This window comes from Macaca fascicularis, chromosome 10, assembly GCF_037993035.2.
Source record: "Macaca fascicularis isolate 582-1 chromosome 10, T2T-MFA8v1.1".
Classification (NCBI taxonomy): domain Eukaryota; kingdom Metazoa; phylum Chordata; class Mammalia; order Primates; family Cercopithecidae; genus Macaca; species Macaca fascicularis.
The window spans coordinates 52,762,088-52,906,266 of record NC_088384.1 but is presented as its reverse complement, the minus strand read 5'-3'; the positions used below and the strand labels follow the sequence as shown (position 1 = coordinate 52,906,266).

The window sequence follows — 144,179 nt, the reverse complement described above, 5'->3', positions numbered from 1 at the left end:
AGATGTCCCGGTGACTGCAGCCAAGCCAGATGGTCTGCCCCATAGTGGCTGCACAGGAGCGGGAACCTGCCGCTCAATGCTATCCCCGGTGGCTGCAGAGGGCCCCTGGCCAGCGGTCCCGAGCTCTGGCAGAGGGGGGGCAGGGCCTGGCGGGCTCTCAGGCTCGGTGCACTGGTGATCCAGAGGCCTCTCAGGCCATGCTCCCCCGCCTGGACGCCCAAGCTGCTGCCGCCCTCCGGCAGCAGCAGCTGTCTGGGAACTCCTGCGGGCAGCAGCTGTCTGGGAACTCCTAAGCTCGCTCGCACTCCCTGGATCGCAGAACCCGGGCCAAATGTCACCGTGGCTGTGGGCAAGCCAGGTGGTCTGCCTGGCGGCGGCTGCAGAGGGGCAAGAACTGACAACTTGCCGCTCAGCCCCATCTCTGTTGGCCGCGGAGTGGGGGCTGGGCTCCCTTGGACAGCCTGGCCAGCGGTCCCGAGCTCCGGCAGAGAAGCCGAAGGGGAGGCCCGGCGAAGGGGATGGACTCTCAGGCCGCGCGCGCGCTCGCAATCCCACGGCCTCCTAGGCCATGCCCTGCCAGCCCTCCTGGTTGCCCAAGCTGCAGCCGCTTTTATTGTTTGTGTGTGTGCAGGCAGCAGCCGCCAGGCAACCTCCAAGCTCGCCAGCGACCCCAACCTCGCAGAACCTGGGCCAGATGCCGCCGTGACTGCGGCCAAGCCAGGCGGTCTGCCTGGCGGCGGCCGCACTACAAGCAAAAACTGACTCAGCCCCATCCCCGGTGGCTGCGGAGGGCCCCGGCCAGCTACCCTCCCTCTCTCTCCAGAGGAGCAGGGCGGCCAGCGCTGCCAGGCGGGCTGTGCGCCTGCGATCCTGGGGCATCCTGGGCGGGCCCAGAGAACCCGCGAGCCAGCGGCGCCTGAGCCCGAGCTGTAGCCGCCCCCTGCTGGCGCGCGCTGCCTGGGAGCGGCTTCCGGAGTCCCGGCGGGCTCTGAGCTGCAGGCGGGTGCCTAAAGGCTCTGCTTTAGAAAGAACTTCCTTAATTTTTTGAAGAGACTATTCTGTATCCATTTTATAATTTTGTGGCCACCCAGAAAGATATGTCCAATCATAGACACAGTGAATACAGAAAGTGGTAGTTTAAAGTGTTGACTTTTGGTCGGGTGCAGTGGCTCACACATGTAATCCCAGCAGTTTGGGAGCCCAAGGCGGGTGGATCACCTGAGGTCCGGAGTGCGACACCAGCCTGACCAATACGGTGAAACCCCCTCTGTACTAAAAATACAAAAATCATACAGGCGTGGAGGTGCATGTCTGTAATCCCAGCTACTTGGGAGGCTGAGGAGGAGAATCGCTTGAACCCTTGCAGTGAGCCAAGATTGTGCCACTGCACTCCAGCCTGGGTGACACAGCGAAACTCCCTCTCAAAAATAAATAATAAAAAGAAATGTTGAATTTTTACGAGTCATTGTTTCCATTCTAATTTTTGAATGCAACCACAGCCTCTTACAAAACAGCCTTGTTAAACTAATTCCCTGATAATAAATTCTTGACTAAAAGGGGAATTGATCGAGCAGTTTCTGCCATAATTTGAATATTAATTAAAATCTTCTCTAGAACGTAGGAAGAGAAGATAGAAACACCATTTCCCTTTTGTCCAATATTTTTAGAACGGACAACAAATTATCTTGAAATTCTTAAGAACTAGCATACCTCTCAGCTAAGAAAAAAATAGAAAGAAAGAACTAGATGGAGCAAAGGAGCACTTTGCTCCATTTGAAAAAAGAATTTTGAGCGAAAACTGCTTATTTCAGGGAGTTGGCGATCTCCATGATTTTGTTTCCCAGCAACCTGGAGATCTGTCAATTGGATGGAGGCTGCAAATAAACCATTCCATCAGCCTTCAACCATCCACCACCAACACCTGCCCCCTCCAAATGACTCAGCCTTCCCTTAACTCCTGCCCACAGTGCAACATGTTTCTTCACTAATTCAAGGAGGCGAGTTGTGGGGGAAATATTAGGTCGGTGCAAAAGTTACTGCAGTCTTTGCCATTGAAAGTAATCGCAAAAGCCACAATTACTTTTGCACCAACCTAATACTTCCAGCCCACAATACATGGGAGTCCTTGAATACCATATTTACTTTTGAGTAAAGAACCAACCCAATTGAAAAATTGAACTAGGAAAAAAATCATAACAGGTTCCAACTATTATTTGTTTGTTCATTCATTTTTCCATGCAGGATTTTAGCTAGTGGCATTAAATTAACTGTTTCCTAGAAAATAAAACCACTACAAAGAAACACCATTGAGAGCATACTTTAGGTTTAAAATTTTCATTAATACCTGAGGACTATTTGAAATGTGAAGTCATGAACCAAAGAGAAGTGAAAGGACTTTTTAAAAAAAGCTGATCAGAGACACTGTTTGAATCTTTGCCTGGTGATTGGGATAGGAGGTTAAAGATTTTAAAGGTTCTCAAACCCCTCCTCTTCCTCAGCCTAGTTCTAAGGGGAAAACGGAATTCCTAGGCAGCTTGGCATGAAACAATCACATTTCTTTTTTCCCCTGCTATGAAGATTATAAAGCCCTAAGAGATTAACAAAACTCTCTACTCAGATTAAAGATCAAAACTTGATACCCTGAACACCAGGGTGCGTGGAGTGGGACGCGAGGAGCAGTGTATTTCCTAATTTGGTAACATATAAACTGAGAAGGTTAGGATGGAACACAAGGGTCTTAAAATTCAATTCTAGTGGGTCCCATTCAGAGACAATATTTAGTATATGGTATTGCACAGGCAGCAGCCCATCAGAAATAGCACTGGCCAGGGCACTAGGTCAGGACCTAGAGGCTCCCTGCTAAGCCATGCATTGACCTTTGGTTTCCAGATTATAAGCAGGGTAGTAGAACACTGAAAAAGCTCCAGTCATCAGATATTTACCACCAAGCAGTATTTTAACAATTTATACAGCTCTCCTGGAGCATACCAGCTGCATGTCAGCCCCAGTCTGACCTTTCCAGGCACTAATGATTAGCCAGGCCCATGACCATTATGCCCCCAGCCTTGCTTTCCGACATCATCCAATTTCAGACAGTCACTTAGCTCTTGCCACTTTATACCAAGGGCCATCCAATTCTAGAGAAAGCATTCAGGAAGACAGAAATCCTCTTCCTAGACTATTCACCATAGTCACACTAGACACATCAGATGGGGAACAGGAGTTTTGATTTAGCATTTGGCATTCCCACATTCACTCAGGAGTAAACAGAAATATGAAGCAATAGGATTTGAAAGGAAACTCACAAAATTTAAATGTTTAATACCACTTTCATCATGTCCTTCTCTGACTACACCTTGGTCTCCCCTGGACAGGTAAATTAGATTGGAATATGTTCTATATCTTCAAGCTGCACATTTAAATCAGTGTCATTTTAATTCTTGTGAATATGTGTGAATAAGACTATAAAATTATTAAGAGGGAAAAATACTTAACCAAAAAGAAAAGTTCACTGGTGACATCAACCATAATGACCAGGATATAGGGGCTTAATTATTACTAGAAAAAGCAGATTATCTTTAATAGTGTTTCATATTTCATGTTTTGCAATATACAGTAAGTCCTTCTCCTTCTTTTTTCCTTATGAGCTTTGAGTTTTAATACAAGTCTTATTTGAAGATCTTGGAAAAGCAGAGCAGCTGAAGAAATGTGTTTTACTTCCTGTTCTATTATTAATATTATTAATGGGTCCATTCCTTATGTTACCCCCTTTGCTTTGTCTTAAATATCCTTTTTTTTCTGAATGAGTTTCTGTTCACTCATCTTTCTAAATTAAGGTAAAATTCACACTCATATAAAAACTCACACACTTATGTGAAATTCACTAAAGTGTTTAGTGAATTTAGAAAATGTTTTTAAAAGTCACATACACAGAGATAGAGAATAAAACTCTAGTTAAGGGGGTAGGAGGAGGAGATGTGAAGATGCAGGTCAGAGCACACAAAGTCACAAATATGTAAGATGAACAAGTCTAGAGACCTAACGTACAACATGAGGACTATAGTTAATAAAACATACTGTATTCTGGAAGTTTGCTAAATGAGTAAATTTTAATTATTCCTGCAACACAAAAAACAAAACGGGTAACTATGTGACACGGTAGATACTTTAATTTGCTTCACTATAGTAAGCATTTTACTATCTACATGTATCCCTTACCATCGTGTTGTATACCTGAAATATACATAAAATTTATTTTTAAAATGTACAATTCAGTGACATTTAGCACATTTACTATGTGATGCAAACATCACCACTATCTAATTCCAAAACGTTTTTGTAACCACACAAAAAAATTCTGTGCCCATTAAGCAACCATTCCCTGTTTCCTCTCTCCCTCTCAGGCCCTAAAAACAACTAATCTCCTTTTTGCCTCTATAGATTTGCCTATTCTGGGTATTTCATGGAAATGAGCTTGATCAAGATGTGGCTTTATGTGTCTAGCTTATTTCACTTAGCATGTTTCCAAGGTCCATCTGTATAGAAGTACCTTTTATGACTGATTTATATTCCATTGTATGGGCATACCATTGTTTTTTATCTATCAGTTGCTGGACATTTGGGTTGCTTTTGAATAATATTAATAATGCTATTATGAACACTCATATAGATGTTTCTGTTTGGACACCTGTTTTCAGTTCTCTTGTACATATCTAGAAGTGGAATTGCTAGATCATATGACAATTCTATTTTAATTTTTGAGGAATGGCCAATTTTGTGCAGTTGCTGCATCATTTCACATTCACACCAGCAACATACAAGGGTTTCAAATTCTCAATATCCTCACCAACATTAGTTTTCCATTTTCTGTATTACAGCCATCATTGTAGGTATGAAGGGGAATTCATTGTAGTTTGATTTGCATTTCTCTAATGACTAATGATGCTGATCGACTTTTCATGTACTTATTAGTATACCTTCTTTGGAGAAATGTTTATTCAAATCTACTGTCCATCTTTCTCATTTGGTCCTTTGCCTTTCTATTGTTGAGTTGTACATTTCAACTTTATTTTAAGTTCAAATGTTTGGCATTGGCTTTTCGAACAAATGACAAAGTTGCAAAATGGACAAAGTGATAAAAATAAAGCAAACCTAGATCACTTGCCACACCTACTAAACAAACACATACAGTAACTTTAGTTTTAGATTTTTGAGTTTCAATATTCCCAGCAAGACAACAGGTAGGTATTACTAGATTAAATGATTTTTTTTTCAAATTGACAGAGGGGAAAATAATTTATTCATGTACATGCCTACTCAACAAATATTTATTGATCACTCTGTTAGGCATTAGGATGATTGAAAACATTGGTGAAACAGTGTTGGTGTTTATATTGTCCATCCATCCAGGAAGATGCATTATAAATGAAGTTTGTTTATAGAAAACATGTGAGGACAAGTAATTGTGGAAAATCTGAGTTTTAATTTACTCAGAGTTTAGAAAAATAATGAACTTTCCAAACAGCCTAGAGATAGATAATCCATTTTATCTTCCCTCAGAAAAGATACTATGTTAAAGAGGAACCACGGTCTCTCACACCATACACAGGGATGTATCACCCAAACTCATCAATACAATGCCTTTGAATAGGTAATTATTAATGAGGAGGTAGCAAATGTGTATTGTTCCTTTGGATTGTTAAGGATAGCTCAATGAGGAGCTTGTGGAAACCTTGAATATCAAGGAAATTTTGAACTCAGATGAAAAAAAGATGATTCCAAGTTGGCATTTTTGGATGAAAAATTAAACAAAAAATCTATCAAGCAAAGCATGAATTTTAAATAGGTGAAAACTGTATATTTTGATTCTCAATGCCTGCATCTGTGGAAAACTGAGACATTGAATTACTGAAGTATACCAATGTCTGGAACTTCATAAACAAGATGTAGAATATAAACATAAAAATAGTATGGGCTGGGCACTATGGCTCACATCTGTGATTCCAGTGCACTGGTAGGCAGTGGCAGGAGGATTGCTTGAGACCAGGAGTTTAAGACCAGTGAGATCCTGTTTCTACAAAAACAAAAACAATTTGAATTACTCTGGTGTGGTGGCATTCACCTGTAGTACCAGCTACTAGGGAGGATGAGGTGGGCAGATCACTTGAATCCAGGAGTTCAAGATTGCTGGTGAGCTATAATTGCACCACTGCACTCCAGCCTTGGCAACAGAGCAAGACCTGGTCTCTAAAAGACAATAATAAAACTAAATTTTAATTTTAAAGTAAAATTTATTAGCATGGAATATACAGGCTTTGAAATCAGACAAACCTAAATTTTAGAATCAACTTTGCATTTTAAAGTATGTCACTCAGTGAAAATTATTTATAGTTCCTAACTCTTGATTTCCTGAATTGTAAAATAAGGACTAAAATATCTCATTCGTTAATGCTTAGCACAATAACTGTAATACATTGATAATTTTTATAATTGTGTTGGAATATGATATAAATGGTGAATGGAGACAGAAGAATGCATAAATAGAGAGGAAAGGAAATCTGAACAAATTATTTTTAAATGGATTTGTTACAGATACAAACTCCATTTTCCAGGAGAAAAGATAATTTTTATAATTGCTACTCTCCATCATTTTTATAACCATTTATTCAGAATAATAGGTGTACAATCTCAACATTGACTCAAATGCAAACTCATTTACCTTGTTCAAGAATTATTAACTCAGCCAACTTTGGCCCATGACATATCTAATTATGCATGTTTAGTTAAAATATTTGAAAAATATAAATCAGTTTTTATTTTATATTAATTCTGTGAGATATGATTTGTATCAAGGTACTAGTGGGAAACTGCAACTGGAGGTCCACAGGTTAAAGAATCAGCTCTATAGAACATTGTAATGGGCTGAATGGTGGATTTTAGGAGCTGCTGATAATCCTGAAGGACACAATTCCCAAACACCATAATCTCAAATGTCAAAAATCTGAAAGATCACAAGTCCAAAAATATAATTCTGGGAAAAATAATTTTAAAATTATTTAAAAGATATTTGCATTTTGGCCGGGCGCGGTGGCTCACGCCTGTAATCCCAGCACTTTGGGAGGCCGAGGCGGGCGGATCACAAGGTCAGGAGATCGAGACCACGGTGAAACCCCGTCTCTACTAAAAATACAAAAAATTAGCCAGGCGCGGTTGTGGGCGCCTGTAGTCCCAGCTACTCGGGAGGCTGAGGCAGGAGAATGGCGTGAACCCGGGAGGCGGAGCTTGCAGTGAGCCGAGATCGCGCCACTGCACTCCAGCCTGGGCGACAGAGCGAGACTCCGTCTCAAAAAAAAAAAAAAAAAAAGATATTTGCATTTTAAAGGGGATTTGAGAAACATATAAAAACATGACAAAACACTTCATAGATCACTTTACACAATAAAGTAGTCAAAATAACATACATATTTTTGCAAGCATAAGCACTCAGGTATACCAATGTCACATGGGTATGAGTGTTATGAGCAGGTGAACTGTACTCACAAAGAAATGAGTCAAAAATTGAAATGTATAAACACGTATCACTATAGTTGGTAGTGTGTATACCCAGCTTTAGAGTTACAGTCATCTGAAATACCATGACTAAAAACCCAAGTCTTCTGATCAGATGGAGTAAAAGTTGTGATGAATCACCGCCACATATGCAGTTGTCTGAAGAGCCAAGATTTTGAGAAATTGTATCTTACACAAATGCAGATGTATGGACATATCTTTATTTATTGAGAAAGTTCCAACATTTTTACATACATACACAAAGCTTGCAAACAAAGTTACATTGTGATAAAGCACTTTCATGAAGTCAAATTTGCAAAAAAAAAAAAAAAAAATGCATAAAACAAATTAGAACTCTCTAAAAGTCCTTACATAATTTATATTTCCAGTATTGAAAATAATGCAAGATAAAATATGTAGCATAGCAAATTGTAAGATATATTTTGAAAATTTAAAATAGTGAGAAAAAGGAAAAACTAAAAAGGAAATCTGACATATGAAATAGTGTATTACAGGGAAAAATTATGGGCAATTGCAGGGAGATAGTTCACTAAGGGATGGCTGGATTTCATGATCATTAAATATACATTGAAGTCTTGTATCACAATGAACAACTGCTTTTTTTCTTTTAGGACTTGGCCTTCCTCAGAGAATATTCATTTTCTACATGGTGCTGCTCTTTTCAAAATTCTTCTATGATTCCATATACACCAAAACAGGCATTCCCTATTAAATCTTCCTACCTTCAGTGTCATGCTTCTATGTTGTTTTGGGTATGTAGAAATCAATTCTACATGCATTTATACATAGACCAATTTGGCAGAAATAATACTAGTGATCAAATAGTAACACCACTGTATAAGTGTCTTCTTATCCTACCATGCATATAATTATTTTTGAACCAGCCAGTAGCTTTGCTGGCTTCCTCAACAAATGTGGCTTTAATTTATTAAAAGTTCCTGAAATGTCATGTGCTGAAAGGAATGTCAATGCGGGCAAATGATGCATTTTTTTAAACTGAAGTTTTTGTCATTGCTGTACATCATGGTCAATCAACTCGTCTGAATTTTCTGCCAAATGCTTTGGGCTCAATGGAAAAAACACACCTTACTGGTAATACTTTCACATTCTCTTTTAGCAGCCTTGGTCATTCCTAGTTCCAAATCTGTCATTATGGCTTGGGGATTCAATTGAAATCTATTTTCTTCTGTGTAAGGACAGTAACAAGGTAATAGCTCCGCCTAACATGATGCAACTGTCTTGTGACTGTGATTATCAGGATTTTAGACACCAGGAATTTTAAACTTTAGAGATTTTGATCTTTGGGATTTCAACATTTGGGAATATAGCCTGTAGGACTGTGTCTTTCAATATTATGATCAATCTCAGGCTCTGTGAACCACCTTTCTGCTTTGCCCTCTGCTCCCCGTTAAATTCTGCCAGAGGAAAAGAAAGATGTTCACTGAGGTCTGTTTCCTTTCAGTTTTCCGTTACTATAAGCATCATCTTAACAATGACTTCAGAAGCAGTTGTTGTTCCAGTAGCAGAATTTGAATTCAGTTAAATCTAGCTTGCAGTTAACTGCTTCAGTTCAATCAGAAGCAGTTGTTGTTCCAATAGCAGAATTTGAATTCAGTTAAATCTAGCTTGCATTCACTAAGGGGCATCAGCGCCAATTGTCTGTTTCCATCCCCTCAAGTTCATGGGTCCCAACCCCAGAGATACCCTCCTCCAAACTTCTAAATTGTGATAATTCCATTATTTGCCTTTGTTTCTCAACCCAGGAGCTGGTAGTTAATTCCTGCTGTTGTACCCTTCTATAATACTTTAATTCTCTCTGTTTATCTTTCAATTATTCGATACCCTTTGGCAACTGTTTATATTAAATTCTTTCTGTTAAAATGATTGCAGTGGTTTCTGTTTCCTGCCTGGACCCTGACTGATACAGGTCCCAGGCTAGTTGGTTTCTGGTACTATTTCTCATCAATAAGACTGGGAGCTCCCAGAGCAGCTGCAAAGAAGCTCATTTCCATCACCAGGAAGCCAACAGCAATTACTGTGTCAGTACTACCAACAAATCTGGTCTCATGCATTCTTCCAACCAATGTGAATCCAAGTGAATAAAGCCTCCAGAAAAATTAACCTCTGAAAAAGGTAAATCTAAAAAGACATAAAATAGATTAGTGTTATCCTGGGGCTGGATGTGAGAACAGGTACTGACTGCAAATAGGTACAAGGAAGATTTTGGGAGTGGTAGAAATGTTCTAACACTGATTTCAATGATAGTTTTATAAATATGCTAAAAATAATTGAATCATTTTTTAAAGTGGGTGACTTTTGTGAAATAAATGATGCCTCGATAGAGGTATTTTTTAAAAAATCCACCTTTGAAATGTAACAAAGGACCCTGTGATCAGGGCCTATCATGGAAAGTGCAAGAGTGTCAGTTAAGTCAGGATTCTCATGCAAATCTGGACTTCTAATGTTTTCTCCAAATGTGATGTTACATACATACACCAACAGGACTGAAAGAACATGTTCATCACCACTAATTGTTAAAACACAAACACAGATTTTGTAACCTGAGGCCTCTTCACCTCTGAGATATTTATCTTCACTATCCAGTACATACATATTAATAACATAGGACTTCTCTCTTTAGCATCTCAGCTAATCTCCAAGGCCAAAGACAGAGGAGGAAGAGGAGAGTTAACACTTAACTAAGCAACTACTATGGAAGAGGCATCATACTCTTGGCTTTATACCATCATTCAATCTCACTTTTATAATAGCCCTTTGTGATGGGCATTTCAACCCAAAATTCTACAGAGAAAAAAGGTGAAGCATTTAAAAGTAAAGTAACTTGCCCAATATCTTGTACTTAGTAAGTAGGATAGTTAGATTTAAAATTCAATTTTCTTACGGGAAATGGCATTTCCATTAAAACCTTGAAGTCTCTTCAGGGCAGCATTTCTAAGGGCCAAAAGAGAATTCAACAGGGCATCTTTGAATGAAAAAGGATAGCAGTCAAATCAATTTACGTAGCACATCAGTGTTTAATATCATATAAATTATGAAGGTGGAATCTTTAAGAACTCTCAAAGGGTAGGCATTCTCCACATTGTATTTTACATAAGCAGATATTTTCCCCCTGATTACTTTAGGTTATTTTTTTATTGAAATACTTGGCAACATTTTGCTTTATGTTGTTTTAAAGCATTCTGTGCTGACAAGTGGTGAGCTCAGAAAATTCTGTCCATTTTTCCCAAACCTATGGAAGTAATATTGTACATGATTACTTTGGTAGTCCCTATGATTATGACCACACATTTAAAGTTGATGTTCCACTACGATTACCCAAACCAAGACTATTAACTTAAAACACACATCTGAAGATCGAAATTATCTTCTCAATTGAGAAAAACAACAAAAAGAAATAGTATGTAAATTTGTTAAATCAATTTTTAAGTTATTAAGGGAAATCATCGGAATTGTATTGTCTTTTGCATGGAAATAAACTTTGTCATTGTTTAGAATAGAAGGACAAAAGTAGCTAAAATAATTTGTTTCAAGTCTAACCATGCTAACATTTCAAACAGAAATTTGAATATCTAGGTCCCCAATTCCAATATCTTACTCATAATGGGAATTGTTTAAACATTTGAACGAAATAAGTGTCATCTGCCTTGTTGAGATAGATATTTCTAATATGATCGAAAACTGATGTTAAAATTACATCCCTATCCTGAGGCAATAGCGTAGAGACCAAGTCTACTTGGTGCTTTGGTTCATATAAAGGTCATTGTGATAAAAATCTCAATGACATGCAATTAAAAAATTCACATTGTCTATGTTGGGTGAGGAAAGTAAAGGCACAACTGTAGTTGTGAAGCTTAACTGAGGTTGGCGAGGACTATTTCCACTGAAACAAACAGTTTTTTATATAAAAATACTGTTAATGGTTACCGTAGATAATTTGATTAAGAAATTGGGGAGGTAGATAAATTTTTTCTTTTTATATTATATTATTCTGTGCTTAAACTTTAATGAAAGTGCTGGAACTTTTATCATGGGTATGCATTTCTTTGTTAATGGAAGAAGTAATTACTTAAAAATTATTTTAAAATAAGAAGGAAAAATGACTTCTAAAAAGTCACATAATTTTTAAAAATAATTTTCATTACAGAGAGGTAATCCAATGCCAGGACACACGTGCTCCCTGGGATAAAACTGAAATATCTACAAAAACAAAATAAGAAGAAGCCATTTTAATGCCTAGAGGAAGAAAATACAGAATATGTGGACTCTGTGTGACCTTTGAGTAAGCCAGTGATGCTCCAAGTACCCATTCACAATGAGATCAGGAACCTGTGATGGAATAGAAACTAACACACTACTTTCTTCTATGAGCAAGTCTTGCTACCAAAATAAATAAACAAATACATAAATCAGATGAATTGAAAAGCATGCTTAATGGCTAAATTAATTTACACCCTGATGCAAACTGGTTGCAAACAGTAGGCCAACCAGAGACCACACTATGGGTAGCACTGAAATTGGCATACACCAAAAATAAATGGAAGGAGGAAGGTTTACAGAGTGAGTCAGTCAGGGTTCAATGTAGGAAACAGAACTCACTGTAGACATTTAAAGCAGAAAAAGATTTAAAACAGGGAATTTAGTGCAGACAGAAATGGTGGAAGGAAGAATAATGTGCAACAAGTCCAGAAGCCGCCACTTAGCCAATTTGAAGAACTTCCATCATAACTACAATCCAGAGATCAGAGAGTTAGAATTGCTGTCACGACCACCACTACCCTTTTAACATTTATGGATCTAGTGACTAGACAGAGGAACACTGAGTCTGGTCAATTCAATGGCTTCTAAAACTTCATGAGCTTGCTTGCCAGCTGAAAATGACCTCCACCTCTGCCCTCCCTATATGCCCATATTTGTTTGGTACATCTCCTTAAAGGGTATTCATTGGGATCCACACCTTTGGGTTGAAATAAGTTCTGCTTTGTGTATGTTCATTCTGGAGTCCAGAATGAAAGAGTGGTGGCTGTTCATGGAATGTCCGAGTCGTGGTGATGAAGCCAAACACAAGCACATATAAGGCTCCTGCTCACATCATATCTTCTAGCATCTCAATGTCCAATGCAAGTCACATGGCAAAGCCCATTTTCAAAGATCTACATTCTATCCCCAATAGAAAAGCACGGTAATACTACACAGCAAATGGTATCAATATACTGTCACAGGAAATGAAGAATTGGTACCAATATCCCAATCTTCAACAACTTTCAAAGTCTTTTTCAATGCTACAGTTTCATATTCTATAATTCTCTGATACATATTCATAACAATGTATGAACTCCCTCAATACCTAGTTATCCACTTTCTGTCCCCCATCAACTCCCCCAAAAGGCCATAGATAACCAATCTCTACCAAACTTATCCATTTTTAGCCCCTTCAATCTCAAAGGAAGTGCTGTTACTCTCTCTAACCATGGCCCATTCCCAGGCTGTGTTCTAAAATTTCCCCCAAAGTCTCAGAGACTTTAATTCTACTCTATTACTTCTTTTCTCCTAAATCTTCACCCTGGCTTCTTTCCCAATCAAACATCTATAACAAATGCTACAATCAAACATGTGACCTTTGATCTTAAAAATAAATGGTTTCCTATGACATTACATCTCCCTTAGCAAGCCTCTTCTTCCACATATGCATCTTTCACTAAAATACAAAATTAAGGTAAAATTAAAAAAAACTTTGAAATAAATGAAAACAGAGACACAATATACCAAAATCTCTAGGATGAAGCAAAGGCAGTATAAAGAGGAAAGTGTATACCACTAAACACTTACATCAAGAAGTCAGAAAGATTTCAAATTAGTGATCTAACCTCACACCTAAGCAAAAAACTAGGAAAACAAGAACAAACCAACAACCAACAAAGTCCAAAGCTAGCACAAGAAAAGAAGGAAAATCAGAGCAGAGCTAAATGAAACTGTAACCCAAAAATCCATACAAAGGATCAATAGAAACAAAAGTTAGTTCCTTTGAAAAGATAAACAAGATCAATAGAATGCTAGCTAGATTAACAAAGAAAAACAAAGAGAAAAGATCCAAATAAACATAAACAAAAATGACAAAAGTGGCATTATAACCAAACTCAAGAAAAACAAAACATCCGCAGAGACTATTATGAACACCTCCATGCACAAAAACTAGAAAACCTAGAGGAAATCAATAAATTCTGGGAAACAAACAACCTCCCACGATTAAATCAGAATGAACTTGAAATCCTGAACAGACAAATAACAAGTTCTAAAACTGAATCAGTAGTAAAAAACCTACCAATGAATAAGCCCTGGACCAGATGGATTCACAATGAATTCTACCAGATGTACAAGGAGCTGTAACAATTCTACTGAAACTATTCCAAAAAAATTGAAGAGGAGGGATACCTCCCTAACTCATTCTATGGAGCCAGCATCATCCTAATGCCAAAATCTAGCAAAGATACAACAACAAAAAAAGACAACTACAGACCAATATCTCTGATGAATATAGATGCAAAAATTCTCAACAAAATAATAGCAAACTGAATTCAGCAGCACATCAAAAAGTTCATTTACCACAATCAAGAAGGCTTCATTCCTGGGATTCAAAGTTGGTTCAACATGCAAATCAATATATATAATTCAACACATAAACAGAATTAAAAATGAAAATTATATGATAATTTCAGTCAATGCAGAAAAGGCTTTCAATAAAATCCAATCTTCCTTTATGATAAATACCCTCAACAAACTAAGCATCAAAGAGAATGTACCTCAAAATAATAAGAACCATCTATGACAAAACCACAGTTAACACAATACCGAATGGGCAAAAACTGGAAGCACTTCCCTTAAGAACAGGAACAAGATGAGGATTCTCTCTCTCTATACTTCTATTCCAGAGAGTACTGAAAGTTCTAGCCAAAGTAATCAGGCAAGAGAAAGAAATAAAAGGCTTCCAAATATGAAAAGAAGTCGTCAAATTTCTCTCTTTGCTGGTAATATGGTTTTATAACTGGAAAACCCCATAGTTTCTTCCCAAAGACTCCCAGAACTCATAAATGAATTCAGTAAAGTTTCAGGATACAAAGTCAATGTACAAAAATTAGTAGTATTTCTATATACCAATAACATTCAAGCTGCTCTAGAGCTCTGCATGAAAGAACCCTCTAATCTTCAGAACCATCCTGTGAGGCAGGTGCTACTGTTACTCTGTTTTCACAAGTAAAGAAACGAAGCACAGCAGATCCAAAGCCATGGTGTAGGATGTTGTGTAGAATGGCTCCTGGGACACTGGGAAAGTTCTTCTGCATCCCAGTATCTTCTTAACTGGTTCATTAATGTCTGATATCCCTGCATGAGAAAGCACAGCATAGACAGAAAGCTTAATATGTATATACACGCACTGAGAGATAAGGCATTGATCTAACATCTCATTATAGGTATTAGAAATGCCATCTCAAGAGCAGGTTCTCATGGGGTGACAGGCAGGGTATTCTAGGGGAAGGAATAGCCCAAGAAAGGAAGCATTACAAAGGAAGAGGAGAAAGACAGTTGTAAATGAGGAGACAGTGGTTTTCTTCCATTGCATATTTTCCCAAGGCTGGCCCCTTTTCTATCACATTCTTACCCAGGAACTCATACTTTCCCTAGAGCTCTTGCAAGCAAGAACTATTGAGAAAGTAGCCCATCTGAAAGTATATTTTCTGCTGTTTTTCTGCTTCTAGAACTGGCTGAAGTTTACTTTTGGTACTCCAGAGACCTAGCTTCTTCTTGCCTTCTTCCAATGTGGCCTATTTAATCTCCTGTCATGTGGGAAGTTATGTTCAAAATCTCCATGATCCTCAGTCTATAGTAAGTTAGGCATGTAGTGACAAGCACATGCCACTGCAATATGTTGCTGCTGGTTGTTGATCAAGATAGGCTGGAAGAAAAACATTATTTTCAGGTGTGAAAAACCGTCACCTTTATCAGTAATTCTTCTTGCATTTTTCCCAAGACATTGTAGCCTATTTAAACTTGGGAGGTTAAGTTTTGTAGCACTCATTATGACTGAAAATTTAGTTCATACCATCATGACGCTCTCTTTATTAGGTGTTACCATTAAACAATATTAAAATAAACACAATGTGGCTGGTCTTTTGAAAGTTACATGGCATGTTTACTTCTTTGTCTGGTTTCTTAATTACACTTCTTCATCTTTCTGAATACCAGTGCCGCTGTCACCCACAATATTTGCTGTTTTGAGTACGTGGTTTACATTTTGTTTTGCCCAATAATAGAATATGATGGGGACATATGGTGGCTCACACCTCTAAACCCATGAGGCTGAGGTGGGTGGATAACTTGAGGTCAGGAGTTCAAGATCAGCCTGGCCAACATGGTGAAACCCTGTCTCTACTGAAAATACAAAAATTAGCCGGGCATGGCGATGGACTCCTATAATCCTATCTACTCCGACAGCCGAGATTACACCAGCCTGGGCGATGGCCTGGGCAACAGACATACACATACAAAAAAAAAGAAACTCAGGTTGTACCCTTGTACCCACTAGTTGCAGAGTGATTTTATTTTTATTTATTTATTTTGAGACGGAGTCTCTCTCTGTCACCCAGGCTGGAGTAGAGCCTCAGGATCTCAGCTCACTGCAACCTCCACCTCCCAGGTTCAAGTGATTCTCCTGCTTCAGCCTCCTGAGTACCTGGGATTACAGGTACTCACCACCATGCCCAGCTAATTTTTTGTGTTTTTAGTAGAGATGGGGTTTCATCATGTTGGCCAGGCTCGTCTCAAATTCTTGACCTTAGGTGATCCACCCGCTTTGGCCTCCCAAAGTGCTGGGATTACTGGTGTGAGCCACCACACCTGGCAGTGATTTTATATTTAAATGTGTATTTTATAGGATGCCTCATTTTCTGGTCACAGGGTCACAACGAAGCAAGTAGTTTATTGCCATTTTTCAATGGGAAAGCAGACATACACGAGGGCAAATGACTTCCCTTTGGTCATTCAGTCTGTAAGTGGGAATTGAGAGCGGGATCTTAGGTCCTCTGACCATCAGCCCTGTGTTCTGTCTTTCACTTAGCTTTCCATTTTCTTTAAGCCAAGTAATGGAAGTGATTTGAAAGCTGCATTATCAGCCTATTGGAAAGTGGTTCACCAGAGGTGTTTTTTCACCACTCTCAGTCTTTAATGTCACCTGACACCAAAGATCTCATGATGGGAAATACTGAATGTGGATTTGGCCAGTCTGCTGACACCATCCTGTCACGCATCCCAAAATTACCCAAGCTCACCCCTCTGATCGGAAGCATTTGGGTGGTGGAAGGTAGGGCCTTAGTGGATATCCCTACTACCCCCCATGCACTGAGGTATGGCTGGCCAGTGATCCTCACTGACATCTGGGGATTGTGTGTAGGATTATGAGCATCCACTGTGAGTGCTGAGACCTGAGAAAATGCACCAAGTCAGGCAGAAGTGTGTTGCATCAGTGCCTTGACAACACAGTCTATTCTCACATGTTCAAGGCCTGAGCCACCACTGATCACCATCACGCTGATCCTAAGTGCCTACGATTTCAGCAAGAGGGGAATGGCAGTCACCTATATGCTTTTTGACTGTATTCTACTGGGCTTCCTAATAAAAGATGTTAATTCAGAGAGAAAGAGACAGGAGAGTGAGGTGGCACACAAACTGCTATCCCCAGACTTTGCCCAGATTTCAGAGTTAAGATCTTCTTTGAAGGCTCTAAAATCTGGGACAGTCCTTACCATGACTGAAACCTGGAGAGATGTGGACAGAGGGTCATTTTTGTGTTGAGTCCCTAGGTGACCCTCTTTTCTTCTGTGTAACAATGTGTGTTGTGCCTGGGCCCTTGTTAAGTCCTCTTTGTATTATCTCTGGCTGTCACTAGCATAGCATGTGCTCTCCTCCCACTTTCAGCCTGAAAAATCCAACTTCTGAGCCCTGAGTGACAAATCAGCTTTGTAATGGGAAGCTGACACCAGGCTGTCTTCAAGGGTTATGACTGGGCAGTTGCAGAGAGCCCTGGTCTCAGAGGGGTTGTGCACTTGGTTTACAATGCTCTGCTGTTGCATCTTGAAATTCTTAATTTTTGAACAAGGAGCCATGTATTTTCATTTTTCACTGGGCCCATAATCTATGTAGCTCATGCTGCCAACATCATTGGCATTGTTGAGTATCAGAGTTCAGAAGAAACTTAAAGGCTACTGTCTGATTCGATCCTTGGAGCTTACAAAAAGGAATGTGGGGAGCAGTCACTGTGCGACTAGCCTGAGGTTACTCAGGAAGTTAGAGGCAGAGCGGCAGTCAGGGTAACCTCTCTTTACTGCTACCTGTGTGCTCTTTCTACTGCACCCTGACCAGAAAATATCTCGCAACCCAGGAACAAGGGCTATCTCATAGGTGGGCACAGCAGCGTGATCACTCTCTCAGTCATCTGTACTCCTCCTTTGCTTTGACCAAAGAGACAGGAAGGAGCCTTTTGCCCTACATAAAATACCGCTCAAAGGCTAGGCAACAACAACAGATAAAAGAGAGTGTTGGCCTAAGACCAATGTTTCAACCATGATGTCAAAACAATATTTTGTTTCAACAAAGAAAAGCTGTGTCACAAGTAGATTCTTATTATTAATAATCAGACTGGGGTTCTTGCCAATGATTTGGTTTCATACTACACTCGGACAACTGTGCACACTGAGTATCACTGACCTTGTGAGAACATCATTCTCACTGAGATTATGTGCTTTCTTGTGTGAGAACTGTACATAATATTGTGTGTACCATTGGAAGGGTGTCCTGCCTGTGATGCTGTCTAAAAGGGGAAGAAGTGTGGTTAAGAACTGAGGATATATTAAATATTTACTCTATCAGATTTTTCAAGGTTTATGTTAAGCCAGACCAGAAGAAAGTCATCTATTTGGACTGTATCACTCGAACCTGTTAAGTTGAACTGTCTATACAGAATTAAAATTTCACAGTATGTCCCCATTACTTACCGAGAGCCAATCTGAGACACCAACAAGACTAGTAAAACATCTTTGTGCTTTGGGTCGCATTGCTATCAAAGACCTTGTACATTATGTCATTCAAGAATCTTTATGTTAAGATTCTTATGGAAAATCCTTTCCAAAGTTTAACCCTATGATAAGCTTTTTTTTTTTTTTTGAGATGGAGTCTCGCTCTGTTGCCCAGTCTAGAGTGCAGTGGCATGATCTCAGCTCACTACAACCTCCACCTCCCGGGTTCAAGCAATTCTCCCTGCCTCAGCCTCCGAGTAGCTGGGATCACAGGTGCCTGCCACTACATCTAGCTACATTTTTTTTTTCTTTTTTGTAATACATTTTTTAAAACACATTTTTTAGCCAGGCATGGTGGCTCACACTTGTAATCCCAGCACTTTGGGAGGCCAAGGCAGGCGGATCACCTGAGGGTGGGAGTTCAAGACCAGCTTTACCATCATGGAGAAACCCCATCTCTACTATAAATAAAAAATTAGCCAGGCATGGTGGCACATGCCAGCAATCCCAGCTATTAGGGATTACATGCAGGTCCACTGCAGGGCCAGGGTTCAGACCAGGGCCAGAGCTGGGGCAGTGCCAGGGCCAGGACCAGGAAAGGGCAATGTCAAGACAAGGGCCATGGCAGGACCAGCAATGGGGCTAGGGCCAGGACAGGGCCAGGGCCAGGGCCAGAATAGCAGGGTCAGGGTAGGGCCAGGGCAAATTAGGGCCAAGACAGCATCAGGACCAGGGCTGGGCCAGGGTATGGCCTTAACTAGCAAAGGGCCAGGGCAAGGGCCAGGGTCCATGCCAGTGCCAGCGCCGGTCCAGGGCAGGGGCAGGGCCATGGCCAGGTCTAGGACAAGGCTGGGGCAGGGCCAAGGTCTGGGTCAGGGTCAGCACAGGACTAGGGCAGAGCCAGGGGAGGGACAGGGCCATGGTAGGGCTAGGGCGGGCACAGGCCAAGGCAGAGCCAGGTTAAATCAGGGAGACCGAGGCAGGGGAACTGCTTGAACCTCAAAGGCAGATGTTGCAGTGAGCCAAGATCATGCCATTGCACTCTAGCCTGAACAACAAGAACTGTGTCTCAAAAAAAAAAAAAAAAAAACCCAAAAACAAAAAAAACTAAATCCAGAAAGATTAAAAAATCTAAATTTTAAAATCTAGAAAACATCAGACAAAAATTAAAAAGTATACTTCAAAAATCTTGGTACATGCCAGACAAAAGGCATGTGAATGTTTCCATTCATACGAAATGTCTAGTTGAGAGTAAGTAAATCCACAGAGACAAAAAATTACAATAGTGGTTGCCAAGGGCTGCGAGGGGAGAGGGACGGGGAGTGACTACTAACAGGTTTCTTTTTGGGAAGATGAAAATGTTCTGCACAGAATCAGTGGTGATTGATGATTGTACAGCTTTGTTAATCCAGGGCCTGGGTCAGGGAAAGGCCAGTGCAAGGGCAGGGCCAGGACAGGGCAGGGACAGGGTGACAGGGTAGCACAGGGCCAAGACAGAGCCAGGAGGGGGCCAGGGCAGGGCTGGGACAGGCCAGGTAGTGGTAGGGCAGGTCCAGGGCAGGGAGGGCAGGGCCAGGCCAAATGCCAAGGCCATGCCCAGAGCAGGGCCAAGGCAGAGGCAGGGCCATGGCATGGCAGGGCCAGGGTAGCACAAGGTCAAAGAAAGGCCAGGGAAAGTGGGAGCCTTGGCAGGGCCAGGGCCAAGGTAGTGCCAGGGCAGGGCCAGAAGCAGGGCAGGACCAGAGCCAGATGAGGACCAGGGCCAAGTCAGGGTCAGGGATATGGCAGGACCAGTGGCAGGGTAAGGACAATGGCAGGACCCGGGGCAGAGCCATGGGCATGGCTAAGTCAGGGCGCCGGCATGGGCAGCGTTGGGCAGGGCAGGGCCAAGGTAGTGCAGTGACCAGTCAGGGCTGGGCCAGGGCAGGACCAGAACTGGGACAGGGCCAGGACTAGGACAGAACGGGGACAGGGTCACGGCCAAAGAAAAACCAGGGGCAGGGTCACAGCCAGCGACAAGTCAGGACCAAGGCCAGGGACCAAAGCACAGCAGAACCAGGGCCGGGGCAGGGACATGGCAGGGCCAGGCCCACGGCAGGGCCAGGGCCAGCAGAGGGTCAGGGAAGGGCAAGGGTAGCACATGGCCAAGGCAGGCCAGGTTCAGTGTAGAGCAAGGAATGGGTCAGCGTATGGCAGGGCAGGGACAGGTAAGTCCAGGACCAGAGCCAGGTCTGGGACATGGACAGGGCAGGCCAGAAACACGGCAGGACCAGAAAGGGGCCAGGGCAAGGCCAGAGAAGGACCAGGGAAAAAACTGGCCAGGGAAGGTCCAGGGCAAGGGCAGGGCCAGGGCAGAACCAGAGCCAGGGCATGCCAAAGGCAAGGTCATGGCAGGGCAAGGCCAGGGTAGGGCAGGGTCAGGGTAGGGTGAGGGTAGGGCCAGGGCAGGACTAAGACAGCACAGGGCCAGGGCAGGACAAGGCCAGGGAATGGTAAGGCCAGGGTAGAAAAGGCCAGGGTGGAAAAGGCCAGGGTGGAAAAGGCCAGGGTGGAAAAGGCCAGGGTAGGGACAGGCCTGGATAAGAGGAGGCCAGGGTAGGGCCAGGGCCAACGCAGGGCAGGGGTACGGTAACACAGGGCATGGCCAAATACAGGGCAGGGCTATAGTAGTAGCAGTACTGGCAACAGGGCCAGGGCAAGGGCTGGACCAGAGCATGGTGGGGACAATACAGGACCAGGACAGAGAATGGCAAGGCAGGTCCAGGGCCATGTCATGGACATGGCAGGCCCAGGGTCAGGCCAGGGCAGGGCAAGGACAAGGCTGGGGAGAAGGCAGGGTCGGGGTCAAGGCAGTATCAGGGCTGAGCAGGACCAGTGCAGGGCCAGTGCAGGGTGAGGGCAAGGCCAGGACATGGAAGGGCAGAGCAGGACCAAGGAAGGGCCAGAAGAGGGCCAGGGCAGGGTCAGGGCCAGAACAAGGGTACAGCCAGGCCAGGAACACGGTAGGACCAGGGCTGGACCCAGGTTGGGACATGCAGGTCAGAGCATGTACAAGGCAGGGCCAGAGCCAGGCCATAGAGAGGAGAGGACCAGCACCAAGGCAGAGTCAAGGTAGTTCCAGGGCTGAGCAGGGTCAGGGCAGGTCGAGGGTTGAGGCAGAGCTAGGGCCAAGGCAGGGCCACGGCAACACCAGGACAGGGGGCAAGGCGATGGCAGGACTGGGCCATGGCAACGCCTGGTCAACTCCAGGACAGGGCCAGAAGCAGGACAGGGCCAGGGCCAATGCTCAGGCCAGGGACAGGGCATGGCAGGAAGTGCCAGAGTAGGGCTGGGCCAACGTTGGGGCAGGGCAAATCAGGGCCAGGACACCTCCAAGTCTAGCTCTGGCCCTGCCTTGGCCCTGGCCCATTCCTGGCCTGACCTTGTCCCCGGCCCTGCCCAAACCATGCCCTGTGTATTTGACCAGTGTTTTGTAACCAGAAAGATACAAGAAACTTTAATAAGCTATTTTTGTGCATTTTTAGTAGAGATGGGGTTTCACAGTGTTGTCCAGGCTGGTCCCAATCTCCCGAGCTCAAGCCATCCCCCTGCCTTGGCCTCCCAAAGTGCTGGGAGTAATCTGGCCAAGGACTTAACCTCGTTAGGTCTGTTTCCTATGTTAGGAAAATGGGGATGCCATAAGTACCTAGCACAGAGAGTAATTGTGAGAATCGATGCCTCACAAATATACGTATTTATAAAATTATACTCATAGAACACTACCGAAAGCAAAGAAAGTATAAGTTAAAATTTAGTAATGATTTACTACAAATACTACTGCTATTACAAACAACATAATACAGATATTATTATTATACTATAGTTACCTTAAAAATATAAAACAAAATTTGTAAATAATAGCCTAATGTAATCTCACCTGCTCTGCCCTGGCACAGCCCTAGCGCTGGCTCTGCCCCTAGTCTCACCATATCCCTGGCCCTGACCCTTCCCTGGCCCTGCCGCTGCCCTGGCCCTTCCCATCTTCAGGCCTTACCAAGGCCCTACCCTGGTCCTGACCTTGCCCCGGCCTGATCCTGACCCTGTCCCTACCCTAGAGAAGTCGAAGGGCAGAGCCAGAGAAGGGCCGGGGCAAATAAGGGACAGGACACATCCAAATCCAAGAAAACACCAGGGCCATGACAGAGCCAGGAAGAGTCCTTGGCAAGGCCAGGAAAGGGTAAAGACAGGGTCACTGTAGGGCCAAGGTCCAGGTCAAAACCAGGGCAGTGGAAGGGTCAGGACTGTATAAGGGCAGGACCACGGCCAGGGATACGGCAGGGCCAGGGCCAGGGCTGTGCCAGGACAGAAAAAGAGCAGAGCAGGGCAGGACCAGAGCTAGGCATTAGAGAGAGTAGGGCAAATGCCAAGGCAAGGCCAGGGCAGTGACAGGGCTGAGTCAGTGCTAGAGCCAAGACAAGAGCAAAGGCCAGGGCAGATCTAGGGCACAAGCAAGGCAGGCTAGGGCGGGGCAATAGCAAGACCAGGCCACGGCAGGGGCAGCCCAGGATAGAACAGGGTACAGGCAGGGCCGGGCCAGGGCCACAGCTGCGGCAGGACAAGGACCAGGATCAGAGTCCAGGCCAGGGCAAGGGTATGGCCAGGGCAGAGGTAGGGCCAGATGCAGGCTCTAGGCAGGACCAAGGCAGGTCCACTGCAGGGTCGGGGTTCAGACCAGGGCCAGAGCAGGGACAGGGCAGGGCCAGGGCCAGGACCAGGAAAGGGCAATGTCAGGAACACAGCCATGACAGGACAAGCAACTTGGTTAGAGCCAGGACAGAGACAGGGTCAGGGGTGTGTGGGGCCAGAATAGCATGCCAGGGTAGGGCCAGGGCAAATTAGGGCCAGGACAGGGTCAGGAGGAGGGCTGGGCCAGGGTATGGCCTTAAGTAGCCAAGAGCCAGGTCCAGGGTCCATGCCAGTGCCAGCGCCGGCCCAGGGCAGGGGCAGGGCCATGGCCAGGTCTGGGACAAGGCTGGGGCAGGGTCAAGTTCTCGCTCAGGGTAAGCACAAGACCAGGGCAGAGCCAGGGAAGGGGCAGGGCCATGGTAGGGCCAGGAGAGGGACGGGCGAAGGCAGAGCAAGATTAAATCAGGGACAGGATCCCTTCAAATCCACTTCAGGGCCAGGGTCAGGCCAGGGCCAGGGCCAGGACAGGGCCAAGACAGGGCCAGGGCCAGGACAGTCAGGATCATTGGCAGGGCCAGGGCCATGGCACGACCAGGGTCAGGAGCAGTGGTCAATGCCGGGCCAAGGCCAGAGCAAGGACCAGGTTTGCACTAGGGCCAGTGTGAGGGCCAAGGCGGGGTCAGGGCGGGGCCAAAGGCAGGGCAGAGCCAGGGCAGGGTGGAGCAGGCCCAGGGTAGCACTGGGTAAAGGCAGGGCATGACCAACCAGGGCAGGTCTATGGCTGTGGCAGGGCCAGGGCCAGGGCCAGGGCCAGGGCCAGGGCCAGGGCCAAGGCAGGGCCAAGACAGTGACAGCTCCAGGGCAGGGCCGGGGTTAGGACCACGGACATGTCCAAGGCCAGTGCCAGGGCAAGGGCAGTGGCAGCGGCAGGGCCAGGGTCATCTAAGAACCAAGGACAAAGCCAGGCCCAGAGCAGGGCCAGGACAGGTACCTGGCAGGGCTAGGGTCTGGGACAGGGCCATGGCAGGGCCAGGGCCACAACCAGGTCTGTGCTATGGCCAGGTCCAGCACAGTGCCCAGGCAAGGCTAGGGTGAAGGCCAAGGTAGGGCCAGCGCAGGGTCAAAGCTAGAGTACGGCCAAGGCAGGACCAGGGCAGGCAAGGCAGGGCCAGGAAAGCATAGGGCCAAGGCAGGGCAGGGCCGGGACAGTGCCAAGACCTGAGCAGGGCCAGGGAACAGCCAGGGCAGGGACAGGGCCATGGCCATGGCCTGGGCAGGATCAGGTTCGGGACAGGAGCAAAACAAGGGCAACAACAGTGCAGGTTCTTGGCACATCCAGGGTCCAGGACAGTGTCAGGGCAGGGCCAAGGCAGGGTCTGGGCCATGGGAAGACGAGCAACAGGGCTGGGGCTTTTCCAGTGACAGGACCAGAGTCAGGGCAAGGGCCAGGGCAGTGCAAGGCCAGGGTAGGGCCAGGCATTTCACGGTCAGGGCCAGGGGAGAACCAGGGCAAGGTCTGAAGCAGGGCAGGGCCAGGGCCAGGACAGGTCCAGGGCAGGTCCATGACAGGGCCAGGGGCTGCGTAAGGGCAAGGGCAGGGCCAGAGCAAGGTAAGGGTCAGGGCCAAGGCCAGGATAGGGACAGGGCAAGAAATATGGCAGGACCAAGGGCAATGCCAAGGCCAGGGCTGAGTCAGGGCAGGGCAGGGCATGGAATGGCCAGCGCAGGACACGACAAAAGGCGGTCCATAGAAAGAGCAGGGCTGATGCCAGGAAAGGACCAGGCTAGTGTCAAGGCTGAGGTAGTGTCATGGCATGCACAGGGCGGGGCCAGGGCCGGAATCGAGCCAGGGCACAGCCAAGGCAGGGTAGGGCAGGGCAATGACACAGCCGGGTCAGTACTAGGACAGGGCAGAACAGGGCAAGCTGATGGTAGGGGCAGGGCAAGGACAGGCCAAGGCAGAGCCAGGTCACTCCAGGGCCAGGACACCTCCAAGTCCATTTCAGGCCCAGGGCTATGAAGGACAAAGGCCAGGGCCAGGGTCAGGGCCAGGTCTGGGCTAGGGCCAGGTCCAGAGCAGGGCCTAGCGAAGACTAGGGTGAGGGACAAGGTAGGGCCAGGGCAGGCTGATGACACATCCAGTGCATGGCAGGGTAAGGTGGTGGCAAGACCAGGGGCAGACCACTGCCAACTCAGGGCCAAGGAAAGGCCATGGCCAGGGCACAGCCAGGAAAGGGTCTGGGTCAGGGCCAGGACCAAGGCAGAGCAGGGCCAGGGCCATGGCAGAGTCGGGGCAAGTCCTTGACAGGACCAGGTTCCAGGCCAGGGCCAGGGCAGAGGCAGGGGCAGGGTCTGGATAAGGGCAACGCCAGGGATACGGTAGGACCAGGGCTAGGGCCAGGGCCCGGGCTAAGCCAGAACAAGGCCAGGGCCAGGACATAGTGAGGACAGGGCAAAGGCCAAGGCAGGGTCAGAGCAGATCCAGGGAGAGGCCAGTGCCAGGCAGGGCCAGGGCACAACCAGGGCAGTGCAAGGCAGGTCAATGGCACCACTGTGCCATGACAGGGCAAAGTCAGTGCCAGGAGAGGGCACAACACGCAGGGCCACGGTGGGGCCAGGGCAGGGATGGGCCAAGGCAGGGCCAGAACAAATCTGGGCCAGGACACGTCCAAGGCCAGGTCAAGGCCAGAACAGGAGCAGGACCATGACCACTAGCAGGGCCAGTGCCATGACAGGACCAGGGTCAGGACAAGAGGCAGGGCCAGAGCCAAGGCCGGGCCAGCACAGGTTCAGGGAAAGGCCAGTGCAAAGGCAAAACCAGGATGGGATCGGAGCAGGGCAGGGCCGAGACAGTCCAGGTAACAGTAGGGCAGGGCCAGGGCAAGGCAGGACAGTACAGGGCCAGGTCCACGGCAGTGGCAGGGCAAAGCCAGGCCCATTGCCAATGCAACAGCCCACCCTACAAGGCTTCTACCACCTGGCCACTGCCGCAGCCCGGCCATCGCTGTAAGCCTCACCCCCAACCCTGGCTGCAGCCGCCTGACCTCCTAGAATGATCACTCTCCTACCGTTCCAGCACGCTGCAGTCTCCGTCACTGCCACCTACCCCTACGAGGCAAGCCGTGGTGTCTCAGGCTCCAGGTGTCTCCTCCTCCTCCTGGCACAGAGCAGCTGGGCGGGCAAAGCCACAAAAGCCTAGAGGAAGATGCGAGGGGTGGTAGCATTAAGAGCCTCAACTTAACACCCTTCCCTGGCCCTGCCGCTGCCCTGGCCCTTCCCATCTTCAGGCCTTACCAAAGCCCTACCCTGGTCCTGACCCTCCCCTGGCCTGGTCCTGACCCTGTCCCCCTACCCCAGAGAAGTGGAAGGGCAGAGCCAGGGAAGGGCTGGGGCAAATAAGGGATAGGACACATCCAAATCCAAGAAAACGCCAGGGCCATGACAGAGCCAGGGCGAGTCCTTGGCAGGGCCACGTTCCAGGCCAGGGCCAGGAAAGGGTCAAGGCAGGTTCACTGTATGGCCACGGTCCAGGTCAAAGCCAGAGCAGTGGCAGGGTCAGGCCTGCATAAGGGCAGGACCAGGGCCAGGGCCAGGGCTGTGCCAGGACAGAACAAGCGCAGAGCAAGGCAGGACCAGAGCCAGGCATTAGAGAGAGTAGGGCAAATGCCAAGGCAACGCCAGGGCAGTGCCAGGGCTGAGGCAAGGTCAGGGAAGGTCCAGGGCTGACTCAGTGCTAGAACCAAGACAAGAGCAAAGGCCGGGGCAGATCTAGGGCACAAGCAAGGCAGGCTAGGGCAGGGCAATAGCAAGACCAGACAACGGCAGGGCCAGCCCAGGATAGAACAGGGTACAGGCAGGGCAGGGCCAGGGCCACAGCTGGGGCAGGACAAAGACCAGGGTCAGAGTCCAGGCCAGGGCAAGGGTATGGCCAGGGCAGAGGTAGGGCCAGAGGCAGGGTATAGGCAGGGCCAAGGCAGGTCCATTGCAGGGCCGGGGTTCAGAGCAGGGCCGGGGCAGGGCTAGGGCCAGGGCCAGGACCAGGAAAGGGCAATGTCAGGAACACGGCCATAGCCAACTTAGCTAGAGCCAGGACAGAGACAGGGTCTGGGGTGGGGCCAGAATAGCATGCCAGGATAGGGCCAGGGCAAATTAGGGCCAGGACAGGGTCAGGAGGAGGACTGGGCCAGGGTATGGCCTTAAGTAGCCAAGAGCCAGGTCCAGGGTCCATGCCAGTGCCAGCGCCGGCCCAGGGCAGGGGCAAGGCCATGGCCAGGTCTGGGACAAGGCTGGGGCAGGGTCAAGTTCTCACTCAGGGTAAGCACAAGACCAGGGCAGAGCCAGGGAAGGGGCAGGGCCATGGTAGGGCCAGGAGAGGGACGGGCGAAGGCAGAGCAAGATTAAACCAGGGACAGGATCCCTTCAAATCCACTTCAGGGCCAGGGTCTTGCCCTGAAGTGGCACTGATGCATAATTAGATATATGGGGGAAAATTAGAAACTGAAATGCAAATGTAAATTGTGAGTATACTCAGTGATGTAGCTGAAACCTTAAATTATGTGGTAAAAGACTATATTTTTAATAAATTTAATGGGAAAATAAAATATTGGAAAATTTTAAAAATAAGTATATATTCACAGTGTATACCTGGAGAAAAACCATTGAGAGATCTAAATGCAAATGATAAAACCACAAAATCCGTAGGAAAATCTCTCAGAGATCAAAAGGACTACATAGCAAAAAAAAAAAAAAAAGAAAAGAAAAGAAAAAAGATATAACAATAATCCAAAGACCGTGGTAAAATTATTTACCTATATCATAGAAATGGACAAATATTCTTATTGTATGTACAAGGCTACATAAAGAAATCGCCGGTTCTGAAAGGATCCCTCCGCGTCCAAAAGACCACAGGGTCGCGGTCAGGGGAGTTCTTCCAAGGATTCCGGGTCGGGCAGTCCCCTGTGGACGGCTTTGACCAACATTCTGGGGCGTGTACCTGGACTACTCGCTGAGGACTCTGGGGAGCGTAGTCCACTGCGGGGATGCGAAGCGGAGGGTCGCAGAGCCACGGGTCGCGCCGAGGATTCTGGGTAGCGTATTCCCGGCCGCGCAGAGGCTTCTGCGTAGCGTAGCCCGGGCGGCGCCGAGCGGTCCAGATCCCTGGGCGTCACCGAGCTGGGAGGTGGGTAGTCCACCGTCGGTGACCTCACCTCCTCCGTTCGCCGTCAGCCGCCTTGGTGAGTCGCGCTCCTGCGGGTCCCTCTCTCCAGCCCGCGCTTCCTGCGCAGGAAGAAGGGCCGGGAAGGCCTGGGACGCCAGGGCGCTGCTGGGGCCGTAGCGCGCCCTCCCTCAGGCCCGGCGTCTCCATGTTCTGGGGAGGGGCGGAGACCCAGGCCACGCCTTGGAGTGGGCTGTGGTGCTGCGGCTCGCCGAGCGCCCCGGGTCTGGGCCGCTACTCCGTCTCCGTCCCCGGTTGCGTGTAGTGGCGGTTAGGCAGCCAGGATTTCACAGGGGCGCCGAGCAACCCAGGTCTCCGTGTGCCAGGGTCGCCGCTCCTCGAGTGGGGACGGGCCAGCGGCCTAGGTAGCTGCCACGGGGGTCGTTTGGCTGGAGGTGGTGGGGGACTCCGCCACAGACTGGGTCCACCGGTTGGGTGGGGCTTACAGCCCAGAGACTGATGGACTAGGTCCGACTCGGGTTCCCTCCGACTCTTGATGCTCCAGACTTTGTTGTGGGAGGCGGGACCGGGGAGGACTTCGCCCGCGTGTTTTGGGGAAGGGTCGCTGCTTTGGGTTGGGGGCAGCCCGCCTTGGGACTATCTTCCTTGGGTGGGAGGGTAGGCCGGGACCAGATGTCCTGGCACGGGCACTTCTAGACGTGTGTGGGGGGCTCTGCGTGGGGCAGCGTCCGCGGGAGGTGAGGTAGCTGTGGGGACCCAGGTGGCCTCTTCCCTGGAGCCCTGCTAATGATGGCAAAATATATTTAAAGAGGTTTATTCTGAGTCAGTGTGAGTGACTGTGGCCCAGGTTATTCAGTCTCAAGAGGTCCTGAGAAAGTGCCCGAGGTGGTCGGCTTGCAGGTTAATCTTATACAATCCAGGGAGACAGGAATTTCAGGTAAAATCATAAATCAGCCTGAGCACTGTGGGAGGTCAGGAGTTCCAGAGCAGCCTGGGCGGCACAGCGAGACACCCTGTCTCTACGTAAAATTAGAAAAATAAAAAATTAGCAGAGCGTAGTGTCCCATGCCTGTGGTCTCAGCTACTTCGGTGGCCCAGTCAGTTGAGTCCGGGAGGTGGAGGCTGTAACGAGCTATGTTGGCTGCACTGCATGCCAGCCTGGGCAACACAGCGAGATCCTGCCTCAGAAAATCATAAATCAATGTGAGAAAGATACACATGGGTTCCTCCCAAAAATCCAGTATCTCCAAACGGGTTTACACCTCATGGGGGCACTTAGGTATTCTTTAGTGGACAATTGGTTGAGAGACTTAAGCTGTTGCCTAAAGACTGGAATCAGAAGTATGCCAGAGTTAAGGGGATTGCATAGATCAAAGTTCTTGTTATGTAGATGAAGCCTCTTAGTTGGCAGCACACAGAATAGATGGTAAATGTATGTTTTCAGTTATTTTTGTTTCTTTGTTTGTTTTTGTTTTTTTGAGAGAGAGTCTTGCTCTGTCGCCCAGGCTAGAGTGCAGTGGCGTGATCTCAGCTCACTGCCACTACCACCTCTCCGGTTTGAGCAGTTCTCCTGCCTCAGCCTCCTGAGTAGCTGGGACTACAGATGCCCACCACCACGCCTGGCTGATTTTTGTATTTTTAGTAGAGATGGGGTTTCACCATGTTGCTCAGGCTGGTCTTGACCTCGTGACCTCAGGTGATCCACCTGCCTCGGCCTCCCAGAGTGCTGGGATTGCAGGTGTGAGCCACCATGCGTCAAACTGGCTGTCTCTTCCAGACCTAGGAAAGGCTTAGAACGAAGGAGATCTGGCTACATTAGTGGAGATTTGCTACAGATGCAAATTTTCCCACTAAAGGCAGCTTTGCGGGGCTATCCATTTCAGTATGTTGCGCCTGTGGCAGCCACTTCAAAACTTGTCAAAGAAGTATATTTTGGGCTAAAATAACTTCCTTCAGCATCTGCTGTCATGTGATGCTGTACCAGAGTCAGGTTGGAAAGTGAGCCACATTATATAAGAGTTTACTCGTCTGATTAGATTTTATGGTTTCTAGGGCAGGACTCCCCAAGCCCCATATATACGCATTTGGGCAAGGGAAAAAAGGTGAGTTTCATCCTCACCAGGTTGGTAGGGCTTCCTTGGTTATTGGAGTGGGAGTAACAGCAACCATTGGGCCCAGCAGTTTTTTTAAATGCCTCTGGGGCTGTGGACTGGCCAAATAACTGATTTTAATCATTTCATTACGGAAAAATTGTAAGCAGAACCCCATGGTAGAGAGACCCATCAGTCAAGATATACCTCATGACCTTGCAAGCTAATCTAGCTTGACCCAGATCCCCTCCTAACCTGTGCAGATTCATTGAGAAATGTCAGAGCCCTGCCTACTGGTTAAGACATAACCCTTTACAGTGAGAACTGAAACCCAGGCTCTATCACTTTCTTGGCTGCGTTGCTTTGAGAAAGGTATTTAAATGTTTTGTGCCTGTTTCATCATCTGAAATTGGTGGGTAATAGTCACTTCATAGAACATTTGTGAAGATTGAAGGCAGAAAAATTTGTGCCATGCCTGGAACCGTCCCTGGCATATATTAAATTCTCAATGTGTTAAATATTATAATGAATATCAACACTTCCTTATTCTGGAAGCACCGACAGGATAAGCTGTGTTTAGTGTAAGCATCGTTTCAGGACAGGCTCTGTTGTGATGCCCACACTCGGAATCTGTTCCCAGGAACCTGCCTACAATGGTTTTCTTCTCTGGAAGACTTTGGGTCCTTTTTTTTAACAAGAAGAGGCTCTACCCTGGTACTGAGGATTTCCAAGGCCACCTTTGAGGATCACAGAGCTAATTTTAGAACTATTTTAGTCCCCAGCTCCTCTTCCTCCACTCCCATGTTACCCATGAGAGGACTGCCTGCAGGGTAAGGGAGGACAGCCCAACCCCAGGTGGGGACTTCTTATGTATTGCCTTCCTGCAGTGCCTTCTCTGCCCTAAACCATCATGGGTTTCCTTTGCTAATGTCTGACATCTTGTGCCCTACACTGTCCCGTCTGAGGCTCAGAACCTCTCAGCTGGTTCTCCTCGTGGGGAAGGTTCCCCAGATCTGATGCCCTCATTCAGGGCACTTCCATCATTGTCCCTACATTTCTTCTCTCAGTGCTTTATTCAGGCTGCTGCATTCATGGTGCAGACCAGGTCTTGTAAAAAATTATTCTGTCAGCATGTGCTGAGCCATTGTCCTGTCCCAGGGACAGGGCTTTATAGTCATTGCCATATTCATCTCTTCAACCAGTGTGGAAGTTAAGAATTGGAATCCCCATTTCCCAGACTAAGAAGTAGTGTGTTAATCAGTTGAAATAATTTTCACTACTGAGCATGGTGGCTCACACCTGTAATCCCAGCACTTTGGGAGGCTAAGGTCGGCAGGTCACCTGAGCTCAGGAGTTCGAGACCTGCCTGGCCAACATGGTGAAACCTCGTCTCTACTAAAAATACAGAAATTAGCCAGGCATGGTGGCTCACGCCGGTAATCCCAACTACTCTGGAGGCTGAAGCAAGAGAATTGCTTGAATCCAGGAGATGGAGGTTGCAGTGAGCAGAGAACATGCCACTGCACTACAGCCTGGGGGACACTGAGACTCTGTCTCAAAAAATAATAATTTTTACTTTATGTAACATATCTGGGATCAAGTGGACTGGGTTGTGGAGCAAGCTGGGATTTTGGGGGTTTCTGTTAAGAATTAGCTTCACTGAGGTATAATTGAGACAAAATTTCTCACATTTTAAGTTCTAGTTAATGAGTTTTAAGAAATGTATATAGTGAAGTCTTGATCTTCAAATCAACATATTAACATTTTTCATCCCCAAAAATGTAGGAGCTGTTTTTTAATCTTAGGAAAATTTTAATGAAATGTATGTGGAGGAGCTAAATGTTTCAAGTTTGCCTTATGTTCATATCTAATTTATTGGTAACTAATTTAAACCACTTTCTTCTGGCTCTCAGTTTCTGTTCCTACTGGATATTAAGTCCCACAGATGTCAACAGATGGCAGGAGTGAGATCAAACAGTTTGCAGTGTTCTCCACTCACACCCTGGAAATGAAGGTTTCCTCTGTTTTTCCTCTCCAAATTATCTTGGAAGGGATATTCAATTTTTTTTTCAAATTTACAATGAAAAATATTGAAGAAGGAACTAAAGTAGAGAGAATATATAACAAATCTCTCTGTTCCCTACTTGCACCTTAACACTTTGCTCTTCTTACTTCATCCAACCCCCTCCCCACCCCACGCTTTCTGTTTTCAGGATAGAGCATCTTGAAGCCAATCCAAGACACCATTTTATCTGTAAATTTACTGCAGCTGCTTCTCTGAGGACTATTTTTGTTGTTATTGTTTTGCTTTTTAACATAACTAGAGTACCAGAATCACACTCAACAAAATTAGCAATTTATTAATTTCACCCATTACCCAGTTTATGCAGAAATTGTCCAGGTCTCAAAAATTTCTCCTCACAATTCAGATTTCACACTCAGGTTCATTAAGATGGGAAGCATGAGAGAAGAAACATCTAGAAACCAGCTCAGTAGTGCCCCCTGTCTGTTTTACTTCTCTCTTTGTGATCTAGGTAAAGGAAGTTTCCCTACCTTGGCAAACTACCCATCTGCTTGCTTAGGTGCTGAGGCTTGTTCATGCTTTCCTTGTCATGGCTTTTTCCTCCGCTTCCTCCTTCTGCCTGCCAGGCTTATCTCCTAATTCTACTTCTCCACTGTCTTTTGCCTCTCTGCCCATGAGGACAAATAATGATCACAGCCACTTACCTAATTGCCTGGCCCTAGTTCTGGTCCCAACTATAATCAGAAATGTGGATTCTGAAATGGCAGTGAGGAGCTATGTGGACTATATCTCCAGTAAAACACCGTAACTTGTAATTTAGAAAACCAAAAACAACCATTTAAACTACACAGAATTTGTCTTAAGACCACTCAGGAATTTAGAGAAACATTTATTCAGAAAAATCAACCGAGCCTTTCTGAGAACAGTGAGAGTCTGTAACATTTGACACACAAACTGCTACCCTCCCCACCCCCATTTTGGTCCGCTCTGAGAGAAACTCCACTATGGGCTGTGAAAATGACAAGATGGAACCCTCTCCCTCTCCAGTTCTCAGTCTATTGTGACAGTTTTTCCCTGAGAGAGGCATGATGCCACTATTCTTAACTTCTCTCCCCCCGCCAGTCCTGTGTTCCTGAAGCTGGTTTCATGTAAGCGTAGTTGTGAAGTGTGGGTAGGGACCTCCTTGAATTTATTCTTGGAGTTTGTTGAGTGTGCTGGCCTTGTAGATTCATGTCTGTCTTCAAATTTTGAAGTGTTGTCCATTATTTCTTCAGTAATCTATCAGCATCTTCTCCTAGACACCCATATATATGTCCAGTTAATGGTGCCTTATAACTCTCTTGGCTCTGTTTACTTTATGTCATTGTTTTCTCTTCCTGCTTCTCTGTCTCTGTAATTTCTTCCCTGTATGTTTACTGATTATTTTTTTTTGCCTGCTCATCTGCTGTTAAACCCCTCTACTGAATTTTTCAGTTACTATGTTTTCAGGTCCAGAATTTTCGTTTGCTTCCTTTTTGTAATCTCTGTTGATATTTTTATTTTGTTCATATATATTTTCCTGATTTCCTTTTCTCTATATGTGTTTACATGAGTTTTTGAGAATATTTTAGACAGTCTAAAATCTGTCTAGTATGCCTGAAGCTTATGTTTCTCCAGGGAAGGTTTGCATCACTTTATTTTCTTCCACTATTGGTCCATGTTTTCTGAGTTTTTGTTGTTGTTGTTGTTGTTGTTGTTGTTAGAAATTAGGCATTGTGGGAAAAAACAACCTCCTTTTCCAATTTTTGCAGACTGACTCTTTTCCAGGGAGGATTTTTGCTATTACCTTGGCATTGGTTCTAAGCTTTGGTATCAGTCTGAGGAGAAGTTTTAAGATTTTCTCAGGCCTTTTTTGAGCATGGATCTTACCTTTGCTTGTGGCTTTTTCCATTTGCTCATAGGCAACTGCTTTTAAATACTTATTTGTCCCAAGAGTCTCTCCTCTGGGCCCTTGATGGTCTGTTGCATGTCTCTACCCATAATATCTTGCCCCAGGCATCTGCTTTTCAGTCTGTCTGCATCTTTGCCAAGCATGATCCAGTGCTTTTCCTCCCTAAGGTGTGAGATCCTCAAAACAGAGAGAGCAGTCCCTCAGGCAGCCTCCAACAGCTTAGAACCTTGTAAGAAAGGTCTACTCTGCTTTCTCAGATTTGAGGGAAGGAAGTGGAAACTGGGATGCTGCTTTAGAAGCTCTGTTGTATTCTGCACCTGTAATTTTTTGCCCCAGGGATCTATAGGCAAGTTCACCATGAGATTTTTCCGTTAGGCAGCACTTGGACAGGATAGAACACTGGGAATAAGGAGTATTGGGATGCAAATATGACTGTCTCCTGTTTTGTTTTTGTTGTTGTTGTTGTTGTTGTTGTTGTTGTTGTTGTTTTCCTGAGACTGTGTCTTGCTCTGTTGCCCAGGCTGGAGTGACAAAGCTCATTGCAGCCTCAACCTCTTGGGCTCAAGCCAGGAGTAGCTAGGACTACAGGCACGTGCCACCACACATGGCTAATATTTATATTTTTTGTAGAGACAAGCCTTTGCCATGTTGCCCAGGCTGGTCTTGAACTCCTGGGATCAAGCGATCCACATGCATCAGCCTCCCAAAGTGCTGGGATTACAGGAAAGCCACTGTGCCCAGCCAACTGCCTCCTGTTTCTAATGTGGCTTTTTCTTGATTGGGCAGTTTCTTGAATACTGGGGACTTTTGAGTATTTTCAAATGAAGTTTGTTCCTATAAGATTATTTTAGGCAATTTTTTGGTAAGCATAGAATTAGCAATATGATTAATGCTTTTTCTGTAAACTAGTATTATGAAAAATCTCAAATGGGTAGCAAAATTGGGAGAATGGTAATATGAATCCCCATGTTGCCTTCATCCAGATTCGATAAATTTTAAAACCATAGATAGTTTTGTTAGATTTATCCCTTCCCCCTGTTTATGTGCCAAAGTATTTTAAACAAATCCAGATGTCTTGTTATTTTACCCATATATATTTGGTCTCTGAGAGGATTTTTAATCAATGTTGAGGTGTAACTTGGGTACCATAAGAAGCACTGCTTTTAACTGTATACTTTAATGAGTTTTGACACAGGTCACTTATCACCTCAATCAAGATACAGAACATTTCAACAGAGTTCTCATGTGCCCTTATATGTAATCACTCTAGAGGAAAATAGTCAGGAATTCTCACCAAAATATGGACAAGTAGCATCCAGCAATGCATGAAAAGGATGATATATTCTAGCCAAATGGAGTTTGTGCCTAAAAAACCAACGATAGGGTGAACATAGAGTAAGCTACCTGTGGAGATATTTAACTTTTTTTTTTTTTTTTTTTTTTTTTGAGACGGAGTCTTGCTCTGTCCCCAGGCTGGAGTGCGGTGGCGTGATCTCCGCTCACTGCAAGCTCCGCCTCGTGGGTTCACACCATTCTCCTGCCCCAGACTCCCGAGTAGCTGGGTCTACAGGCACCTGCCACCATGCCCTGCTAATTTTTTTTTTTTTTCTTTGAGACTGAGTCTCTGTCGCCCAGGCTGGAGTGCAGTGGCACAATCTCTGCTGACTGCAAGCTCCGCCTCCCAGGTTCACACCATTCTCCTGCCTTAGCCTCCTGAGTAGCTGGGACTACAGGCGCCCTCCACCACTCCCGGCTATTTTTTTTTTTTTTTTTTTTGAGACAGAGTCTCGCTCTGTCACCCAGGCTGGAGTGCAGTGGCGCGATCTCCGCTCACTGCAAGCTCCGCCTGCTCCTGGGTTCACGCCGTTCTCCTGCCTCAGCCTCCCTAGAAGCTGGGACTACAGGTGCCTGCCACCACGCCCAGCTAGTTTTTTTGTATTTTTAGTAGAGAGGGGGTTTCACCGTGTTAGCCAGGATGGTCAGGATGGTGACCTCGTGATCCACCCGCCTCCGCCTCCCAAAGTTCTAGGATTATAGGCGTGAGCCACCGACTGCACTGAGCCCGGCGGAGATATTTTACCTTTTATCTGTGGTTCTCAGCTCAGGAAGGAAAGGAAAGGCAGCTTCTTGCATGAATCAGCTTTCAGCTTAATATTTTTCTTTTGGCAGAGTGGTTTGAGTTCCCACGTTTTTCTTTTCCTTTCACTGCTTTCAGGGAGCAAAAGAGAAAAACCTACACGAGTATCTTAATGCAGAAAAATATTTGATAACATTTCACACCTATTCAGGGTAAAAATTCTCAGCAGATGAGGAATAGAAAGAATTTCCCTTAATAAAACAAAGGTTATGTGTGACAGCCTGGCTGCAATCATCATATTTAATGGTGAAGTGTGTTCACACTAAGATCAGGAACAAGCATTAATGTTGATTCTCATCACTCTTTAGCATTATCTTAGAATATCAAGGTAATTTGTTAAGGTATTAAAAAGGAATAAAAGGCATAAACGTTGAAATAGAACAAGAAAAACTTTTTATTCACAGATGTGAGTGTGTACATGGAAGAATCTGTAGTTAAACAACTAGATACTAGTAACACACAGTTTAGGAACTTGAGAAAATAAGGTCAGTATTTTTAAAGAGCACTTGTATTTCTGTAACCTAGCAGCAAACAGTTAAAAAATGAAATACATATACTACCACCAAAAACAAAATGTTTAAACTTCTAAGACTGAATGTAGGAGAATATCTTTGTGACTTTGGAATAGGTAAAGATAGCACAGATGAGACATGCAAGGATGTAAACTATTTAAGTGTACAGAAACAACAAAAATAAATGTTATAAATCGCCTTTCAACTGCCATCAGAAGAAGAAATTTCACTGCTTTTCTTCTCTAACTGCGTGTAAACCAAAAAGTATCAGAATCAAGTACCAATTTAGATGTTTTTATTATTATTATTATTATACTTTAAGTTCTAGTGTACATGTGCATAATGTGCAGTTTTGTTACATATGTATACTTGTGCCATGTTGGTGTGCTGTACCCATCAACTCGTCATTTACATCAGGTATAACTCCCAATGCAATCCCTCCCCCCTCCCCATAATAGGCCCCTGTGTGTGATGTTCCCCTTCCCGAGTCCAAGTGATCTCATTGTTCAGTTCCCACCTATGAGTGAGAACATGCGGTGTTTGCTTTTCTGTTCTTGCAATAGTTTGCTGAGAATGATGGTTTCCAGCTGCATCCATGTCCCTACAAAGGACATGAACTCATCCTTTTTTATGGCTGCATAGTATTCCATGGTGTATATGTGCCACATTTTCTTCATCCAATCTGTCACTGATGGACATTTGGGTTGATTCCAAGTCTTTGCTATTGTGAATAGTGCCACAATGAACATACGTGTGCATGTGTCTTTATAGCAGCATGATTTATAATCCTTTGGGTATATACCCAGTAATGAGATGGCTGGGTCATATGGTACTTCTAGTTCTAGAACCTTGAGGAATCACCATACTGTTTTCCATAATGGTTGAACTAGTTTACAATCCCACCAACAGTGTAAAAGTGTTCCTATTTCTCCACATCCTCTCCAGCACCTGTTGTTTCCTGACTTTTTAATGATTGCCATTCTAACTTGTGTGAGATGGTATCTCATTGTGGTTTTGATTTGCATTTCTCTGATGACCAGTGATGATGAGCATTTTTTCATGTGTCTGTTGGCTGTATGAATGTCTTCTTTTGAGAAATGTCTGTTCATATCCCTTGCCCACTTTTTGATGGGGTTGTTTGGTTTTTTCTTGTAAATTTGTTTGAGTTCTTTGTAGGTTCTGGATATTAGCCCTTTGACAGATGAGTAGATTACAAAAATTTTCTCCCATTCTGTAGGTTGCCTGTTCACTCTGATGGTAGCTTATTTTGCTGTGCAGAAGCTCTTTAGTTTAATATAGATCCCATTTGTCAATTTTGGCTTTTGTTGCCGTTGCTTTTGGTGTTTTAGACATGAAGTCCTTGCCCATGCCTATGTCCTGAATGGTACTACGTAGGTTTTCTTCTAGGGTTTTTATGGTATTAGGTCTAACATTTAAGTCTCTAATCCATTTTGAATTAATTTCGTATAAGGAGTAAGGAAAGGATCCAGTTTCAGCTTTCTACTTATGGCTAGCCAATTTTCCCAGCACTGTTTATTAAATAGGGAATCCTTTCCCCATTTCTTGTTTTTCTCGGGTTTGTCAAAGATCAGATGGCTGTAGATGTGTGGTATTATTTCTGAGGACTCTGTTGTGTTCAATTGGTCTATATCTCTGTTTTGGTACCAGTACCACGCTGTTTTGGTTACTGTAGACTTGTAGTATAGTTTGAAGTCAGGTAGTGTGATGCCTCCAGCTTTGTTCTTTTGACTTAGGATTGTCTTGGCAATGTGGGCTCTTTTTTGGTTCCATATGAACTTTAAAGCAGTTTTTTCCAATTCTGTGAAGAAAGTCATTGGTAGCTTAATGGGGATGGCATTGAATCTATAAATTACCTTGGGCAGTATGGCCATTTTCACAATATTGATTCTTCCTATCCATGAGCATGGTATGTTCTTCCATTTGTTTGTGTCCTCTTTTATTTCACTGAGCAGTGGTTTGTAGTTCTCCTTGAAGAGGTCCTTTACATCCCTTTTAAGTTGGATTCCTAGGTATTTTATTCTCTTCGAAGCAATTGTGAATGGAAGTTCATTCATGATTTGACTCTCTGTTTGTCTGTTACTGGTATATAAGAATGCTTGTGATTTTTGCACATTGATTTTGTATCCTGAGACTTTGCTGAAGTTGCTTATCAACTTAAGGAGATTTTGGGCTGAGACGATGGGGTTTTCTAAATATACAATCATGTCATCTGCAAACAGGGATAATTTGACTTCTTCTTTTCCTAACTGAATACCCTTGATTTCTTTCTCTTGCCTGATTGCTCTAGCCAGAACTTCCAACACTATGTTGAATAGGAGTGGTGAGAGAGGGCATCCCTGTCTTGTGCCAGTTTTCAAAGGGAATGCTTCCAGTTTTTGCCCATTCAGTATGATATTGGCTGTGGGTTTGTCATAAATAGCTCTTATTATTTTGAGATACATTCCATCAATACCGAATTTATTGAGAGTTTTTAGCATGAGGGGATGTTGAATTTTGTCAAAGGCCTTTTCTACATCTATTGAGATAATCATGTGGTTTTTTTCTTTGGTTCTGTTTATATGTTGGATTACATGTATTGATTTGCATATGTTGAACCAGCCTTGCATCTTAGGGATGAAGCCCACTTGATTATGGTGGATAAGCTTTTTGATGTGCTAATAGATGTTTATTTTGCCAAGGTTGAGCACATGCCCCAGAGAGAGGTCAGTGGCTTTCCCCAAATATGAGTTTGAGAGCTTCATTGTTTAAAAGGGAAAAGTAGGCTGGAGGGGAAAGAGGGAGGGTATGGTAATCCACCTGTGGCAAGAGAAAAGGAGCAGGTAGGAGAATAATCAGTTATGTGTTCATCTCACACTCAGTAAATCAGCACTTTATGTAAGATAAGGTGTGCATAGAGCAGCTACTATGGAGATACTTAACCTTTTATCTGTAGCTATCTCCTTTGGAACAAAAGAAAAGGCAGCTTCTTACATGCTTTCCTTTTGGCATAGTGGACTGGGGTCCCTAGTTTTATTTTCCTTTCATAACACCGTAGTATTTGTTCACTTCTTCTGTCTCAAAGTTGCTGGCCAGTGGATGTATGCTGTGTTCATCATAATCACCACGATAGCATCTTTGTTCCTTCACATTTCCTTCTTTTCACCCTTGTATGTCTGTTTTTACTTTGAATTTTTTTTTTATCAAAACATTCACTTAAAAGTATAGTGAGTACTCTAATGAAATCATTGTACCCACCACTTTAATTTACAATTAATTCTTTTCCTGTATTTCTACTGGAATTATTTTCCAAAAATTCAGAGAAAATAGTACAATGAACCCAGTACACATTATTCAGTTCTAAAAATTATCAAGTGTGGCCAATAATGCTCAATTGACTTTTGAGGGTGAGAAGGGGTGTTTAAGCACATCCAGACATCATTTTCACTCATGAATGTTCTGAAAGTTTGTATACAAGGAAGGGCTCATGCTTTTAAAACCCAAAATATTTTTATAACAACAAAATCAATGTTTGATAATCTAATATCCAATTAGTGTTCAGATTTCACTGGCTGCTAAAACTCCTCATGTATTCTTTGTTGCAATCAGGATCCAAATTGCATTGGATCACTCACTGCCTTAGATTGACCACATGTCTGAGGACTTTTATTCTTGAAGGCTCACACTCCCCATGCTATTAATTTGTTACAGGCTTTGGTGTTGTACAGTACTTAATAACTGCCAATGCCATCTGCCTGTGGCCTTCTTAAGTTTGTCTGCCCCTGTGATTATCCTGACTTTAAACCCAGGTAGACGGAGGCTAGAAGAGACAGACAGCTTTTGTGTGTTCTGTCCAATGCAAAGAACACCTGCAACTCTGAGCCCTAACCTTAAACTCAAGACCTCATCTGCAGGTGTTGCACATCCTTTTAGCCCCTCAGTGATGTAAGCAACAAACCTCACCCAGCTCCTGGGACACAGGGTCTTCACTCCCAGATGAGCTTGTCCTGGATTTGCAGGGAGCCTGGCTCCCTAGACCTTTTGGCCAGACCCCCACAGGGGGATTGTGCAGATGTGCTCTCCCCAGATCCCCAGTTGGTATTGGAATCAGGCCTGTGTCACATGTGGGGAGGGCAGCTGCACCCAGCCACCCTTTGACTTCTCTCCTCCCACAGATCAGCCATCTGCAAGCTTCCCTTCTCCATGGAGAGCAGGAAGACAGTCATGGGACCCCAGGGAGCCAGGAGACAGGTGAGACTTCCCAGAACTGTCCTTCTTGCTGTCACAGGATAGGCTCGTTTCCTTCACTGGCCCTAGCAGTCACATTGTTAGCACCGGACCAAGGCCAGCACTGCTCCTGGGGAGTGATCTGTCTTTCCTGGCGTCCTCCAGCAAGTGACTGGCCTGTGGGTGTCACTTATCAAGTAGTGATCTGTGTACAACACCCAGGGAGCATTTACAGCCAAAGACAGGAATCTCCACACTCAGGTGTCCAGTGATGATGTTGGGTTGGTGTCAATGAAGGGTAGGGCAGAGAGGGAGGTCACAAAGGCCTCCAGTGGGAGGGGTTCCCTGGGCAGTTGCGAGAGATGTGGCAAGTACAGGAGATGGGGAAGAGGCAGAAGTGTGCTCAATCTCAGGCTGCCACTGGGCAGACTGCTCAACTGCAGGGACAAAGGGTTTTAGCAGTCAACGTTCTCACAGACGGCTGGTGGATGAATCCAGGTCCTAGGGGAAGCAGATCCCAAGATGCAATGAGATGGGCTGGGCTCATGTTAGAGGAAAGGCCTGCAAGAGAGAAAAGGGGATGACTGGAGCCTCATCAGACTCCAGTGAGGAGAGGGGGATAAAATTGCGTGGAAGTATCGGAGACCAAGTACAGCCTTGGGAGGCTCAGCCAGGCCAGCAGGTCTTCAAGCCATAGTGGGCCATCAGAGGAGCGCCTGGATCGGAAGGGGCTTGCCTTGATGTCCTTAAAATGCATGGCCACTGCCTGGAACAGCTGCGAGAAGCATGGCCTAGATGTGGGTGCAGGAGTGGACTGTGGTCCTTTAGGCTCCCAACTCAGAAGTCTGCCAGGTGCTGGCTTGGGGTGGCCACAGCTGATTTTCTGTGTGTTCTAGTGGAGGTGCAGAGTCACACAGGGCACCTGAATATCTCTGGTTTGGCAGACAGCATGTTGGATGGTTAGATGGGCTTTCAGCATTACCAAACTGGGAGATTGCACCTACAGCCCTGGATCGGCCACGTCTCTGAGGAGCAGTCACTGCCCTGTGCCGAGCCTGCATTGTCAGTTGGCCACAGATGCCCAAGCTCACCAGGGTCCTCACGGTTTGACAGTGTAGGATTGCCACCTCCCATAGCTCTGCCACTTCCTGCAGACTCCTCACAGCGTGGCCTAAACTGCTGAGATAGCTCCCACCTACCTCCCTCATTGGCCCCTGTCATCTGATTATTCCTAAAGACTGCTGGCTACCTCTGACCCTCCTGAGGACAGAGGCCTGGATGCCAGCCTGAGGAGCCCAACTTGGTCTTTAAGCTTTCTGGGGTTTTCTTGGTTTTTCTTTTGGGTTTTTTGGGGGGATGGTGGTCAGGGTCTCACTGTTGCCCAGGCTAAGTGCAGTGGCACAATAATAGCTCTCTGCAGCCTTGACCTCCCAGGCTCAAACAGTGCTCACACCTCAGCCTCCCAACTAGCTGGGACTACAGGCACTTGCCACCATGCTCAACTAATTTTTTATTTTTGTGTATGTGGAGTTGGGGTCTCGCTATTTTGCCCAGGTTGGTCTCAAACTCCTGGATGCAAGCAATCCTGCATCAGCCTCCCAAAGTGCTAGGATTATAGGCATGAGCCAGCATGCCCAGCCTGCCTGGATTTTGAGGATCTTTACAGTAGGTGTGACATGATAGATCAGTGCTGGGGGAAATAGGGATTGACAGTTAAGGGTCAAAGGAGAGGCTTTCTGACTCATGAGTCTAGTAGTCTGATGAGCTTCACGAATTGATTATTTATTTATGAGACAGAGTCTTGCTCTGTCGCCTAGGCTGGAGTGCTGTGGCACAATCTCAGCTCACTGTAACCTCCTCCCAGGTTCAAGCGATTCTCCTGCCTCAGCCTCCCAAGCACCTGAGATTACAGCCATGCACCACCACACCTGGCTAATTTTTATATTTTTAGTAGAGACAGGGTTTCACCGTGTTGGCCAGGCTGGTCTCAAACTCCTGGCCTCAAGTCATCCGCCCGCCTCAGCCTCTCAGAGTGCTGGGATTACAGGCACAAGCCACCGTGCCTGGCCACAAATGGAATTTAAATTCATCAGGCACCTACAGAGATGCCAAACTGGTCATGTGCGTAGTTGCAGAACAGATGTACTGTGAGAAGGGCTCTTTCAAAAGTGCTCCATCCACTAATTCAGATGTGCTCAGACTGCCCTATACAGCACTGGATTTTTGGTAGAAATCAGATCTAACCTGGATCTGAATTCTGGGATCCTGCAGTGGAGATTTACATTTTCCAGCGCAGGTCCCAAATGATCGGTTGTCATTTTATCAGAAGATCCATGAGAGCTGTGTCTTGCTCATTTAGAAATTCATGGAGTATCTAACTCAGAACATGGCTCAGGGTACCGTAAAACTTTAGTAATGTGTTATTTACTGTTCATATGTTTGTAGGAAACACTGTTACTTAATTTTTTGAGTTTCCCTCTTCTCCCTGCCTAGGTTTAAAGCTCCACGCAGTTGAAACTCTCTGTGCTTCTAGGAAGCCCCATTAAGACTACCTAGCACCATAAATACTGGGGCCAGGCAGAGACGGAGGTCTTGGAACTCCAGGCACAGGTGGCAGAACCTGGAATCCTCCAACTGCCTGAGTGCAACACTGTCCCTGGTGAGCATGCCTGGGTTTTGTGTTACAGGCTTTCTTGGCATTTGGGGATGTCACTGTGGATTTCACCCAGAAGGATTGGAGGCTGCTGAATCCTGCTTAGAGAGCCCTGTACAGGGAGGTGACACTGGAGAACTACAGCCACCTGGTCTCACTAGGTAAGCGTGGCTTCCCTCGAGCCTAACATTTGACCTGTGGCGCCTCTGATGTTGCCATAGGGTTAGGTTCAGAGACAAGAATGTTGTTTTCTCTATTCCCCTGAGGAAGGTCTACCTTTGGTAAAGTTTCATACTGACTGCCACTGGGCACCTGCAGGCCTCTTTTCCCACCCTGCGGCTCCCCCTGGGGGTTTGCACTCTGAGCATGGTAGACAGGGTCCTCCTGAGCCTTCCCCCTCTGAGTCTCCCTCCCTTCCTGCCCTGGGTGGCTCCAGCAAATGGCCCCTGGAGCCTACAACCAGGAGTCACCTTATGGTTTTTTTCCCTGTGAGCAGGAATTCTCCATCCTAAACCAGAACTCATCAGGTGGCTAGGGCAAGGGGAAGCGCCCTGGGGAGAAGAGAGAAGATGCCGGCCAGGCCCCCGTGCAGGTGCGGGGATAGACAGGGCAGACAGAGCACAAGGCACTCAGCCTTTCAGGAGGGAGGAGGCTTCTCTGAGGCCAGGGGACCTGGAAGCTGTTCTGGCCTCCTTGGCTGCTCTTCAGACCACCTGGCCCTGCCTGCCTTTCAGTCCTTGCTGAGTAAGGGGTTCTCTTGGGGCCCCTGGACTCCTTCTCCCAGGAAGCCTCCTTTCCCCCTACTTGCTAGGCTTCTTTCTCCCACTCAGTCTCCTCATTTGTGACTTTCCTCGTGACTGCCCGACTGCAAGCCTAAGTCTGTCGCCCCTTCCTGATACTGTCAGGGTATTCCTATGTTAGCTTCTTTTTGTTTTGTTTTGTTTTTTATTTGTTTTTCCGTATAAGTAAATATAAATTTTTTGACATAATTTGGATCTTATTCTTCTATATACTGATTTTCTTTTTTTTTAAAATTTAAGTTCTGGGGTACATGTGCACAACATGCAGGTTTCTTACATAGGTATACATGTGCCATATTGGTTTGCTACACCCATCAACTCATCATTTACATTAGGTATTTCTCCTAATGCTATCCCTCCCCCTGCCCCCCAACCCCCAACATTCCCCAGTGTATAATGTTCCCATCCCTGTGTCCATGTGTTCTCCAACTCCTACTTATGAGTGGGAACATACAGTGTTTGATTTTTCACTTCTTATGTGACTCTGCTGAGAAAGATGGTTTCCAGTTTCATCCATGTTCCTGCAAAGGACATGAACTCATCCTTTTTTATAGCCACATAGTATTCCATGGTATATATGTGGCACATTTTCTTTATCTGGTCTATCATTGGTAGGCATTTGGGTTAGTTCCAAGACTTTGCTATTGTGAACAGTGCTGCAGTAAACATACATGTGCCTGTGTCTTTATACTAGAATGATTTATAATCCTTTGGGTATATACCCAGTAACGGGATTGCTGGGTCAAATGATATTTCTAGTTCTAGATCCTTGAGGAATCGCCACACTGTCTTCCACAATGGTTGAACTAATTTACACTCCCGCTGACAGTGTAAAAGCGTTCCTATTTCTCCACATCCTCTCCATCACCTGTTGTTTCCTGACTTTTTAATGATTGCCATTCTAACTGGCATGAGATGGTATCTCATTATGGTTTTGATTTGCATTTCTCTAATGACCAGTGATGATGAGCATATTTTCTAAGTTTGTTGGCTGCATAAATGTCTTCTTTTGAGAAGTGTCTGTTCATATCCATTGCCCATTTTTTGATGGGTTTTTTTTTTTTGTAAATTTGTTTAAGTTCTATTTTAGCTTCTTAAAATCTCTGTCCATTATTCTTCTTCAATTCCCATAGCTTTTTTCCTTGTCTTTTAATGTTTTAAGCAGTACTACTGTTGCCAGAGGTCACTTCACCTTCCTCCTTCCCCCATTTCCCCCAAAAGTACTGCCTGAGTGGGGCTGTGGTCTAGAATTGTGCACCCTCTTAAGTCCCCTTAGTCACTGCAGTGGTTCATCAGGACTCATGATGATGATGATGATGATCAGGACTCATGATGATGATGATGATCAGGACTCGATGATGATGATGATCAGGACTCATGATGATGATGATGATGATGATCAGACTCATGATGATGATGATGATGATGCTCAGGACTCATGATGATGATGATGATCAGGACTCATGATGATGATGATGATGATCAGGACTCATGATGATGATGATCAGGACTCATGATGATGATGATGATGATGATGATCAGGACTCATGATGATTATGATGATGATGATCAGGACTCGATGATGAGGATGATCAGGACTCAATGATGATGATGATGACTCATGATGATGATGATGATCAGGACTCATGATGATTATGATGATCAGGACTCATGATGATGATGATGATGATCAGGACTCATAATGATGATGATCAGGACTCATGATGATGATGATGAGGACTCAGGATGATGAGGATGATGATCAGGAATCATGATGATGATGATGATGATCAGGACTCATGATGATGATGATGATGATCAGGACTCATGATGATGATGATGATGATCAGGACTCGATGATGATGAGGACTCAAGATGATGAGGATGATGATCAGGACACATTATGATGATGATCAGGAATCATGATGATGATGATGATCAGGACTCATGATGATGATGATGATCAGGACTCGATGATGATGATGATGATCAGGACTCACGATGATGATGATCAGGACTCGATGATGATCAGGACTAATGATGGTGATGATGATCAGGACTGATGATGATGATCAGGACTCGATGATGATGATGATCAGGACTCATGATGATGATGATGATGATATGATCAGGACTCAATGATGATGATGAGGACTCATGATGATGATGATGATCAGGACTCATGATGATGATGATGATCAGGACTCGATGATGATGATGATCAGAACTCATGATGATGATGATCAGGACTCATAATGATGATGATCAGGACTCATGATGATGATGAGGACTCAAGATGATGATGATGATCAGGACACATGATGATGATGATCAGGAATCATGATGATGATGATCAGGACTCATGATGATGATGATGATGATCAGGACTCGATGATGATGATCAGGACTCATGATGATGATGATGATGATCAGGACTCATGATGATGATGATTAACACTGATGATGATGATGATCAGGACTCATGATGATGATGATCAGGACTCGATGATGATGATCAGGACTCATGATGATGATGATCAGGACTCATGATGATGATGATCAGGACTCATGATGTTGATGATGATGATCAGGACTGATGATGATGATGATCAGGACTCAATGATGATGATGATGATTAGGACTCATGATGATGATGATGATTATCAGGACTCATGAGTCCTGATCATGAGGATGATGATGATTATCAGTACTGATGATGATGATGATGATCAGGACTCATGATGATGATGATGATGATGATCAGGACTCATGATGATGATGATGATCAGGACTCGATGATGATCAGGACTCATGATGATGATGAGAAGCAGGACTCGATGATGATGATCATGACTCATGATGATGATGATGATGATGACTCGATGATGATGATGATCAGGACTCATGATGATGATCAACACATGATGATGATGATGATGAGCAGGACTCGATGATGATTTTGATCAGGACTCATGATGATGATGATGAGGATGATCAGGACTCATGATGATGATGATGATGATCAGGACTCATGATGATGTTGATGATGATCAGGACTCATGATGATGATCAGGACTCATGATGATGATGATGATGAGGACTCGATGATGATGATGATCAGGACTCATGATGATGATGATGATCAGGACTTATGATGATGATGATGATCAGGACTCATGATGATGATGATGATGATGATCAGGACTCATGATGATGGTGATGATCAGGACTCGATGATGATGATGATCAGGACTCATGATGATGATCAGGACCCACGATGATGATGAGGAGGAGGAGGAGGAGGACTCATGATGATGATTATCAGGACTCATGAGGATGATGATGATCAGGACTCGATGAGGATGATGATGATGATCAGGACTCATGATGATGATGATGATCAGGACTCATGATGTTGATGATGATCAGGACTGATGATGATGATGATGATCAGGTCTCATGATGATGATGATGATTAGGACTCATGATGATGATGATGATTATCAGGACTCATGAGTCCTGATCATGAGGATGATGATTATCAGTACTGATGATGATGATGATGATGATGATGATGATCAGGACTCATGATGATGAGGATGATGATCAGGACTCAATGATGATGATGATCAGGACTCATGATGATGATGATAAGCAGGACTCGATGATGATGATGATCATGACTCATGATGATGATGATGATGAGGACTCGATGATGATGATGATCAGGACTCATGATGATGATGATGATCAGCACTCGATGATGATCAGGACTCATGATGATGATCAGGACTGATGATGATGAGGACTCATGATGATGATGATGATCAGGACTCATGATGATGATTAACATTGATGATGATGATGATCAGGACTCATGATGATGATGATCAGGACTCATGATGATGATGATGATCAGGACTCGAAGATGATGATCAGGACTCATGATGATGAAGATGATGATGATGACCAGTACTCCATGATGATCAGGACTCATGATGATGATGATGATGATAATGATCAGGACTCATGATGATGATGATGAGGACTCATGATAATGTTGATCAGGACTCGATGATGATCAGGACTCATGATGATGATGATGATCAAGACTCATGATGATGATGATGATGATCATCAGGACTCATGATGATGATGATGATCACGACTCGATGATGATGATCAGGACTCATGATGATGATGATTATCAGGACTCATGATGATGATGCAGATGATGATCAGGACTCATGATGATGATGAAGATGATCAGGACTCATGATGATGATGATGATCAGGACTCATGATGATGATGATGATCAGGACTCATGATGATGATGATGATTAGGACTCATGATGATGATGATCAGGACTCATGATGATGATGATGATCAGGACTCATGATGATGATCAGGACTCATGATGATGAGGATGATGATGATCAGGACTGATGATGATGATGATCAGGACTCGATGATGATCAGGACTCATGATGATGATGATCAGGACTCGATGATCAGGACTCATGATGATGATGATCAGGACTCATGATGATGATGATGATGATGATGATCAGGACTCATGATGATGATGATGATCAGGACTCGATGATGGTGATGATGGTCAGGACTCAATGATGATGATGATGCTCAGGACTCATGACGATGATGATCAGGACTCGTGATGATGATGATGATCAGGACTCATGATGATGATGATCAGGACTCATGATGATGATGAGGACTCAAGATGATGAGGATGATGATCAGGACACATGATGATGATGATCAGGAATTATGATGATGATGATGATCAGGACTCATGATGATGATGATGATCAGGACTCGATGATGATGATGATGATCAGGACTAATGATGATGATGATGATCAGGACTTATGATGATGATGACTCAAGATGATGAGGATGATGATCAGGACACATGATGATGATGATCAGGAATCATGATGATGATGATGATGATCAGGACTCATGATGATGATGATGATCAGGACTCATGAAGATGATGATGCTCAGGACTCGTGATGATGATGATGATGATCAGGACTGATGATGATGATGCTCAGGACTCTTGATGATGATGATGATGATCAGGACTTATGATGATGATGATGATCAGGACTCATGATGATCATGATGATCAGGACTCATGATGATGATCAGGACCCACGATGATGATGATGATGATGCTGAGGAGGAGGAGGAGGACTCATGATGATGATGATGATTATCAGGACTCATGATGATGATGATCAGGACTCGATGATGATGATGATGATGATCAGGACTCATGATGATGATGATCAGGATTCATGATGATGATGATCAGGACTCATGATGATGATGATGATCAGGACTCATGATGATGATGATGATCAGGACTGATAATGATGATGATCAGGACTCATGATGATGATGATGATTAGGACTCATGATGATGATGATGATTATCAGGACTCATGAGTCCTGATCATGAGGATGATGATGATTATCAGTACTGATGATGATGATGATGATGATGATGATCAGGACTCATGATGATGATGATGATGATGATCAGGACTCATGATGATGATGATGATGATGATCAGGACTCATGATGATGAAGATGATGATCAGGACTCAATGATGATGATGATCAGGACTCATGATGATGATGATAAGCAGGACTCGATGATGATGATCATGACTCAAGATGATGATGATGAGGACTCGATGATGATGATGATCAGGACTCATGATGATGATGATGATCAGGACTCATGATGATGATGATGATCAGCACTCGATGATGATGATCAGGACTCATAATGATGATGATGATCAGGACTGATGATGATGAGGACTCATGATGATGATGATGATGATGATCAGGACTCATGATGATGATGATGATCAGGACTCGAAGATGATGATCAGGACTCATGATGATGATGATGATGATGATGATGACCAGTACTCCATGATGATCAGGACTCATGATGATGATGATGATGATAATGATCAGGGCTCATGATGATGATGATGAGGACTCATGATGATGATGATCAGGACTCGATGATGATCAGGACTCATGATGATGATGATGATGATCAAGACTCATGATGATGATGATGATGATCAGGACTCATGATGATGATGATGATCAGGACTCATGATGATGATGATGATCAGGACTCATGATGATGATGCAGATGATCAGGACTCATGATGATGATGATCAGGACTCATGATGATGATGATCAGGACTTGATGATGATGATCAGGACTCATGATGATGCGGATGATGATGATCAGGACTGATGATGATGATGATCAGGACTCAATGATGATGATCAGGATTCATGATGATGATGATCAGGACTGATGATGGTGATCAGGACTCGATGATGATCAGGACTCATGATGATGATGATCAGGACTCATGATGATGATGATGATCAGGACTCATGATGATGATGATGATGATCAGGACTCGATGATGATGATGATGGTCAGGACTCGATGATGATGATGATGCCCAGGACTCATGATGATGATGATGATGATGATCAGGACTCATGATGATGATCAGGATTCATGATGATGATGATCAGGACTCATGATGATGATCAGGACTCGATGATGATCAGGACTCATGATGATGATGATCAGGACTCATGATGATGATGATCATCAGGACTCATGATGATGATGATGATGATCAGGACTCGATGATGATGATGATGGTCAGGACTCGATGATGATGATGATGCCCAGGACTCATTATGATGATGATGATGATGATCAGGACTCATGATGATGATGATGAGGACTCAAGATGATGAGGATGATGATCAGGACACATGATGATGATGATCAGGAATCATGATGATGATGATGATCAGGACTCATGATGATGATGATGATGATCAGGACTCATGATGATGATGATGATGATAATCAGGACTAATGATGATGATGATGATGATCAGGACTTATGATGATGAGGATGATGATCAGGACACATGATGATGATGATCAGGAATCATGATGATGATGATGATCAGGACTCATGATGATGATGATGATCAGGACTCATGATGATGATGATGATGATATCAGGACTCATGATGATGATGATCAGGACTGGATGATGATGATCAGGACTAATGATGATGGTGATGATCAGGACTGATGATGATCAGGACTCATGATGATGATGATGATGATGATCAGGACCCATGATGATGATGATGATGATCAGGACTCATGATGATGATGATGATGATGATCAGGACCCATGATGATGATGATGATGATCAGGACTCATGATGATGATGATGATGATGATATGATCAGGACTCAATGATGATGATGAGGACTCATGATGATGATGATGATCAGGACTCAATGATGATGATCAGAACTCATGATGATGATTATCAGGACTCATGATGATGATGAGGAGGACTCAAGATGATGATGATCAGGACACATGATGATGATCAGGAATCATGATGATGATGATCAGGACTCATGATGATGATGATGATCAGGACTCGATGATGATGATCAGGACTCATGATGATGATGATGATGATCAGGACTCGATGATGATGATCAGGACTAATGATGATGGTGATGATCAAGAATGATGATGATGATGATCAGGACTCATGATGATGATGATGATGATGATGATCAGGACCCATGATGATGATGATGATGATCAGGACTCATGATGATGATGATCAGGACTCGATGATGATGAGGACTCATGATGATGATGATGATCAGGACTCATGATGATGATGCAGATGATCAGGACTCATGATGATTATGAAGATGATGATCAGGCCTCATGATGATGATGATGATCAGGACTCATGATGATGATGATGAGGACTCAAGATGATGATGATGATGATCAGGACTCATGAAGATGATGATCAGGAATCATGATGATGATGATCAGGACTCATGATGATGATGATCAGGAATCATGATGATGATGATGATGATGATCAGGACTCATGATGATGATGATCAGGACTCATGATGATGATGATGATGAGGACTCATGATGATGATCAGGACTCATGATGATGATGATGTTCAGGACTCATGATGATGATGATGATGTTCAGGACTCATGATGATGATGATGATCAGGACTCATGATGATGATGAACAGGACTCATGATTATGATGATGATGATCAGGACTCATGATGATGATGATGATCAGGACTCGATGATGATGATGATCAGGACTCATGATGATGATGATCATGATCAGGACTCATGATGATGATGATGATCAGGACTCATGATGATGATAATGATGATTAGGACCCATGATGATGATGATCATGATCAGGACTCATGATGATGATGATGTTCAGGACTCATGATGATGATGATGATGTTCAGGACTCATGATGATGATGATGATCAGGACTCATGATGATGATGATCAGGACTGGATGATGATGATGATGATCAGGACTCAAGATGATGATGATGATGATCAGGACTCATAATGATGATGATGATCAGGACTCATGATGATGATGATGATCAGGACTCATGATGATGCTGATGATCACCACTCGTTGATGATGATCAGGACTCATGATGATGATGATGATGATCAGGCTCATGATGATGATGATGATCAGGACTCGATGATGATGATGATCAGGACTGATGATGATGATGATGCTCAGGACTCTTGATGATGATGATGATGATCAGGACTCGATGATGATGATGATCAGGACTCATGATGATGATGATGATCAACACTCATGATGATGATGATCAGGACTCATGATGATGATGATCACGACTCGATGATGATGATCAGGACTCATGATGATGATGTTGATGATCAGGACTCATGATGATGATGATGATCAGGACTGATGATGATGACGATGCTCAGGACTCTTGATGATGATGATGATCAGGACTCATGATGATGATGATGATCAGGACTCATGATGATGATCAGGACCCATGATGATGATTATGATGTTGAGGAGGAGGAGGACTCATGATGATGATGATTATCAGGACTCATGATGATGATGATCAGGACTTGATGATGATGATCAGGACTCATGATGATGATGATGATCAGGACTCATGATGATGATGATGATCAGGACTGATGATGATGATCAGGACTCATGATGATGATGATCAGGACTGATGATGATGATGATCAGGACTCGATGATGATGATGATGATGATCAGGACTCATGATGATGATGATGAGGACTCGATGATTATGATCAGGACTCATGATGATGATAAGCAGGACTCGATGTTGATGATGATCAGGACTCATGATGATGATGATGATGATCAGGACTCATGATAATGATGATGATGATCAGGACTCATGATGATGATGATGATCAGGACTCATGATGATGATGGTGATGATCATCAGGACTCATGATGATGAAGACGATGAGGACTCATGATGATGATGAGGACTCATGATGATGATGATGATGATCAGGACTCATAATGATGATGATGATGAGGACTCATGATGATGATGATGATCAGGACTCATGATGATGATGATGAAGATCAGGACACGATGATGATGATGATCAGGACCCATGATGATGATGATGATGATCAGGACTCATGATGATGATGATGATGATCAGGACTCATGATGATGATGATGCTCAGGACTCATGATGATGATGATGATGATCAGGACTGATGATGATGATGATGCTCAGAACTCTTGATGATGATGATGATCAGGACTCATGATGATGATGATGTTGATCAGGACTCATGATGATGATGATGACGCTCAGGACTCATGATGATGATGATGATCAGGACTCATGATGATGATGATGCTCAGGACTCTTGATGATGATGATGATCAGGACTCATGATGATGATGATGATCAGGACTCGATGATGATGATGATCAGGACTCATGATGATGATGATGATCAACAGTCATGATGATGTGATGATGATCAGGACTGATGATGATGATCAGGACTCGATGATGATGATCAGGACTCATGATGATGATGATGATCAACACTCATGATGATGATGATGATGATCAAGCCTCATGGTGATGATGATGATGATCAGGACTCATGATGATGATCACGACTCGATGATGATCAGGACTCATGATGATGATGATCATGACTCGATGATGATCAGGACTCATGATGATGATGATGATAATCAGGACTCATGATGATGATGCTGCTCAGGACTCATGATGATGATGATGATCAGGACTGAAGATGATGATGATGCTCAGGACTCTTGATGATGGTGATGATGATCAGGACTCGATGATGATGATGATGATCAGGACTCATGATGATGATGATGATCAGGACTCATGATGATGATCAGGACCCATGATGATGATGATGATGAGGAGGAGGAGGACTCATGATGATGATGATGATTATCACGACTCATGATGATGATGATGATGATGATGATCAGGACTCATGATGATGATGATGATCAGGTCTCGATGATGATGATCAGGACTCATGATGATGATGATGATGATGATCAGGACTCATGATGATTATGATGATGATGATCAGGACTCGATGATCAGGACTCATGATGATGATGATCAGGACTCGATGATCAGGACTCATGATGATGATGATCAGGACTCATGATGATGATGATGATGATGATGATCAGGACTCATGATGATGATGATGATCAGGACTCGATGATGGTGATGATGGTCAGGACTCAATGATGATGATGATGCTCAGGACTCATTATGACGATGATGATCAGGACTCATGATGATGATGATCAGGACTCATGATGATGATGATCAGGACTCATGATGATGATGAGGACTCAAGATGATGAGGATGATGATCAGGACACATGATGATGATCAGGAATTATGATGATGATGATGATCAGGACTCATGATGATGATGATGATCAGGACTCATGATGATGATGATGATGATGATGATGATCAGGACTAATGATGATGATGATGATCAGGACTTATGATGATGATGATGACTCAAGATGATGAGGATGATGATCAGGACACATGATGATGATGATCAGGAATCATGATGATGATGATGATGATCAGGACTCATGATGATGATGATGATGATCAGGACTCATGAAGATGATGATGCTCAGGACTCGTGATGATGATGATGATGATCAGGACTGATGATGATGATGCTCAGGACTCTTGATGATGATGATGATGATGATCAGGACTTATGATGATGATGATGATCAGGACTCATGATGATCATGATGATCAGGACTCATGATGATGATCAGGACCCACGATGATGATGATGATGATGAGGAGGAGGAGGAGGACTCATGATGATGATGATGATTATCAGGACTCATGATGATGATGATCAGGACTCGATGATGATGATGATGATGATCAGGACTCATGATGATGATGATCAGGATTCATGATGATGATGATCAGGACTCATGATGATGATGATGATGATCAGGACTCATGATGTTGATGATGATAATCAGGACTGATAATGATGATGATCAGGACTCATGATGATGATGATGATTAGGACTCATGATGATGATGATGATGATCAGGACTCATGAGTCCTGATCATGAGGATGATGATGATTATCAGTACTGATGATGATGATGATGATGATGATGATCAGGACTCATGATGATGATGATGATGATGATCAGGACTCATGATGATGATGATGATGATCAGGACTCATGATGATGAAGATGATGATCAGGACTCAATGATGATGATGATCAGGACTCATGATGATGATGATAAGCAGGACTCGATGATGATGATCATGACTCATGATGATGATGATGAGGACTCGATGATGATGATGATCAGGACTCATGATGATGATGATGATCAGGACTCATGATGATGATGATGATCAGCACTCGATGATGATGATCAGGACTCATAATGATGATGATGATCAGGACTGATGATGATGAGGACTCGATGATGATGATGATGATCAGGACTCATGATGATGATGATGATCAGGACTCGAAGATGATGATCAGGACTCATGATGATGATGATGATGATGACCAGTACTCCATGATGATCAGGACTCATGATGATGATGATGATGATAATGATCAGGGCTCATGATGATGATGAGGACTCATGATGATGATGATCAGGACTCGATGATGATCAGGACTCATGATGATGATGATGATGATCAAGACTCATGATGATGATGATGATGATCAGGACTCATGATGATGATGATCAGGACTCATGATGATGATGATGATCAGGACTCATGATGATGATGCAGATGATCAGGACTCATGATGATGATGATCAGGACTCATGATGATGATGATCAGGACTTGATGATGATGATCAGGACTCATGATGATGCGGATGATGATGATCAGGACTGATGATGATGATGATCAGGACTCAATGATGATGATCAGGACTCATGATGATGATGATCAGGACTGATGATGATGATCAGGACTCGATGATGATCAGGACTCATGATGATGATGATCAGGACTCATGATGATGATGATCATCAGGACTCATGATGATGATGATGATGATCAGGACTCGATGATGATGATGATGGTCAGGACTCGATGATGATGATGATGCCCAGGACTCATGATGATGATGATGATGATCAGGACTCATGATGATGATCAGGATTCATGATGATGATGATCAGGACTCATGATGATGATCAGGACTCGATGATGATCAGGACTCATGATGATGATGATCAGGACTCATGATGATGATGATCATCAGGACTCATGATGATGATGATGATGATCAGGACTCGATGATGATGATGATGGTCAGGACTCGATGATGATGATGATGCCCAGGACTCATTATGATGATGATGATGATGATCAGGACTCATGATGATGATGATGAGGACTCAAGATGATGAGGATGATGATCAGGACACATGATGATGATGATCAGGAATCATGATGATGATGATGATCAGGACTCATGATGATGATGATGATCAGGACTCATGATGATGATGATGATGATGATGATAATCAGGACTAATGATGATGATGATGATCAGGACTTATGATGATGAGGATGATGATCAGGACACATGATGATGATGATCAGGAATCATGATGATGATGATGATCAGGACTCATGATGATGATGATGATCAGGACTCATGATGATGATGATGATGATGATCAGGACTCATGATGATGATGATCAGGACTGGATGATGATGATCAGGACTAATGATGATGGTGATGATCAGGACTGATGATGATCAGGACTCATGATGATGATGATGATGATGATCAGGACCCATGATGATGATGATGATGATCAGGACTCATGATGATGATGATGATGATGATGATGATATGATCAGGACTCATGAAGATGATGATCAGGACTCAATGATGATGATGAGGACTCATGATGATGATGATGATCAGGACTCAATGATGATGATCAGAACTCATGATGATGATTATCAGGACTCATGATGATGATGAGGAGGACTCAAGATGATGATGATCAGGACACATGATGATGATGATCAGGAATCATGATGATGATGATCAGGACTCATGATGATGATGATGATGATCAGGACTCGATGATGATGATGATCAGGACTCATGATGATGATGATGATGATCAGGACTCGATGATGATGATCAGGACTAATGATGATGGTGATGATGATCAAGAATGATGATGATGATGATCAGGACTCATGATGATGATGATGATGATGATGATCAGGACCCCTGATGATGATGATGATGATCAGGACTCGATGATGATGAGGACTCATGATGATGATGATGATCAGGACTCATGATGATGATGCAGATGATCAGGACTCATGATGATTATGAAGATGATGATCAGGCCTCATGATGATGATGATGATCAGGACTCATGATGATGATGAGGACTCAAGATGATGATGATGATGATCAGGACTCATGAAGATGATCAGGAATCATGATGATGATGATGATCAGGACTCATGATGATGATGATCAGGAATCATGATGATGATGATGATGATCAGGACTCATGATGATGATGATCAGGACTCATGATGATGATGATGATGATGATCAGGACTCATGATGATCAGGACTCATGATGATGATGATGTTCAGGACTCATGATGATGATGATGATGTTCAGGACTCATGATGATGATGATGATCAGGACTCATGATGATGATGAACAGGACTCATGATTATGAAGATGATGATCAGGACTCATGATGATGATGATCAGGACTCATGATGATGATGATGATGATGATCAGGACTCATGATGATCAGGACTCATGATGATGATGATGTTCAGGACTCATGATGATGATGATGATGTTCAGGACTCATGATGATGATGATGATCAGGACTCATGATGATGATGAACAGGACTCATGATTATGAAGATGATGATCAGGACTCATGATGATGATGATGATCAGGACTCGATGATGATGATGATCAGGACTCATGATGATGATGATCATGATCAGGACTCATGATGATGATGATGATCAGGACTCATGATGATGATAATGATGATTAGGACCCATGATGATGATGATCATGATCAGGACTCATGATGATGATGATGTTCAGGACTCATGATGATGATGATGATCAGGACTGATGATGATGATAATCAGGACTCATGATGATGATGATCAGGACTGGATGATGATGATGATGATCAGGACTCATGATGATGATGATGATGATCTGGACTCATAATGATGATGATGATCAGGACTCATGATGATGATCAGGACTCATGATGATGCTGATGATCACCACTCGTTGATGATGATCAGGACTCATGATGATGATGATGATGATCAGGCTCATGATGATGATGATCAGGACTCGATGATGATGATCAGGACTGATGATGATGATGATGCTCAGGACTCTTGATGATGATGATGATGATCAGGACTCGATGATGATGATGATCAGGACTCATGATGATGATGATGATCAACACTCATGATGATGATGATCAGGACTCATGATGATGATCATGACTCGATGATGATGATCAGGACTCATGATGATGATGTTGATGATCAGGACTCATGATGATGATGATGATCAGGACTGATGATGATGACGATGCTCAGGACTCTTGATGATGATGATGATCAGGACTCATGATGATGATGATGATCAGGACTCATGATGATGATCAGGACCCATGATGATGATTATGATGTTGAGGAGGAGGAGGACTCATGATGATGATGATTATCAGGACTCATGATGATGATGATCAGGACTCGATGATGATGATGATGATCAGGACTCATGATGATGATGATGATCAGGACTCATGATGATGATGATGATGATCAGGACTCATGATGATGATGATGATCAGGACTGATGATGATGATCAGGACTCATGATGATGATGATCAGGACTGATGATGATGATGATCAGGACTCGATGATGATGATGATGATGATCAGGACTCATGATTATGATGATGAGGACTCGATGATTATGATCAGGACTCATGATGATGATAAGCAGGACTCGATGTTGATGATGATCAGGACTCATGATGATGATGATGATGATCAGGACTCATGATAATGATGATGATGATCAGGACTCGATGATGATGATCAGGACTCATGATGATGATGGTGATGATCATCAGGACTCATGATGATGAAGACGATGAGGACTCATGATGATGATGAGGACTCATGATGATGATGATGATGATCAGGACTCATAATGATGATGATGATGAGGACTCATGATGATGATGATGATCAGGACTCATGATGATGATGATGATGATGATCAGGACTCATGATGATGATGATGATCAGGACTCATGATGATGATGATGCTCAGGACTCATGATGATGATGATGATGATCAGGACTGATGATGATGATGATGCTCAGAACTCTTGATGATGATGATGATCAGGACTCATGATGATGATGATGTTGATCAGGACTCATGATGATGATGATGACGCTCAGGACTCATGATGATGATGATGATCAGGACTCATGATGATGATGATGCTCAGGACTCTTGATGATGATGATGATCAGGACTCATGATGATGATGATGATCAGGACTCGATGATGATGATGATCAGGACTCATGATGATGATGATGATCAACACTCATGATGATGATGATGATGATCAGGACTGATGATGATCAGGACTCGATGATGATGATCAGGACTCATGATGATGATGATGATCAACACTCATGATGATGATGATGATGATCAAGCCTCATGGTGATGATGATGATGATGAGGACTCATGATGATGATGATCACGACTCGATGATGATCAGGACTCATGATGATGATGATCATGACTCGATGATGATCAGGACTCATGATGATGATGATGATAATCAGGACTCATGATGATGATGATGCTCAGGACTCATGATGATGATGATGATCAGGACTGAAGATGATGATGATGCTCAGGACTCTTGATGATGGTGATGATGATCAGGACTCGATGATGATGATGATCAGGACTCATGATGATGATGATGATCAGGACTCATGATGATGATCAGGACCCATGATGATGATGATGAGGAGGAGGAGGAGGACTCATGATGATGATGATGATTATCACGACTCATGATGATGATGATGATGATGATCAGGACTCATGATGATGATGATGATCAGGACTCGATGATGATGATGAGGACTCATGATGATGATGATGATCAGGACTCATGATGATTATGATGATGATGATCAGGACTCGATGATGATGATCAGGACTCAATGATGATGATGAGGACTCATGATGATGATGATCAAGACTCATGATGATGATGATCAGGACTCATGATGATGATGATCAGGACTCATGATGATGATGATGATGATGATGATCAGGACTCATGATGATGATGATCAGGACTCATGATGATGTTGATGATGATCAGGACTCATGATGATGATGATGATCAGGACTCATGATGATGATAATGATGACCAGGACTCATGATGATGATGGTGATGAGGAGGACTCTTGATGATGATGATGATCAGGACTCATGATGATGATGATGATGATCAGGACTCGATGATGATGATGATTATCAGGACTCATGATGATGATGATCAACACTCATGATGATGATGATGATCAGGACTCATGATGATGATGATCAGGACTTGATGATGCTGATCAGGACTCATGATGATGATGATGATGATGATCATGACTCATGATGATGATGATGATGATCAGGACTCGATGATGATGATTATCAGGACTCATGATGATGATGATGGTCAGGACTCATGATGATGATGATGATCAGGACTCATGGTGATGATGATGCTCAGGACTCTTGATGATGATGATGATGATCAGGACTCATGATGATGATGATGATCAGGACTCGATGATGATGATGATCAGGACTCATGATGATGATGATGATCAACACGCATGATGATGATGATGATGATGATCAGGACTCATGATGATGATGATCAGGACTCGATGATGATGATCAGGACTCATGATGATGATCAAGCCTCATGGTGATGATGATGATGATGATCAGGACTCATGATGATGATGATCACGACTCGATGATGATCAGGACTCATAATGATGATGATGATGATCAGGACTCATGATGATGATGATGAAGATCAGGACACGATGATGATGATGCTCAGCACTCATGATGATGATGATGATGATCAGGACTGATGATGATGATGCTCAGGACTCTTGATGATGATGATGATGATCAGGACTCATGATGATGATGATGATGATCAGGACTCATGATGATGATGATGATCAGGACTCATGATGATGATCAGGACCCATGATGATGATGATGATGATGATGAGGAGGAGGAGGACTCATGATGATGATGATGATTATCAGTACTCATGATGATGATGATGATGATGATCAGGACTCATGATGATGATGATGATCAGGACTCTTGATGATGATGATGATCAGGACTCATGATGATGATGATGATCAGGACTCATGATGTTGATGATGATGATCAGGACTCATGATGATGATGATGATCAGGACTCATGATGATGATGATGATCAGGACTCATGATGATGATGATGATCAGGACTCATGATGATGATGATGATGATCAAGACTCGATGATCAGGACTCATGATGATGATGATGATGATCAGCACTCATGATGATGATGATCAGGACTCGATGATGATGATGATCAGGACTCATGATGATGATGATCAGGACTCATGATGATGATGATGATCAGGACTCGATGATTATGATGATCAGGACTCATGATGATGATGATGATGAGGACTCATGATGATGATGATGATGATCAGGACTCATGATGATGATGATGATGGTGATCAGGAGTCATGATGATGATGATGATGATCAGGACTCATGATGATCATGATAATCAGGACTCATGATGATGATGATGATGATGATCAGGACTCATGATGATGATGATGATCAGGACTCATGATGATGGTGATGATGATGATCCGGACTCATGATGATGATGATGATGATCAGGACTCATGATGATCATGATAATGATGATCATCAGGACTCGATGATGATGATGATGATGATTCTTGCCTCGACGACGATGATGATGATGATTCTTGCCTCTAGGGTGGACTTGTTCTCTCTTGGAGCAGTTTTAGTTCACAGTTAGGCACTGTTTTCCTCTCTTCTCTTTTCATTCTAGTTTACTGGCTTCCCTCACTCCTCACAGTGAGACCACAGGAGACTGCTAAAAAGTGATGTTAAGTTTTCTGCTTATGACAATGATAAATTTAGTTTTCTCTGTCTTGTTTTGTGTCAGTTTCAGGGTCATCTGTTTCTATTGACCTTTATATCCTATTTAGTGGATGTGTGGACAGATTTAGCCTTACTTAGCTGCAGTTCTCCTCGAGTACTTAGAAGTCTCTTTATGTCTTGTTTAAGAAACCCTTCGTAGATCAAGTTTATAAAGATACAAAGATTTAAAGATATGAAGTTTTGTTTTGTTTTGTTTTGTTTTGTTTGGAGACGGAGTTTCACTCTTGTAACCCAGACGGGAGTGCAGTGACACGATCTTGGCTCCCTGGAACCTCCGCCTCCCAGGTTCAAGCAATTCTCCTGTCTTAGCTTTCTGAGTAGCTGGGATTACATGTGCTCACCACCACCCCTGGTTAATTTTTTTTTGTATTTTTACTTGAGATGGGTTTCATCATGTTGGCCAGGGTGGTTTTGAACTCCTGACCTCAGGTGATCCACCCGCCTCGGCCTCCCAAAGTGCTGGGATTACAGACATGAGCCACCATGCTTGGCCAATTATATATAAAAATTTTTGTTGTTGTTGCTTAACTCTTCTGTGTCTTTACAGATTTTTTTTAGGGAGGGCAGTTTGAACTATCCAATACTTGAAAAGATGATTTTTACATCTTCTATATTCATAGTGAATTGTTCTGTATCTACTAAGTTTTGTAGGACCTACTTTGTATATTTTAGCCTACTATTAAATACATGCAAGGTTAGAATTATTATAATTTTATTGGCTTACAGGGAATCTTGTGTCCTCTGTACTTTCACCCTCATCTCCCATTCCTGGATTATTTTGAAGCAAATCCTGGTCATCATATTTCATTTGTAAAACATAATAATAGTTACTATATTATTATCTATTTCATTTAATATTAATATTAGTTCTTAAGATATTTTTGGTGACTGTAATGATCATTTAACTTTCCTTATTTCATGGCATGTATATTTTGAGTTTACAGCCTATAATACTTTCTTTCTTCCAGCATTTTTTTGTAAAGCAAATGTTAAACAATTATATTTTGGTGGATACTAAAAAGTTGAAAGGCTTATAGAATGAACACCTGTCAGTCTACCACCTACAGTCAGCATTTAGCTCTGTGCTCCATATTCTTTATCACTTACTTATTCAGCTGTACATTGCTTTCTCCATAAGTCCATCTTCCTTTTGATGCTCTTTAATATTGGAGACATCATTATCCTTTACTGATAAACACTTCAGCATGCATATCAATAAGTAATATTATAATGTTTCTTTGTGGTTCTTCTTAGGACTTATGTAAGATGCATAAATCTTAAGTGTAACATTCAGTGAGCTTTGACATATGCATATCTTTATGTAATCTGGACCCCTATGACAACACATAACAATTACTTTCACCCCAGAAGTACTCTTATGCCTTTTTCCAGTCATTTCCTGCCCCCACATCCACCAGAGAAAATCACTATTTGGATTTTGTTCAATATGCCTTAATTTCACCTATCTTAGAACTTCTTGTAAGTGGAATTACACAGTATACTCTCTGTCAGAAAATTAGCAGGTTGATTTTTTTTTTATGGTTATTGTTGTTGACTTTGTCCTGTTGTTTCCCAAAAAAGCAGGTTCATACAGACTGTGGAGTTCTTTCTCATTCCTTGCTTCCCACCACCCCATAAAAAATGTGGGGGCATCCACTGAGAAATTTGGAGCCGGTCTGTGTTTTCATGGGTATGAAGTCTCTGCTTTTGGATTTATGATCGGTGCCACTCCCTCAGTTTGCATAGGTGGGAAGAGACTCGTTTCTTAGTCATCTCAAATATCATAGAAATGACAAAATATCATAGACTGGGAGGCTTAAACAACAGACATTTATTTCTTACAGTTCTAGAATCTGGGAATTCCAAGATGAAGGTGCTGGCACCTTTGCTTCATTGTGAGGGTCCCCATCCTGGCTCGCAGGCTGCGACCTTCTTGCTGTGTCCTCTCATAGTCACCCCATGATCTCAACTAAACCTGTTTATCTCCCAACAACTCCACCTCCAAATACCATCACATTGGAGGTTAAGGCATCAACATATGAGTTTGGGGGAGATGCTAACGTTCAGTCCATTATCAACTCCCTTCTCTCGCCCCCATATTAATTGCTTGCTGATTTGTCTGTCAGTTAATTAAAATAAAAGGCTTCTTGTCTACCACTGACTTCTGAAAGTGTGCATGTTTAATGTAATGGGAGTACATGTTAGGATTTTATTTAACTCATAAGTGAGGTTACTGGCAGAATGACAAAGCTGGTTCAGTGCAGGTATGAGAAGATTGTTTGTGGGTAGTGCCAAAATAACACCATTGTAAGTTACCCTGTAACTTTATAGAATCAGCAAACTTAACTCTCATTATCTGAGTGATCAGAAAAATTAGAAATTATACAGATGATGTAGGAAAGCTCATATAATCATATATCCGACAAGTTTTGGAGTACTTTTCCTGGACAACATGGCGAAATCCCATCTCTACAAAAAATACAAAAATTAGCCAGGCAGTGGCACCTGTGGCTTGACTACAGGCAGGCACCTGGAGTTCAGCTATTTGGGAAGTTAAGGTGAGAGGATCGTGTAAGCCTGGGAGGTTGAGGCTGCAGTGAACCATGATCATGCCACTGCACTCCAGCCTGGGCAACAGAGTGAGACCCCGTCTCAAAAAAACAAAAGTTTTTATCATAATGGGATTTTGAATTATATCAAATCCTTTTCTGTATCTGTTGAGATGATCATATGTCTTTTGGTCCTTCACTCTGTTGATGTGATGTATCACAAGTATTGATTTGTGTATGTTGAATCATGATTGCATACCTGGGATAAATCTCATTTGGTCATGGTGTATTATCTTTTCTGTGTTACTGGATTGGGTTTGCTAGTATTTTGTTGAGGATTTTTCCATTTAGCGTCATCAGGGATATTGGCCTGTAGTTCTCTGTTTTTGTTGTGTTCTTGTCTGTTTTTGGTATCAGGATAATGCTGGTCTTGTAGAATGAGTTAGGAAGAATTCCTCCCCGCCCCGCTTCAGGTTTTTGGAATAGTTTGAGAAGAATTGATGTTTGTTGTTCTCTATGAGTTTACTAGAATTAAGCAGTAAAGCAATTGGGTCCTAGGTTTTTCTTTGATAGAAGACTTTTCATTACTGATTCAGTCTCATTGTTGGTCTGTTCTCCAGGAATATATGCAGAACATGTCCTGCGGCCCAAGAATCTTGGACTTGCACATCAGAGGCAACAGCAACTACAATTTTCTGATCAAAGCTTCCAGAGTGACACAGCTGAAGGTCAAGAGAAAGAAAAAAGCTCTAAGCCCATGGCATTTTCCAGCCCACCCCTAAGACATGCAGTAAGCTCAAGGAGGAGGAACAGTGTAGTGGAAATAGAGTCTAGTCAAGGCCAGAGGGAAAATCCTACAGAAATAGACAAAGTATTGAAAGGAATAGAAAATTCAAGATGGGGAGCATTCAGGTGTGCAGAGCGTGGGCAAGACTTCAGCCAGAAGACGATAGTAATCATACACAAAAAAGCACATTCCAGGCAGAAACTTTTTACATGCAGGGAGTGTCACCAGGGCTTTAGAAATGAGTCAGCATTGCTCTTGCACCAGAAGACACACACAGGAGAGAAGTCCTATGTATGCAGTGAGTGTGGGCGAGGCTTCAGCCTCAAAGCAAATCTCAGACACCAGAGGACACACTCAGGAGAGAAGCCTTTTCTGTGCAAGGTGTGTGGACGAGGCTACACCAGTAAGTCATACCTCACTGTGCATGAGAGAACACACACAGGAGAGAAGCCTTATGAATGCCAGGAGTGTGGGCGAAGGTTTAATGATAAGTCCTCATACAACAAGCACTTGAAGGCACATTCAGGGGAGAAGCCTTTTGTGTGCAAGGAGTGTGGGCGAGGCTATACTAATAAGTCATACTTCGTTGTGCACAAGAGAATACACTCAGGAGAGAAGCCTTACAGATGCCAGGAGTGTGGCCGAGGCTTTAGCAATAAGTCACACCTCATCACACACCAGAGGACACACTCAGGGGAGAAGCCCTTCGCGTGCAGGCAGTGTGAGCAAAGTTTTAGCGTGAAAGGAAGTCTCCTCAGACACCAGAGAACACACTCAGGGGAGAAGCCTTTTGTGTGCAAGGATTGTGAGCGAAGCTTTAGCCAAAAGTCAACTCTCATCTACCACCAGAGAACACACTCAGGGGAGAAACCTTTCGTTTGTAGAGAATGTGGGCAAGGGTTTATTCAGAAGTCAACCCTCGTGAAACATCAGATCACACACTCAGAGGAGAAGCCTTTTGTGTGCAAGGACTGTGGACGAGGCTTTATCCTGAAGGGGTGGCCTGCCCCTCCACACCTGTGGGTGTTTCTCGTAAGGTGGAACGAGAGACTTGAGAAAAGAAATAAGACACAGAGACAAAGTATAGAGAAAGAAAAGCGGGGGCCCAGGGGACCGGCGCTCAGCTTACAGAGGACCCACGCCGGCCCCAGTCTCTGAGTTCCCTTAGTATTTATTGATAATTATCTTTACCATCTTAAAGACAGGGGAGTGGCAGGACAATAGGATCAAAGAAAAAAGAGGAAATCGGCAGTAAGACATATGAACAAAAACCTCTGTGACATGAATAAGTTCAAAGGACAATGCTGTGCCTTGAGATGCATATGTAAACATCTCCATAAACTTTTTGGCAGCATAGTTTCAGTCTATCACATGGGGAGAAACCTTAGACAATACCTAGCTTTCCTAGGCAGAGGTCCCTGCAACCTTTGGCTGTGTACGTGTCTCTGGGTAGTTGAAATTAAGAGAATGGTGATAACTTTTAACCAGCAAGCTACCTTCAGGCATTTGTTTAACAAAGACACATCCTGCACAGCCCAAAATCCATTAAACCTTGAGTCACCGCAACACATGTTTCTTGCAAAGGACAAGGTTGGGGGTAGGGTCACAGATTAACAGCATCACAAATACAGAACAAAATGGAGTCTCTTATGTCTACTTCTTTCTATATAGACACAGTAACAGGCTGATCTCTCTTCCTTTTCCCCACATATCCAAAAGTCAACCTTCACATTACACCAGAGGACACACTCAGAAGAGAAGCCTTATGGATGTCGGGAGTGTGGGCGAAGGTTTCGGGATAAGTCCTTGTATAACAAGCACCTGAGGGCACACTTGGGAGAGAAACGTTTTTTCTGCAGGGATTGTGGGCGAGGCTTTACCTTGAAGCCAAATCTCACCATACATCAGAGGACACACTCAGGAGGGAAACCCTTCATGTGCAAGCAGTGTGAGAAAAGTTTTAGTTTGAAGGCAAATCTTAGACATCAGTGGACACACTCAGGGGAAAGGCCATTTAATTGCTAGGATTGTGGGCGAGGCTTCATCCTAAAGTCAACTCTCCTCTTCCACCAGAAGACACACTCGGGGGAGAAGCCTTTCATCTGTAGTGAATGTGGGCAAGGATTTATCTGGAAGTCAAACCTTGTGAAACACCAGCTTGCACATTCTGGCAAGCAGCCTTTTGTATGCAAGTAGTGTGGTCGAGGCTTCAACTGGAAGGGAAATCTCCTCACACACCAGAGGACACACTCAGGGGAGAAGCCCTTCGTGTGTAATGTGTGTGGACAAGGCTTCAGCTGGAAGAGAAGTCTCACCAGACACCACTGGCGGATACACTCCAAGAAGCCTTTTGTGTGCCAGGAGTGTAAGCGAGGCTATACCAGTAAGTCAGACCTCACTGTGCATGAAAGAATACACACAGGAGAGAGGCCTTATGAATGCCAAGAGTGTGGACGAAAGTTTAGCAATAAGTCAGACTACAGTAAGCACTTAGACACTTACGTGAGAAGGGTTTTTGTACAGGGAGTGTGGGTGAGGCTTCATCTTGAAGCCATATCTCACCAGCCATCAGAGGACACACACAGGAGAGTAACTTTGCTTTGTTACAAGCTTCAGTTGAGGCTGCATAACTTGTTTGTGAAGATATAACAAAGGCAGACAGAATCCAGAGGGCCACAGAGAACCTGAATTCAACCCATGTGTCCCCAAGAGATTCGGAGAAAAGAGGTCAATGTTTAAGGAACAGAGATGCCAGTTGAGGGGAGGGCATTATTTAGGCTATTGGGGAAATATGGTCTCTTTCCTACTGAGCACATGTTCTTGTATTTGTGCCAGGCTGTTTTTTCTAAGGACTGCTCTTAGCCAGTGACTGCAGAGCAGGGATACCAAGGGAAGTCTGTTACTGACAATCTCCCCAACCTCCTTGGACTGCAGGCAATCTAGGACACCTCCACCAAACCTCTTCTTGCACTTTCCTTCCCTCTGGCTGCCCTCCCAGCCTTCCTTGGTTTGAATGTTTTGTCCCCTCCTTAATTTATGTTGAAACGCTACATAAACTGTTTACTGTTGAAACAGTGTGACAGTATTAGGAAGTGGGACCTTTGGGAAGTGATTAAGTCAAGTCATGAAGATAGAGTTTTTGTGAATGGGATCAGGTGCCCTTATGAAAAGGCTTGATAGAGGGAGTTTGTCCTGTGGCCCTTCTATTTTCTGCTCTGTGAGGACACAATGCTCCTCCCTTCCAAAAGATGCAGCATGAAGGCATCATCTTAGAAACAGACATGAGCCCTCAACAGACAATTGAACCTACTGATATTTTGATGATGAACTTCGCCTCCAGAACTCTGGGAAAATAAAGTCCTCTTTATACATTTCCTAGCCAGTGGTATTTTGTTATAACAGCTCAAATAGACTAAGTAACTGCTCCCCTCATCATTCTCTCACAATCATATCTTGAAATAAAATCTCTGTACATGCAGTCCCATCTTGGTCTTTGCAGAGAACTCCCTCCAACACAGTGATACCAAGAACAGTCTGACAAAACAGGTGGTAAAATAGGGATCTGGGGACCACTCACCTGCCTGGCAGGAGTAAAGCAGGTTGGCTAGTGGGGCACAGGTAGGTGGTTAGCTGCAAAATATTTCACAGGTGATTTCCTGAGAAAATGCTTCAATGATAGAGAATGCTGTGGCATGTGTGATGATGCAGGCCTTAGAAAATGTAGAGAAAGTGCCTACAAAGAGCGGAGTAGACTGATTATCGCTGATCTGCATTACCACCTGCAGAAGGACCTTGAGAAATTGAAGACGTCATTCAGCCATTAGCAAACAGTGGTTAAGTAAACCAGGACTCCTTGATGAGTGCTTACGAGGCCTTTATTTTCTTGGATAGAAGGCAGAATCATTGCCCAAATATGTAGGCTGAAGGCCTTGTAGTTACAGTGGCAGAGCTCTACAGATGTTGGAATGCTTAGCCAATGCATGTCTATTTTGTAGAGGTCAGACCCTTTGTGAGGAAAATCTGGGATCCTGAAAAATGATACAGGAACATCTCCATGGATGCCCAAGATTGCCTCTGCCATGCTCCCAGCCACAGACCATCTGAGTGTGTAGAAATGGCCCATCCTTCCTTATGAATAGCATTTCCACCATTCATTACCACAGAACCTTCACAATTAAGGCCAGCTTAATGCACATGTGCCCTACATAGCTGTACACAACCCCTGTCCAGCACAGGGAAGATACATGCAATATGCCTATCCTTTTGTAAACGGTATTTGTGATGCTTGCCCTTCAACTTCCATAACTTTCCTCATACTCATTTTGAGTTTCACTATACATTGTGGGTTCACCAGAATTCTGTGCTTCTCTTCCGTATTAAACACATTTACATCTGAGTAATCAGGGACACTGACAGCCCCAAGAGACACCACTGTCCATTTGGACCCAGAATTTGATTTGAATTCAGAAGACAACATCTTAGCATAAACAGCCAAGGAACCTGGTCAACACATTTCCTGCTCAAGTTCCTTTTGAGCAGGAAAATGATCACACAGATGGGATTGGAAACATAAGGCAACTCATAGCTACTTTTTCCCTGTTTCTTACTCAACATGAAGTTAGTGCACTGGTAGAATGTGCATATGGAGAAGTGAAGTAAAACAGTTGAATTAGAGATTAGACACAGTGGTTCATGCCTATAATCCCAACACATTCTGATGCCAAGTTGAGTGGATCGCTTGAGTGCAGGAGTTCAAGACCAGCCTGGCTAAAGTGGCAAAATCCCATCTCTACAAAAAACTAGCCAGGTGTGGTGGCACATGCCTGTAGTCCAAGCTACTTGGGAGGCTTAGATGGGAGGATCACCTGAGGCTGGGGAGTTGAGGCTGCAGTGAGCTGTGACCACACCACTGCACTCAAGTCTGGGCAACAGAGTGAGACCTTGTCTAAACAAAAACAAAAACAAAAAAAAAAAGGTTGAATTAGTTTCTGCAACATTTCTAACATTCTAAAAAAAAAACACATCCTAATAGGAGCAACAAAGTAGAAACTCATTTCACTGATTGTGCTGATTAAATGGGCAATGCACAATATAATGATGAACAGGAAAGCTCGACAAATACATATGCACACACACACACACACACACACATATATATAATATATAAATACATAATTATATTTGGGATTACACTTGTAACCCCAGCACTTTGGGAGGCCGAGGCAAGTGGATCACGAGGTCAGGAGATCAAGACCATCCTGGCTAACATGGTGAAACCTAGTCTCTACTAAAAATACAAAAAATTAGCCGGGTGTGGTGGCGGGTGCCTGTAGTCCCAGCTACTCGGGAAGCTGAGGCAGAATGGTGTGAACCCGGGAGGTGGAGCTTGCAGTGAGCCAAGATCGCGCCACTGCACTCCAGCCTGGGTGACAGAGCGAGACTCCATCTAAAAAAAAAAAAAAAAAATTGCCAAGAACTACCCAGCATGTATCAGCAGAAAGTTGAGTCCCTAATATGACAGTATTCCTCAAGAAAATAAACTATTTACCTGGGGACAAACTGACTACATCAGCCACCTGCCAGCCTCTAAAAAACAGTGATTCAGCCTCACAGGGATAAATACCTGGATTTATTCCAAACATGGATTTGCCTTTCTAGTCCTGTAAGGCTCAGCCAGCACTATTACTCATGCCTGATCCAAAGACATGAAATACCAAGTAATATAACATCCAACCCAGGAGATTCACTTCATAGCAAAAATGCTATCAGAGTGTAAGAGTAGATAACAACTCTAAATATATATGTATCCAACAACAGAGCACTCAGATACATAAAGCAAATACTATATAAAATAAAGATTCCAAGACAATAACTATTGAGAACTTCACGCCACTGTCAGCATTGGATCATCTAAACAGAAAAATCAACAAACATTGGATTTAAACTGCACTTTAGACCAAATGGACCTAACAGATATTTCAGAATCTTTTATCCAACAGCTATAGAACACACATTCTTCTCATCATCACATGGAACATTCTCCAGGGTAAACCTAATACATTAGGCCACAAAACAAGTCTCAACTTTTTTTTTTTTTTAAAGACAGGGTCTCGCTCTGTCATCCAGGCAGGAGTGCAGTGCTGTTATCATAGCTCACTGCAGCCTTGAACTCTTGAGCTCAAATGATCCCCTCTTCAGCCTCCCAAGTAATAAGGACTACAGGTGCACACCACAATGCCTAGTTAATTTTCAACGTTTTGTAGAGACAGTGTCTCACTATGTTGCCCAGTCTTGTCTCAAACTCTGGGCCTCAAAGAATCCTCCCACTTGAGGAGCTTCAGATTCCCAAAACACCAGGATTACAGGCATGAGCCACCAAGCCTGGCCTCAACAAATTTTTAAAAATTGAGGCCTGTAATCCCAGAACTTTGGGACGCTGAGGCGGGCAGATCACAAGGTCAGGAGTTCAAGACCGTCCTGGCTAATATGGTGAAACCCCGTCTCTAGTAAAAATACAAAAAATTAGCTGGGCGTGGTGGTGGGCACCTGTAGTCCCAGCTACTCAGGAAACTGAGGCAGGAGAATGGCATGAACCCACGAGGTGGAGCTTGCAGTGAGCCAAGATCCGCCACTGCACTCCAGTGTGGGCGATAGAGCGAGACTCCATCTCAAAAAAAAAAAAAAAATTTAAATCACATCTAGTATCTTCTCAGACAACAATGGAATAAAACTACATATCAATAACAAGAGGAACTTTAGAAACTACAAATACATGGAAATTAACATATTCCTGAATGATGGTCAATGAAGAAATTAAGAAGGAAATAAAAACATTTCTTCAAGTAAAAAATGTTGGAAACACACATCTTAAAACCTATGGGATACAACAAAAGCATTGCCATGAGGGAAATTTGTAACAATTAATAACTAGAGTCAAAAAGCAGAAAGACTTCAAATAACCTAATGAGACACCTCAAGGAAAGAAAAACCAAACCCCAAATTAGTAAAAGGAAGACAGAATAAAGATCAGAGCAGAATAAAACAAAATAGAGACAAAATCTACAAGGAAACAATCACAGGGAAAGTTGTGTGTTTTTTTTGTTTGTTTGTTTTATTTTTTTTTAAGATAAAGAAAATCAATAAACCAGTAGCCAGACTAACCAACAATACAAAGAGGAAGCTCAAATAAATAAAATTAGAAATGAAAAAGAAAACATTACAACTGATTCCACAAAAATGCAAAGGATCATTAGAGACTCTTATAAGCAACTACACACTAACAAAGTGGAAAACCTAGAGGAAACGAATAAATTCCTAGATGCATTTTATATAACAAGATTGAATCATAAAGAAATACAGGCTATTCAAGACATGGTGGCTCCACTAGGTGATATGTTCTCTTAGCAGCTACCAGGGATCCCACCACCCACACTGGAGCTCCGGGGCCAGGCTTCACTTCTTCAGGCAGCACCAGATACTCTGAGACCTTCTAACAGTACCGGGTGAATGAGTTGGAGTCATCTTTCAAGGCTTGCTTAGCTTCTCTGGTGAGTGAGGACTATGTCAATGGCATTGATCAGGAAAACATTTAAACTGGTGTTGATCAGTATATCTAGGAGTTTCTGGATATTGCAACACAGGCAGAATGTTTTCCTACAGAAAACGATTGCAATTATTTGTCCAGACACCAGAGCAAGTTACCAAAGAGGATATCTCAGAACTAAGGAATGAATTACAACAGAAACACACACTGTCCAGAAGCACTTGACAAAGCTGAGGCATTGGCAACAGGGGCTGAAGGGCATCAAATGTGCAGCACAGAACACCAGCCAGCAGCCCTCAGGGCTCCTCCGTGTACCTCAAGCAGGCATCTGCCAACATCCCTGCACCCCAGAAGCTGACCTGAGCACAAAGGTCAAGGCCATCAGCCCAAGATTGGGCTGGTGTCTGAGGCCGCCCTGTGCAGACAGTTAGCCACAAATCCCTTCTCGTGAACTTGGGATTTTGAATGAAGGAGTTAGTTTTATGCTCCCACCTAAATTTTTTTCACTATTTTTATAAGCTGTTAATGTCTTAAGTACTTTACAAAATGCCCAGAGCTTGAATAAACCAAATTATTTTTCTCTTTAGCACAGTTAATACTGTCAGTGTGGTGACACTTATAGATTCTGTGTTTTTATGTTTGTATGACTTTTCATTTTTTTGTGTGTATTTCCTATTATTTGATCTGAGGGAAAAAAAATTGCAATAGCCTGAGAATCAGGGGATTAGGATTTTGGTTGTAGGCCTTTTGTGATAATTACCCTTCAGTGGTAGTATAGAAAAATATGTAAATTTGCTGTTTCAAGACTTCAGAATACTTCAGAAGAGGAATCTAATGCAACCATGTTTGTAATGTGTCCAAAGCTCTTAGAATGGGGATTTTTTGTGTGAATAGGTCAGAATAGGATTAAGGTTTCCTGGGTTAGGGTAGTCACATTACAGTAGGATCCTTAGGTTGAGGCTGACTTTTATTCAGGGTAAGGTTATATTTTGTGTGGTGTTGGTTTACTTTTTTTTTTTTTTTATAGGGAGGGACATAGTAGGATCAGTGATATGCTAAATTTTGTCATGTTCTGCAATAAGGAATCCATTTAAGTAATGGGGCAGACCCTGTTCTCAGTAACATGGCAGTTGGGGCATAGGTGAAGTATGAGAGGCTAAAGCTTGCTCTGATTATCTTTTTTTGTTTTCAGTTTTGTTTGCTTATATTGTTTTTATTTTACATTTTTGGAAGAGAGAGATTTTCCATTAAGGAAGATTTTTGCTGTGGAGTTGATTCCAAGGGACTGGGGTCTCAGGGTGGAGGTGGGCTTGCAGGTGCGATCCTTGGCTACTTAACCTCCACCAAGAGCATGCAGCGCCTCTGCCTTTGGGAAGATATTTTGCTCTCTCGTTCGTTCCACAGGCCACTTTAGATACTCTGTTGAATTGCTGTTAAGAAATACAAGCATTGTTTCAGGCTCTCATTGCGTGAGGTTTTCCAGTGTTTTATGCAGTCTTTTATTAGATTACATCTTTTTACTCAGAACAAATGCTTCACTGTCATCTGAGCAGGGAGTACTCCTGTGGCTCAGTGTTTGGCTCACTTTGTTTTCTCCAGCCTTGAAGGTCCCTCCCACACACACTGACATCCATTCATCTCTTGATCTGACCTAGATGCCACCTGGTCCCTAAAGCCTCCCAGCATCTTTTCTGCTGCATCCCTAGGGCACAGGACTTTTATCTCTTCTATCGTCCTTTTTAGGTTCTCCCTTGTGGGTTAGTCATTTGTATCTGTCTCCCTGCCCATCACTAATTGTACACCCATAAATATCAGACATTATTCCCTTTGAATATACCAGGACCATATGTTATTTATCCTTATAAATGATAGCTATTACTCTGTTTTGTCTGTGTATATACAGTATCTGGCATTGAACCTGTGATTAATTGCCTGAGACCAATGAATCCCCTCTGTTAGAATGTATAGTTTAAACAAAGCTTTTAAAACCCACATTATATTACCTCAAGGTTGTTAGCCTAGTCATCTAATGGTGATTCAAAACTCTGATTAGCAGCTTTAGATTTCTTGATTAAAGACCTAAATAAACTAAGTTTTAGGCTTTTTTTTTTTTTTTTTTTTGTGTGTGTGTGATGGAGTCTCACTCTGTTGCCCAGGCTGGAGTGCGATGGCGCGATCTTGGCTCATTGCAACCTCCGTCCCTCCAGGTTTAAGCAATTCTCTGCCTCAGCCTCCAGAGTAGCTGGGATGACAGGCACGTGCCACCACGCCTGGCTAAATTTTTGTATTTTCAGTAGAGACGGGGTTTCACCATCTTGGCCAGGCTGATCTTGAAATCCTGACCTTGTGATCCACCCAACTTGGCCTCCCAAAGTGCTGGGATTACAGGCATGAGCCAACGCACTCGGCCTTTCTTTATTTTATTTTATTTTTTTTTTGAGACAGAGTCTCACACGGTTGCCAGGGCTGGAGTGCAATGATGCCATCTCGGCTCATTGCAATCTCAGCCTCCCAGGTTCAAGCAATTCTGCCTCAACCTCCTGAGTATCTGGGATTACAGGTGCCTGCCACTATGTCCAGCTAATTTTTTTTTTTTTTTTTTTTTTTGTATTTTTTAGTAGAGATGGGGTTTCACTGTGTTGGCCAGGCTGGTCTCAAACTCCTGACCGTGATTTTTCCATCTCAGCCTCCCAAAGTGTTGGGATTACAGGCCTGAGCCATCACGCCTGGCCAGTTTTAGGCATTCTTTAAAAGGGGTTTTTAGTGAAAAGATTGGAAACTATTCTCAGTGAACTATTTAGTGCTCAGTGAAAATATTTTGAATTAATGTATATACCAGTTATTGCCATTTCCCTATTTAATTCAGAAGTTTTTTTAAATAAATAGCAATTTTTCAATCTTGAAAAAAAAAAGGCATACAAAAACCTGAACAGACTAATAATAAGTAACGAGATTGAATCCATAATAAAAAGTCTCCCAAGAGTGAAAAATCTAGGACCAGATGGCATTGCTGCTACATTCAACTTCAAAAGAACAACTAACATTAATTCTCAAATTATTCCAAAAACATGAAGAGGCAGAAATTATTTCAAACTTAATCTATGAGACCAGCATTACTCTGATACCAAGGAAACAACAGCCAAAAAGTCCCTTATGAACATACAGTAAAAATCTTCAAGAGTACTAGCAAACTGAACCTAGCAACACATCAAAAAGATACCATGATCAATGGGCTCTACCTCAGGGACGCAAAAGAGGTTGAACATATGCAAATCAATAAATGTGATATATCACATCAACAGATTGAAAGACAAAAACTGTGATCTTCTCAATAGATGCAGGAAAAGCATTTGATATAAGTTAACATTCCGTCCTGATAAAAACTGTCAACAAATTAGGCATAGAAAAAACATACCTCAACATAATATAGGCCACATATTACAAACCCACAGCTAACATCATAATGAATACGGGAAAGCTGAAAGTCTTTCCTCTAAGAACTGAAACATGAATCAAATGCCTACTTTCACCTCTCTTATTAACATAGTAGTGGAAGTCTTAGAATCAAGCAAGATAAAGAAATAGGCATCCAAATTGGAAAACAGAAAGGCAAATTATACCTCTTTACAGACAACATGATCTTAAATATAGAACATTCTAAAGACTTCACCAAAAAACTTAGAATAAACAAATTCAATAAAGTGACAAAAAAAAAAAAAAGGCAAGAAAAATTAGTACAGCCATTATGGAAAATGATACGGAGGTTCTTTTTAAAACTACAAATCGAACTGCCATACAATGAAGCAATCCTACAACTTGGTATCTATTCAAAGGAAAGGAAATCAGGCGGGGTATGGTGGCTCATGCCTATAATCCCAGCACTTTGGGAGGCTGAGGCTGGTGGAACACTTGACGTCAAGAGTTCGAGACCAGCCTGGCCAACATGGTGAAACCCTGTCTCTACTAAAAATACAAAAATTAGCCAGATGTGGTGACGCACACCTGTAATCCCAGCTACTTGGGAGGCTGAGGCAGGAAAATAATTTGAACCTGGGAGGCTGAGGTTGCAGTGAGCCAAGATCGTGCCACTGCACTCCAGCCTGAGTGACAGAGCAAGACTCCTTCTCAAGAAAAAAAAAGAAATCAGTATACCAAAGGAATACATGCACCCTAATATTTATTGTAGTAGCACTGTTCACAATACCCAAAACATGGAATCAACCTAAGTATCCATCAGTGGATGAATGAATAAAATATCCTATATATACACAGTGGAATATTATTCAGCCATAAAAACATAATTAAATCCTGTTATTCTACACCAAAATGGATGGAACTGGAGGTCATTATGTTAAGTGAAATAAGCCAGGGACAGAAACACAAGCATCACATATTCTTACTCATATGTAGGAGACAAGAAAGTTGATCTCATGGAGGTAGAAAGTAAAATGATGGTTACCAGAGGTTGGGAACAGGGCAGGCCTAGGGGAATGAAAAGTCATTGGTTAATGCATGGGAACATAGAGTTAGATGGAAGGAATATGTTCTAGTGTTTGATAGCACAGTAGGTTGGCTATAGTTAACACCAATATATTGTATATGTCATAATAGCTAAAAAAGAAGATTTGAAATGTTCCCAACACAAAAACAGTAAATGTAGACAAAAACAGCCTAAGTACTCTGGTTTAATCATTTCGTATTGTATGTATACATTCCAATATCACATGTACTTCATAAATATGTATCATTATTATGTATCAATAAAACTTTTAAAGGAAACTATTATGCTAAACAAAGAAACCAGACATAAAATACCTCAAATTGTATGAGTTTACTTACTAAATTTCCAGAAAGGCAAATCTTAAAAATAGAAAGTATATTAGTTGTTGCCTAGGGGTGGGAAGGTCAGATGAAGAATGACTACAAAGTGAACTTTTGGGAGTGAAGGAAGTGCTCTAAACTAAATTATGATGATCACTGCACAACTGTATGAACTAAAACTCATCAAACTGAATACTTTCCATGGTTAAATTTCAAAGTATGTAAATTATACCTCAATAAAATGTTATTTTTGAAAAAGGATTAGGCCAGGCACAGTGCCTTACGCCTGTAATCCCAGCACTTTGGGAGGCCAATGCGGGCGAATCACTTGAGCTCAGGAGTTCAAGACCAGCCTGGTCAACATGGCGAAACCATATCTCTACTAAAAATACAAAAATTAGCTGGGCATGGTGGTGCACGCCTATAGTTCTAGCTACTTGGGAGGCTGAGGTATGAGAATCGCTTGAACTTGGAAGATGGAGGTTGCAGTGAGCCAAGATGGTGCCACTGCACTCCAGCCTGGGTGACAAAGCGAGGCCCTGTCTCAAATAAATAAGTTAATTAATTTAAAAGGATTATACTCCATGACCAAGTGGGATTTATTCCTGGAATGCAAGGATAATTGAGTATACAAAAATCAATCAATGCAATATACTACATTAACAAATTGAAGGGAGAAAACCACATAAACATCTCCATTGATGCAAGAAAATCATTTGACAGAATTCAACACCTCTTTATGATTAAAAAAAATTCAACAAACTAGGAATAAAAGGAAACTATGTCATGGAAGGTAGTTTCTGTAAAGGAAACGTAATAAAGGCCATCTATAAAAACCCACAGCTCACGTCATTCTTAACAGTGAAAGACGAAAGTTTTTCCTCTAGGAGCAGGAACAAGGCAGGAATGTTCGCTTTTATCTCTTCTATTCAACATAGTACTGGAATTTCTAGCCAGAGCAATTAGGCAAGAAAAAGAAAAGGTATCCAATTTTGAAAGGAAGAAAAATCATCTCTGTTTGTAATTATGATGTTATATGTAGAAGATTCCACACAAAAAAACTGTTAGAACTAATAAATAAATTCAACAAAGTTGCAAAATGCAAATACAAAAAAAAGAGGTGGCCAGGTGCAGTGGCTCACGCCTGTAATCCCAGCACTTTGGGACACCGAGGTGGGCGGATCACAAGATCAGGAGATCGAGACCATCCTGGCTAACATGGTGAAACCCCGTCTCTACTAAAAATACAAAAAATTATTCAGGTGTGGTGGCAGGCACCTGTAGTCCCAGCTACTTGGGAGGCTGAGCCAGGAGAATGGCATGAACCCAGGAGGTGGAGCTTGCAGTGAGCCAAGATCGTGCCACTGCACTCTGCACTCTAGCCTGGGTGACAGAGCGGGGTGACAGAGTAAGACTCCGTCTCAAAAAAAAAAAAAGAAGTGACCTTGAATTGGCCAACCTAAGTCTTCAGTGTCTGAATAGAGCTGGAAATAGAAATTATGTTCTCATCTAAAAAATTTAAAAATTATATAGTTCAGGCACCAAACTCTGGCAAATCCCAATCTAATTTGCATTATCTATGCAAAGACATCTAAACAGATTGTCATTGAATAATTTAAACAACGAGAGTCACAAATTAGTATTTCCCTACTTCATTCCTATCCCAAGGAAATACCCTCACCATGGCAAAACTTTCTCCAATAAATCTGTATCCCGGCCCGCGGGATAGTCAGAGCAGGCCCTGGAGGAGGGGGTGGGAATTTGGGGAACAAGAGACACGAGAAATGGAGACAAGACAGTGCTCTGATCAAGTCTCGTTTAATGGCGGTAATGCACTGCCTTATATACACTTGGAAGGGAAGGGGTTGGGCTAAGGCGGAAATGATCTCATTGCCGAGGGCGTGGCCAGGTTAGTTTCGGTTTCTCCGGTCGGACGTCATGTTGCGCTTGCGCTATTAAGTAACAATTTTCCCGGGCGTGGGAAAAGTGAGTGAAGAAGAAGCAGGAAGAGCGCCATCTTTAATGAGGTATTAGTACAGGGGAAAAAAGGCAAAGATAGGGAGAAGGTGTGGGGTGGAAATGAATATAGCTCAGGCGTTTAATCCTCAATTATTATTCGCTATGGCCGGGGCGTGCAGCTCCGGACAGGTCCCCCTTTTTATATTTTTATGATAAGAAAACCCCTCGGGAACTGCGCCTGTCTTAGGTTGGGTCAACTCACCCCCACCTTCTAGGCCCGTCATGGGATAAGGCAGCAGCAAGGGCGGCCCTCCTGTCTTAGGCTCCGATGGAGATAGTGTCCTCTTACCCGTCATTGACTGTCCAGTTCAGCACACAGGGGAGGTGGTCTTGTTAAGGTAAATAAGACTCACCATTTTCAGTCATCTCAAGGCGATGATAATGAACCTGTATAGGTTTGGCCTGGAAGGCCTCAATTTGTTGTCTGACAAATGCCATAAGCTTATTAAGGATTATAGGCCCGAGAGTGAGGAAGAGTAAAAGAGTGAGTAAAGGACCAAGAAATGGCAGGAGATAGGGGAGAAGTCCATCGAGTCCAGTCCATAGTGGATTGGCGGCCAGGCCTTTTCTGCGCTTTTCTAGTTCTTCTTGCAAAGTTTTTATCTTATCTCTGACGATTCTGGATTTGTTGGCGTAAAAACAGCACTTTTCCTGTAAAGCCAAACATATCCCTCCCTGTTCTGCCGTTAACAAATCTAGACCTCTTCTATTCTGGAGAACTACTTCAGCTAACGAGTCTACTTGGTCTTGTAAATCTTGTATAGTACTGGATAAGGTCTGTACATCTGAGATTAATTGATTGGATAATTTAGTATATTGGGTTAGTGAGACTCCTAGGCCTGTGGCTCCTGTAGTAAAAGCAGTGGTGATTCCTAGTCCAGCCAACAAGGGAATAAATTGTATGGCTCGTTTCGGTCTATAAATAAAATGTTCAATAGCGGGGATGGGGATAGGTTCATCTCCAGGGATGATATCAATGTCGGGGAGAAGAGTGGCCAGAACACAAAGCCCTGTCCAATTTGTAGGTAGATAAGTATATGCCATGTTGTTTCCACAAATGAAAACCGAGCCATTTATAGCACACAAAGGGTTGGTGGCATTGATTATGGAAGTACAGTTGCCAAACACAACATAGCCTAAATCAATTTCTTTAGTGTTATTATATGATGGTGAAAAGAGGCAAGAGGAATTAGAAAACGTCATCGGTTGAACTAAGGTGGGGGGGTAATAGGACAGGAATTATTTACTAAGGATTCATTTGAGTAATTGACATAGGGCAATGAAAGGTTAGGTATGGCTAGAGGAATAGGGGGGCCCATTTTAAGACAAAGCCAACAATCGTGGGCCAGGCTTGTATTGGACATTTGAAGTAAATTGTAAGTAGCATTGAGGATATCAAAGGTTTGGGCATCGAGCCTAAAATTACCTCTAAGCTCAGGCAGGGCTAAAGGGTGATATTGAAGTTCAGGATAAGAAGCTTTATGAATTTCTTCTAATTTTTTCTGGACGGTTTTAATTCTTGTAATATCTAATGGGCCTCCTCCATCAGAAATGTGAATGGGGGCGGTAGTGCTCCAACAAACAGGCTTTCCTTTTTGGCCGTTACAAGGAGATTGTACAAGTTTATTAGTGGATCCTAATACTTGTACGTCATTAATGCCTCCAGTTTGTGTTTTTAGTAACGTGGCCGTATAATATGTTCTATTGCCTGATTTGCATTGTTGATAGGATGTATAACAGGAACTATTACAGAAGATTGGAAAGAGCTACAAGGGCATTCTAGGAGCGGCCCGCTAGGTGAGGTATCTCTTGGGGTAGACTTACATTTCCATAACTGGTTTGGCATTAGGTAAGCTGTCTTGCCCGTGCAGGTCACCTGGGTGATTCTATCTGACGGAGGTTCAGATATTTGTCTCCCTCTGTAGTCACAAGGCTGGCCGTATTGTTTTTGTAATAATTCTCTTGCCTTACGAGGGTCACCAAAACCTGCATAGACTGTCACTATGTTGTATAGAGTGATTATTCTCCAAAGGAATTTCATGTTAGGCTTCATTTTCTGAAAAACAAGAAGGAAAGAACTTCTCAGGGAGATTTATCTTCCCTGGACTGACAATGGTTATGATTTATTTGTCTTACCAATCTTTCAGGCAGCCATCTGGCTGCATCATTTTTTTGTGAGAAGATGCATACTGAGCCTCTTCCCCAAATTAAAACTGGATCGGGGCCATGCCATGAACTATCGAGTGGATCTTTCCATTTTACCATTGCAAACTGTTTTTGAGATTCAGGATGCCAGAAACGGTCAGCAGCCGATTTTCCATGACTGTCCAAATTTAAAAAATTAAGGATAAACAGGGCATGATTGAGTATGTTTCTGGGGGTACCCTTCACGGGGTACCAGCTCCCCCCTTTTAATTTTGTGATAATAGTTTTTAATGACAGATGAGTTCTTTCTACTATACCTTGTCCTTGGGGATTATAGGGAATGCCTGTGGTATGTTTAATTTGTAGGGTATTACAAAATTTTAAGAAGGTTTTGGATATATAACCGGGGCCATTATCTGTTTTGATTTGTTTGGGTATTCCTAAAATAGAAAAGCAGTGTAATAAATGAGCTATGACATGTTTGGTGGCCTCTCCTGTTTGGAGAGTTGCACTGATGAATCCACTATAGGTGTCTATGCATACATGGATATATTTTACTTGACCGAATTCTAAGTGGTGAGTAACGTCCATTTGCCAAATTTCATTGGGGATGAGTCCTCGGGGGTTAACTCCTAGATGGGGAACAGGTAAATATGTTATGCAGTTGGTGCATTGTTTAACTATTTGTCGAGCTTGTTCTCTGGTAAGTTTAAACATAAGTCTTAAGGTTTGGGCGTTTAAATGATGTAAGGCATGTGCTTTTTGCACTTGTTGCAAATTGTCTGTAGTGACTGTGGCTATGGTTTTCGTTGCCGTGTCAGCTGTTGCATTACCTTGTGTTAGAGGTCCCGGTAATCCTGAATGTGCTCTAATATGCCCAAGAAAAAAGGGAGTGGTCCTTTTTCGGATAAGTTGTTGACATTGTAAAAATAGGTTAGCTGTGTCTGAAATATGTTTAATTTGAGACACGGTCTCCAAGAGGGGTATTGAATGAGCCAGGTAGGCGCTGTCTGTATAAATGTTAAGTGGCTGATAAGGAAAAGCTGATAGTGCTGCAATTATAGCTTGCAATTCGACCAGCTGAGCTGATGTATAAGTGGTCTGGAATTTAACGACTACATTATTGTAAGTGTAAGCGGCAAGTCCTGTGGAAGATCCATCAGTGAAAATTAGTAATGCGTCATTGAGAGGTTCTTTACTGGTAATATGGGGAAATACAAACGCATGAAGTTTACAAAATTGAATAAGTTTGTTAGGTGGGTAATGATTGTCAATCGCGCCAGTATAAGAAGCGCAAGCAATTGGCCAGGCTTCCGTATTTTGTAACAGCCAATGGATGCATGATTGAGTGTAGGGCTGTATAATGGTAGAGGGGTCTATTCCAAAGTATTTTCTACTGTTTTCTCTTCCCAAGATAATTAGATCAGCTATGGCATCATAATAAGGCAACAAAACCTTTTTAGGGGAGGAGGGCAGGTGTACCCACATAATGGGATTGTTCTGCCAAAATAGGCCAGTAGGGGTTATTGTTGTGTTAAAAATAAGGAATATTAATGGCTGAGAATAATCAATACCGGTAACAAATTGTGTTGCAATGGCATGTTCTACCTGTTGGAGTGTTATTAATGCTTCTTTAGTAATGGACCTGGGGGATTTTGGATTAGAGTCTCCTTTTAATATATCGAAAAGAGGTTTTAACTCTCCTGTGGTGAGCTTTAAGTACGGTCGAAGCCAATTTATGTCTCCCAGTAATTTTTGGAAATCATTTAAAGTTTTTAAATGATCACGACGTATAACGGCCTTTTGATTAATGATTTTGGGTCCATTAATCTGGAAACCGAGATAAGTGTATGGATCTTGTAATTGTACCTTTTCTGGGGCTATTTGTAGTCCGGCTGCTGTTAACTCTTGTTTGAGTTGGGCGAAGCACTGTAAGACTTGTTCGCCAATTTCTCCTGCTATTAAAATATCATCCATATAATGTATAATATACATTTGTGCCCATGTTTTTCTGACTGGCTCTATAGCGGCAGCTACATATTTTTGACACAAGGTAGGACTATTGGCCATACCTTGAGGTAAGACTTTCCATTGATAGCGCTTCATTGGTTGTTTAAAATTTGTAGATGGAAGACTAAAGGCAAATCTTTTATGGTCAGCAGGGTGAAGGAGAATTGTAAAAAAGCAATCTTTAAGGTCAATAACGATTTTAAAATATTTTTGAGGAATCGCAACCGGTGAAGGCAATCCTGGTTGTAAGGCACCCATAAGGATCATAGTGATATTTACTGCTCTTAAATCTTGTAAGAGTCTCCATTTACCAGACTTCTTTTTAATAACAAAAATAGGTGTATTCCAAGGGGAATTACTTTTCTCAATATGTCCTGCTACTAGTTGTTTCTGCACTAACTGTTGGGCAGCACTTAGTTTATCATTGAGTAAAGGCCACTGATCAACCCAAACGGGCTCATCTGACTTCCAAGTAATGGGGTCAGCGCACCTTTGGGGTGCAGGTATGTCAGTGGCCTGAGCTAAAAATTTCCAAACCCCTTTTTATCAAGTTGTCCTGAAACCAGTATAGGCTGTGGGATACAGTTCTCTCCTTTTCCAAGATCTTTACCAGGGGTGTATCCTTGAGTTAACATTTGTGCAGTAACTATATCATTTGGACTACACATTACGATTTTCATTTGAGAGAGTAGATCTCGCCCCCAAAGGTTAACACATAGGTAAGGGATGACAAATGGCTTAATGAGGCCTGAATTGTTTTCTTTATCTGTCCATGTTAGGTATTTAGAACTTTGTTTAGGATTACTGCTTTGTCCAATTCCTCTCAAGTGAGTTAAAGTTTCTGTAGTAGGCCAATGAGAGGGCCAATCTTCCTGTTTAATGATAGTTACATCAGCCCCTGTGTCTATTAGTCCAGTGAATGCCTTCCCGTCTAACCATAAGGTTAGAGAGGGTTTTTGATTTGTAATTGGTTGCACCCAATATATATCTGATGATCCGAAACCTTTTATATTTCTATTAGAGTATTGGATATTATTATCTGTTTTAACCAAAGGTAGCAGGAGTAACTGAGCTATTCTAACTCCTTGAGGGACAGTAATAATACTATCAATAGCTCTGGCCATAATTTTAATTTCTCCTTCATAATCATTATCGATAACTCCAGGGAGGACTTGTAAGCCTCTCATGGTGACACTACTTCTTCCTAAAAGTGGCCCAAAAGTGTTAGGTGGTAAGGGTCCATATATTCCGGTATTTAAGGTCTGTGGTCCCATTTCAGGTGTTAGTACTGTGTGGGAGGTGGAACTGAGGTCCAATCCCGCACTTCCTGGGGTTGCTCTACTAAGTTTTGAAATGGATTGCTGTTGCTGGCTGGAACAAAGCTGACTGCCCCATATGCTTGTTTCGGGGCCTGAGGCTGGCCCCTCATCCCGTTTCCCTGCCTGGGGGGTAGAGGATTTCCTTGAATGTCAGTTTTAGATTTACATTCGTTTGCCCAGTGCCTTCCTCTTTTACACCTTGGGCAAAGGCCTGGGATTTTTGCTTCTGGACTCTTATTTTGGTTTTCACAGCAATCTTTTGCAAAGTGTCCCCTTTTACCGCATCTAAAACATCCCCCTTTATCTTTACCTTTGTTAATGAGGAAATCTCTTACTGTTTGGCCGCTAAAAGCAGCGGCCATTGCTAGGCCTTGTTGATATGAGGGCCCAATATCTGAACAAAGGCGAATGTATCCTGTTAAATCTGTTTTCTTTCGATAAGGTCTGATTGCCGCTTGGCAGGCGGGGTTAGCATTTTCATAAGCTAACTGTTTAACATAATCTACACCTGTTTCTGCATTTCCAAAGATTCTACCTGCCGTGGTCATAAGTCTATGCACAAAGTCTGAAAATGGCTCATCGGGTCCTTGTTTAACCGCTGTGAGTGAGGCCCCTGGATCTCCTTTAACGGGAAGTTTTCTCCAGGCTTTTGTAGCAGCAGCCTGGATTTGTGAGAACAGTCCAGGGTCATATTGCATTTGGGCCTGAGTGTCTGCATAATTACCTGAACCAGTTAACATATCAAAATCCCAACCGTTTCCTGCCTGTTGATTTCTTTTAGCTGTATCTCTACAATTTTCAAAGAACTCTGACTTCCAAATTAAATGGTCTCCCCCAGAAAGAACTGCCCTGACTAAGGTATTCCAGTCTGTAGGAGTGAGCCAATTCTCAGCTACAGATTCCACTATAGCAAGAGTATATGGAGCAGTAGCCCCATACTGAGAGGCAGCAGTCTTCAACTCTTTTATAATAGTAAAATCAAATCCAGTATGATGCCTCCAAGCCTGTCCCTGTTCATCTATGGTTTCCGTGACCGGAAAAACGTCTTTGGGGGAGGAGTCTTCTCTATGTCGGCTAGCAACTAACCCCCCTCTTGGAACATGTTGTCCAGGCCGCTGAAGTGCGCGCAAGGAACCCTCCATAGCGTCTGAGTTAGGTATTTTTTCATTTCCTGTTTTTAGCTTTTGGAGCCTAATTATCAATGATTGATGTAACTCTTCAAGTTTAATTTGTTCTTCTAATTGAACAATTTTTTGCTTTAATTCTTCTTTGGGATCTATTGCTGCCATAACAATGGGCGCAGAAGCCTCATTATGTGTCTTATTATATGGGGGTGGGTATGAAGTAAAGGGAGGCAAATCAGGGTTGTGATATTTAGCCGCCTCTTCCTCTAAATCATCCCAATTTATATCCAATTGATTAGGCTTATTAATTTCCTCCTCCTTTTGAAGCATCTGTAAAATTGGGTATTTTTTTGGTTTGTTTTCGTGTGGTATTTCTTTATCTATTACAGTAGGAGACTTAATTTCCTCATGATCACTTTCGAGGGAAATGAGATCTTCCTCCGTATCTTGCGGAGGCTTTGTGAGGTTAGAGCGGGAGCCAACCTTTGAAATATGCTCTGTCTGAGCGACCGCAGCCATGACTTGCGGATTGGCCTCCTTCTTATCTATTAAATCTCTAATGAGGTTCCAATAAGAGAAGGCGGTTACAGGAATTTTTTCTGGCCCAAAAGTATTATAATAGTCCTGCAAACAATCCCCTACTCTACGCCATCTTTTAATATCAATAGTTCCTTCCTGTGGGAACCAAGGGCAAGTGTCTTTTACAAAATCAAAAAATTTAAACAAATCATTACCTTTAACCTTTACTCCTCGTATCTTTAAAGCCTCTTTTAATTGTCCTACATAGATTTGATGTTGGCTTAATTCTTGTCCCATTTCGGATGCGTCACTTACCTTCGATCCTGACGCGGCAGGTTCCCACGGTGATCGGAAGAGTTTGACTCCTTTTGTCTTTGTTAGCGGTCGACCGTCCTTTTGCGTCCTTTTCCTCACGGAGTCCCTTGTTTCCAGGTCCCTGTTCAGGCGCCACGTATCCCGGCCCGCGGGATAGTCAGAGCAGGCCCTGGAGGAGGGGGTGGGAATTTGGGGAACAAGAGACACGAGAAATGGAGACAAGACAGTGCTCTGATCAAGTCTCGTTTAATGGCGGTAATGCACTGCCTTATATACACTTGGAAGGGAAGGGGTTGGGCTAAGGCGGAAATGATCTCATTGCCGAGGGCGTGGCCAGGTTAGTTTCGGTTTCTCCGGTCGGACATCATGTTGCGCTTGCGCTATTAAGTAACAATTTTCCCGGGCGTGGGAAAAGTGAGTGAAGAAGAAGCAGGAAGAGCGCCATCTTTAATGAGGTATTAGTACAGGGGAAAAAAGGCAAAGATAGGGAGAAGGTGTGGGGTGGAAATGAATATAGCTCAGGCGTTTAATCCTCAATTATTATTCACTATGGCCGGGGCGTGCAGCTCCGGACAAATCTGCCCTGATGATGAAATTCATTTGCCTCCACAAACTGATCAAATATTTATCTAGACACACACACACATCTCCCACCCAACCCCCACTTGTCTCTCTCTCATTCACTCACAATTTGGCTTATACTTTTTAAACTACTTTATTTTTTGAGACAGGGACTTGCTCTGTCACCCAGGCTGGAGTGCAGTGGTGCAATCTTGGCTCACTGCAGCCTTGACCTCCTAAACTCAGGTGATCCTCCCTCCTCAGCCTCCCAAGTAGCTGGGACTACAGGCACACGCCACCATGCCTGGCTAATTTTTGCATTTTTTGTAGAGACGAGGGTCTCCCTATGTTGCCCAGGCTGGTCGCAAACTCCTGGGCTCAAGTGATCCTCCCACTTCAGCCTCCAAAAGTGTTAGGATTACAGGCATGACCACTGTGCTATAAGAGAAAATTTTACTATTTTTAATTGGTTAAAAATATATCTAAGACGTAGCCTTTACATTTATTTTGATGTTTTAAAAATTGCAGGCTGGATGCAGTAGCTCATGCCTGTAATCCCAGCTGAGGCAGGATTGCTTGAGCCTAGGAATTCAAGACCAGCCTGGGCAACATAGCAAAACCTCATCTCTACAAAAAAATATAAAAATTAGCTGGGTGTGGTGGTGCATGCCTGTAGTCCCAGCTACTTGGGAGGCTGAAGTGGGAGGGTTGCCTGAGCTCAGGAGGCTGAGGTTGCAGTCAGCAAAGATGGTGCCACTGTCCTCCAGCCTGGGCAACAGAGTGACACCCTGTTTCAAAAAAAAATTATATTAAAACACACAACAAAATTTACCAACGTGGTCATTTTTAAGCATATATTTTAGTACCACTAAATACATTCACAATGTTGTGGAACAGATCCCCAGAACTTTTGCATCATGCAAAATGGAATCTCTATAGCTGTTAAACAACTCTCCATTTTTCCCCTTCCCTCCACACCCTAGTAAATACCATTCTATTTTCTGTTTCTATGAATTTTTCTACTTTAGATTACTCATGTAAGTGAAATCACACAGTCATTTTGTGACTGGCTTCTTTCACTTAGCACTCAAGATTCATCCATGTTGGAGCATGAGACAGGATTACCTTCCTTTTTAAGTCTGTATAATATTCCATTGTGTATATATTATGGGCCTTCCATATCCATGGGTTCTGTGTCTGTGGATTTAACCAAACTCAGATTTAAAATATTCAAAAATACATTAAATTTCACAAAGTTCCAAAAAGCAAAACTTGAATTTTCCCTGAGTCAAATACTAAGTCAAATCCATACTAATAAAGTTATATGTAGGCACTGTACTAGGTATTATAAGTAACCTAGGATTCAAAGCAGTGGTTCCAAGCCCCAGGCCATGGATGGGTACCAGTTCTTAACCTGTTAGGAACCGGGCCACAGAGCAGGAGATGAACAAAGAAGCCAGCAAGTATTACCGCCTGAGCCTCACCTCCAGTCACATCAGCAGTGGCATTCGATTCTCATAGGAACATGAACCCTATTCTAAACTGCACACGCAAGGGATCTAGGCTGCACACTCCTCATGAGAATCAGGCTAATTCCTGATGATCTAAGGTGGAACAATTTCATCCGAAAACCATCCCCCTGACCCTGTCTGTGGAAAAATTGTCTTCCACAAAACCGGTCCCTGGTGCCAAACAGTTAGGGACCGCTGTTAAAGTATATGGGAAAATGTGCCTAGATTATATGCAAATACTATGCCACACTATATAAGGGACTGGAGCATTTGTGGATTTTGGTATCTGCAGAGTATCCTGGAATTAATCCCCTACAGATACTGAGGGAAAAGTGTGTCACATTTTGCTTATCCATTCATCTGTTGATAGACATTTGGGTTGCTTCTGTCTCTTAGCTGTTCTGAATAGTGCTGCTATAACATGGGTGTGTAAACATCCCTTCAATACTCCGCTTTCAATTATTTTGGGTATACACCCAGAAGTGGGATTGTTGGATCATATGGCAGTTTTAATTATTTGAGGAATTTCCATGTTGCTTTCCAAAGCAGTGGCACCATTTACAATCCCCAAAAAGGTGCACGGGGTTGTAATATGCTCACGTCCTCACCGAAACTTGTTATTTTCTGTTTTTCTTGTAGTAGCCATCCTAATAGGTATGAGGTGGTATCCCAACAGAATTTTGGCTTGCATGTCTTTAAGGATCAGTGATGGTCAGCATCTTTACATATGCTTCTGGGCCATTTGTATATCATCTTTGATGAAATGTCTATTCAAGTCCTTTGCTATTTTTAATGTTATTTGTTGTTGAGTTGTAATTCTTTTTTTAAATTATTATTACATTTATTGATACTGAATATTTATTATCTGTTATGTACCAAGCAAAATGGACACACTATCAGGAGATAAAACCTGTAACTTATATGTAAGATGAAACTTATATTGATTGAATTATTGAATTTTTTTTAGTATTTGCTATATACCAGGCAAAAGGCACAGAAACAAATTATCTGTTCACAGTTACTTTTAACTCTTTCAGCAATGCCTGAGTCCTCTTTATAAAAACTTCATTCTACTAAGTTAGCAACCATTCATTTTTTTGGTTACTCTTCATGTATAGTTTTCTCAAGTGTCCATTCAAATATTGCATAATGGTGTAGACCATTTAATATTCCAAACATAATCTGAAAGACTAGAAGAATCGCCATTAATTTCATTTGTGTTTGACAAAGCATCATCCAATGGAGTAAAACCCTTCCTTTTGGTGGCAGTGGAACGGTATGATACTTGGTTGCCAGACGTCCATTTTTAGTAAACGCCAAAGAACTGGGGTAGAAAACACCACAAACTATGCCAATCAGTGAGCTTCTGAAAACACAGTTTTCCTTGCTTATATTATCTTGAAGCAGCATCTGAACAGGAAGTTTGAGAATATTCCAGAGAAACCAGTTGTTGTCCCAAATGATGCCATTTGATATATATTTGGTGTCATTTCTTTTCTAAGGTAGTCAAAATTTTTTTCTATGATTTCTATGATCACTGCTCTTCTGAGTTTTGCATCTTCTAGAGAAGGACTGGGTTGACCATGCATAGATGCGGTCATCTTGACATCCTTGGGCGCTTCCTCAGTTCCTACCCGCACCACACCTGAATCCCTCAGCTTAGCCCCAGCCTCATACCTGAACACTGCCATTTTGGTATTCTTTATACATTCTGCACATAAACCCCTTATCAGATATATGATTTGTAAATATTTTCTCCTACACTGTATGTTGCCTTTTCACTTTATAAATTATATTCTTTGATACACAGTGGTTTTATTTATTTATTTATTTATTATTTTTTGAGACAACCTCACTCTGTTGCCCAGACTGGAGTACAGTGGTGCAATCTCGGCTCACTGCAACCTCCGCCTCCCAGGTTCAAGCATTTCTCCTGCCTCAGCCTTCTGAGTAGCTGGGATTACAGGCATGTGCTACCACATCCAGCTAATTTTTTGTATTTTTAGTAGAGACAGGGTTTCACCATGTTGGCCAGGCTGGTCTTGAACTCCTGACCTCAGGTGATCTACCTCAAGTGATTACAGGCATGAGCCACCATATCCGGTGATACACAGAAGTTTTAAAGTTTGATTTAGTGGTCTTTAAATTTTTGAATGCTTTACAGGAGACATAAAACTGCCATACTACATGAGAACTCAAATGGTAAGTACTTAAATAAATATGAATTCTGGAACATTAGATTCTAAATGGGAGGCATGCAACAGATAGAACTGGAAAGTTCCCTGAAAGGACAGGAGAGCAGACTGCACCCTCTGGTTCACCCTCCCAAGGCTCAGTGCTTCCCTCTCTGTCCCAGGCCCACTGCAGAATCTCTCAAAATAGACATATCCTGGGCAACCCACCAGACTTGTCACTAACAAATGTATGCAGGATTGGGAATGGCTCCAAAAGCAAAAGCATTAATAGTAGGGTCATTGAGTCCGGTATGTCTTAACGCTTTGACTAGTTTCCAGTCTGTACCTAGAAAGCTTGGAACCAGTGCCTTACCTTTCATGTTTTTGGATAATTCCAGATGTTTCCAAACAAAAAGAGTGCCCAGATCACCATACTGTTCTTCCCATACTCCCAGGAGAAAAATATACTTAAAGGTTGAAAGGAAATTACAAGAGAGTGGCCAGGCACAGTGGCTTATTATGCTTGTAATCCCAGCACATTCTGAGTTCAAGGTAGGAGGATCACTTGGGCTCAGGGGTTCGAGACCAGACTAGGCAACATTGTGAAACCCTGTCTCTACAAAAAAACAAAAAAAATTAGTCAAGTGTAGTGGTATGTACCTGTAGTCCCAGCTACTCAGGAGGTTGAGGTGGGAGGATTTCTTGAGCCTGGGAGGTCAAAGCTGCAGTGAGCCAAGATTGCACCACTGCACTCCAGCTTGAGTAACACAGTGAGATCCTGTGTCAAAAAAAAAAAAAAAAAAAAAAAAGGAAAGAAAAGAAAAGAGAAAGAGAAAGAAAATTACAAGAAAGTAATCATAACATCTGTTACAATATGGATGAACCTTGAAGACATTATGCTTAGGGAAAAGAGACAGACACAAAAGGTCACATATTGTATGATTCCATTTAAAACATTCAGAGTAAGTAAATCCATATGGATGAAAAGAACACTGGTAGTTGTCTGGGGCTAGGAGGAGTGAGAAATAAGAAGGAGCTGCTTAACAGGTAGGTACACAGCTATATTTTGACATGGAATTGTTTGGAACTAGATGGAAGTGATAATTGAGCAACATTGTGAATCTACCAACTGCCACTGAGTCATTCTCTTTACAATGGTTAGTTTTATATTATATAAATCTGACTTCAATAAAGAAAGAAATCAGTCAATCAGTGTATAGAACACTGAATGTCAAATCCCATGATTAAGGCAGAGACTCATTGGCCCCACAATTAAATGGCTTCCTCTCCATTCACTCCCAAGCCTGCATTTGTCAGTGGGAATCTGAGCAGGGTCTGACCCACACGCTCTGCAGCAATCAGCTCAGAAAGGCAAACCAGAAACTGCTGTAGCAACCAACCCACACCAGTCAGGACATGGCAGTGATGCAGCTTCTCTAATTTGTGCCCCAGCTTTGAACTCAGAACCAAGCAGAGAAAGCCAAATGTACTCCCATAACCAATCATATGAGATGCCTCAATGCTTATTAGACACTTCCAGTGTCCCATGTCAATAGCCTGCAGTCAACAGCACATCTGACGCCTTCCCTTTTGTTCACTACAAAGCTTTCCCACTTTGTCAAAAGTGGCTGACTCTCTTGCTTTAGCAAGCACTTTCTAAGTAGGCCCTGACTGTTCCCATTTGACAGCTTTATTTCCACACAGCTGTCAAGACATTACCAGGGATTTTCACATTTCGGTGACCTTCAGTGATAATTACATCTACCATCGTACACCACAGTACACAGACACTCTCTCCTAAACAAAATGCTTTCTTCAACAATGAGTGAACATCCTATGTACAAATGATGAAGTAAAAACACAGTGCCATTCAGATCTTTACTGATATTTAAACAAACTATAGAGGAAAATTCCAAATAAACAATACCGACACAAAAAAGTAAGTGCTGTTTGAAACTACCGAGAAGTGACTTGCAGTTTAGTGAATCAAAGGTTTTCCTTATTCTTTAAACATTTTTTAATAACAGGCATGTCCTTCCTAGAGAAGCACATACCTTTCTCCTAATTTTATTCTTACCAAAGATTATATTCTATTTCTTTACAATTACATACTCTCCTCCACATCTGTGTTTATGTCTTACTTTTGGCTTTCTTTTTCTTTTTCTCTTTTTTTAAGAGATGGGGGACTTGCTATGTTGCCCAGGCTGTTCCAAGTGATCCTCCTGCCTTGGCCTCCCAAAGTGCTAGAATTACAGGTGTAAGCCACCATGCCCAGCCATTTTTGTTTCTCATGTTATTTTATAACTATTCTTGCCTAATATTTTTCTATTTTCATTTTCATCAAATAACTAGCTTTCTGTTTCCTTGATCACTAATTCACTTCTCTTCTTTGTTTTGTAGTTTGTTAACCTGCACTTTTATGTTTACTTATTTTCTTGGTAACTTCTTTGAGCTATTTTATTGTTTTCCCTTTCTTTCTTTCTTTTTTTTTCTTTTTTCTTTTTTTTGGTCTTGCTCTGTCACCTAGGCTGGAATACAATGGTGTGATCACAACTCACTGCAGCCTCGAACTTATGGGCTCTAATGATCCTTTCCTGCCTCAACCTCCCAATTAGCTGGGACTACAAACAAGCACCACCACGCTTGACTAATTTTTGTACTTTTTGTAGAGACAGGGTCTCACTCTGTTGCCCACGCTGGTCTTGAACTCCTTGACCCACGTGATCTTCCCACTTCAGGCTCCCATAATGCTGGAATTACAGGTATGAACCACTATGCCTGGCCTTTTGGTCCTTTTCCAGCTTCTTACATTTGTATTAAACTCATTTATTTGCTTCTTTTTGTTTCTATCAAAATACCTTTAAGTTTCTAAACTGTACACTGAATGTCATTTCCTTTCTTTATGCTGCAGTTTTTACTTTTACTTCTTCTTTAAGCTAAGACTCCAATGTATGTTTTCAATGTCCAAATGGATATATTTTTTGTTATCTTTCATTTTTAAATTTCTGCATTATGGTCAGTGTCATTTGGAAGACATTACTTCTGCCTTTTCAAATTTATAGTTTATTTTTGAAACCAAGTACCTGATAAGGTCTTCTGAATTTTCATGTTTTAGAGTAAACTGTAGTATCTAAAAGGAAAGTGTGTGTATGTATATACACATACACAGAAATCAACTGTTTGTATTTCATCTCATTTTAATTTTTCTACTGTTTCATACTCTTTAATATCGTCTCATTTTTATTTTAAAACATCTACTAAATTATATATGTAAAGAAAACATACAAAATATACTTTTTTTTTTACTATTTATATTACACTTATAAATAGATGTGTTTAAAAACACATGACAAGAAGTTCCAAGTTGGCGTCAATCCCCACCACAGAAAACCAAAACCAAATATGCACCTCCAAAATCCTCCCCAGCAACAACCCAGAGCTCAGGTACAAGGGCGAGACCGTTCCCAGGGCCACAGAGAAGGGGAAAAACTTCAAGCAAAGGACAGGAGAATTAGACTTCCATATCCATGATGCCCCTCCCCCTATTACACCTGGCACCAGTCTCCCCACAGCTCATGGTTTCTACAATGGAAAAAGTGAAATTGAGGTGGTCAACCACTCCTCCAACTTCTTGGATTCCCAGGCAGGAGACCTCTCCATGCTTTAACCCATGGGTAGCCTCGTGACTGCCTGAACGGAGAACTAACCCTAAGGACAGGCAGAAACAAACAGGGTAGGCAGGACTACCATCCCCAGCCTCAGAAACCGCTTTGTAACTCAGCCAAAGGGGTTGCCAAATCAGGGTGTCTGTTCACCAGCACCATGCTGCAGGAGGGAGTCTCCCAGGTCCCCTGGACACGAACACCTAGACAATATTTCCTCACTGCTGGGGTAATCTCTTTAGGACCTCCTCCATTTAAGACAGGCAGAACTCTGATCACTTAGAAGAGTTAAACCTGGGCTTAACGCGCCACCTAGAGCCACAGGAGGCAGTGACGATTCACTAAGCAAGTATGTTCAATAAAAAGCAAAACAAGCCAGAGAAAACTAGAATAAATAACTAATCCTCTATTGCAAAAAACATAGATATATGCCCACAAGAAACAACAGCAAACAGAGGAATATGACCTCCCCAAAAGGGCAAAGCAAAAATCCAGAGCGTGACCCTATCTAGATGGCGACTTGTGAGCTCTCTGACCAGGAATTCAAAATAGCAGTTTTGGCTGGGCAAGTGGTGACTCAAGCCTGTAATCCCCGTGCTTTGGGATGCCGAGGTGGGCGGATCACTTGAGGTCAGGAGTTCCAGACTAGCCTGGCCAATGTGGTGAAAACCCATCTCTACTAAAAATACAATAATTCAGCTGGGGTGGTGGCTGGCGCCTGTAGGTGGGAGGATTGCTTGACCCCAGGAGGTTGAGGCTGCAGTGAACCATGATTGTGCCACGTGTTGTCCAGCCTGGACAACAAAGCAAAACTCTGCCTCAATAAAAGAAAGAAAGAAGATAGAGAAAATTACCTCCAAAGACCAAATCTAAGAATGATGTTCAAGAGGAAGCTGACCAAGAGCAAGGGGTAGAAATCTTCAAAGAAGTGATAACAGAAAATGCCAAAAACAGGAGAAAGAGGTAAATATCCAGGTGCAAGAAGGCATTAGAACATCAAACAGATTCAACCCAACAAGACTATCCCAAGTCATCTAATAAGCAAACCTCAAGGGTCAAGGACAAAGAGAAGATCCTAAAACCAGTGAGAAATAAGAAACAACATATAAAAGACCTACAATATGTCTGGCAACAGACTTCTCAATGGAAATCATACCGGACAGGAGGGAGTGGAATGACATTTTCAGTACTCAAAGAAATAAAAACTGTCATCCAAGGATATCGTATCCAACTGAACTGTCATTAAAATATTAAGGGGAGATAAAGTATTTCCCAGATAGAATTCACCACCACCAGACCCTTCTTACAAGAAATGCTAAAGACAGTTCTTCAGCCTGAAAGAAAAAACACTAACATGCAAAAGAAAACTTATTATTTTACATAAAAATGTATAAATTGGCCGGGAGCATTGGCTCATGCCTGTAATCCAAGCAGCTTGGGAGGTTGACGCTGGCAGATCACCTGAAGTCACAAGTTTGAGACCAGCCTGGCCAACATGGCAAAACCCCATCTCTACTAAAAGTACAAAAATTAGCTGGGTGTGGTGGCGGGCAACTGTAATCCCAGCTACTCGGGAGGCTGATGCAGAAGAATTGCTCTAACCGGGGAGGCAGAGGTTGCAGTGAGCTGAGATCGCACCACGGCACTCCAGCCTGGGAGACAGAGTGAGACTCCATCTCAAAAAAAAAAAGTATAAATTTGAGACAACTAAAACTTAAAACGTGGGGGTAGGAATTAAACTGTAAAACTTTTGTGGGGGTTTTGGACTTGTTTGTTTCTGTTATTTGGGATCTAAGATAAGTTGTCATCTCTTTTAAATAACTCATATCTATAAAAACTGTTTTGTAAGCTTCATGGTAACCACAGCACAGTTTTTATAATAGATCCACTACAAGTAAAAAGCAACAAATTAAAACATGCCAAGAGATAATCACTTAATCACAAAGGAAGACAGTAAGAAAGGAAGAAAGAGACAAGTCTCAAAACAACCAGAAAACAAGCAACAAAATAGCAGTAGTAAGTCCTTACTTATCAATAATAACACTGAATGTAAATGTTCTCACTTCTCCAGCTAGAAGACATGAGTGACTGAATGGATAAAGAAGCAAAAACCAACTACATGCTACCTTCAGGAAACCCATTTCACCTCTAAAGACATATGTAGACCGAAAGTGAAGGGGTGGAAAAAGATATTCCATGCAAATGGAAAATTTTAAAAAGCAGGACTATCTATACTTATATAAGATAAAATATGCTACAAATCAAAGACTATAAAAAAGAAAAGGAGGGTCACTATGTAATGATAAAGGCATCAGTTCAGGAAGAGAATATAACAGTTATAAATATCTGTGCACCTGGCCGGGCACGGTGGCTCACACCTGTAATCCCAGCACTTTGGGAGGTCGAGGTGGGCGGATCATGAGGTCAGGAAATCCAGACCATCCTGGATAACACGGTGAAACCCCATCTCTACTAAAAATACAAAAAATTAGCCGGGCGTGGTAGTGGGTGCCTGTAGTCCCAGCTACTTGGGAGGCTGAGGTAGAAGAATGGCGTGAACCTGGGAGGCGGAGCTTGCAGTGAGCAGAGATGGCAGTGAGCAGAGATCGCACCACTGCACTCCAGCCTGGGCAACAGAGCAAGACTCCGTCTCGAAAAAAATAAAAATGAATAAATAAATAAATTTGTGCACCCAACACCAGAGCTCCCAAGTATATAAAGCAAACATTAATAGCTCCAAAGAGAAAGTTAGACTATAATACAATAATAGTAGAGGCTTTTAACACCTCACTCTCAGTAATGGACAGATCATCCACATGGAAAATTAACAAATAAATGGCAGTTAAACTACACAAGATCTAATAGGTCTAACTGACATTTAAAGAAAATTTCGGCTGGGCATGGTGGCTCACTCCTGTAATCTCAGCACTTCGGGAGGCCAAGGTGGGAGGATCACCTCATGTCAGGTGTTCGAGACCAGCTTGGACAAAATGGTGAAACCCCATCTCTACTAAAAATACAAAAAAAAATTAGCCAGGTGTAGTGGTGCATGCCTGTAATACCAGCTATTCGGGAGGCTGAGGCAGGAGAATTGCTTGAACCCAGGAGGCAAAGGTTGCAGTGAGCTGAGGTCATACCATTGCACTCCAGCCTGGGTGACAAAAAAAAAAAAAAAAAATTCACCCAACTGCTATCAAATGCAGCAGTTTTACCAGTACATGGAACATTCTCCAGAGTAGACCATACCTTAAGCCACAAACCAAGTCTGTATCGAGTCTGATTTCTATTAAAAATAAACAAGTCTGATTTCTATTTGAAAAAATAGAAATCATATCAAGTATATTTTCTGACCACAATGGAATAAAACTACAGAAATCAATAACAAGAGGAATCTCAGAAAAATACACAAACACATGGAAATTAAACAACATGCTCCTGAATGACCAATGGGTCAAAGAAAAAGTTAAGAAAGAGCTGGTGCAGTGGTACATGCCTTTGTACAAGTTACTCAAGAGGCTGAGACTGGAGGATCACTTGTATCTAGGAGTTCTGGGCTATAGTGTGGTATGTCAATTAAGTGTCCACACTAATTTCAGCATCAATACAGTGACCTCCTGGGAGCAGGGGATCATCAAGTTGCCCAAGGAGACTGGGAAGTGGCCCAAGTTGGAAACAGGGCAGGTCAAAACTTGCATGCTGATCAGTAATGAGCTATGCCCAGGCAACATAGTATAGGCAACATAGCAAGATCATCTCTTAAGAAAAAAATAAAAGAATAAATTTTTTTTTTCTCTTTTGAGACAGGGTCCTGCTCCATTGCCCAGGCTGGAGTACAGTGATGTGATCACTGCTCACTGCAGCCTCAAACTCTCAGGCTCAAGTGATCTCCCTGCCTTAGCCTCCTGAGTAGCTGGGACCACAGGCATGTGCCACCACACTTGGTTAATTTTTTATTTTTATTTTTGTAAAGACTGTTTTTTGCCATGTTGTCCAGGCAAGTCTCGAAATCCTGGACTCAAGAGATCCACCTACCTTGGCCTCCCAAAGCACTGAGATTACAGGCGTGAGTCACCACACCTGGCCTAGAAAAAGGAAATTTTAAAATTTCTTGAAACAAATGAAAATGGAAATATGGCATACCAAAGTCTATGGGATACAGGAAAAGCAATACTAAGAGGGTAGTTTATAGCAACTAATGCCTATATCAAAAAAGAGGAAAAACAAATAAAATAACCTAACGATACACCTCAAGAAACTAGAAAAGCAAGAACAAACCAAACCCAAAATTAGTAGAAGGAAAGAAACAATAAAGATCAGAGCAGAAATAAATGAAAAGAAATCAACAAAATGAAAAGGTAGTTTGGTGGTTTGTTTTTTGTTTTGTTTCGTTTTGTTTTTGTTTTTGTTTTTTGTTTTTTAGACAGGGTCTCATTCTATTGCCCAGGCTAGAGTACAGTGGCACCATCCCCGCTCACTGCAAACTCCACCTCCCAAACTCAAGCCATCCTCCCACCAAATTGCTGTGACTACAGGTGTGCCCCTCTACACTCAGCTAATTTTTGCATTTTTTATAGAGATGGGGTTTCGCCATGTTGCCCAGGCTGGTCTTGAACTCATGAGCTCAAGTAATCTGCCCATTTCAACCTCCCAAAATGCTGGGATTACAGGCCTGAGCCGCCATGCCTGACCTTGTTTTTTGAAAAGATAAACAAAATCAACAAAACTTTATCTAGACTAAGAGAAAAAGAGAAGATCCAAATAAATAAAATCAGAAATGAGAAAGGAGATACAACAACTGAGACCTTAGAAAGGATTATTAGATACTATTTGAAAGGAGTTATTTTGCTTGCCTTAGATAGATAACAAGGGAAGGGTGCCAGAGAGTCCCTGGCCCATGGTCAATGCCTCATTCTCACATAACATAAAAAGCAGCCTGAGAGGCCAGCGGTGGCTCACGCCTGTAATCCCAGCACTTTGGGATGAGGAGGCAGGTGGATCACCTGGTCAAGAAATCGAGACCATCCTGGCCAACATGGTGAAACCCCGTCTCTATTAAAATACAAAAATTAGCTGGGCGTGGTGGCGCGCGTCTGTAATCCCAGCTACTCTGGAGGCTGAGGCAGGAGACCCGCTTGAACCTGGGAGGCAGAGGTTGCAGTGAGCTGAGATCACGCCACTGCACTCCAGCCTGGCGACAGAGCAAGACTCCCTCTCAAAAAAAAAAAAAAAAAAAAAAAAAGGAAGGAAGTAAAAAAAAAAGGCAAAAAAGCAGCCTGAGAAAAAATTTAGGCTGATAAGGGAACTAACACAGGGTGCTGTGCCTAAAGACATGCCCATGGTGGCACAGATAGTAAAACCTCTGGCCCTTTTGGATACAAACCTGCACAAACCTCCAGCTCACTCAGATAAGAGAACAAGGCCTGGCACAGAAATGCCTTTGTCCTTTGTATACTCAGCAGGTTCTGAGAAAAAGTTCCTTCTCCTTTTGTGGGCATGGGCACAGTGGGTTCCGGTGGGTTCTAGTGGGCACTCTATTTTCCTTTATTTGGACTGTAAGTCCGGCTTCTATGAATTATCACTTCAACCCCTGATTGGTCCCAGGCTAAGGTCCTGGGCCAAGCTTTCAATTCAGCTTCTGACAGGTCCTGGGCCAAGCTGAGCAGCAGCTATGAATCATCATTTCAGCTCCTGACTGGTCGGTCGGCCAAGGTCCCTGGGCCAAGCTGAGTCACGTGTTCTCCAAGACAGCCCAGGAACTAAGCACATTCCTTCCCCTTCCCAGTCCACAAAACCTGGGAGCCCAGCCTCATAGTGGGCACCCCACTTGACCCCCTCTCTGCTGGCAAAGAGCTTTCTTCTTTCGCTTATTAAACTTTTGCTCTAACCTGACCTTTGTGTCTGTACTCCTTAATCATCTTGGAGGTAGGACAAAGAACTCCAGGTGTTATCTCAGACAAGAAGAGACTGTTACATCTTCGTGCATCGCTGGGACTACAACACTATTATGAAAAACTATACGACAAATTTCAAAACCTAAGAGAAATAGATAAAGTCCTGAACCTATAAAACCTACCAAGATTCAACCATGAAGAAATAGAAAACCTCAACAAACCAATAAGATCCAAGCCATCATAAAAAGTCTCCCATCAAAGAAAAGCCTTGAACCTGATGGATTTACTGCTGAATTGTATCATTAAAGAACTAATACCAATCCTACTCAAACTCCTCAAAAAAAACCGAAGAGGAAGGAATACTTCCAAACTCATTCTACAAGGCCAGCGTAAGTTACCCTAATACCAAAATGAGAGGAAGACACAACCAAAAAAAGAAAACTACATGCCAGTATCAACGATAAATATAATGTAAAAATCCTCAACAAAATAGTAGCAAACAAAATTCAACAACACATTGAAAAAGTCATTCACCATGATCAAGTGGAATTTATTCCAGGGATACAAAGATGGTTCAACACATGCAAACCAACAAACATGATACAATCACATTAACAGAGTCAATAACAAAAACCATTACTTCAATGGATGCCAAAAAAGTATTTGATAAAACTCAACATCCTTATATGATTTAAAAAAAAAAAACTCATCAAAAAGGGTATAGGAGAAACTACCTCAAAATAATAAAGGCCATGTATGACACACCCATAGCTAATAGCATACTCAACACAGATAAATTGAAGGCCCTTCTCTAAAGGCTATAACAAGACAAGGATGCCTACTTTCACTGCTATTATTCAGCATAATACCAGAAGTCCTGGCCAGAGCAATTAGGCAAGAGAAGAAATGAAGGGCATCCAAATTGGAAAGGAAGAAGTCAAACTAGCCTTGTTTCCAGATGACATGATCTTATAATTACAAAAACCTAAAGACTCCACCAAGAACACTATTAGAATTGATAAATGAATTTAGTAAAGTGGCAGGGTACAAAACAACATACAAAAATCAGAAGCATTTATATATGTCAACAGTGACTGATCTGAAAAAGAAATCAAGAAAGCAGGGCCAGGCATGGTGGCTCATGCCTGTAATCCCAGCACTTTGGGAGGCCAAAGTGGGCAAATCATCTGAGGTCAGGAGTTCGAGACCAGCCTGACCAACATGGAGAAACCCTGTCTCTATTAAAAATACTAAATTAACCAGGCATGGTGGCACATGCCTGTAATTCCAGCTACTCGGGAGGCCGAGGCAGGAGAATCGCTTGAACTTGGGAGGCGGAGGTTGTAGTGAGCTGAAATCGGGCCACTGCACTCCAGCCTGGGCAGCAGGATCAAAACCCCATCTCAAAGAAAAAAAAAAAAAAAGAAAGAAAGCAATCCCATTTACAATAGTTACAAAATACATAAGACACCTAGGAATCAATCTAATCAGAGAAGAAATATCTATACAAGGCCGGGCACGGTGGCTCACACCTGTAATCCCAGCACTTTGGGAGGTGGAGGTGGGTGGATCACAAGGTCTGGAGTTCCAGACCATCCTGGCCAACATGGTGAAACCCCGCCTCTACTAAAAATACAAAAAAAAAAAAAAAAAAAAAAAATTGAGCTGGTCATGCATGGTGGCATGCGCCTGTAGTCCCAGCTTCTCAGGAGGCTGAGGCAGGAGAATCGCTTGAACCTGGGAGGTGGAGGTTGCAGTGAGCTGAGATCGCAACACTGTACTTCAGCCTGGCAACAGAGCAAGACTCCATCAAAGAAAAAAAAAAAAAGAAAGGAAGGAAGGAAGGAAGGAAGGAAGGAAGGAAGGAAGGAAGGAAGGAAGGAAGGAAGGAAGGGTCCATACAAAGAACAAAGGAACACTATAAAATTCTGATGAAAGAAATAGAAGAAGACAAAAATGAAAAGATATTCCATGCTCATGGTGTGGAGGAATTAATATTTTTAAAATGACAATACTACTCAAAGCAATTTACGCATTCAATGCAATCCCTCTCAAAATACCAATGATATTCTTCACAGAAATAGGAAAAAAATTCTAAAGTTTATATAGAACCACAAAAGATCCCAAATAGCCAGAGCAATCCTGGCAACAACAATGAACCTGGAGGCATCACACTACCAGAATTCAAAACTTACTACAAAGCTATAGTAACTAAAACAGCATGGTACTCACATAAAAACAGACATATAGATCAATGGAACAAAACAGAGCATTCAGATACATACTCACATATTTAAAACCAACTCATCTTTGATAAAGGTGCCAAGACCATACAATAAAAAAAAGACAGTCTTTTCAGTAAATGATGCTGGGAAAACTGGATAACTATCTTACAGAAGAATGAAACCAGACCCCTATCTCTCAGCATACATGAAAATCAAATCAAAATGGATTCAAGACTGAAATCTAAGACCTGGAATGATGAAAGTACCAGGAGAAAACATTGAGGAAATGCTCCAGGACATTGGTCTGGGCAAAGAATTTTGTATATGACCTCAAAACACACAGGCAACCAAAGCAAAAATGAAGTCCTAGCTAGTCAGGAGGCTGAGGCAGTAGGATCACTTGGGCCCAAGAATTTGAGGTTATAGTGATCTATAATTGAGCCACTACATTCCACTCTGGGTGACAGAGTGAGGCCCTGTATCTAAAAAATAAAAAAAATAAAAAAGTAAAAAGATTAAAAACAGACAAAAGATCTTAACAGACACATCCCAAAAGAAGACATACAAAATGACATTTTGACATATAAAGACCTACAAAAAGACAATGTACAAGTGGTCAACAGGTATATGAAGCTATACTCAATATTACTAATCATTAGAGAAATTCAAATCAAAACCACAATGCAGTATCATCAGTCTCACCCCAATTAAAGTAGTCTGCATCAAAGAGATAGACAATAACAAATTCTGGCAATGAGGTAGAGAAAAGGGAACCCCCATACACCGTTGGTGAGAATGTAAATTAGTACAGCTACAGTGAAGAACAGTATGGAAGTTCCCCAAAAAAGTAAAAACAGAGCTACCATATGACCCAGTAATTCCACTACTGGGCATATTTTTAAAAAGAAGGAAAAAGGAAATAAACACACCAAAGAGTTATCTGCTCTCCCACGTTTGCTGTAGCACTATTCAAAATAGCCCTAATACAGAATCAACTTAAGTGCTCATCAACAGAAGAATAAAGAAAATGTGGTAAATATACACAATAAAAAATTATTCAGCCATAAAATTAATGAAATCCTGTTATTTACAGTAATATGGATGGAACTAGAGGCATTATGTCAAGCAAAATAAGCCAAGCACAGAAAGACAAATATCACATGTTCTCTAAAGCTCTTACATATGAGTAAGATACAGATTAGATTGGTTGTTACCAAAGACTGGGAAGAAGAAAGGCGAGTAGGAAGATAAATGGAAAAAATTATATAAATGTATTTATTACACTGAACTTGACACTTAAAATGGTAAAGATGGTAAATTATATACATATTATTTACCTTAACAAAGACAAAGGAAGAAAAAAATAGCAATTGGTAGACGCTCAGCATCTTATGCTGCCTGAAGTGATGAAGGAGAACCAAGTGCAGAGACCCAAGAAGAAATGACTTCACATGCTATAGAAAGATTGTGGGCTTTGAATTCATGGGACTGAGTTCAAATCCGGGCTTGCATTCTTACTATGAGATATTAGATGAGTTATTTGGCCTCTCTAAATCTGCTTCCTCCTTGTATAAAGGAGATAAGTAAAATAACTAAAGCATGGGTGGGCCATAAGTGCTCAGTGAATATCTGTTTCCTTCATGTTTCCTCTTTTAACCATAAAAAAAAAAAAGAGAGAGAGAGACACATTAGGCTGGGCACAGTGGCTCATGACTCTAATCACAGCACTTTGGGAGGCCGAGGCGGGTGGATCACCTGAGGTAAGGGGTTCGAGAACAGCCTGGCCAACCTGGTGAAACCCAGTCTGTACCAAAAATACAAAAATTAGCTGGGTGTTGTGGTGGGTGCCTATAATCCCAGCTACTCATGAGGCTGAGGGAGGAGAATCACTTGAACCCAGGAGGTGGAGGTTGCAGTGAGCCAAGATCATACCATTGCACTTCAGCCTGGGCAACACGTCTCAAGAAAAAAGAAGGAAGGGAAGCAAAGCGAAGTGAAAGGAAAGAAAGGGAGGGGAGGGGAGGGGAGGGAAGGGACAGACTCCCGATGCCTATTTGGGGAGAAATCTCTGTTTTTAGTTATGGGACCCCAAGAGTGTAAACAGACAAGTTTGTGTCAGCTCTTAAACTGCTTACTTTTATATTGTATTACCTGTTTCTTTTTTCTTTTTAAACTAAAATAGTTACTGCAACAGAGACTACTCTTGGGTTTTTAAGGAAGAACGTAGTTTAGACACTTAAAAATGTCTTTGTTTAAAAAAAATTGTAAGTGCCCTGGAAAAGCATCACCTGCCCTAATCTCATCATAACTCTCCCTTTTTGGAGACCTAGGATTTAGTTTGGGCTCTTCTCAGACCTCAGAGATCCAGTTAAAAATAGGTAGTCCCTATCTAAATAAAATTGGTCTCCTTGTACAATCCTATGATAAATTTCTGTAATTTTATGTTTGATTTGGTATGCATCTTTAATCTCCCTCTAGCACCACCAGACTTTCTCTCTCTACCTTACGATGTAAATTTTGCTATTTTATTTTCACCTCAGTTGTTTCCTTCAATAGTAAAATTTAAGGTTATTTAGCTGACAACTGTCTAGGGTTGTGAAACAGGTTATCAAGAATCTGAAAGTCTAAGACAGCGGGAAAAAAAACAGTTTTTATGAATCTGTAAGATATATTTCTATAGGCATGCCTAATACATCTATGTATTCATGTGCTGTGTATGAGTGTTTCACTACTGACAATATATAATAGAGCTCTAATTAATTGGCTTAAGAAAATAAAAGTGCTTGAATCAAATACACTATCAGGAAAAAAGAAAAGGCTAGTCAAATGCTTTTTCAAGTTTACATAACTTAATTTAAATCTTTAATAAATAAGTTTGTTTTAAGATTGTTGGTAAAGTAATATTAGAAATGTCTTAAGAATTGCCAGCATATATTTTTGTTTGCATTTATTAATCAAGCATTTTCATACTTATCCCTGACAAATACTATTAGCTGTCAACATTTGGTATAGGGGCTACAAAACTATAAACCCAATCCAAAACAGAATAATCTTCGCTTATGTAATTTTTAATAAAGAAGACATTGATATTGGTTTTATCAAAATAGTTACATCTTGAATTATTCAGTAAAATTACCCTAACTTCTAATCTTGTGGCTTTAGGCAATTCGGTCCACAAACAGTAGGGAGGTTTATTTGGGAAAGGACAGTTATTGTCTTTGCTTCAAAGCTAAATTATAAACTAAGTTTCTCCCAAAGTTAGTTTGGCCTATGCTCAGGAATGAACAAGAACAGCTTGGAGATAAGAAGCAAAATGCAGTCAGTTAGGTTAGAACTTTTTCACTATTTCAGCTATAATTTTGCAATGGTGGTTTCATAACTTTAAACAATAATGATCACAATTTCCATAAATAATCTAGGTAAACAATTAAAATAAAATAGGTAAATGTAATGGGATAAATACTTGTCAACAAACTTGTCACAATTTAGAGTCTAAAGTTATATTAAATTAAATAATAGATATTTCATTATTTGGGTATTTTCCAATTAAGATAATTGAAGGAAAACATTCTTGCCAGAAAAAAAAAAGTGTCCTTTTTAAAAAAGGTGAACAATTTTTGTCTAATTCAAAGTTTATTTAAAGGTTACATATAAAACGAGGTAAAAGGGACCAAGAAATAAGACAGGTGTAAAGAAAGCTATCAAAATAAAGAGGGTTGTTTTTAGTTAAATAAACAAATAAATAAAAAGAAATCATTTTATATGAGAAAGAATCTTGTATGGTAGATTTAGTCCTAGAATAAAATGACTGGTTGTTTAAAGAGGGATGTTTAGGCCGGGCGCTGCGGCTCAAGCCTATAATCCCAGCACTTTGGGAGGCCGAGGTAGGCGGATCGCAAGGTCAAGAGATCAAGACCATCCTGGTCAACATGGTGAAACCCCGTCTCTACTAAAAATACAAAAATTAGCTGGGTGTGGTGGTGCGTGCCTGTAGTCCCAGCTGCTCAGGAGGCTGAGGCAGGAGAATCGCTTGAACTTGGGAGGCGGAGGTTGCAGGAAGCCAAGATTACACCATTGCACTCCAGCCTGGGTGACAGAGTGAGACTCTGTCTCAAAAAAAAAAAAATTTAAAGAAAGAGGGATGTTTAGAACACACCAGAAAGTCCAAGTCATGAACAGTCTGTGTAAGTCACAATAAGAAGATTTATTTCCCAAAAAAAGAAAAAAAGAAAGAGGCCAGGCAAGTGGCTCATGTCTGTAATCCCAGCACTTCGGGAGGCCAAGGTGGGCAGATCACCTGAGGTCAGGAGTTGGAGACCAGTCTGGCCAACATGGCAAAACCCTGTCTCTAATAAAAATACAAAAATTAGCCAGGCATGGTGGTGCACACCTGTCATCCCACCTTTTCGGGAGGCTGAGGCAGGAGAATCACTTGAACCTGGGAGGCAGATGTTGCAGTTGCAGTGAGCTGAGATCACATCACTGCACTTCAGCCTGGGCAACAGAATGAGACTCTGTCAAAAAAAAAAAAAAAACAAAAAAAAACCAAAAAAAACAAACAAACAAAAAAAAAACTTTTATATGATCAAGTTGTCTATAATTAAAAGGAAATTATAGTGATCTTTCTAGAGATTGGGCTTGATGCAAAAAACAACACTTACATATTAAATAATTGCTTCGAACAATGAAATTTTCCTAAGGGATTGATTTACTCTTAATAGATTATAATATATTTTAATTTTTTTAACCCAAAGTTCAACTTTTATTGCACCTCACCATTTTTTTGTTTTCTCTCCCTTCTGAAATAGTAATGCCCTCCTTCAACTCATTTTCAGCTCATATATGTTTTTTTCAAGTTCTCTTTGTTGAGGTCTGATGCTAACAATATTTTCTTAAGGTCTAAACAAAATGTTTTCTTCCAACGTAATATTCAGTGCAGTGAGGAAGGTGTTTTCTTTTGCCTTTTGGTAACTGGCCTAACAGATTTTATGATTTATTGAAACAATTCCTATGCCATTATTACTAAGTTTTGCTTTGCTTAGGAAAAAACTGAGATTAAAACAACTTTTTAAATTAAATTTATTACATCCATATATCTTTCTGTATGTGCTTTTACAGTCCTTGTGACATTGATTTATAAGGCCTTGACTCCTGGGTCTAAAAAGGACACCAAGTCCCACTAAATCTTAAAAACTGACAGCAATTAAAGCCTCATATTCAGGCCTGGTAAAAGATGCCAATCAAAATAAACTACATTTCAAACTACAGAAATGAAAGCTATTCAACTCCTCAAGACCAAGAGACTATCAAGGAAGAGGTGGGCATGTGAGATTGTATGGGCTGATTTTGAGAGATAAAATAGTTCAGTTTCTTTAATGTCAAAGATACACAAATGCAAGACCAGCATATAGGCCCCTGTGTCAGATTAACAAGGTTTTCTTAAAGCATTAACTGACTCCCTAATAAAGGTTATAAATGGTATAAAAAGCTTATGGAAGTTATATCTTATGGTTAACATTAAAATTTTATAGATTGTTTATAAAATTTTGAAAAACAAATCTAATTGGCTTCACCCTGTTTTTATTAGGGCTTATTTGGAAAATTAAGTCTCCTCTCTGAAAGAATGAAGGTTTTCACCCTTTTTTGAAATCCTTATGTTATCACTTCAGTTAAATGAATAACATATTTTACAATGACGTGTAATCTCATTTTGTAATATTGAGTGTTTAAACCTTTGATATTTGACAAACTTTCCAAAGTGAAATTATAAATTATGTCTTTTTCTGACCTAATGAATCCTTTAAGGTATAAAGTTCCCTAAAGTCCAAAAATGACATATATGGGGTTTTTTTGGTACAAAAATTATACAGGAAACATTATCAAATATGAAATGCTATTTGGTTTTCTTTGGGCTATATTTGTATAAATATATTATTGATGTGTTCCAAAATTATGAAAAAATCCTATAATTCTGATAGGACTTAGTGTACGTTATCAGTAATAATTATGATTATGTTAGTGTGCCACAGAGGTAACAAGTTTTCTTGTCAATTGTGTCTTTGACTACGACTGCTCTAAAATTTTTTGTCATCCATGGACAATTGTTGTTTTGGTCCTCTTTAGAAGGTGGTTTTATAATCAGCTATAAAACTCTGAATAGGTGCTCCTCAATGCAAGTTTCTGATAACTTTGGAGGCTGTGACATCGGAATAGAGGAAAAACTTTCAGGACTCAGAGAGCTGAAATGTTCATGAATATCAAGCAAAACAAAAATTAACTGCATGGACTGAACTAATAGAAGACTGAAGTAATCTTTTTGACCTTTTTACTTAAAATGTTGCTGATCCTTTGTTCTGTTTTTTCAGTCAAAGAAACCTTTCTTTTGAGCTATTGACAGCTTTTAACAATTAAGTATACACCTATGAACAAAATCTGGAACATATTTGTTTCTCTCTACCTGATTTCTCCAGAATTTGGAAGTTATTTGTGAATATTCTTAACTTATTGGCAATATAGCTATTGCATACGCAGAGTAAGAATCTGTTTTCATTTGTAACAGGACACAATTTGAGAATCTGGTTACTTTACCAAGGCTTTGACTTGAATGGTATACTTTCCTTTAAGGAATCAAACTTGACATACAGAGCCAATAAAAGCTCCTTGAGAAAACTGGCCCACACCTCATCTACACAGTCCCTGCACAGGGCTCCTGACCTGTAGTAAGTAGAGACTGTCATTTTCTGACAGGCTCATGGCCCCAAGTTATTTTAAAATCTCAAGAGGAGAATTCACACAATTCGTGAGTATTTGATGGTACAAATCCATGGCTGTGCTTGGCTTTAAAAAGTCTTATCTGAGATTCCTTCTATGAAAAAGTTCCATCAAAGCCAATTTTAAAAACCTATTGAAAAAATCATTATTCTTGCTGCACTTTATACAAATAATCTGGCCAAGTATAATAAGCCAAATTGGTCCTATCATGATTTGTCTTTAGTAAAAATGGGAAACTAGGAAAGAAAAATTATGTTTCAAAAACTATAGTACACCTGTTCTCAGATTCTAGTCTTGCTTGTTTTCAATTTTTATTATTTTCAACAGTTTGAACTGAATTCTAATTTTTCCTGGTTACTGGTCTCCAAAATAATGTTTTCAATACTTTTCTTCTTTCTTTTCCTTTTTTGCCACATTTTTCCTAATTTAAAATCACTGAAAACTAAGATGTGATTTCTTAAAGCCCTGCAAAATGAATCTGGACAACTTAATGTCAGAAGAAAGTAACAGCAACCTATTTACATACATAAGCCACTTTCATACCTGCCTACTGATGTACAGACTTCAGAGTAATGTGGTCTATACTGATTTTCCAGGATTGTTCTTTTGTTTGTTGTTGTTTTTCTCCCTTTTTCTCCCGGTTTTCTCTTCATAGAACATGAGAATTCTCAACCTGCTAAAAATGAGTTTTCTTAACTCAGGACCTGCACATCTAGGAGTAAACCATCCTAGTCGTGAATGATCAGAGAAAACCTGAGACCAGGGACTCACTTTCTTCTAAAATGCTTTCTCCAAAATATTTTAAAAAAAGAAAAGGGGGGAAATGTGAAAGTAAAATAAATCTTAGAGACCCAAAAATCACTAAACTAAAGGGAAAAGTCAAGCTGAAAACTGTTTAGGGCAAGCTTGCCTCCCATTCGATTCAAAGTCATCCCTCTGCTCACTGAGATAAATGCATATCTGATTGCCTCCTTTGGAAAGGCTAATCAGAAACTCAAAAAAAAAAAATGCAACCATTTGTCTCTCACCTACCTGTGACCTGAAAGCACCCTCTGTGCTTGAGTGGTCCCACCTTTCCTGATGGAACCAATCAATGTATGTCTTACATATATTGATTAATGTCTTATGTCTCCCTAAAATGTATAAAACTGGCCAGGTGTGGTGGCTTATGCCTGTAATCCCAGACTTTGGGAGGTTGAGGCGGGTGGATCACAAGGTCAGGAGTTCAAGATCAGCCTGGTAAAGATAGTGAAACCCTGTCTCTACTAAAGATACAAAAATTAGCCGGGCAAGTGGCGGGAGCCTGTAATCCAAGCTACTTGGGAGGCTGAGGCAGAGAACTGCTTGAACCTGGGAGGCAGAGGTTGTGGTGAACCAAGATTGCACCACTGCACTCCAGCCTAGGCAACAGAGCGAGACTCTGTCTCAAAAAAAAAAAAAAAAAAAAAAAAAAACCCAGCTATGCCCCCACCACCTTGGGCACATGTCATCAGGACCTCCTGAGGCTGTATCACAGGCGCACATTTTCAACCTTTGCAAAATAAACTTTCTGAATTCACTGAGACCTGTCTCAGATTTTTGAGGTTGACACATGAAATCAGACATACCAGCAGAATAAAATAGAGCCCAGAACTAAACCAATACATTTATGGTCAATTGATTTTTGACAAAAGTGCCAAGAATACACAACGGGGAAAGGGCAGTCTCTTCAATACATGTTGCTGAGAAAACTGAATAACTACATACGGTAGAATGAAATCAGAACTTTGTCTCACATCATATCCAAACATCAACTCAAAATGTATTGCAAACTTAAATGTAAGACCTGAAACTAAAAAACTACTAAAAGAAAACTTAGGCGAAATGCTCCATGATATTGGCAAGGATTTTTTGGATATGACTCCAAAAGCACAGGTTACAAAAATATATAAATGGAATTACATCAAACTAAATAGCTTCTGCACAGGAAAGAAAGAAAGAAAAAAAAAAAACAATCAACAGAGTGAAGACACAACCAAAAGAATGGGAGAAAATATTTGTAAACCACATATCTGATAAGAGGTTAACATCCAAAGTATATAAGAAACTCAGGCTCATGCCTGTAAACCTAGCACTTTGGAAGGTTGAGGTGGGTGGATCACCTGAGGCCAGGAGTTCGAGACTAGCCAAGCTAACATGGTAAAACCCCATCTCTACTAAAAATACAAAAATGAGTGGGGCAAGGTGACACACACTTGTAGTCCCAGCTATTTGGGAGGCTGAGGTACCAGAATCACTTGAACTCTGGAGGTGGAGGTTCTCAGTGAGGTGCCATCATGCCACTGCACTCCAGCCTGGGTGAGAGAGAGAGAGAGAAAAAAAGAATATGACAAATAGCAGTTTCAGTATGGGAAAGACATATACTTTCTTATACTTCTGCCATTGTCCACTGCATGATTTATTCACATATTTTGGAGTATAGGGAAGGCAGGATTCTGCAATTCTGAATAATGGAAACTGTGGCCAAGTATATAAAGCCCAGGTAGCAGTTATTAGGTATTCTGATAATACTTTGACGACCTTGTTTGTCAGCTGGTATTAACTTGAATGTGTTCTTGTTTAGTTATTATTCAATTGGTGTCTTCTTATTTTCACTTCTGACTTCAACAAATACCTGGAAACTTATTCTGTATTTGGCACAGATCTATGCTGTGGAAGAACAATAAATATAGTAGTGCTCTCAAAAACTTGCAATAAATGGGCCAGGTACAGTGGTTCATGCCTGTAATACTAGCACTTTGGGAGGCCAAGGCAGGCGGATAACTTGAGATCAGGAGTTGAGACCACCCTGGCCTACATGGTGAAACCTCATCTCTACTAAAAATACAAAAATTAGCCAGGTGTGGTGGTGGGTGCTTGTAATCTCAACTAACCTTGAGGCTGAGGCAGAAGAATCACTTGTGACTGGGAGGTGGAAGTTGCAGTGACCCAAGATGGCACCAACACACTTCAGCTTGGGCAACAGAGCCAGACACCATCTAAAAGAAAAGAAAAAAAACCTGCAATAAATGCAGGATGATAGATGCAGGCTGGTAATTTGGGGATACTGTTGAGAACTAAAGAAATAAAGTGCTTGGGATCATAGGATATAAAAAATACTTCATGGAGAAAGTGGGCCTCAAGAATGGCTGTGACTAGACCAGCAATTAAGGAAGCAGCGGCCTCCACATTTTATCCTCCTGCACTCACTCTTCAGTAATAAGAGGACAGAAAAGGAGGGGCATGAAATGAAGTCTTTTTTCATCCTACTTCTAGGGAAACTGCCCCAAGAAAACTTTGGTCAGCAGCTTCTATAAATCGTTGTGAATCTCATGATCCATAACATGCAGAAGAAACTCCTCTGTTTACATTTTTAAGTCTCATAGTATTCCATCTTGCAGATACACCAAATTTTATTTTATGGTCCCTGGAGCACCCAAGGGTGGTTTCCATTTCCACCCTTTTGAATTTACAGTGCTGCAGGAAATGCTCTAGTATCTGTATCCTGTAAAAGTTGTGAAAGTATTTCCAAGGGTAAATTTCTAGCAGTGGGAATGATTGTTCAAAGGATAGATTATGCCAAATTATTCTCAAAGGAGGCTGCACCAATTTATATTCCCTCCACCAGTACACAATGGCCTGTTTTCCTACATGGTCATCAGCTCTGACTGTCAAACGTTAAACTTTTGCTTATCTCATATATGTAGGTGGTATCTTCTTATAGTTTGGATTTGCATTTCTTAAAATGTGAGTATGACTGACCACCTTTCCAGGACTAATTGGCTGTATTTACTTTTCTATCCTCTGGCCAAGCTAAGTGTTAAGAATCCAGGGAAGATACAATTTTGAGTCATCAGCATATGCATACAGATGGTATTTAAAGTCATAAAAGTGAATGAGATCCCCAAAGGAGTGAGTATGATTAAGCAGCCCTGAGGGAACTCCTATATCAGAAAGTCAGGGAAATGGGAGGAACCAGAAAAGAGACTATGAAGAGTAGTCAGTGAGCTGGGGAGAAAATGAAGGAAGTGTGATGTCCCAAAAGCCAAGTAAAGAAAGTTTATCAGCTGGGCACAGTGGCTCATGCCTGTAATCCCAGCACTTTGAGAGGCCAAGGTGGGTGGATCACTAGAGGTCAGGAGTTCGAGACCAGCCTAGGAAACATAGTGAAACCCTGTCTCTACTAAAAATACAAAAATTAGCTGGGCATGGTGGCACTCGCCTGTAACCCCAGCTTCTCAGGAGGCTGAGGCAGGAAAATTGCTTGGACCCAGGAGGCAGAGGTTGCAGTGAGCCAGGATTGGACCACTGCATTGCAGTCTGGGCAACAGGCAACAGAGTGAGGCTCCGTCTCAAAAAGAAAAACAGAAAGAGAAAAAAAAAAAAACAGTTTATCTAGGAGAAAGCAGTGACTGGCTAGTTCAAATGCTACCGATAGGACAAATAAGAAGAGGCCAGGAAATGGCAATTGAATTGCAAGGTGAAGGTCATTGGTGGCCTGACAAGAGTAGTTTCGGTGGAGCAGTGTTGGTGAAATGCTAAGTGGAGTGGATTCAAAGGGTGGGAGAACTCTGAAGATGCAAATCCAAGGAGGAAAGAATTGCTGAAAGATGTCCCTCAGTAAGGATGGGATCCAGTGAACAACAGAAAGGGCTGGCGGTAGCTGGGTAGATGTGGGAGCCTAAGATTCTCTTCCGGTTGCTTCTGTTTCATCCCTATCAACCTGGCAATGCCCTAATCTGATAAAACTTTAAACCAGAAGGCACACTTGCTCTTGAGGCCATTCAGTTGTAATAAACTTGCACAGGAGAGGTAGGTGGGAAGGGCCAGGGAACTTCCCCTAAGGTAGGAAACAGGCTCAATGCTGGGCATCAGCATCTGCATGACAATGGTGCCATTCTGCAGACGGAAGAATGCAGGAGAAACATCACTACAGTTTCATTTCCATTCGTTCCTAGATTAAGTCTCACAGTCACAAATCTTTTTTCTTTTTTTTTTTTTTTTTTTTTTTTTTTTTTTTTTTTTTTGAGGCAGGGTCTCATTGTCGCTGAGGCTAAAGTGCAGAGGCAGGACCACAGCTCACTGTAGCCTCAACCTCCTCAGCTCAAGCTATTCTCCCACCTCAGCCTCCCGAGCAGATGGGACCACAGGCACACACCACTACACTCAGCTAATTTTCAAATTTTTTGTAGATATGGGGTCTCACCATGTTGCCCAGCCTGGTCTCAAACTCCTGGCCTAAAGCAATCTGACTGCCTCAGCCTCCCAAAGTGCTGAGGTTATAGGCATGAGCCATTGAGAATAGTGACTTACAAATCTTCTATTCGGACCTTGTTTCCTGCAAATTTGAAGATGTCCTCTAACTACTAGTGTTATCTATCAAAATGGCAGTTTAAGTACTGTACTTAGCAAACTGAGGTCCATCTGGAATGAGTCTGTACATCTCACCTCCTTAAAATGCTACAGGAAGAATCATTCATCCACAAATATTAACTGTAACATCCTAAAGTTTCCAGACATTTAATTTAGAAGGAATTAAAGAAGTCAGGCAGGGTGTGGTAGCTCATGCCTGTAATCCAAGCACTTTGGGAGACTGAGGCAAGAGGATTGTTTGAGCCTGTGAGTTTGAGACCAGCCTGGGCAATATAGAGAGACCTCCTGTCTACAAAAAAAGAAGGTAAGAAATAACCAAAATCAGAGGAGAACTAAGGAGATAGAGACACAAAAAAACTTTCAAAAAAATCAATGAATCCAGGAGCTGGTTTTTTGAAAAGATCAACTAAATTGATAGATCACTAGCAAGACTAATAAAGAAGAGAAGAATCAAATAGATGCAATAAAAAATGATAAAGGGGATATCACCACCAATACCACAGAAATACAAACTACCATCAGAGAATGCTATAAGCACCTCTATGCAAATAAACTACAAAATCTACAAGAAATGGATAAATTCCTGGACACATACACCCTCCAAAGACTAAACCAGGAAGAAGTTGAATCCCTGAATATACCAATAACAGGCTCTGAAATTGAGGCAATAAATAATGGCCTACCAACCAAAAAAAGTCCAGGATCAGATGGATTCATAGCCAAATTCTACCGGAGGTAAAAAGAGGAGCTGTTACCATTCCTTCTGAAACTATTCCAATCAATAGAAAAAGAGGGAATCCTCCCTAACTCATTTTATGAGGCCAGCATAATCCTGATATCAAAGCCTGGCAGAAACACAACAAAAAAAGAGAATTTTAGACCAATACCCCTGATGAACATCAATGCAAAAATCCTCACTGTAAAATACTGGCAAACTGAATCCGCCAGCATATCAAAAAGCTTATCCACCACAATCAAGTCGGCTTCATCCCTGGGATGCAAGGCTGGTTCAACAATCGCAAATCAATAAACACAATCCATCACATAAACAGAAATAACGACAAAAAACACGTGATAATCTCAATAGATGCAGAAAAGGCCTTCAACAAAATTCAACAGTCCTTCATGCTAAAAACACTAAAAAAACTAGGGATTCATGGAACGTATCTCAAAATAATAAGAACTATTTATGAAGTTCTTATTATTTTATACAAACCCACAGCCAATATACTGAATGGGCAAAAACTGGAAGCATTCCCTTTAAAAACCAGTACAAGACAAGGATGCCCTCTCTCACCACTCCTATTCAACATAGTGTTGGAAGTTCTGGCCAGGGCAATCGGGCAAGAGAAAGAAATAAAGGGTATTCAATCAGGAAAAGAGGAAGTCAAATTGTCCCTGTTTGCAGATGACATGATTGTGTATTTAGAAAAATCCCATCGTCTCAGCCCAAAATCTCCTTAAGCTGATAGGCAACTTCAGCAAAGTCTCAAGATACAAAATCAATGTGCAAAAATCACAAGCATTCCTATACACCAATAACAGACAAAAAGAGAGTCAAATCATGAGTGAACTCCCATTCACAATTACTACAAGGAGAATAAAATACCTAGGAATCCAACTAACAAGGGATTTGAAGGACCTCTTCAAGGAGAACTGCAAACACTGCTCAACAAAATAAAAGAGGACACAAACAAACGGAAGAACATTCCATGCTCATGGATAGCAAGAATCAGTATTGTGAAAATAACCATACTGCCCAAGGTAATTTATAGATTCAATGCCATCCCCATCAAGCTACCAATGACTTTCTTCACAGAATTGGAAAAAAAACTGCTTTAAAGTTCATATGGAACCAAATAAGAGCCCGCATTGCCAAGACAATCCTAAGCAAAAAGAACAAAGCTGGAGGCATCACGCTACCTGACTTCAAACTATACTACCAGGCTACAGTAACCAAAATAGCATGGTACTTGTACCAAAGCAGGTATATAGAGCAATGGAACAGAACAGAGGCCTCAGAAATAACACCACACATCTATAACCATCAGATCTTTCACAAACTTGACAAAAACAAGAAATGGGGAAAGGATTCCCTATTTAATAAATGGTGCTGGGAAAACTGGCTAGCCATATGTAGAAAGCTGAAACTGGATCCCTTCCTTACACCTTATGCAAAAATTAATTCAAGATGGATTGGAGACTTAAATGTTAGAGCTAAAACCATAAAAACCCTAGAAGAAAACCTAGGCAATACCATTCAGGATACAGGCATGGGCAAGGACTTCATGACTAAAACACCAAAAGCAATGGCAACAAAAGCCAAAATAGACAAATGGTATCTATTAAAGAGTTTCTGCACAGCAAAAGAAACTACCATCAGAGTAAACAGGCAACCTACAGAATGGAAGAAAATTTTTGCAATCTACCCATCTGACAAAGAGCTAATATCCAGAATCTACAAAGAACTTAAACAAATTTACAAGTAAAAAACAACCCCATCGAAAAGTGGGCAAAGGATATGAACAGACACTTCTCAAAACAGGGCATTTTTATGCAGCCAACAGACACAAGAAAAAATGCTCATCCTCACTGGTCATTAGAGAAATGAAAATCAAAACCACAATGAGATACCATCTCACGCCAGTTAGAATGGCGATCATTAAAAAGTCAGGAAACAACAGATGCTGGAGAGGATGTGGAGAAATAGTAACACTTTTACACTGTTGGTGAGAGTGTAAATTAGTTCAACCATTGTGGAAGACAGTGTGGCGATTCCTCAAGGATCTAGAAATAGAAATACCATTTGACCCAGTGATCCCATTACTGGGTGGTATATACCCAAAGAATTATAAATCATGCTAGTATAAATACACATGCACATGTATGTTTATTGTGACACTATTCACAATAGCAAAGACTTGGAACCAACCCAAATGTCCATCAATGATTCACCGGATTAAGAAAATTGGTACATATACACCATGGAATACTATGCAGCCATAAAAAGGATGATTTCATGTCCTTTGCAGGGACATGCATGAAGCTGGAAACCATCATTCTCAGCAAACTATCACAAGGATAGAAAACCAAATACCACATGTTCTCACTCATAGGTGGGAATTGAAAAAAGAGAACACCTGGACACAGGGCGGGGAACATCACACACCAGGGCCTGTCACGGGGTGGGGGTCTGGGGGAGGGATAGCATTAGGAGAAATACCTACTGTAAATGATGAGTTGATGGGTGCAGCAAACCAACATGGCACATATATACCTATGTAATAAACCTGCACGTTGTGCACATGTACCCTAGAACTTAAAGTATAATTTAAAAAAAGAAAAAAGATAAAAGAAAACAGAGAGGCTCTGTTACAGGCTTCAAACAGAGAGAAAGCCAGAGCCACCTACAGCTGAGTCAATGTGGGGATTCCTGCAATGCCCCAGCCAACTGAAGGGTAGAGCATGAAACACACAGTCATTTGATGGTAATTATCTTGAAAAGATCAGACCAGTGACATTTCTGCAACAAGACCAATTCTGCCACAATTCCTTCCATCTATTAGTCACTATCTCACAATTATTTTGCCTTTTCTAATCAGCAGCGGGGTATTTGAGGCCCTTTCTTGAACACATTTATCATCTCCAATACTATGTGGAGAGAATCAATTTACTCATGCTAAGCCTACCATGATCTCATTTGTAATTAGAGAAGTATGTGTGAGGGAAAGGATTTGTTTTTGCTAAATTAGGTCCAATGTTCCCATCCTTGGCGTGTCTGGTGTGTTTATAACATGCCCTCCATGGCTGGCGGTAGGTGGACTCAGGGTGCCCAACAACGTTCTTCCCTAAATCAAAGTTCATCATGATTTTTCCTATCTAAGTTGCTTCAGGAAGTGTCCCAGCTGTCCCCAGCCTGTCCAAGGAGTTCCCTGCTGGAGAATGTTCCCAGTCCACTAGAGCTGAACCTGAAATTGATTTAGCCTAACTCTAGTAAGATCTGCAGACAAGGAAGAAACCAGGAAATGGTGAAAGACACCATGGCACCTCAAAAGTGACAAAACATTGAGAAGCAATATCCATCGTAATTCTCCATCTCTGTCCAAATGGGCACTTCCTGGGGAACCAAGAATGCACTTTTGATCAGCAGAAGGGCATCTTAGGAAGCACATTCACTGCGCATTCCTCACCCAACCCATGGTGGTTCCAGGCTTCACCTTGAACGGGCATCTCTCCTTCTCCTGATGGCAAACTCAAGGGCTCCAAAGAGCTAAAACGTTTCCAGGTCAGGAATGACCCATAATATAACTCAATCTGTGTTATAACTCCCCTCTTTCTAACGTGTTTAACTTCCCAGTACAGAGCAGTCAGCTGTGCTCAGGAACCGTGTCTCCCATGGGTCTTTATTTGGGGAATATGACAAGCAGGAAAAAATGGGACACACACTTTCAGGTGTCACAAGGGAGAGGATGATCCAGCAGCACTTTTCCCCCTCTCTTCCTGTTAAAGTCCTACCTGACAGCCTACCCCATGGGGAAGCTTCATGGGAATTAATATATTCCAGATATTCTTAGGAAAATGAAATATTGAAGAATGGCTTCCTAAGTCAATAATGGTGGTGTATTTGAAAAACAGACCAGAGTGCCATGTTCAAAAGCCTAAAATCATAAAAGGTATTATGAATGGATGGATGGGGAACCTCTACAAGCAGACTTCATTGATGTCACCGTAAACGATGAATGTTGTCACTCTTTTTTATATATAACAAGAAGATATGCTGCTGCATCCAGACCTCACTGTAGAAGCTGTCAGCCTCACTGAAATGGCATTGCATAAGCTATTTATGATGATATGAGGGAAAATACAAGGTTAAGAGATCTTTATCTGCTGTCTATGGAAATGTGCTTCCACACAAAGGCGGTACATGAAATAACCTTCCGGATAACCCATGACACTGGGGGAACTGTAAAGTGAGATTAACTAGCAGAGACAAATCTGCATTTAAATTATGTTTGTGCTCAACCCTGATGCCTTGGCCTCATGAACACACAGTTGTTTTTCCAGCTTTGTCTATGTAAAATCCTACTCCGAATTTTACAGCACTCATTGGTGTGACAGATTCACAAGTGATCCAATAAAAAATTCATGCCTCACCTTCCAGAATATAGATGGGCTGCTGGGAACAGCTGTCCAGCCACAAATGACATCTCCCGGCCTACCCTTGCCTTTGTCATGGCCAAACCATAGGCTACAAGCGGAGGAGAGGTGGTCATGTCCAGGCCAGGGTTTTTCAAAATCACATGTGCTTCCCCGATGATCTCTCCAGGTTTCCAGTGCCCGGGGGGGAGAGGATTCCCAGGATCTAGGAGATGGTAAAGCTATGACAAGAAAAACCCTGGGCCCTGCATCACCCCATGGAGAAATGACACCACCAACCCAGGATCAACTCACATCGCACTTTATATAAATGAGAAGTGAACTTGTATTTCACTGCCCAGCCAACTAAAATTTGCAGTGTGTTACAACAGTTAGTGTTACGTTTCTTAGTTGATATGGTTTGGCTCTGTGTCCCTACTCAAATTTCATGTCGAATTGTAACCTCCAGTGTTGGAGGAAGGGCCTGGTGGGAGATGATTGAATCATGGGGGCAGACGTCCCCCTTGCTGTTCTCAAGATAGAGTTCTCATAAGATCTGGTTGTTTGAAAGTGTGTAGCACCTCTCCTCCTCCTCCTTCCTGCCGGCCATGTGAAGATGTGCTTGCTTTCTCTTCACCTTCCACCATGATTGTAATAAGTTTCCTGAGGCCTCCCCAAAAGCAGAAGCCTGTATAGGTCAAAGAACCATGAGCCAATTAAACCTCTTTTCTTTGTAAATTAAAAAAAAAAAATTAGCCAAGTGTGCTGCCACATGCTGGTGGGAGGACCACTTGAGCCCAGGAGACAGAGGTTGCAGTGAGCTGAGATTGCGCCACTGCCCTCCAGCCTGGGCAACAGAACAAGATCCTGTCTCAAATAATATTAATTAAAAAAATAAAGCTGGCTGGGTGCAGTGGCTCACACCTGTAATCCCAGCACTTTGGGAGGCCAAGACAGGCGATCAACTGAGGTCAGGGGTTCAAGACCAGCCTGGCCAACATGGCGAAACCCCATATCTACTAAAAATATGAAAATTAGCCAGGCATGGTGGCATGCACCTTTAATCCCAGCTACTAGAGACTGGGGCAGGAGAATCGCTTGAAGCTGGGAACTGAGATCGTGCCACTGCACTCCAGTCTGGGCAACAGAGTGAGACTCTGTCTCAATCAATCAATCAATCAATCAATCAATCAATCAATCAAGGTGTCAGCCAGGCACAGAAGCTCATGCCCGTAATCCCAGAACTTTGGGAGGCAGAGGTGGGTGGATCACCTGAGGTCAGGAGTTTGAGACCAGCCTGGCTAATAGAGCGAAACCCCATCTCTATTAAAAATACAAAATTAGCCAGGCATAGTGGTGCATGTCTGTGGTCCCAGCCACTTGGGAGGTTGAGGCAGGAGAATTGTCTGAACCCAGGAGGTGGAGGTTGCAGTGAGCTGAGATCACGCCATTGCCCTCCAGCCTGGGTGACAAGAGCGAAAATCCATCTCAAAAAAACAGTTAATAAAAAAATAATAAAGCTGTCAGATTTTACTGTATCTAGCCATTATTCAAGTAGCAAAGTTGCAAGGAGCTGAAGACCCATGGGACACGACCAACTCAGCATTCCTCTGGAGGCTATATGATCAAACAGCAAACTGTTTATCATGAATGCAAGATGTGGGCAAATTCACACTGCCCTGCCACCAAAAAGTTTGCTGAAGGACATCACTTCCTGGTGCCAGGCTCCTTGAAGTTATCTATTGAGAAATCTAGTGCCCATTGTCCAAAGGATGCAGTCTCGCAATCCTGCTGTGAACCAAATGGCCGACTATTACCTGACAACCAAGCCCTTTCTCGCTATCTCTTTTGCCTAATACGGAGGGCTATGTAAAGCTCAGGCCTCTTGTCCACTAGAGGCAAGGTGCCCCCGACCCCTTCTTCCAAATATACTTTTATCTCTTGTCTTTCATTCCCGTGTTCCCCTCCTTTGTTCAGTCCCTCTAGGTCCGTGCTGGTTATAGTGGAGCCTGGACAGGGACTGATAGCTGTAGCGTATCCTCTGTCCCTTTTCCTATCTATTGGGAAGGAGGCTTAGGTAAGACCTGTTTCCTCTTTGTTATTTTGGCCCTGTGATATTGGGGCTGAGGGAAGAGGAGGTGATAAGGCAAGTGACGTTTTCTTCTCCTTCCTCTTTTTAGGATCTTCTGTGTGTAACTGTGCCAGGGCTGCTCAAATTAAAGCCCATAACATTAAAGACTTTATCGGGACCTGATGCCTTTGCGCCTGATGTTGTTTAAGGTTTCTCCCCACTTGTTCCCAGAGTTCTACATCTAGCATTCCTTCCTCTGGGAACCATGGGCTTTGTACTCCATTATTGACCACACTAGTTTTTAATTCTTTCAAAAACTTAAATTCTTGTGGAGTGTGTTTATGAATAACCTACTGTGGATTATTTGGATCAGGCCTTACCGAAATAGGAAAAGTGCAAGGTCCTAAGGGCTCTCCAGCTATGACAGCAGAGCGTAAAATTCTTTGTATTGGGATTTTTGTTTCTACCACCGAAGGAGGCGGTACAGATGTTTCTGCAATTGGAGGAGGCGGTATAGGCCAATTTTTATCCTCCCTCTCCTGTTTTTTATTTTCAATTGGTGCTGCGGGTGGGACAACAGATTCAGATTTTTATGAACAGCAACAGAATAGGATGCTCTACACAAAGTTGGACAGGTCATGGAATGCCATTAGACAACTTGCCACAGAAGGAAATCTGTCAAACAACTCATCCCCTTAAAAGGATTATACAGACTGCTAGGTCTCATCTAACCTTAGATTTGTGCCTAAATCAACAAACTCTGCATGTCAGTCAGAAAAAAAAAAAAAAAAAAAAGCTGCTCCAATCCTAACAGCTTCCTGTGCCTATAGTTTTATGTTAAATTGATTCTGACATTTCAGGCAATTAAAAGTCTAACTCCAATTAATGCATTCATAATTTTGGCTGATTGCTAATCTAAATGTCCACAATTGATAGGCTAGCCCTATACATCAACGAGGTAAGCACAGAAAGGAGTCATGGTTTTGAAGAATGCATATGGGTTTATTCTTCACCCCAGCAATGAGATGTCAACTGTGATTGTGCTCCATAAAATACAGAAACTGTAGGTAGTCTAACGCTGCAGAAGAAACTCCTATTAATATAAAGATAAACCAATTAATCTAACCTACTGAACATCAGTGATCTGTTAAGGAGTTCCACCAGCGAGGCGAGAGAGTGGCAATTTTTTTCTCTAAAGAGCTAAATAATGAATACTTTAGGATTTCCAGCCATGTGATCTCACTTGCAATTACTCAGCTTCCGTATGGCAAAAGCAGCTGCAGACGATACAGAAATGAATGCGTGTGCTGTGTTCTAATGCAACTATGGGCACTAAAATTTACTGATTTTCATGTGCAACAAAATACTGTTATTTTGATTTTTTTATCCATTTTTAAAATCCATTTACAAATGTAAAAATCACCCTTAGCCAGGCTCGGTGGCTCACTCCTGTAATCTCAGCTCTTTGGAAGGCCAAGACTGGTGGATTACAAGGTCAGGAGTTCGAGACTAGCCTGGTCAACATGGTGAAACTCCGTCTCCACTAAAAATACAAAAATTAGCCGGGGGTGGTGACATGCGCCGGTAATCCCAGCTACTCAAGAGGCTGAAACAGGAGAATTGCTTGAACCCGGGAAGCGGAGGTTGCAGTGAGCGGAGATCACGCCACTGCACTCCAGCCTGGGTGACAGAGCAAGACTCCATCTCGAAAATAAAAATAAATTTAAAAATAAACCACTTAGCTAACTGGCTAAACAAAATCAGGTAATTGGCCTGTAGCTCTGTAATACCTGACAGTCAATTTCTAGTCATTAAAGATGACCACATATCCAAATTACAGTAAAGTTACCCAAGAGAGACAAAGATTAGAGATTAGTGTCACGATCCCCGTTCTGCCAGCATTAGGAGGCAAGAGCTGCTACAGCCCTTCCGCGGGTTTAACAAGCGGTCGACGTCCCTCAACCTCTTGCTGAGCCTCAAAACAACCGAGTAAAAGGCATCCAAAAACCTGACAACTCAAGGTTTCAGGAAAGCAATCAGCAAGGGCAAAACATGGGGCAGCCACCACACAGTCCCTTCGTCTTCGGGCACAGGTACTAAACGGGTTGTAAGAGACTCAAGTCACATCTTCCTTTCAAAAACAGGCTGGCGCGGGCCCAAGCTGACAGGGATTCCACCCCGGTGAAGGCCGCAAACGGCGCGAGGTGGGAAGGCGCAGGCTCCACCTTCTGCCATCCCCGGATCGCCGACAGTGACCTGCACGCACAGCCAGGCTAGGACCGCGGGCGCTCACGGCCGACACGGGGCCCGCAGAGGACTCCGCGCCGCCCGTCCGGCCACCCGGAGAGCCCGCTGCCCAGCGCCTGGCAGGGCAGACAACCTCCCTAGAGGCAGCGATGACGGTCCCTCGCGCCGGAGGGCCCAGGGAGGTAAGCAAAAAGCAGAAAGACACCAGGAAGAAGACCACGCTTCGGACCTCCCCCAGCCACAGCCACTGAGAAGTCGCGCCATGCCGCCGCGCCCACCCACGCTTCCAGCACTCTTGAGAGACCGGACCCCGGGAATCTCGCGGGATCTCACTTTTCTCGGCGGCGAAGGGAATGAACCGATCGCGGGAATTCCACCGCCGCCTGGAGAAGGTCTGGTGACCTCGCGGCTCCTCCCACGTTTCGCGGGGCAGCCCGCCTTGCGCATGTGCAGGCGGCGGCGGCGAGGCTAGGGGTCGCGCGAGCCGCCGGCGCTATGGGGCTGAGCCATGTGCGGGCCCTTTTCTTTGACTTGGATAACACTCTCATGGACACTGCCGGGGCGAGCAGGAGAGGCATGTTGGAGGTAACGTCCCCTCCCGTGGTGCTCCTCTGGGCGGGGTCAGTGCGCCCCGCAGCGTCCTGCGCGCTCACCTCCCCGTGACCCCACTTCCACCCCGGCGCCGTGGGCCGCTCTTGCTGGTTGAGACCTCGGGAGCGTCCGGGTGCGGAGGTGGCTGGAGGTGCGCGGGCCCTGCGGGTCTGCTTTCCCTGACCTGGCGACCACTCGCCACCCAACCTCGAGCCCCGGGGCGGCCGCTGGCGGGTGCCTCGGCGCTCGGGACGCGGAAGGGCTCCGTGACGGCTGCCACGGTGGCGGAGGTGCCCGTGGGCGTGGGAGGCGACAGCAAAGCCGCGAGACCAGGCGCTGGGCCCGCCCCCCGATCAGGCTGTCGGTGTCGGGGGTGCCGGGAGGAGACTTGGTAGAGTTAGCCCCAGTGTTGCCCCAAGAAGGGACACGGCTGTCAGTACCGAGCCTGGACATAAGCCCTGCTTTAGAGAATTGTCCCCACAGAACTCTTTCTGGCCTCCCTGGCGGGGTGGTGGTCCCCGTGGCTTTCTGAGGTGACACAGCAAAAGCCCGTGCTGCGAGGGCATGCCTTTCCCGAGGCGCTGCTTCGCGGCACCGCTCCTCTACACGCGCGGAGGCAGTTTCAGACCTTCCCGTGTTCCAGCCCGAGTCCACCCCGGCTTCTCTTTCTCTTTCTTCAGCTTCAAGGGGAAAGCAAAGGATTTATCAGATGTGGAAAACCCACTTTCAAAAGCTAATTCGTCCAAACCTGAGCTCTCCGTCCTCTTCATGCTTCATCAGTTTTTGTGTCCCTGGATCTTCCACTACCTCATCCGTTTTCTTTTTAGCTGCATTCCACTCCTGCCGTATATTCATGTTTGCCCTATAGTTTCAAAAAAGCTGTAAAAAGGATGCCTCCCTTTGGGCTGTTCTTCCTGCTCTAGATGTTACCTGTCTCTCTTGACAGCCATGTTTTCCCGGAGAAATCCATACCCATTATCTCCTTATCTCTACCTCCTATTTATTACTAAATCCATGGTAATGTTGCTTTATCTTCACCACTAGACTGAATAGACTTGGTGGGTCACTAGGCAATCCCAAATTGCCAGAATCCGTGGACATTTTTAAAGTCTGTCTTCATGACTTTACTGAGGCATTCCCCACTTTTAACTGTCCCTTCTATATAACGTTGGCCTCCACCTCAGGGGTACCACCCTGTGCCATATTGCCTCCAGTATCTCTGGCTGCGGACGTTGCATATTTACCTGTGTGTTATTCGTAAGCTGAGCCCTGTGCATTCCAATTAAATTACTGCTTTAGGCCAATTCTTGCTGTAGTTCCAGAGTTTGGGCTTTAAAAATCAGACATTTGAATATGAATCACAGCTCTCCGAAAACCTAGCTGAAAGTGCCTCAAGGAATTAACCAGTCGGAGCCTTATATCTTCATAAAATGTGAATTATATTAGTCCTCAATAACCCTGTAATGCTTGGGAAGCCCATGGGTGCAGTGTCCACTCAGCGAATTACAGCACCTTCCACCCTCGTATGCTGCCTGTCCACCACTGCACATTCCCCGTGCATGTCTCAGTTACAGCTGAACTCATCTCTCACCTACACTGTTGCTGTGGGCTTGTCTCCAGGTTTACCACATCCAGTGTGTCCTCCACATTCTTGCCACAGCAATATTTTTAAAACAAAGACTAAATCGTATGTCTCCCTGGTCTTTACACCCTCACTTATACTAGTGCTCAATTTTGTTCAGATATTTCTTAATGCATCTGTCAAAGGATATTACAATTAATTTTGAAAGTCAGGTGCCTACAACTAAATAGTGAGCTTCTTGGGAGGGAACAAACTGTCTTAATTCTCCTCGTTTGACACATGGCAAATGTTGAATAAATGCTGGATGGATGGATGGATACAAATTTTTACTTCGAGACTTGGTTCTATTACTGCCTCCTTTGTAATTAGCCTGTAATAATAAATTAGCAGGATAAGAAATTAGCCTAATAAATGAACAGAATCGAACTGTGTGCTCTTGGCTATACTTGGAATACTTTATCACGTAAGGAAACAATAACATTCATAGATGTTGACCTGTTCAAAAGTAACATGCCAGCTTTCATAAATCATTGTAAATAATTTATGAATGGAGGAAGAGGGAAAGGTCCAGCTATTTATTGCCTTGGGCTTCGGGACAAGAGGTCAGATACTGACTGTATGTATGAACTTTAATTTTTTTTAATCACCTAGGGAAGTTATTTTTTTCCTCCCTCTTTAGACCTGTTTTTTCATGGTAATTACTCAGGAACTTTTCTGCAGAAACCTGGAGTTTCTCAGTGAACAAAGCAGAAGAGATTTTTGCATTTGTGAATTTATTTCTTAGTGGGTATGGCAATGAACATAATAAATATTTACAGGTGTGGTAGAAAAAGCAGAGAGGGTAACAAATCAACATTTTAAATAGACTGGTCAGATTTGGCCTCATCGAATAGGTGATGTTTGAGCACAGACTTGAAATAGAAATAACAGAAGGGCTGCTTGAATTGCTAGGCTGAGTGCAGGTCTCATTTTGTGAGTGTGTTTTTAAAGTATGAATAGTTTTATTTGGGATTCATCCCCTTCTGTCGTGCTGGATCCCTGTTGATTTCAGTAGGGATAGCACCATGTTCAAGAGGCTGAAGTTGAGACTCGAAGCCAGCAAATGAGAACGGGTTTTTGCAGGAACTTATATACAAGATGGTCCATTGGCAGTGGGCTGGACAGAACTGCAGCCGCTTGTAAAAAGAATGCAGTTTATATAGCATTTTCACTTAGCACCCTCCCTGCAGCAACCTCCTCCTGGCCACCTTCGTTTAATGGAAAGGGAAAAAAAAAGGGCCTCTATCCCCTCTGCAACCTGAGTTCCACAGGATGGGATGGGCCATGGTCCAGATCTTCCTTCTAAATAAGAAATGAATCTCCGGATTGGACACTTCTGAACTCCTTATCTTGGAACCCAAATACACATTCCTCATAGACCACAGAGTCATTCTAAGGTTGTGCGTAAGTTAGTGCTGTCAGGTGCACCTGCCATACATTTCATATCCAAATGATTAGTATTCAGAATACACTTTTCTTAAAGTGTTGTAAAATATTAGATAGTTCCCAAACTAAGCCCTCAAAAAGTCTTTTAAAATCAGTTAACTAAAGTATTGATGATACTAACTTTAGTTCTGGATCTAGGGAGCAGACAGTAGAAGAATAGAGTTTCCTTTTTTGTATATGTTCAGAGCCTTAAGATAGAGTTTTGAAGTAAGTGAAGTTTGAGTTCATATTAGTCTACTAACTGATAGCCCATCTATCAGAGCAGGGCCCCTTTCTTCAGGCCAGCGAGCACCTGGTGGGCTCTTCATACCAAAATCTTTTTCAGCCCTGCCTTACCAGTCACACACAAAGTATCCTGCAAGTTAGAGAACTTTTTCCTTCACTTCCAGTTCAATCAATACTCCCATTTTCAGTGCAGGTGTTAGGAGAGTTTGTAATAACGCATACTAATTCAGGGTAGGTGTTAATTTCTGTTTGAACTAATAAATGAATGCTGATAAGCTTTTTTCCTAAAGATGTTAATATTGTTAAAATGCTACTTACTGTCCCACACCAACCTGTAATTACTTGCTGTGTTACAAAATGAGGAAGTTAATTGAAGGGATAGAATAGGAAGAGATTTTGAAACTTGGGAATGGCATACCATGCCTTTACAAACATCCCCCTTTTAAGGTGAGCAAATCCTACTTTTTCAGAGCCCCAAGAATGTGCTTAATGAAGCACCAGTGGAAGTAACAGGAAATTGAGTCTGTATTGGGAGCTCTTTGTTTACTTGTTATGAGCCAGCCCCTATTTGAGCTCAAGCTCTGTGGAGTCCTAGAGGCATGTGTCCTTGCACTGCTGTAGGGTTGCTGAAACTTTGGAGCTCCTGTCAGTCATAGCTTAAGAGTCCTTCAATTCTTTGGGAGGCCGAGACGGGCAGATCACAAGGTCAGGAGATCGAGACCATCCTGGCTAACACGGCGAAACCCCGTCTCTACTAAAAACACAAAAAATTAGCCGGGCGAGGTGGCGGCGCCTGTGGTCCCAGCTACTCGGGAGGCTGAGGCAGGAGAATGGCGGGAACCCGGGAGGCGGAGCTTGCAGTGAGCTGAGATCTGGCCACTGCACTCCAGCCTGGGCGACAGAGCGAGACTCTGTCTCAAAAAAAAAAAAAAAAAAAAAAAAAAAAAAAAAAAAAGAGTCCTTCAATTGATGTTGCTAGCAAAAATGGTGAGATAAACATGGAGATTGAAAATGTTTTATTAATAGAAATTTATAAAGCAAAATTTTACAGTGTTTTGCCTCTACCTAAAATTCCTAGGGCTGTTATATTTTTCTTGGGCAGATAAGATTTTTCTTAATGATTACGTTTTCTTTTCTTTTTTCTTAAAAAAATTTTTTTTTTTTCTGATATGGCCGAGTCTTCTCATACATTTTCCGATTAGCACAAATACCTCAAAAAATGTTTTCCTTTCAGCCAGGCACAGTGGCTCACACCTGTAATTCCCAGCACTTTGGAAGGCCAAGGCAGGAGGATTGCTTGAGGCCAGGAGTTAAAGACAATCCTGGGCAATACAGCCAGACCCGTCTCTACAAAAAAAACTTGTTAGCTAGGTATGGTGGTGTGCACTTGTAGTCCTAGCTCCTCGGGGGACTGAAGGGAGGTGAGCCCAGGAGTTTGAGGCCACAGTGAACTATAATCATTCCTCTACTGCACTCCATCCAGCCTGCGTAACAGAGCGAGATCCTGTTTGGGGGAAAAAAAAAAAAAAAAAAAAAAAAGACCCTTTTCCTTTGTTGTGATTCTTTTACTCTGAGGGAAGAAAAAGACGTGCGTTTTTCTCTCAGTAGGTGAGTTGAGTTTTTGGTGTGAGTAGCATACTGCTTATTCTCTAATCCTGTTACAACAGATATATTTTAGCTGTAGCTGGGTGCATTTCAAAGAGCCAGCATTGCCCAGCCTGTTTGACTTTCCTCAGGTGCTCACCTGAACACAGGACTTCCAGTGTAGGCAGTTTATGAGGTGATCCCAGGATACACGTTAAGGGGTCAGGGAGACAAGAAGGGGAAGGAGTCCAGCACAGGTTAGAGCAGCTTAATGAGCAGGTTACTGCTGTGAGCAGCTGGAGACCTCTGGGAGACAGTACACAGAACAGGGTTCAGTTGCGCTCCCCAAGGGGCAAGGAAGCTGTGATATTTATTCGCCAGTTTTTAACCTACATTTGTTGAGGGATGCTTCCAGGGCAATACTTTTTAGCCCCTTCCTGTGTGTATAGATACCCTGTATGTGGTCAAGTAAAGCCCACAAGCAGAGAGGCCCACACTTGAGTGGGAAGCCACTGGCGAGTGAATATAGTGTGTGCCAAGGGGATTTAAGCAGCACCTGCTATAGCATGGGGTTCAAGGCCCTTCACAAACTATCTGCAAACAGGTTCCCCAATTGCATCTCTTGGCATCCTCCTTCACGTGCCTCCATTTGGGCTCAACTCAGCTTCTTGCTTTTTCCACAAAATTTTGAACTCTTGGCCTTTGTTCATGCTGTTCCTCTGTCTGGAATGATTTTCTTCTCTTCCCATACCCACTTTTTCTGCTTGTTTACTCCTTGGTCTCAATGTGACTTCCTATGCCAGCTACCCTGTGGAATGACTTCCGTATTATTGGCACAGCTTGTTCAAACTGTCATGGCATGCCCCCCCTACCCCATCATTTGTAATGGCTGTATATTCCCCAGCAGATAATGCCCCAAGGACAAAGGCCATTCTCCAGCGCTTAAGACATAGTGCAGGCCGGGCGCGGTGGCTCAAGCCTGTAATCCCAGTACTTTGGGAGGCCGAGACGGGCGGATCACGAGGCCAGGAGATCGAGAGACGATCCCGGCTAACACGGTGAAACCCCGTCTCTACTAAAAAATACAAAAAAACTAGCCAGGCGAGGTGGCGGGCGCCTGTAGTCCCAGCTACTCGGGAAGCTGAGGCAGGAGAACGGCGTAAACCCGGGAGGCGGAGCTTGCAGTGAGCTGAGATCCGGCCACTGCACTCCAGCCTGGGTGACAGAGCAAGACTCCGTCTCAAAAAAAAAAAAAAAAAAAAAAAAAAAAACAACATAGTGCAAAGGCAAGCATGTGGGCTTTGGAAATAAGCAGGTATGGATGCAGATCCCAGATGGGCAAGTTATTAAGAGTTCTGCACTTCCCTGCCTCATTTGGAACATGGAACTGTCTTGCAGGATTGTAGAAAAGATTAGAAATAATGTATGTAAGTATGTAGTACAGTGCTTGCCACATTAGGGGTTTTTGGGAAAAGTTAGAAGACAGGCCAAATGGATTAGTGTTATAAAAGCACACATAAAGAGCCTTGGGAAGACGGGAGAGGGAGTATTTAACTCAAAAGTACAGAATTGGGGCCCGGCACAGTGGCTCGTGCCTGTAATCCCAACACTTTGACAGGCAGTAGCAGGAAGATCACTTGGGGTCAAGAGTTCAAGGCTAGCCTGGCCAACATGGTGAAACCCCGCCTCTACTAAAAATACAAAAATTAGCCAGGCATGGTGGCGGGCACCTATAGTCCCAGCTATTCGAGAGGCAGTTTATGAGGTGATCCCAGGATACACGTTAAGGGGTCAGGGAGACAAGAAGGGGAAGGAGTCCAGCACAGGTTAGAGCAGCTTAATGAGCAGGTTACTGCTGTGAGCAGCTGGAGATCTTGAAGGAGAATCACTTGAACCCAGGAGGCAGAGGTGAGATTGTGCCAATGCACTCCAGCCTGGGCGACAGAGCGAGCCTCTGTATCAAAAAGCAAAAAAGTACAGAATTGGGCCAGACAAAGTGGCTCACACCTGTAATCCCAGTAATTTGGAGGCCGAGGCGGGCAGATCACTTGAGGTCAGGAGTTCGAGACCAGCCTGGCCAACATGGTGAAACCCTGTCTCTACTAAAAATACAACAATTAACCAGGCGTCGTGGCGGGCACCTGTAATCCCAGCTACACAGGAGGCTAAAGCAGGAGAATCCCTTGAGCCTGGGAGGTGGAGGTTGCAGTGAGCTGAGCTGGTGCCATTGCACTTGAGCCTAAGCTACAGAATGAGACTCTGTCTCAAAAAAAATAAAAGTGTAGAATTCAATCCCATTATAGGTGATAGTCAATTTAGGTCTTCAAAATATGAAATGGATATAGATGAGAAAAAATTAGATGAACTAGGTGTTATTTTTTTCTGATAATAGTCTAAATAGTGGTTGTCAGAAATTTTAAATGTTTTACCAAAAATAAGTACAAGGATTTTTTGTTTTGTTTTTGAGATGGGGTCTCGCTATGTTGCCGACACTGGTCCTGAACTCCTAGGCTCAAGTGATCCTGCCACCTCGGCCTTCCAAAGTGCTGGGATTACAGGCATGAGCCACCACACCCGGCCCAATAAGCACAAGTTTTATTTTCATGTCTTCGTGACCAGAATGAAAGATGTTGGACTCTAAACTACCAAACAAAGGATTGTCATTAGCTATATATGAATAAGTTGGTTTTAAAAAATGAGTGAGTTCTAGAGAGGTTGGGAGAGCCTCACTTTGTTGTCTCTAAAAATAAGGCCAATTCCCACCAGAAATAGCTGCTTTAAAGCAGAGGAGTGGAGTTGGAATCTCTCAGCCACTTGTACGATCACAGCTTCCTAGGGCATGACTATTAAAGACATGCAATGTGTTAATGGAGTTATTTTCCATTATTTAGGTGATAAAACTCTTACAATCAAAATACCATTATAAAGAAGAGGCTGAAATCATCTGTGATAAAGTTCAAGTTAAACTCAGCAAGGAATGTTTTCATCCTTACAATATATGCATTACTGATTTAAGGACTTCACATTGGGAAGAAGCAATCCAGGAAACAAAAGGTGGTGCAGCCAATAGAAAATTGGCTGAAGAATGTTATTTCCTTTGGAAATCTACACGTTTACAGCATATGACACTAGCAGAAGATGTCAAAGCCATGCTTACTGAACTTCAAAAGGAGGTCCGCCTACTTCTCTTAACGAATGGGGACAGACAGACCCAGAGGGAGAAGATTGAGGCTTGTGCCTGTCAGTCCTATTTTGATGCTGTTGTTGTAGGTGGAGAGCAGAGAGAGGAGAAACCAGCACCGTCCATATTTTATTACTGCTGCAATCTTCTTGGAGTACAACCTGGGGACTGTGTGATGGTCGGTGACACATTAGAAACCGACATCCAAGGAGGCCTCAATGCAGGATTGAAAGCAACAGTCTGGATCAATAAAAATGGAATAGTGCCACTGAAGTCCTCCCCAGTTCCGCATTACATAGTTTCTTCTGTGCTAGAGTTACCTGCTCTCTTACAAAGTATAGACCGCAAAGTCAGTATGTCCACTTAAAGCACATAAAAGGGCATGATTATGAATGTTAGAGTCAATTTGCAGAGTAGGAAATAAGAAAAGTTAGGGCACTCCATTTACGATAATCCAACTCTAAGAATAATTTTACTTACGATTTAATGGCCAATATTTTGAAGGTCTTCCCAACCCTATTGCTTCTAAGTTGTAACAACCAACCATTGAGTAGTACTTCTATCTGAAAATTCAGATTGTATTAATACAAGTCAGTAGTGTAGCCCAGAAAATTTGAGGAAATATATTATTTGTTAGTCTGTAACTGGAGCATTTAAAATTATGTTACTAATCTTTTAGTATCTTGGCTGCATAACGCCAAGCAGGATTGCTTTACATATGGATGCACAAATGTAAGGTTTATCTTTTGGCTTAAAAATAGATATTCTAAAACAGATTTATCAAAGCAACTGAATCTGGTTAATATGAAATAAGTACTAAGTCACATGCAAATCAAGGTATTTTATAGTGAAATTATTTTGCATATTTTGAAAGCATAAACCATAGTTTTTGCCTACTTTGGATGTATACTTTCTTTTATGAATCTGATTTTTCTGTATGACATTTTTTTTTTCAGAAGGCAGGGAGCAATTTTCCTATGGCATGTGACAGATTCCTCCAGTTAGAAAAAGCTATTAAAATCAACACGTGGTGCTCCCTTACCATGACATTTTCTCACCTGTGCACAGTGAGCTGGTAGCTTCCTTGTAGTCTTCACCTCTCCAGGAAATGTTTTCACTATCTCTTCCCGGACACACAGTGGGGTTGAGGGAGCTAGACTGTTTTGCTATAGATAATTGCAAGGCACATGGCACTAAAAGTCATTTTTCTTTTGTGAATCCATAAGAGGAACATTTCCTCAGTGTAGCCTAACCATGCAGCCCCAATCTGTTCCTTTTTTTTTTTTTTTTTTTTGAAATGGGATCTCTGTCACCCAGGTTGGAGTGCCGTGGCGCCGTCTCGGCTGACTGCAACTTCTGCCTCCTGAGCTCAAGTGATCCTCCCACCTCAGCCTCCCAAGTAGCTGGGACTACAGGCACACACTACCACACCAGCCAATGTTTTGTTTTGTTTTTGTAGAGATGGGATTTTGCTATGTTACCCAGGCTGATCTCAAATTCCTGGACTCAAGTGATCCTCCCACCTCAGCCTCTTAAAGTGCTGGGATTACAGGCATGAGCCACTGTGTCCGGCCCCCTCATCTGATAGAAAATTAGATTTTGCTATGAGCCATTTCCAGCTTGCCAATTTAATACTTGTGTGACTCTTCTTAGAGTTACCATCTGCCTTAAATTACCTCTGTTTTTCACATTCTTGGAAATATGGTTTTGCAAATTTCTATATCTAATTCAGGGTTTACTAGGAGCTTAATAATTAATGGCTACATAGCAAGGCATCATCTTGGAACCGGAGAATTTTCTCTAGACTATTAGGCTAGACAGTCTTGTAATTATACTAACCAAACCTGGAGTAAAGTGGTTGAAAAAAAGAAAGTATAAAGGGGTTTATTAAAGTGGTTAATATGATTTAGGTTGGTTTTTGATACGTTTTTCTTCCAACTGTTATATAAGAAACTACTAATGTAAAATAGTAGGCTGTATGTTGGGATGTGTATATCTATGTCTTCAAGACTAATACTCAGAATCAAATTGTAGATTGTACGTATCTGTGAGCCTATTTGTTTAGCCAGTTTTCTGTCTACTTCCAAGAAACAGGATTCTCTGCCTCATGCAAATGCCCTTTTGTGTTTACTTTTTGCTCTTGATTTTTAAAAATGTGATTGTGCCCTTGATTGTCCCAAAGTGCTGTTGCTATAACAGTGAACATTTGTGAACAGAGGATGTTTGTAGTTTCAAGTGCAGTACCCATATGACCTTGATCATATTTTAGCTATTTAAAAATTAAGTTGGAGGATTTTGGCAGAAGTCATGTGCATGATTGCTCTGATAGATTGGTTGGCGTGTGCTGCAGGGGTGTTGTCCTTTTAACTCTCACACAGGATGGATGTAGGCAGTGTCACATTCATTGTGCTGAGAGTGAAGGTTCATCACTCCTATATCCTGGTAGCAAATCTCAACAAGATAGCTTCTGGGATATTGAGTGAGCAGTTCTCCAGCAGAAATGGTGTAGGAAGAAAAAATTGAATAATTGAATTTCCTTGTCTTCACAGTTTGTATTCTACAGAGTACAGTAATATATTACATTCCATTTGCACCCTTCCTTAGGGAAGAGCTTTGTGGTTATCTACCTTCTGAGTGGAATGTTACAGAAAATATTTTAAAATATTGGAATAAACCTATGATTTTATTAATAATATTTTTTGTTTTAGAATAATATTCCTTAAAATTGTAACAGTGATGTTTTGTCATCTTTATTTTTTTTCAAAGTTTCCCTGTAGTGACCTTCTCACACATAGCCAGAGGCCCTCCCTAACACTGTTTACAGAGGTGGGCCTAGAACAGACATGAACGGACACTGCACCTGGAATTCCAGCACCAGGTGGGGATGTTTGGTTCCATGTGCACCTCCACATACAAGGGCACAAACATCTCAGATCTGGGATTGCCCAGGACCTGGTGGATGCTCAGTATTGTAGGAAAGCAGGTCTCTACCAGAGTACTTGGTTTATTGTTTTCAAAGTTCTTTGCAACCTTCAGTAAGAAACATTTTCTATCATAACCTCTTTAACACATTTATAGTGTTAGGTAACATTATAAATATATATAAATAAATATAAATATAACATTTATATAAAAATATTTAAATATAATACATTTATATTTATAGTATAGCACAATATGTATATGGAATCTAGTTTTATATGTTTAATTTTCATAAAACATTCTTGTTAAGTATGGTGATCAGATATTTTTCATTCCATTCTTTTTTGAATTAGGAAATATATTCATTGTTGAACAAGTACTACTTTTTTTTTGACACAAGTCAAAAAAAATAAAAGGGTGAATGGTGAAAAGTCATTCTCCTCATCTCTTTGCTAGGGGCCCACAACCCACTTGCCCTAAAGGCCAGTACTGTTTAGTTTTTGTTTTATTTTTAAAAATAGAGACAGGGTCTCACTATGTTGGCCAGGCTGGTCTCAAACTCCTGAGCTCAAGCAGTCCACCTGCCTTGGCCTCCAAAAATGCTAGGATTATAGGCGTGAGCCATGTCACCCAGCCAAGGCCACTGCTGTTACCAACTTCATGTAGACTTGCATATAGAAGTATATAAGACTATATGAATCATTTGAATTCAGGCAGATTTTTAATTTCTGTATTTCAATTTAGGAAACAGTGCTCTTGCTCAGATAATCTAAGAGTCATGCAGCTTGTGTTTAAGCCATTTGTGTTAGAAACATAATACCTTCATGGTCTCAGCCATGAGCAAGATCTCTGTAGTTCCATTGACTTTCGCATACCACCACCCTGGTGATTCCCTTTGCCTCTTATGTTAAATTTCCTATTTTCTGTGTCCTGTGGATTCCTATTTTGACTTATTCCCTCTTTTTGGTGGCATACATCCTTGAATAGATTCCCAGTAAACATGTGTAGGAGGTAAAACTTTTGAGATCTGAAATGTCTGAAAATGTCTTTATTCTCTTCTCCCATCATTGATACTTTTAACAGCCTGTATTTAGATAACATTTTTACTTGAAATTTTGAAGGCATTGGTCTGTGGTCTAGCAGCCATTTGTATGTGACCACTTTCTTTCTCTCTTGTAACTCTTAGAACCTTATTTTCTTCCAGTGGTCCATGATGACATGCCTTGGAGAGGGTGTTCCCATCCTCTGTGCTTGGCACGCTGAACCCTTTCAATCAAAATCATATTTTCTTAGTCCTGGGGAATTTAATGACTTCATTGATAATTGCCTCCCTTTGTTTTTTTTTGTTTTTTGTTTTTTTTTTTGTTTGTTTCTCTTACTGTTATTCAGATGTTAGAACTCCTTTACCGACCTTCCACTTTGTTTTATCTTTTCACTCCCGTTTTTCCATCTCTGTTACTCTGCTTCTTCAACTTTACCTTCCAATCCTTCTATTATTTTTTTCCTCTATTATCATACCTTTTAAAGATTTCCAAGAGCTTGATTTTCTTTTTTTTCTTTTTTTAGACAGGGTCTTTACTGGGTCACCCAGTGAGGAGTGTGGTAGCACAGTCATGGCTCACTGCAGCCTTTAATTCCTGGGCTCAAGCGATTCTCTGACCTCAGCCTCCGGAGTAGCTGAGACTACAGGCACATGCTATGATACCCAACTAATTTTTTTGTATTTTTTGTAGAGAAAGGGTTTCACCATGTTCCCCAGGCTGGTCTCAAATTCCTGGCCTCAAGCAATTCACTCACCTGGGCCTCCCAAAAGTGCTCAAATTACAGGCATGAGCCACCATGCCCAGCCCCAGTGCATTTTTTAATCACTTGAGTTCAGGTGTTCCTGACCAGCCTGGCCAACATGGTGAAACCCCATCTACTGAAAATACAAAAATTAGCTGAGCATGGTGGCACACACCTTAAGTCCCAGCTACTTGGGAGGCTGAGGCAGGAGAATCACTGAAGACAGGAGGCAGAGGTTACAGTGGGCTGAGATCACGCCACTGCACTCCAGCCTAGGCAACATAGTGAGACTCAGTCTTAAAAAAAAAAAAAAAAAAAAAAAAGGCTTTAGTTTTATTTTAAGAAAAAAAACAAGAAAAAAAAATATATAGTATATAATAATTAGCTGCCATGAAGTAGGTGGCAGGGCCTTAACCATATGTGTGTTGTGAGGTGCAAGGGCCTCCTGAGATCTTTTTTTTTTTTTTTTTTTTTGAGATGGAGTCTTGCTCTGTCACCAGGGTGGAGTGCAGTGGCGCCATCTTGGCTCACTGCAGCCTCCACCTCCCAGGTTCAAACGATTCTCCTGCCTCAGCCTCCCGAGTAGGTGGGACTACAGGCGTGCACCACCACGCCCAGCTAATTTTTGTGTTTTTAATAGAGACGGGGTTTCACCATGTTGGCCAGGATGATCTCGATCTCTTGACCTCATGATCCACCTGCCTCAGCCTCCCAAAGTGCTGGGATTACAGGCATGAGCCACCACTCCTGGCCTCAAGAGCTTTCTTAAAAAATTTTCTAAACATTCTGGAATTTTTTTGTTTGTTTGTTTTTTGTTTTGTTTTTGAGTGGAGTATCATCTCTGAAAAAAAAATTAAGTTTTAAAAGAATCCACAGCATATATACCATTCTAAGTTTCCCTAATCTGTTTATTTGGGTTTGTTTATTCATACTAGAGGCTTTCCTCAAGTGCCCATTCACCCTTGGTTATTTATGATAAAGAGAAGAGAGATGGAAATGCTGATTGGAAGTTCCACACAAATGCATGGGCCTTCTCAAATCAGAGGTTCTTTTATTGTGGGGTATCTGGATGGGCTGTTAGTTGAGGGATCCCTGAGGTCAGTGTGTTAAAGTCTTTTCACTTGGTTGGTCTGCTTTCCTAGAGATGAATCTTCAGACTGGAGAGTAGAGGTCTGATGTCAGTATTAGGAGCTGAGTGGGAAGGGTGTGTGTGCATATAGTCACCTGCTCTCTGTTTCTGGTTGCACCTGAGTCCAGCTGTGCTTGGTATTCCCCAGGCTAGAGACCCTTCTGTCTTACCCTCCACAGAGAAGCATCCCAATGTCTGCTGAGAGAGAACAAGTTGGAGTGAGGACAGGGATCTAGGGGTTCGTTTGCACCCTGAGCACCTTTTTACCCCAGCCTCCTTAATTCAGCTGCTCCTTCCTCTCCTTCAGGACCGCAGCATCTGGGGATGTCAGTGCCCACGTCTTTGGAGGAGTCTGCTGCGTACCTCATTATTTCTCAACCTTCCCCATTGCTGGTCAGGACTCGCTTTCTTTAGTCTACCAGATCCTTTGCCACTTGTCCATATGCTTTGCAGCTTCCAAAGTTGTGTTGTGGTTGATGCCTGTCTTCCTGGTCCTTGTGGGTTTGTGTGTGTGTGCTTGTGTGTGTGAATTCCTTTACTGTAGTTTCAGCTGAGTTTGGGGTACAAGCTATCAGATGTGTATTCCCATCCACCATCTTGACGTGGAAGTTCTTTTTCCACTTTGTGTTCAATGTTGGTCAAGACCCATGAAACTGACCCCATGCCCGATAGTCACTACTCACAGGTCAGAAATGCTCATTTGAGGTGGAGATTTACAGCATGCCTGCAGCTTTTTTCTTCTTTTAATTTATTGTTTTGAATTACCTAGTTTCCTTTTTCTCTATGTCCTTGTATGTGACACTCTTTGACACAACTCTTATCGTGATGGGAGTCTCCTTGTTGTCCTGTGTTTGTGAACTTTTGCCATTGCTTAGACATAGATGTTTATTGACATGCTTGAACAGTCTGACTGGGTCTTTGGCCAACATCAGCAACCCTATTCCCAAATCACTTCTAAAACAGTTACACTCTCTTAGATTTCTTTAAAATTAAAATCATTTTTACTGGGATACATTAGATTTGTACTTCGTTTTTTTCTTAGATTTAGACTTTTAAAAAATTAACTTACTCCTAGCAATAGGACTAAAATTTAGCCAGATAAAACCATAAATTTTTTAAACCAGTCTTCATTCATATATGATAATACAGTTATTTCCAGTGGATTTCTTAGAAGATGTCATTGTGATCAACCTGACCTTCAGATAAGATCTTCAGGCTGGGTGCGGTGGCTCATGCCTATAATCTCAGCACTTTGGGACGCCAAGGTGGGAGTATTGCTTGAGCCCAGGAGTTCAAGACCAGCCTAGGCAACAAGGAGAGATAATGTGTCTACACAAAATTTAAAAAAATTAGCCAGACATGGTGACATGTTCCTGTGGTCCCAGCTATACAGGAGCTTGAGGCAGGCAGATTGCTTGAGCCCAGGAGGTCGAGGCTGCAGTGAGCTGTGTTTCCACTACTGTATACTGTGTTTTTGTCACTGTCTGCCTGGGTGACAGAGCAAGATTCTGTCTTTAAAAAAAAAAAAAAAAAAAAGATTTCCAATACTCAATTTTTTTTTTTTTTTTCCAGACAGAGTCATGCTCTGTCACCCAAGTGGGAGTACAGTGGTGCAATCTTGGCTCACTGCAACCTCTGCCTCTCTGGTTCAAGCAAGTCTTCTACCTCAGTCTCCAAAGTAGCTGGGATTACAGGTGCCTGCTACCACGCCTGGCTAATTTTTCTATTTTTAGTAAAGACAGGGTTTCCCCATGTTGGCCAGGCTGGTCTTGAATTCCTGACCTCAAGTGATCCGTCTGCCTTGGCCTCCCAAAATGCTGGGATTACAGGTGTGAGCCACTGCGCCTGGCCAATACTCAAATTTTAGAAGTCATGGAAGATAACCAGGCATGGTGGCTCACACCTGTAATCTCAGCACTTTGGGAGGCCAAGACAGGAGGATCACTGAAACCCAGGAGTTGAAGACCAACCTGGTCTTGACCACGTCTCTATTTTTTAAACAAAATTAATAAAAAGTAAAATTTTTTAAAAAGTCACAGAAGATAAAGTGGTTTTAACCACCAGACAACTAAAGAAATAATACTCAAAATAGTTCCTGTTTAAAATTACATTTTTAAATTCTTAAAGGAGTTATATTGACTATTTTATTGAAGCTTAGAGGTTAAGCAGATCAGCCAATTTGGATTCTCAGATATGTGTCCTCAACCCACTTGGCATCTCTGCATAGATGTCTAATGGACATTACCAAAATAACTCCCCTCCAATCAAACTCCTGGATTTCTCTCACAAATCTGCTCTTCCTGCTGTCTTCCACATCTCAGTAATGGCAATGCCACTTTTTTTTCAGGATATGGCTTTATCTTGCACTTAGGAATATTCCTGACCCATGGTAAGCACTCAGTGAATATCTGTTAAATGAAGCAGTTATTGGCTATTTCTGTGAAAATTAATTGAAATTAAACAAATTTTAGCAACAAAGGATAACTCATCAACTCGTTTTTGTTCAAATTTTACTTTTCCTTCCTTTCACATGCAGAATTGTCCTTTGCACCATGATAAAGCAGAATGGGAATTCTGTGTTGAGGACTGCAGTGATGATGCTAGTTCACTTCCTGTAATGTGCCTTTTTCCAAGCAGCAGCTAATAACCTGTACCACACTGTTGAGCTGATACGGAAATGACAGTTGTCGGAATGGTCACAAATCTCCATTTATTTGACATATGTATTTAATGAAGAAAATCTTTCTGAAGTACATATACTCCAGCAGCAACTGTCATTATGATGGAAAATATTCATAATATTCATGTTCTGTTCCTGTTTTTGTTTGTTTGTTTTTGTTTTTGAGACAAGGTCTCACTTTGTCACCCTGGGGTGCAGTGGTATGAACATGGCTCACTGCAGCCTCGCCTCCCAGGCTCAAGCGATCCTTCCACTGCAGCTTTCCGAGTAGCTGGGACTACAGGTGAGCGCCACTACGCCTGGCTAATTTTTGTATTTTTTGTAGAGACGAGGTTTTGCCATGTTGACCAGGCTGGTCTCAAACTCCTGAGCTCAAGGGATCTGCCCACCTTGGCC

General features: G+C 42.5%; 2 protein-coding genes and 2 pseudogenes across 2 annotated transcripts; 3 read left to right on the top strand and 1 right to left on the bottom strand.

Annotated features, from left to right (window-relative positions):
• The first annotated feature begins 28,438 nt into the window (after positions 1 to 28,438).
• LOC135965525 (uncharacterized) lies at positions 28,439 to 70,535 on the top strand. The gene is given in 7 exon segments (XM_074003212.1): positions 28,439 to 28,552; positions 41,359 to 41,434; positions 44,098 to 44,224; positions 44,560 to 44,655; positions 66,998 to 68,150; positions 68,874 to 69,652; positions 69,655 to 70,535. Coding segments are annotated over 6 exon segments (2,262 nt in total). The 5' UTR covers positions 28,439 to 28,552; positions 41,359 to 41,386; the 3' UTR covers positions 69,714 to 70,535.
• A 3,205-nt stretch (positions 70,536 to 73,740) lies between these two features.
• Positions 73,741 to 75,262, top strand: LOC135965524 (mediator of RNA polymerase II transcription subunit 28 pseudogene; annotated as a pseudogene).
• Positions 75,263 to 92,038: 16,776 nt separating this feature from the next.
• LOC135965328 (complex I assembly factor TMEM126B, mitochondrial pseudogene) lies at positions 92,039 to 92,742 on the bottom strand (annotated as a pseudogene).
• Positions 92,743 to 127,038: 34,296 nt separating this feature from the next.
• On the top strand, positions 127,039 to 137,962 carry LOC102129164 (N-acylneuraminate-9-phosphatase). Its single transcript, XM_005596013.5, has 2 exons — positions 127,039 to 127,204; positions 134,978 to 137,962. Exons 1-2 carry the CDS (start codon positions 127,115 to 127,117, stop codon positions 135,632 to 135,634), a joined length of 747 nt encoding a protein of 248 aa, XP_005596070.4. The 5' UTR covers positions 127,039 to 127,114; the 3' UTR covers positions 135,635 to 137,962.
• The last annotated feature ends 6,217 nt before the right edge of the window (positions 137,963 to 144,179 follow it).

Excerpts from the sequence above, each read along its gene's own strand:
- LOC102129164 (XM_005596013.5), top strand. The coding sequence starts at position 127,115 with ATGGGGCTGAGCCATGTGCGGGCCCTTTTCTTTGACTTGGATAACACT. Across the intron at positions 127,205-134,977 it reads GCAGGAGAGGCATGTTGGAG|GTGATAAAACTCTTACAATC; the intron begins GTAACGTCCCCT and ends TCCATTATTTAG.